This window comes from Phaethon aethereus (genome assembly GCF_964289735.1).
Source record: "Phaethon aethereus genome assembly, chromosome: 3".
In the NCBI taxonomy this organism is placed as follows: Eukaryota; Metazoa; Chordata; class Aves; order Phaethontiformes; family Phaethontidae; genus Phaethon; species Phaethon aethereus.
The window spans coordinates 90480451-90624629 of NC_138576.1; the positions used below are offsets into that span (position 1 = coordinate 90480451).

Sequence of the window (144179 nt, forward strand, 5' to 3'; positions counted from 1 at the left end):
GTAGATGCACCAAAACACTCTTAAGAAATTCTAGCTTTTCTTTAGGGAGAGAAAAACACACACTCCTCAAGCAATTATATTTTCTACAGAAAAACTTCAGAATTACTCCACTTAGTGATGAACTGTACCGAGTAGCTCCTGGGAAATTCTCATCTTGCACATAAGAAAATTGCTGCTCTATGCCCCTAGAGCCTTCTGCATGCATCCACCACAACGATCCATCACCCCTCTTTCTTTCACAGGCCCCTCATGCCCTTCTCTGGCACCATGAATATTATCTTCCTTTCTGATACATGTGTAAGCACCTGCAATTCTCATATTAAGACTCCTAGCCTGCTCAGCCACTCACCCCAACCCATTTTTAATCTTTTAAATGGCAATTTTCTTCCCAATTCATCCTCACTGTTTAGAAGCACTGCCCATGCACTGAATCTCTCTCACCACTGTTGAAAGGATCTTTTCCACTCTATCCTTCACATACTTGTAGCAGGCCTACCCAAAAAACACCCAAGTAAAATCTATTTTCTCCACTTCATTATAAACCCATCCTTGAGTTGCCATCTGTTAGCTAGCTGCTTTTTTTTTTCCTCAGGCTCTAAATAAATATTCCCAGTGCCTGTTTTTGCTTCCATTTCCTTCTATGTCCTTCAACTTTCTGAAATTCCATTCCTTGTTACACATTATGCTTACACTCCTATTCTTTTTAAACTGCTCCCTGGGGAAATTAATCATCACCAAAGAACTATGCACTGAATCCAAGTAACTGAAAAAAATGGAGGAAAACATTTTAACATATAATTGGATTAAGACTCCTTTAAAGTAAAAGAACTACTAGATTATTACAAACCTTTAGGAAGTTATTAAATCTCATGCCAATTTTCTGTTATAACTACTGCTTTCTTTTTTCCTCCAAAGCACTGCCAAATGAGGATAATTCAGCTGAGCTGGTTATGAAATAAAGAGGCTAAAAATTACTACAAATTAGTAATAAAATTAGCTAATATTATGCTTTCATTTGTTCTGATTTTCATACCAAAAAATATACTGTAAGTATAAATGACAGAAACATGTTAAAACCTTATTAAGCAACCTTCACTAGCATTTCAGCAGTCAATTCTATTTGATCAGCAGAGCATTTTATACTCGTGTACTACACAAAACACATTCAGATTTGACATCCATTTTCTACTCCAGTTTTGACAGTTTGACCTTTTACCCTTTTCTGAGCTATTCACTGCATTTCTGTATACTGTGAATTTAAAAAAAAAAATATTGCCAGAACTCCTCCCCCTTCCTCTTTGACCATATTTATATCGTAGTTGAAGTACAAAATATTCAGAGCAAATAATTACTAACCTGACTGAAAGGTCTCACTCGAACTGACACTTTCACACTGTCAACATTTGGCTTTTTTTTTTTTTTTAGGCTTTCATTCAGTCATGAATACTCCCAAGGAGAAAAATATCCAAGTGCGTGCAACTGCTTCGCTAGAATGATCTGTTCTGAGATAGAAAATCATGGCCCCAGAAGAATCTTCTTTTACAAGCTTAGTCTGTTATTAATACATTCATGCATTATGCACAAGGTATTAGTTAACCAATAAATTATTTCTTAGAATAACTGTAGTATTTTTTTACTAATTGAGAAGTTTAATGCCAGGTTCCACCATTCTGTAGTCTTCAAAGTTGCATCCATATATAAATTAACATACTTAAAAATAATCCATTGTCTAAAAGACTGCACATCAAAATCGTACTTCCATGTCTGTTTTTAAAAGAATAGTTTTTTGAATTTATTTTTACAAATTGAAGCTTTATAGGGACATTTACTCCATAAAGCAAGGTTATTAATCAAATAATTATTCAAAAATATGGTTTGTAACTAAGATTTCTGTATATTTTTGTACCTTTTCAGACTATTATATTAGTTTTACCATGAGATTTTCAGTGCTGTGATATGCAGGCTTCAAATATTGCAAAATATGTTTACAGACAATCATTATTTCAAGTATAGTAGCGTTCCTACTAACCTTATGAAAATGATTTTGGCTCAAATTTCAAAGTATGTGAGTAATATCCTTTTAAATTTTATATGCTATTGTAAGCATCATACCCTCTATACACTTAAATTTTTTGCCGACAAAAAATTGTAAAAAATAGTGAAACATCTGAGGTGTGATCTAGTTTTATGAACTAAGGGGCAGCTTTCCCAAAGTTTAAGACAAATAGAAAAAAATATTGCACAGCTCAAGTACAATTGTTTACATTCTGACTTCAATACAGTACAACTTAACCATGAACATGAGGAATTACCAGTTTGTATTGTGAGCCAAATTACTTGTGCCAGAAAGTCAAAGATAATTTATAAAATTTAAACTAGTATGTTTTAGATGTATACTTGTTATAGGAATTCCAAGCAAACTTTTAAAAATCTTAAAAAGCTTTTTGCTGACCTTCAAAAGTGAGACCAATCTTGCAAACCAGCACTAAAATTTCTGAGCAACCCAGGCATTTTAACCCATTATTCCCACAAAAAGCTATCAGACAGTAAGCGTATTGTGAAGTATACATTTTTATTTAACATTCCTAAAATAAGCTATTTTACACATTTACATATTATATAAATGTATGAAGTCTTAATATAAAATAGAAAACTGCATTGACTGAGGAAATCACACTCCATATGGAGTTACTTATTGAAGACCATTTGTTTATGAAATTTTACAATAATTTATATAAATTATCTCTGCCAAATTAGATGAATACAAACAGATGAATTACAAACAGAATATCCAAAAGGAGGTTTGGAGAAGTCATGCTTATCACAGTGTCCAGTGAGCACAACCCAAAGTAGGGGCAGTCATGAAGGAATTCTTCTGGCCTTAAAGAAAACAAGTGCATAAGCTAAAGGCCGGCATTCAAATGAAATTTTGGAGGGGTATTGAAAACAACGTAAGAAAAACCTACCTTACTGAATCTGGCATTTGAGCATGATACCAGCGATTAATGTCAAATACAGCCAAATAAGCAGATGGTTTTCCCTGACCACATGTATTCACTTGCCAAGTGAAGACTGACACACTGGTCTCGGGAGATATTACTGTAAAAGGCAAGACATTGTTTCTTATGTGTAGAAAAGATGATCTCTCTGATATTTTTAAAACACCACTATCTGTTTTGGCTTCATTCTGTTCTATCCCTCATGAAACACAACACTTACTAAGAATAATCAAAAAAATGTCTGGAATAGCAAACATCTCTGTGATAGGTTTCAGTCATACTGCCCCTTTTTCTTGTTCAAATGGTATCAGTTCTAAGCCAAAGCAAACACACAATTATTAGCTAATTAAGTTTTCCAGACATTAACAGTTGATCAAGACGTTTAGCTAGACAAATAGTTTAGGGAAAAAAATATGCTAGGGACATGTACTTTGCTACTTTGACCGGCCGCCAGCTGGATTTAACGCCATTCACCACCACTCTCTGAGCTCGGCCAGCCAGCCAGTTCTTTACCCAGCAAAGAGTAAACCTGTCTAAGCCACGAGCCACCAGTTCCTCCAGGAGAATGCTGTGGGAGACGCTGTCCAAGGCTTTACTAAAGTCCAGGTAGACAACATCCACAGCCTTTCCCTCATCCGCTAGGCAGGTCACCTGGTCATGGAAGAAGATCAGGTTGGTCAAGCAGGTCCTGCCTTTCGTGAACCCCTGCTGGCTGGGCCTGATCCTTTGGTTGTCCTGCAGGTGCCCTGTGAGCACTCTCAAGACCAACCGCTCCATGATCTTCCCCAGTACGGAGGTGAGGCTGACAGACCTGTACTTCCCAGGATGCTCCTTCTGGCCTTTCTTGTAGACGGGCGTCACATTGGCAAGCCTCTAGTCATCTGGGACCTCCCCTGTGAACCACGACTGCTGATAAAGGATGGAGAGTGGCTTGGCAAGCTCCTCCGCCAGCTCTCTCAGTGCTTTTGGGTGGATCCCATCAGGCCCCATCATAGGCTTGTGTGTGTCCAGGTGGCTTTACAGGTCCTTAACTGTTTTCTGCTGGATTATGGGCCGGTTATTGTGCTCTCCATCCCCGTCTTCCAGCTCAGGGGGCTGAATACCCTGCGGATACCTGCTCTGGCTATTAAAGACTGAGGCAAAGGCGGCATTAAGTACCTCAGCCTTGTCCTCATCCTTGGTGACAATGTTCCCTGCCATATCCAGTAAGGGATGGAAATTCTCCTTGGCTTTCTGTTGTTAACATATTTGTAAAAACATTTTTTGTTATCCCTTATGACCGTGGCCAGACTGAGTTCTAGCTGGGCTTTTGCCCTTCTAATTTTGTCTCGTTTTGTCTCTAATTTTTGTCAATTTTTGTCTATTTTTGTCTCTTTGGCTCAGGCACCCCCTGCAGCCAGACACCTCCTGGACAGCCACGTTCTTGAGCGGGAGCTCAGCCTGGGTCGCCACATTCCTTCTGGCCACGGTTTTCAGCCGAGTGGAGAACATGGCCGGCCCTCTTCTGGGAGGCTGATGACCACTCGTCAGAGAGCCTCTAGTGCGGGGGGGGACTGTGCCTTGCCCGCACACCTTCCCTGCGCGAACTGACGCGCAAACTGACGCGCCACGTCCTGTTTGCCGGCCCTCTTGGCGGCGCTGCGGGTCGCTTGCGCTCCCTGGGGCTACTCTTGTACGTGAGGGGCTTTGGCCGCCGCCGCTCCTGTGCCCGCCCCCGCGGAGCCGGAGCTGCCGCTCGTCAGGAGCCCGCTCCGCCGGCCTCGGGCGGGGCTGGGGCACCCTCTCTCTCTCCCTGCGCTGCCGCCTTCGCGGTTTGGCCGCTTCAGGAAGGGTCCCCCGGCACAATCCTCCGCTCCGGAGCCCTTCGCCTAACGTGGTTAGCCTTAGATTTACTCACGTTCCTTCCTTCAATCTGTCTCTTTCAGACCCCGAGGATTTTTGCCCAGTCCTCCAGATTTATGACGGAACATTTAGTGATTGCTTCATCAAGAAAAATCTCTTAAAATACGGCATCAACAGCAGGAAAAATTACCACGTCAATTGCTCAGACAGCAGAGTTCACCAAAAACTGTGGCTCTGGTACAGAGACGACCAGGGGAAAAGCTGGGGGGGCGCTGATAGGAGCAAGGCCCGCTTTCTAGAGCAGAGCCGCGAGCAGTCGCCTCCCCCAGCACGGCTGCGCCGAGATGGTTCGGCCACGCGTCAGCAGCAGCACCACGGTCACCCAGCACCCCGCCGCCTGGCCGGGGGCACACACAGCGAGGACAGCAGGGTTCGGGCCCACCTGTCCCTCTGGGGCCACATCTTTGCAGCTGCCCCACTGCAGCGTTCCCTCATGCGGGGCGGGGAGGGAGAAACAAATGCTTTCCTACTACTTGAAATTCTATTACTTCATAGTATGTTCAGATTGGCCTAGACTAACAGGTTACAAGCATTGCCTAACTACTCATGAGGAACTATGGATTGGCTTCTGCCTGGAGCTTGTTTTGCCCACACTAGAAATCAACAACTAAGCTACTTCTGATAAACTATATGGGAACACATGAAATCGCAGCAAACAAATTTATTGCGCTGACAACCCTGAGAGTAGTCTTCCATGAGAGGAAGTTCTTACAGGGGATTAAACTACTCAGGTATCTGAGGCCTCAGTTGCACACCGGGCAGGTTCTTGCAATACGATCCATTAAAGTTCTTAGTATTTTATCACACGCAGATGGGTTTCTCTTTTTAAGCAGCACAGGAGTGTCCCCAGGTCCTCAGGGGAAGGCCTCCTCCCCTGTGCTCTCCTCCAATACTGATCGTCTCTTTCTGCCCCGACGCCCTGTCCTGGTTGTACTCCTGGGTGTGGTTGATTCCTCCTTTGGCTGGGCAGGTGTTTGCTCATGCATACCCCTTTTTTCTGGTTTCGCATGTGGAAGTCTTCTTGTTCATCGCCTAGGAGGATCAAGGATTTCCACTCTCCCACCCGAACGTATGTCTTCCTGAGCAGAGGCAGATCCTGTGTGTGCCAAGAGATTTTGTGCCCGCTTCCCGGCTTTTTCTTCTGATGAGGAGGACATCTTGGACGCCTGGTGCTTTGTTTCACTTCATGGACAGAGAGAAAGAGAGAGAGAGAGAAATTCATCATGAAGCTTCAAAACAAACCTTGAAGAGCTGTGCAAATTACCTTAGCACTGTAAAATCCTCAGGGTTCAAAACAGAAGTAGTTAAGAAAAATCAGAAGTTCCTTTACCAACGTGCCTACATTCAATTTGTGACCAATTCTGTGCAATGAATCAAATATGTACTTATACTCCTCCCAGCTATCTAACGCTAGAGAGTAACATAACAACAGAGCTGTGCTAAACAATAAGGTCTTACTTGTCTTCTGTAGGAAGAGTGCAACTGCTCTACTGCAGGTTTAGAACAAACTGAACAAAAGTTTGTAACAGGGTCTGTTACCACTTGAAACTGAGGCTTACTTTGTTGCCTACAGTCTCTCTTTAGCACTAAGCCGTTCCAGCTTTTAAAGTGTCTGGCGAGAAAACTGCTTCCCTACCAGAAACAGGCAGATGCTAATTGAGCACACGCAGAAAATAAAAATTCAGTGTATGAAATACTGCTAGGAAGTGTTCGAAGCCACTAAAGTTACAGGAAGCTCAGGTGAAACCCTGCTCAGGAAAGCCAGCAGCTACATGTTGTTTAAGCCCAAAGATGGTATCGAGTTTAGAAACTTACCCTTTGCTTGCATTCCCAGAAGTAGCAGCCTCAGTAGCTTTTAACACCAATTTACCATCCTCAGGAAGGGGGAGACATTCAGCACTTGATTCTTCCACAAATCCTACAAAAACAAGCAGATGAATAACTTCCCTGTTGCACTTAACATCATGTCCTTTAAAACACTCATATGATTTTAAAGTGAGCCTTTATGCATTTCATCTAGGACAGTGATCTGCCAGAATACTGCTGCCAAGGCTTCAAAATCACAGAAGGTCTGAATTCTTCTTCCCAGTAAAGCAAGAAATCCGATGCGTAGTTTCAGGCAAGGAGACAAAATGACCAGGGACACTCTGTTGACAAACTAAGCTTGACATGTTACTGACCTAATACATCCAAACATCACAAAACATGCCTCCTTCTTAAAAGCGGGTACTAAGTTTTCTTATTTCTCTTTGGATATTTATCGCATTCCTGCAATGCTTCTTTCCTTGCTTGATTCCACTTCCCCTCTCCCACAAGAATGCATCTAAGGTCTCTTCTGGTTCTGCTCTCTAATGATTGACCGGGGGTGTTGAAGCCCGACTGCTTGCTAACCTGCTCTCATCTCAACAGGTTCTTTTTTAGAAACATCCTCCTCTTCTGCCCTGTTTCTACCACCTGCTTCCTCCAGATCCAGCAATTACCTTGGCAGACAGTAGGCAGGACTGGCATAAATTTGCCAGCTCAGGCCAAACAAGGGCTATACGGACTGCCCTCTAGTGCCTCCAGAGTACTCAAAGTGTACGGAACTGTTTATATCGTAGCCCAGCAATGGCCAAGTTCCTTTATCAGGTTATGCTTTGAAGGCCACTACCTTATGATTATTTTTCATGAAAAGCACCTTTGATTTCCTGTCCAAATCCAAGACAGCTAAAACACCGTTTGAAGACATTTGAAAAATTCAGAATCTTAGGTTATCATAGGATGAAACACACCAGCTTCTTTTCTTAGTTCTGACGAATCTGGTTGCTCCATCTGGACAGGTTTATGTTAGACCATTTGACTGACAATACTTTCAGACCAAGCATCCTCCACCACTCCACAATGATGCTCAGATGAGTCTCCAGATAGAGCTTTAGCATCTTCTGGTACCTTTCTCTTTAAAAAAAAAAAAAAAAAAAGTTCACAACCAATAATATGCATACGCTTTTTGTCAAAGCAAGACACACACAAAAGAACAAATATGTACCGGTGTTTGTAAGTTTTACAAGCATCACCTTAAACAAGGCGCTACAAAATTAATTCTCATTCTAGCACCATCTTTTAAAGCTGAGTGTAAAAATTAATCACACTTTTGACTGCCACGCAAAATAGCTTGTTTTCTCACCATTAATCAATCCACGCACTAGACTAAATTAAGTGACATTGCCGTAAAAATACCTAGACCTCTTCATCGAAAAAGCAAGAGGGAAAAAACATCAGCCTTGTGTAATCAAAGCCATGGTTAGTTGTCTGCTATATTTCACTCCCTAAAAATTACCTTGACTTAAGACCGATGAAGGCAAACGGTAAGGCTTGGCTCTCTCCACAGCCAGCTTCCTTTGAACTCTAGGCAGGATCTTGCCATATTGGTCTAGCATGGAATTTCTGGCAACCGCTCGCTCTCTCAAGCGAGGATCACGATCGTTCTGATCCATGAAAAGCGTAAAGCAAAATGTTAACTGATTGCAAGAAGTTCATTGTACAGAACTGTCTGTGCTCTTTCTAATTAGTGAATAAATTTCCTCTACAGGTCGAGGAAAATACACCCACTGCACACACCAGCAGCAAGTTCTGCCCATCAGCACACGCCAGCTTCACCTGGTCGTTTTGGCAAAGTGGAAGGAAGACTAGAGGAATAACAGAACCCACAACTTCAAGGTAAAACAGCTCTGGCACTCTGCAGAACTTTGTTCTGATACACTTGCTGTCACCTGCAATCCTCAAATGGCTGACAAAACAGCAGGCTCTCCCTTGTTTTCCCTCATTATATATGAACTACCAACACTAAACGTCCATGTCTAACTGTATCCTCATTCAGACACCACAAACCGAATTAGGACACATGCAACTAATTCCACATTCTTTGCTTAATTCTAGCCGCAGGCTGGGCTGCCTGTTGTTCTGAGGAATACTCTCACTTTTCCTCCGACATTTGAACTTACGGAAGGCTAATTCTAATCTTTGCTTGCATGCCTCTGCATTACAGTCTCAGTTTAGTTCCAACTAACTGGCTTCGGGAACATCCTCTGCTAATACCCATTGCGCATTTTGTGCAGTTGAGTTTGCCGTCAGTAATGCACGAAGGGGACAGAACAAGTACAACTATGCAATGACGTTTGCAGGGAAACAGCGGAACTAAGGTCAAGCAGTTTCTGGACTATGACGACAGGAAGCCGTTCTGACACCCAAAACGCTAAGGTACAATTTCCTAAAATGACAGAAAAGACGTGAAGCCTTTAAATTCTAATGGGTTTAAATTTTAGGCTGTTCAAATACTGTATTATCATGTAGTGGTAATCCTTTACAAGGATAATGCACAGACACGCGACATGAAGTAGCAGCTTAATTCAGCTGGTGTTCTGATACTTCTCTCCGGTGAAATGATCCTTCATAAATTTTTACTTTTTTCTTTTAGGTTCTTTGTTTGTTTGTTTGCTTTTAAACACATTCAAAAGTATCCTTCCCTTCTAGGCATATTCATTACACCCAAAGCAATTTCTACACATTAGTATACATATGGGGTATTCCCACCTTTTTCTGAAAACGGGTTTCACACAAGGGAAACACACCAAATACTGCTTACGGTGGCCAACAAAACTCCTAACCAAGCTTCCTGACCACAATTCTGAAATTTGTCTTACTAACATGCAAAAGAAATCCCTGCTCAAATGCATCACAGGTCTCTAAACGATAGAGAGGTAGCAAAGGGTATTAAAAACGTTCTTGATTTACCAAGTTATTTCCAAACTGGAGCCATGATCAGAATATCTCATTTGAATGTAAGAGTCTACATCAGGCTTGCAAAGGAAACAGTCTACATGCTAGGCCAGCTTGCCAAGAAATTTATTTTAGCTACCACCCTGTGCAGAAGTGTTCTCTGCCCTACCACGCTTCCACAAATCTGGTGAAGAATCCAGGAGACAGGAAGATGAGGCCAGCAGGAAGACTGCTCTCCCTGTCCTACTACTTGCTCCACTGGGCAATGACTAGCTAGCTGATCCTTCAGCTTAGTTCCTGCCTGGGGGAAGATGGGCTGTGCACCACATAGGCTCCATCTCTCATGAAACTCTTCAGAGAAAAGGCAGGTGCACTGCAGATGGGAAACCTATGACAGAGGGGGGTGAAGTCACTCTGGGGGGAGAAAGCAGACAGAACGTCGTGGGTGTCATAAGACAAAGGTGATTAAGGTGTTGCAGCAACAAGAGGGCTGTCTAAGAGGAGAAAACTGGGCTACTGTAGCACAAGGCAAAGGCTACCGAGGTGAAGATCTGCTTCGAGAGGCTGTAGAAAAGCCTGCTGACGAAGGGGAAATGAGGGCAAGCAGTGATGAAACTGTCACGTAGAGCTGACAACAGGAGTTGTTTACCACAGCCCACTTCCTTGGAAGCAAATGATCCTGTTTAGTGCAGCAAGCTGATGTTTGCAATAGCTCGCATCCGAGTGAGACACCCCCCTCATCAGCTACTGCACTGGACCTAACGCTTGAGAAAGTGATGGGGATCAAGGTCGTTCTGAGGGAAAGACGCTTTCTGCTGCGCATGACCAGCACGGACTGCACACTTCCTTGTGCCTATCTGTGGCGCAGGATTAATAGACGGGTCTCTAAAGACAGATCTGCTGGGGCTGTTGCCAGTCAGACTCAAGATGGACGTATTTCCCCCTTGATTCCCTGATGTGCACTCACCTGACTCAAACTGGATGGCTCAACATCAACTAGTCTCGGAGACAGCAAGCCAGCTACAAGACACCTCTTGTAGCTCTCATGAATGGCTTCTCTTATTGCAGGACCCTGTTTCTTTAAAAACTTCAAGGTCTGAAACATCAATCGAGCATTACAGATTAAGACAGCACTATTATTCAGTCACCGAGGTTCTGGGTTAACCACTAAGAGAAATAATAGAAATGTTCAGGTAAACTGTCAGAAAGCTTGCATCAGTAATAAGCTTTAGGTTTGCAATCTGAGTAAGTGGTACTACGTAGAGTCTTAAAGCTGGCAGACAAACCGTTACAGATTCTTTCAAAAAATCCTGTACGACAAACTATCAGCCCTTGCAATGCTTAGTTAAGCATTGTTTAGCTTCTCTGTCAATATACAGGCCTTCCTGTTTCCATGAACGCTGACACAAAATACGTTCTATGTAAGCTAAAACTAACACACAACTTCAAATCACACTTTGGAAGATCCTTTCTATGCTTGTTTGTGCAGAAGCTGATGCATGTTGGAAATATTTGGTGAGCTCAAACTTAATGCAAAGTTCTTTGTCACAATCTGCGCAGTGGCTCCGAACTTATACTTCGGCCAAGTTTGGGAGAAAAAAACATTTCATTTCTTCTCCAACAGTTAAATAATTTTCCACTTTCTCCATTCTGTCCACCTTTTTCAAGTTAACCGGGGATCAAAACCCTAACTCCGGACTATGCAGGCAGTTCCACTGAGGGGTAGTAAAGAAGTAACAGCTTTCCCCGACTTCCACAACATCTTTGTTCTTGCTCCGGGAGCAGCGTTCTATTCCTTTCTAGACATTCAATCCCCGACCGTGCTTCAACAGGAGACAACGGTAGTTTTACAGCCCCAAGAGTGCACCTAAAACGTTACCCTTTGCATAAAACTGGCAGGACACAATTGCAATTATGTGCGTGGATGGGCAGCACAAGCATAAAATGGTCTCTGACATTCAAAGCCGTGCAACAGAAAACTTAGACAAGGTACTTGACATTCTCAGTAAAGATACAGTAAAAGACCACCTCCTTCTGGAAGCCGGTGCAAGTTACATGAACAACTCCGCATTTCAGCAAGCACATACCATCTGCAAAAGCAATTACAGAATCACAGAATCACTAAGGTTGGGAAGGACCTTCAAGATCATCAAGTCCAACCATTAATCTAGTGCCACCATGTCCCCTAAACCATGTCCTGAAGCACCACATCCACACGTTTTTTGAACACTTCCAGAGATGGTGACTCCACCACCTCCCTGGGCAGCCTGTTCCAATGCTTGACCACTCTCTCGGTGAAGAAATTTTTCCTAATATCCAATCTAAACCTCCCCTGGCACAACTTGAGGCCATTTCCTCTCGTCCTATCACTAGTTACTTGGGAGAAGAGACCAACACCCTCGTCGCCACAACCCCCTTTCAGGTAGTTGTAGATATTTCAAATGTATTCAGAAAGGACATTAACCTTCAGTACAAACCTGAGATGGTAAAAGACTGGCTAGGCAGCAGTGACTGGAAAAAGCCCCAGAGGTAGAACAGATCATGAGCTGCAGATGCATCAATAATGTGACACTTGCCATAAAATAAAGGCAAATGCTTGGGGCATGTATGAACAGGGGTAAATTCTGGCACATCACATAACCTTTTCAATCGATTTAGCACTGACAATGTGAATGTAGGGCCTAGCAGTGGACACTAGATTTCAAGAAAAATGTAAACCAGTTGGAGAGAGTTCAGAGGGGAACAGGAAAAATGTATGTATGAAGTGGCCTGTGAGGAAAGATCAAAAGAATTAGTGCTTTTTAATCTAGGGAAGACTGAGAAGATGCATGGATGTTTCCAGCTTTGCAGCATCTTTTTAATATACTCCTCAGTGACTGAATCTTTTACTAATGTCCTCTAGAAACATGAGAAATAGTATGAGGTTGAAACTACAGCACGTGGAGATCCAGCTTCTTGTCTCCAGCCATATGTATAATAAAATGCAGGAGGAGATTGCCTTGGGAACAGTGTGAAAGCATCTACCACTAGAGGTTTTCCAACAGGTTACACAGGCATCTGTCAGGAACAGTTTAGATATGGCAGATGCTCCTTGGGAGAAAGGGCGAGTGAGCAGGATTCATGAGGTTGCTTCCCACGTGACTTGCTGCAAGCCTCTGGAATCCAGGTGAGCAGACTGTCTGTGAAAAGCACAGAAAACATGACCATACCTCACCATGCCATGCAGTTGCAAATGCTCCTTGCCATTGTGGCTTTCCAGGGTCACCGCTTCTCCCCACCGCAACAGGGACTTCAAATTTTGCGTTGTTCTGCTTTTGTTGTTGAGCAAAACATAAATATTTGCTGTACTCGGGGGGAAAACAGAGTATTTCATTTTACTTCTAGGTAATTAAGGTTTTCTTCTTGATTAGTAACAGTACTCAGTTGATCTATACTCATCTGTGCTGAAATGCTTATGGCAGTAACTCAGCAATGAGCTGTGCTCATCAGGACAGATGTCTCCTGTGGAACCAGTAATGACGGCCTCTCTCTAGAAACGTTGTTGCTTAAGCTGCTAAGCTCCATAACCTCTTGGTATACTTCTGGTATCTTGAGATCTATCTTGGTATACTTTTATTTGTTCATGGAATGTCAAAAAACCCCTCAGCCGCCGAGAGACAGCACCCCTCCCTCCTTCCCAGCTGCCGGAACGAGAGCAAAGCTTATTCCTCCCCCGGCCGGGGCCGAGCCGCCGCTGCCAATGGCGACAGGCGGCAGCGGCTGAGGGCCTGCGCTGGGCGCGAGGTACAGCTGTGTGCCGCCAGGGCCCGGCAGGCCCACAGACCCGCGCGCCGCTCGGCACGGCACGCCCCCAACCGCCGCAACGGCCGTCACTGCCGCCGCGCGGGCGGGCTTCGCGCACCGCCCCTGCTGGCGAGGGGCCGGGCCTGGCCGGGGCCGCCTCGTACCGGCCGTTACCTGTCGCTAACCGCCAGTGCGGCGGTTCCTCTCCCATGGCGGGCGGCGGCGACGATACGGCCGGGGTGCCCGAGCGGCCCTATGAGCTGGTGGTGTTCGGGGCCTCGGGCTTCACCGGCCAATTCGTGGTGGAGGAGGTGGCGCGGGCGGCGGCCGGCGAGGAGCTGCGCGGCGCGCTGCGCTGGGCCGTGGCCGGGCGAAGCCGGGAGAAGCTGCAGGCGGTGCTGGAGCGGGCGGCTGCGAGGCTGGGTATGGGCCGCGGCTGGGGGCCGTGTGGCGCAGCGCCGCCGTCCGGGGACGGCGGGGCCCGCGCGGCCCCGGAGTCCCGGCGCTGTCCGTTGGGAGCCGCCCACGGGCGGGTGCGAGGGCAAGGGCTGAGGGGCGAACGGGGTAAGCCCCTCGGGTATCGGGGCTGCGCCGGGGAGGTGGCGGCTCGGCCCGGGAAGGGAAGAGACGCCTGCGGCGGGCGGTGTCGGTGACGGCGGTCTCCGGTGCGCAGGGAAGGAGGCGCTCGGGGCGGAGGTCGGCGTGCTGCTGTGTGATGTGGGCGACGCGGCCTCGCTGGCCGCCGTGACGAGGCAGACGCGGCTGGTGCTGAACTGCGTGGGCCCGGTGAGTGTGGTGATCCGGGCGGTGCTCGCACGGCGTCCGCCGGGCGCGGCTCCCGGCAGAGCCCGGGGCGGTGTCTGCCCCTCGGCCGCCGCTCCTCGCCTGCGTGCGCGTGCGGGGGGGCTCCCAGCTCCTCAGGGCCGGCAGCGCTGCGACAGCTACCGGGCAACCTGCCGCTGGCTCCGGCATTTCAGGAGCCGTCCAGACGACACGCAGCTTTTTGAAGTGGAGCCAAAAGTACAGCCGTGTGCTGTAAACGCCTAAAGATTTCCCACCGCGATTTCTGGTGGTGTAATTCACGGACAATTCTCGCGGAAGTACTGCAGGGTGTTTTTTAAGCCTTTCACAGGCAGCATAAAAAACTGCTTGTAAGGTGGGGAGGAGGTTTGGGTTGGGCCAAAATGTTTTAAGTGGCGCTAGGGTTGAAAATAGAGCTGGGAAAAAAGCCCCTAGGCTTGCTCGTTTAAGCTCTTGGCCCCTTTAAAATTCCAGTGGCAATATTTCCAGCACATTTAGAGGGGATCAAAGTATGAGAGCTGGAAGTTGGATTATGATAACATCTTTGAAATTGAGTGTTTAAGTAGAGGCTATGCTGATAATATGAGAGCAAAAAGCAGAAATGGAGATTAGAAATACTAAATTGGCCTTTGTACTCTGATGAGGGAAATAGGGTGGAGTAGTCAGTGCACCAAACTCCATTAGCAGTGATGAAGTTCGTTAGGCTGTTGTGCTCTCTCCACCCGCCCAAAAAATGCAAGTACTATTCAATTTTTGTCCCACTTAGCAAAATCAATAGTCACCAAGGGTTTACTTGTATTATAGATACGTTAGATAAAGCACGTTGGGTGAGTTGTGGTGTGTGGATTTTGTTTCATTACGTGTGGTGGTCTTTCCTGCTATAGTATAGATTCTTTGGAGAGCCTGTGGTGGAAGCTTGTGTTGAAAATGGTGCAAGCTGCATTGACATCAGTGGAGAACCCCAGGTATGTGATGGCAGAAAAATGCTACCTTACCTCAAGGATCTATTAAAGGAGTATTTGTTCAGTATGTTTCATGTTTCTGCTAATGTTTTTGAACATGAAGACAAATTCTGCCTCCTGATCTATGATTTTCAGGTGCATTATTTGTTTTAAAGTGCATTAATGTGTATTAGTTGTATAGTTTTCTTACTTTGAGATGAGCCTCTCTCAGGTTCTCTCTGCAAATGCAAAATTTTTGGATTCTGATTCAAGTCTGGGTTGTGATTCTACATAGGAGTTTTGTGTAGATAGCATTTCTTTGCGCTGCTGTGGGGGTTTCATACCATAAAACGTGAATAATATGCGTCTGTCTTAAAGATGCTCGTAAGTGGTCTGAAATATGTATGGTGCTATGATATGAGAGTAAAGTGCTGATGGTTAATATTGGGTATGGCCAAATACAGAGTTATGCTTAAAATCTTTGTTCTGACTGTGTTTTAGTTTCTGGAAGGAATGTACCTGAAATACAACAAAAAAGCTGCGGAAAGGGGAGTATATATCATTGGAAGCTGTGGCTTTGACTCTATACCAGCCGATATGGGAGTACTGTACACCAGAGACAAGCTGAAAGGTGACTTAAATAAGTGTGACCTTATGCTGACAAAGAAATGCAGATTATGCTTTCACCTGGCTTTCTAAAGCAGCAATGCTGATGTGGAAGCTCCCTCAGTCTCTCTTTTTGCCTGCCTTTACCAGCTGACCAGTTTCAACCAAATCTGATAAATAAAAATTTAAATCATATTCCCATTATACTGGAGGAAATTGGTCACTAGGTAGAAGAGGGATTCAAGATAATATTGCTCACTAAGAGAACAGACCCTTCAGTTGTCAGCAGCGGGCTGTTCAGCTAGCGTGTGGCTGTCCCTACATAAGCCCCAGCACAGTGCTTCTTGTGCAGCAGGAATCCTGTAGGGAAGAGACACTGGGGACAAGGAAAGCTGTGGGAAAGAGATGGCAAATTAGTGGGTAATCAGGTTGCATAAGTTTTCACGTTCTACCACGAGCACCAAGAAGCTGTTGTGTTAATGTAAGTAGATAGACGATGCCTTGTAATGCCTTTTCTTTACGAGCAGCTAGACAGTAACTGAAAGAGGATAAATACGTTTTAGAAAAGATGCGAGATGATTTAATTCTATGCAAATAGTACTTGATCCTAAACTCCAATGAAGATACTTTGTTTATCAGGTCTCACTTTAAAGTGGAAGGGCCAGTAAGAGTATCCAAATGTTTTGCTTTTATGTACTATTAAAACTGTTATTAAGTGGGATTGCTTTATACTGGAGCATATCCTTAACTTTCAGTTTAAGAGGAGTCTGTCTGGATCTTATTGGAGGGAGAGGAGAGGCATGGAAATGAGTATCTGGTGGTTCATGGGGTTATAATTTGATGGCTGATACTTGTTTTGAATAAAGGTGTCTCTTATCTCTTCCTGTTTTGGTCACCTGTCTCTCCAGTTGTTTGTCATACTGAAATTTGCCCATACACGTACAGTTTTACGATCTCACAAGGAACTGAGCAAAGCAAAACAAAGCGGAATTTGGAGGAGTTGTTTTGTTTTGCTGTTCATCACAACTAAGCATTCTTTGCAAAACACAAGCTATGCTAAATTTAAATGTTTTAGGAAATCTTGTGTTTCTTTTTTTTTGCAGAGGAAAAAATGTAATGAGTAAAGATAATATTAGTGAGCCTTATTGATGTACTTTACATAAGAAATTTGATACTTGCTAGCTAAAATGGAACTTAACCTCAGTTTATTTTACTTTGAGATAAAGATGTGACTCGCATTTTCAACTCAAATAACTGCTATTTGAGTCTACCAGAGTGGCTTGGTGAACTCATGACCGTAATGAGTTGTATGACAAGTAATGTTTTCTTCTCCCTTAAAGGTACCTTAACTGCTGTCGAAAGTTTCCTTACGGTGAAATCTGGGCCTGAGGTTAGTTGGTTTATACCTTCTTGGAAACTCAAGAGGTATTTGTGATAACATCACCGTAGCCCATTAGAACAACTGTCATTACATTAATTCAGACCAAGTGCCAAGCTGGCAGTTCTTTGACGATAAGCCTCAGAATTTTATTCTTTAGGAGCTAATAAAAGTGTCCCAAGCAAACACCCTGTTGTAAGGTTCATTTGCATAGGCTGTCTATGTAAAGTTTTGTGTTAAGCTGTTTCAAGAAATACTTAGTTTTTGCAGAGATGTGTGAAGGATTCGTACACAAGTGAACTATAACAGATATGTAGTGTGTTGCCAGTAATGCTAGTGTTTGGCTGTTTGTTTTTTTGTTTGGAGGGGTTGTTGCAACATACTTTAATGCATGCAATCGTAATACATATATGTAATAATTGTAGTAATGTGTAATATATGTAATAATTCTGAGGTCAACGATGACACAAACCAAGCCAGTGTTGGTGCCCAATGCACTGGTTCTCCTGTCCTGTGCACCTATCTTGACAGATGGGGCCCAAGTTCTTGTGAACATCTGGAAGAGTGGAGGAGGCCCATGGAATGTGAGAATAATATCTACCTGTTGAAGGACAGGAGATAGAGTCACAGAAGTATTTGAAAGGTAGGCTTCATGATTTTCAGGAATGATAAATTCATTGAATTCTGTTCCTGTGCAGAGGCTTTTTTAAATTGTATCAGTAGCGCTTCTAAAAGCATTATAATTGTAGTCTGTGTGACTCAGGTCAGGTGAGCATAGTGTAGTAAACATTCTGGTAACTAATTCAGATGCTGCTCATTTGTATCTGGAGAGTTCTTTGATGCTTGGGTCTCTGGTGTGCAGAGTAAAGGCAATGTGAAGTGGTGGTGGGGAAAAGATGTTTAGTTTTTGTTTTCCATGGTTTCCTGAGAGGACACCAGCACCAACAATCTGTGTAACAGCTGTGCAGAATCACAGATACCAGTTAAGAGATGAAGGTGAGCTAGGGCTCTAAAGATATACTTGGGAACTACTAATGAGAAGGGCTTGCCATTGCTATTCCAGAATTCTAAAGTAAGGCCTCGGTTTCTCTTAAACCAAAGCACAAAGAGGAGGAAAGAAAGATCTCTGGAAAGAAGCCTCAAATCAGATACCAAAACACATCTTTCTTTAAAGTTTTCCAGTGTTGTTGACCCTGCTTGCTCCCTAGCCATTCTGTACTTCTATTGTCTTCTCATAATGAGTTATGAAGTGCAGCATTATTCAGAGAGTTGTTTAGAACTAAGACAATTGTTTAAGGCCCTATTTAAACAGCTATCTATCACATCAAACAATTGCATCCTGATTTAGGGGTGGATTAATTTTTACAAATTAATTGATGCCAACATTTTAATGTAAGTTCACGGAAAATATTTTTTTGCCTCAGGTGCAGTATGCTGCTTATGTGAACATAGGTGGTCTTGGCTCTGTTATCAAGCTGATGTTTGCTGGCATTGTATTTCTTCTTCTTGTGAAGTTTAGCTTTGGAAGAAAACGTCTAACAAAAGTAAGTGTTCAAAACACAAAAGAATTAATTGTCTGTAGATCTTTTTTTTCCCTCTAGTTTACTGTTGGTTGTTTTTTTTTTGTTTGTTTTATTTTTTCGTCCTGTCCCCGCCCCCGCTATATTGTACCTGGAATTCTTCTCTGCTGGACGCTTCACAAAGAAAGGACCAACACAGAAACAGGTAACCGACCGTTTTCCATCACAAGTATTGAATGAACTTGTTACGGTAATGGTGGAATAGTAATCTAGAGTCAACTGCTTAGTCTCAGAGAAATAATTTCTAAATGCACACTGTGTGTGCCTGTTCAGATAGCTTTGAATATTTAAATAATCATGCCTTCTGCTACCAGACATCAAAGCATGTGGAACTCATATGAGAAAAAGTGGATCATGTTGCCGGATCTGATGTACTTAACACGCGTGGCTCACAGCACTCAACATGTCAGAGTTGATGACAGAGGGAGACTGAGTAGCAAAAACCCAGGACTGAAAGCACTGAGAGAATAAATGGACTTTAGAACAGTAACAGTTCCAACAAAGCAAAAGTGATTAAAAACTTAGATGAGATTGAACCTTTTAAGCAATAACTCTAATTACTCCCATGTTTAGATGGATCGTGGTATTTGGCATAACAGATACCTGTATTTACTACTTGTGCTTGCCTGATATGAGTTACTGTTTTGGTGACCACACTTGTCTTGTCCACTACAGATGGAGGGAACCTCTTTTACAATGACTTTTTTTGGCAAGGGTTACAGTGAGGGGCAAGATCCCCAGAATGGCAAACCAAATGTAAAGATCTGCACTGAAGTGAAAGGACCAGGTATGCATGTTAGTAGCAGCTAACTGCTTTTGCCTCATGTTCCCTAACTCCAAAATAGGTTTGTGGTTCCGCTGCTGTTCCTTTCACCCTCAAGGAGCTCTTGCAACATGGAAGAGTCAACAGCCTTTACATAGTATTACTTTGGATACTACTGTTCATTGTGACCTGTTTTTTGAAATAGCCAATTCATTCCTTTGAAGCGAGATGACGCCTGAAGTAAAGTTTGAAGACAGCAAGAATGTATATTCAGAAAGGAGTTTAATGAGGCATAGCTTCTTTAAACAGAGATGTAACTGAATGCAAGTCTCGCAGCAAAAGTCTGAATTTAAGCACAGGATGGGGAAAGCTCTTTCTGTAATGGAGAGCCCTCTGGCACCATGAGGTGATCGCTAATGGTTGTTGAGTTATAGGACTGTATTTGAAGCAGTATTTTTCCAGATTAGATCTCAAGGACTTCACCAGCTGCTTGGGATGATTAGCAGGTAAGAAAGATGTTCTTAAATGGGGAAGGCCGTTTCATTGCCAGAGAGATTATTTTTCAGCCTGCTGTAGGTAAGAGCAAGACTATGTTCTACATTTCAGTATGCTGTATGGTGTTTGGGTTTTTTTTTGTCAGAGCCTGGCTATGTTGCTACACCAGTTGCAATGGTTCAAGCAGCTGTATCTCTTCTCATAAACATACTTTAATGCATGTAATCGTAATACATATATGTAATAATTGTAGTAATGTGTAATTGTTGGGATCACTCTGCACGGCTTGACCTTAAGGAGAAGGAGCTGTGGCGTTGAGCTGCACGGCTCGACCTTAAGGAGAAGGAGCTGCAGCATTGAGAAGCTGGTAAACAGCTGGATATCTGCACAGCTCGGCCTTGACAAGAGGGAACTGTGGTAAACAGCTAAGCAGAAGCAAGAAAAACAGGGACACCTGCAAGCAGCAATCCTGACTGTGTGAGGGGCGCGTGGACAGTGCGTGATCAGATGCTTGTAACCAATGGGGGGTGATGTCTGGCACGTGGACTGTATGTTAACCTATAAAAGCTGTGTACTTGGCTAAAATAAAGGAGAATGACCATACCCACATTGGGACTCATCATTACTCCGGGATTGCCTCCCACTCTGGCATCTGGTAGCAGAGGATGGTTACGTGCTACAATTCGTGACTGCGGTAAGCGCAGCGAGAGAAGGGGAGTGGGAAACAAGCGACTGGGAGAGGTACTGTAATCCTCAAGCGTGGGGACAGATACGGAGCAGTCTAGCTAACTGCCTCCCAGAGGGTGAGCTGCCATCATGGAGAGTGAGGCAGCTGCTTCGTTGCTCGCAGGCATACTCTCTAAGAGAGAAATCGAGACAACGGGATTAAATTAGGAGAGGGTGAGCTGCCATCATGGAGAGTGAGGCAGCTGCTACGTTGCTCGCGAGTATATTCTCTAAGAGAGGGATCGAGACAATGGTGAAACGGCTTACTAAGCTGATTAAATTAGGACACTGCTTGGGACATTTTAAGGACGCTCGCACATTGTTTTCAATAACGGAGTGGCGAGAGTTAGGAGAACAAATGTGGCAGAAACTTATTGAAGGAGATGAAAAGCTGGAAAAGGAAATAAAGTCTGTGAGAGAACTGTGGAGAGACATGACAGAAACTTTAAAGGCTATGAAAGCGGAACGAGAAGTTGCGTGTGCGGCTGCTCAGATGCTAACTCCAGATCTGATGCCAGAGAAAGCGAAAAACGGGGAAGCCAAGGCGGGGCCGATTGCGCGGTTCTTTGGGCTACCTGCTGTGAAAGGGATGACGGGGTCTACGTGTAAGACTGTAGCTGAGTTGCGTGATAAAGTTGAGCAGGATTCGGGGACGAAAGAGCCAGATAATCTATGCTCTCCGCTTTCGTCAAGAATGTCGCCTTCTCCAGAAAAAGCGGAAGTCATCGGGGTTCGAGCAAGACAGCAGAGACAGCAAAGGGGGTGCGGAAGCCAGCCATAGCAGGCACTGCCCCGGTGCCTGGAAGTCACTCGCGCAACCGAGGAAACTGTTGGAATCTCGCCCTGATCAGGTGAGCGGCTGGGGAGGAGATGGGGTCCACGCTAACAAAAGAGGAAGAAGCAGTGGTTAAGCTCCTCCAACATATCTTCTCCAAGAGAGGTGAACAGTATGAGGAAGCCGGCCTAAAAAGATTATTGGTATGGGCGCGGCAAAAAGGACTAATTCCCTCAGTAAGTGAGGCTTTTGAGATCTGATCTGGGAAGGAATTGGCGCAGCACTGTGGGAGGAAGTCAGCACAGGCAACAAAGACAGTGTAAAGTTTCTGACACTCTGGAGGTTGATCCTAGAGACATTAAAAGAACTAAAGGCAGAATGCATCGCATGAAGAAGGGGTGATGGTCAGACTCCTGCCACATCTGCTCTCTAAGAGAGGACTGAAATATGATGAATATACACTTAGAAGGTTTCTAATTTGGTGCCAAAAAGGGTACCCCCCATAATCTGTCTGTGGCGTTTAAGGCAGAGACGTGGGAGGAGATAGGAAAAATGTTATAGGAACATATTGGAAACGGAGATAAAACCGCTGCGGAGTTAGTGACAGCATGGAAGTTGATATTAACCACATTAAAAGCCTTAAAGGCAGAGAGAAAAGCTGCAGCTGATATGGAGGAGGCTGTTAAACCGCCTTCAACCAATCCCTTTTTAACAGAGTCAGAGGGTCCAGGACCTTCAGTGACTCCGACTGCACCTCCTGAGGTGCCAGATGCACCAGGTGAACCGGCTGCATTAGGTAAGTCAGAGAAACAGATCTACGATGACGTATGTGAGGGCAAGACGGGACAACGTTGCCCAGAACAATGTACTCAAGGTTCCCCTGTGTGCCCGTGTGAAAGATCAACGGGGCGAGTCTCGAAAGGAGATGGGCAAGCAGCGGAGCTAGGAACAATGTGGCGATGGCTATTCGAGACTGTTTTGAAGAGCCAGGGGCTAGCAGCAGACTCTGCAACAGCTTTTGAGTTACCTACCTGGGAGAAAGCAGGGAAATTGGTGTTTGAGGCAGCCTCTAAAGGGGATCATACGGCTATGAAAGTGTTAACAACCTGGCGATTAGTCAGAAACTCTATAAAGGCGATAAAATCAGAGCGGACAGCGGTGGCAGCAGCTGCCGCTGCCACAGCCCTGGGAGAGAAGGGAGGCCGAGCTGGGGATGATAAGAACGAGTGACCCCCACCCGCCCCCCCCTGCTAACGCAACCAACGGAGATGACGAGTCCTCCTTGGCCCCCGCCTCCTGACCGGGAACATGAGCGCTGGTCGCCCGTGGCGCAACAGGAGGGGGCTGCCTGGGGTGATCCTTCCCCCAAGTCAAGATACGACCCTGCCCAACATTGGTGAGGCATGAGACAAGAGGCCTTGGCAGAGGGGGAGGGAATGGAGCGAAGTGGCTACCGGCCAGGTCGGTACGGCCGGCAGTAAGACCAGAAGATCCTGTCACACATCCCACGGACGCAGTCAACTCCAACGTACCGCCAGCTGACGCTTTCACTCTTTTGTATGCAAAATGATGGCTCGTTGACCGTCTCAGCGGCACTCCCTGGACATTCAAGAACAAGAACTTCAACATGCCATATTTGTAAAATGGTGTTGTGGGTTCATTCTATGTCGTTGTAATTATTGTCACAAACGTATCATTTCTTTTGCAGGGAATCAAAGAGTATATTTCAATTGCTTTTTTACCATTCCCTTAGCAGCTGAGGATGCAGAGAAGTTTGCCTTTACGGTACCACCAGTAAATAAAGGAGAGCCAGCAAAGAGGTATCATTGGGTAGTATTACCACAAGGAATGAAAAATTCACCTACGATGTGTCAGACATTTGTGGCATGGGCTCTAGAGCCGGTGCGGAAAAAGTATCCAGATTTAATAATGTATCATTATATGGATGATATATTAATAGCAGGGACACAATTGAATGCAGACCACATTTTACAGCACTTAGAGCACTATTTAGGAAAACGGGGTTTAAAAATAGCACCGAAAAAAAAAAATTCAAAAGAAGGGACCATGGCAATATTTGGGCTGGTTTATTAGCAGGGGAGTGGTCTGCCCACAAAAAATAAAGATTAATTCGAAAACAGAAAATCTTTCTGATGTCCAAAAATTAATGGGGGATATACAGTGGGTTTGCAATATTTGCGGAATTACTAATGATGATCTGAGGCTGTTGATGCCGCTCCTGGGGTCTTCAGTGGAGGCTCCAGAGCGACGTCAACTGCACGAGGATCGACACCAAGCTTTGCAGAAGATTACTGAGAAGATAGCAACAGCCTATGCTCACAGATGTTCACCTACTGAGAGTATCTCGCTTATGATAGTTAATTTAGGAGGGCAACAGCAACATCCACTAGGATTGATCGTGCAGTTAGGAAATACGGCAAACAGTTTCAAAGTATTGGAATGGGTTTTTCTCTCCTATCAACCCAGAAAAACAGGGGTCACCAGATATGAATTATTTGCACAACTCATTATTAAGGGAAGACAAAGAATTGTAGAAATATCTGGATTAGAACCTGTAATAATTTATGTTCCTATATCTCAAAAGTACTTAGATTGGTTGTTGGCCAGTTCTCCGGAGTTTCAGATCGCAATTTTTTAAGACGCATTACAAATAGCTATCCGTCCGATGGATTATTGTCACTGTTGGCTAATCAACAGTTTGAAGAAATGCCTATGCGATCAGAGACCCCAGTGAACGGGATGACAGTCTTTACCGACGCAGGACGCAAATCCCATAGAGCGGCTGCCACTTGGCAGGAAAATGACAAAGGGAAACATCAACTGTTACCTGGGGTGTGTGGACATTCTTTACAAACTATGGAACTTCGGGCAGTCCTTTGGGTATTTGAAAAATGGTCTCAAGAGGCTGTTAATGTTGTCTCGGATTCTCAATAGACACCTTTTCGCATGCCATTTGGGCTACCGCACAAGGCGGAGAAACAGCGCGACATGTTATCAAGCAAATGCATGCTGCTATTATGCCCTTAGGAGTTCCTTTACAGTTAAAAACGGATAATGGGCCTGCGTATGTGTCTCGAAAATTTTCCCACTTCTGTCAGCTTTGGGGCATTCGACATATTACAGGGATTCCTCATTCCCCTACAGGGCAAGCTATCGTGGAGCGGGCACATCAAACATTGAAAGCGCTTTTACAAAAACAAAAAGGGGAAAGCGTGCTGGACACGACAGAATGACTTGCAAAGGCGGTGTATGTGTTAAATTATTTGTGTTTTACGGGAGACAGGGAAGACCCTCCAATGGTGATTCATAATTCAAGTCTACGATCTGGGGTGTCCCAGACTGGGGAAAGAATTTTAGTACAGTATAAAGATGTGGTCACTGGAGAATGGAAAGGACCTGCAGAGTTAAAAATGACTGGTCGAGGCTATGCTTGTATTCTTACAGATAGCGGAGTGAGATGGGTTCCAAGTCGATGGCTTCGACCATGCCGAGCGCACCTCTCTCCACAAGCAGAAGAAAGTTGTTCGTGAGTCTGATAGTCACGTGTTTGATATGCCAGGTTCAGGCATGGTTTTCCGTTCAACCAAGAAAAAATATCTGGGTTACACTAGCTAATCAAACGGGCCAAGGCCACCTTTGCTTATCTATATCCACTGCTGAGAATCCGTTTACAACATGCTTGGTTGGTCTGCCCTTAGGGGACTATGATTCGGCAATGGTAGTAAAGAAGACCGCCCCTGATCTAGCCTTGTTTTTAAAAATAACAAACACCTCTGCAGTTATGGATAAGTGGGATAGATGGATGGCACATGGACCACAGGAGTTGTTGGAACTGCAGGAGTTGGATATTTTAGGATGCATTACAGCCCCTACCTGTTTATATTTTAATTGGTGTAATTATACGAGCAACATCTCGTGCTCTACTATTGTCCCAATAAGACTCCCTAAAGGAATATTTTTGATTTGTGGTGATCGTGCATGGCAAGGTGTTCCCTCCTGTTTGAGAGGTGGTCCTTGCACATTGGGGCGCCTGACATTGCTAACTCCCAACACTTCTATGATATTGAACCTTACCCGACGGCATAGAATAAGACAACAGATTTGAAAATATCAGGAAGGGCGCAATGACCAATTGGATTTTTGGACTGCGGACAAAACCATACTAGCCTCTTTCCTTGCCCCTGGGGTCGCTGCTGCCCAAGGCTTAACCACTTTAAATAAATTGGGATGTTGGCTAGCGAAACAAATCAATGCTACTTCTGCAGCACTCAGTGCTTTGTTTATGGAAACTGACTCAATAAGGCATGTAACATTGCAAAATAGGGCAGCTATTGACTTCCTACTTTTGGCCCAAGGGCACAGGTGTGAGGAGTTTGATGGCATGTGTTGTATGAATTTAACAGATACATCACAGTCGGTAACTCAACAATTGCGAAAACTGAAGGACTTAACGGACAGGTTACAGGCAAGTTCACTAGGCCCCGAATCATGGCTGTCAAGTTTGGGCCTAAGCGGATGGTTACTTAGTAAAAGGGGCAGTTGTTATAGTACTTGTTATCTTAAAACTAATGCTTATTGTACTGTTTTTATTGCATTCTCTACAAGGAATGGTTCAAAAGGTAGTAAAGAATGCTTGGCTAGCTAATAACTCAAATGAGTATCTTACACACCCAATGAATGAGCTTTGTTAGATAAACACGCTCAAAACAAAAAGGGGGAGAGGCTACCACATTACCCTAAGAACATTCGAATAAGGCCTTATATGTGTTAAATTATTTGTGGAAGGAGAAAGGACCTTTTCAACTGCTAACCTGGGGACGAGGTTATGCTTGTGTCATTACAGACTCTGGAAATCATTGGGTACCCGCAAAATGGTTAAAACCATGGGTAGAACAGTCACCATCGTCATCGTTGGACACATCTTGACACTATCAGGTGTCATCGCAATCTGGATGCCATCTCAGCCAAAAGAAAATGTATGGGTAAATCACACTGAAATTAGCGATATCATTAGAGAAACATGGAAAGCTTTTAGGGCAAAGCGCTCTATAACTACAAATCCTTTAGTAAGATACAATATTGGTTTTCATAGTTTTGTACAAGTGCTTTTTCCATCGCTAGGTAGGAGTAGTTTCTATCGCTAGGAGTAGTACAACTAGAATTGTTTGCCTTGTAATATTCTGCTATTAATTTAAGCACAGTTGATATGTGACTGGGTGCATACGCCATAGGCTCCCTGTGTTAAAAGGTGACAACTGAGGTGAGTTCCGACACTCGCTGGCCACGTGTGTTGAAACTCATTCCTCTACAAATGTGTAATACCGGGATTTCCCAAAGGGCAGTGGGCCGGTGTACGGCTCGGCCTTGACAAGAGGGAACTGTGGTAAACAGCTAAGCAGAAGCAAGAAAAACAGGGACACCTGCAAGCAGCAATCCTGACTGTGTGAGGGGCGCGTGGACAGTCCGTGATCAGATGCTTGTAACCAATGGGGGGCGATGTCTGGCGCGTGGACAGTATGTTAACCTATAAAAGCTGTGTACTTTGCTAAAATAAAGGAGAATGACCATACCCACATTGGGACTCATCATTACTCCGGGTCGCCTTCCACTCCGGCATGTAATATATGTAATAATTCTGAGGTCAACGATGACACAAACCAAGCCAGTGTTGGTGCCCAATGCACTGGTTCTCCTGTCCTGTGCACCTATCTTGACAGATGGGGCCCAAGTTCTGGTGAACATCTGGAAGAGTGGAGGAGGCCCATGGAATGTGAGAATAATATCTACCTGTTGAAGGACAGGAGATAGTAGTTAATGAGAATGTATAAATCTGTATGTAGGGTATAAAGATGGTTTAAATATGTAGTGTTAAGTGTTGGTAAGAAGGGATTTCAGTAACGATAATTAAATACAATGGGATGGTTAGAAGATGCATATATATATATACACACACATATATGTATGCGCATATATGTGTGTATTTAAATTATGTGGGACCTGAGCATGATGCTAATTGTACGGAGTATGGGTTGGAGATTGTATTGGGACTGGCTGAGATGGAGTTAATTTTCCGCATAGGAGCCCTCCTAGTGCTGTGGTTTTTATTGGTAGCTAGAACAGTGTTGATAACACACCAGTGGTTTGTCTACTGCTGGACAGTGCTCACACAGTATCAAGGCTGCCTCTCCAACACTTCCCCCACTTCACCCAGTAGGCTGGAGGTAGGCAAGGTCCTGGGAGGGAACACAGCCAGGACAGCTGACCCAAACTGACTAAAGGGATAGACCATACCATATGACATCAGCTCAGCAATAAAAGCTGAGAGAAAGGAGGAGGGTTGGGGGCATTCATTACTGCGACATTTGTCTTTCGCCCCAACTGCTATGTGTACTGAAGCCCTGCTTCCTGGGAAGGGGCTGGGCATCACCTGCTGATGGGAAGTAGAGAATAAATGTTTTGTTTTCCTTTGCTTCTGCGTGCAGCCTTTGCTTTTACTTTATTAAACTGCATTTATCATGACCCCCAAGGGGTTTTTTTCCATCTTACTTTCTCCCCTCCCCATGTCCTGTTGAGGAGGGGAGAGAGCGAGCAGCTTGTCGGGCACCCGGTGTTCAGCCAAAGTCAACCAACCACATTTCAATGTACTTCAATGCATGTAATCATACTACATATATGTGATAATTCTAGGGTCATTACTAAAATCATACATGAAACCTTTAGATACTGAATTTCATGGTATGTCCCCAGGGTTCTTGTGTACATGATGGGACCTGGAAGTCAGCTGTTTATGGCCTTGCAGATCAAGACAACCTGAGGAAGCTTCGCAAAAAGATAGGATATGCCCCTGTTCCAGTAGTTGGTGCAAAACTTGAAAGAAGGTCTAAGAAGCATAAGATACGAAACATGCTGTGTTCTAACAGTTCCAGTATTTATTATATAGGTGGTTAACATATTATTAAATACTAAAAAGATGCAGTTAGGACTTCGGTATAATAGGAACACATAATTTCTCATCTAGTAGAATTGAAGGTAAATTCAGTTTTACTGACTTGTTCGTATTTTACTAAAAACAGAACATGTCCCAGCATTTACTGGGTCTCAACGTTAGCTTGTTCTAAAAGACTTTTATTGACACGGCAAACTTTTGAGTTTGATTTCAGAAGTGATCAGTAGAACGGAAAAAAGAAATGTGAGAAGAATATAATTTTGATTATCAAATTCATCCTTGCTATAGCACATGGAATTTTGAGTTGGAATGGTTTGCTCTCGGTGAAAAAAGATGTCATAAAAATGCTTGAGAAAAAGCCAGTATTGGTAGGCTGCTATGAACAATTTCTTTGTTTGCTTGAACATTTGAACATTTTTTCTGAATTTTCTGGGGTTTTTTTTTCCTCATTTGCAGGGGACTTGTGTTTTACAACCGGGAATTCAAAGAGTACTCTGTTCCATTCATGGGATCTGACATTTCCGTTGTGAAATGGTCTCAGCGTTATTTGCACACAGAGTTGCAGGAAACACCTGTAAGTTACTGTTAGTAGTATGCTATGTCTTTATTACAAGTTTCAGTGAATATTTCCTTTATGTAATAACCGTTCTTGTTGCAGATCTGTGTAGCAGGATTTCTGTAGTTAGGTCAATAGTAATGAAGTGCAATGTGCTTTTGCTTCTGTAAAGAAGGAAGCTTGTTCTGTTGATCACCTTTGGAAGCTGCTTGACCTGATGTGGTCCAGGTTTTCCTGGGTGCACTGGCCTGTTTAATACTACTTGATACTCTGCCTGATGAGCTTGCTTATTGCTGCTAGCATCATAGTTATGAGAGTCTCTTGTAGGGTTCTCATGTTGTCTGATTTCTGGGTATGATTTGTAGGGACTGGAAGCCTTGAGTCACAGAAGTATTTGAAAGGTAGGCTTCATGATTTTCAGGAATGATAAATTCATTGAATTCTGTTCCTGTGCAGAGGCTTTTTTAAATTGTATCAGTAGCGCTTCTAAAAGCATTATAATTGTAGTCTGTGTGACTCAGGTCAGGTGAGCATAGTGTAGTAAACATTCTGGTAACTAATTCAGATGCTGCTCATTTGTATCTGGAGAGTTCTTTGATGCTTGGGTCTCTGGTGTGCAGAGTAAAGGCAATGTGAAGTGGTGGTGGGGAAAAGATGTTTAGTTTTTGTTTTCCATGGTTTCCTGAGAGGACACCAGCACCAACAATCTGTGTAACAGCTGTGCAGAATCACAGATACCAGTTAAGAGATGAAGGTGAGCTAGGGCTCTAAAGATATACTTGGGAACTACTAATGAGAAGGGCTTGCCATTGCTATTCCAGAATTCTAAAGTAAGGCCTCGGTTTCTCTTAAACCAAAGCACAAAGAGGAGGAAAGAAAGATCTCTGGAAAGAAGCCTCAAATCAGATACCAAAACACATCTTTCTTTAAAGTTTTCCAGTGTTGTTGACCCTGCTTGCTCCCTAGCCATTCTGTACTTCTATTGTCTTCTCATAATGAGTTATGAAGTGCAGCATTATTCAGAGAGTTGTTTAGAACTAAGACAATTGTTTAAGGCCCTATTTAAACAGCTATCTATCACATCAAACAATTGCATCCTGATTTAGGGGTGGATTAATTTTTACAAATTAATTGATGCCAACATTTTAATGTAAGTTCACGGAAAATATTTTTTTGCCTCAGGTGCAGTATGCTGCTTATGTGAACATAGGTGGTCTTGGCTCTGTTATCAAGCTGATGTTTGCTGGCATTGTATTTCTTCTTCTTGTGAAGTTTAGCTTTGGAAGAAAACGTCTAACAAAAGTAAGTGTTCAAAACACAAAAGAATTAATTGTCTGTAGATCTTTTTTTTCCCTCTAGTTTACTGTTGGTTGGTTTTTTTTTGTTTGTTTTATTTTTTCGTCCTGTCCCCGCCCCCGCTATATTGTACCTGGAATTCTTCTCTGCTGGACGCTTCACAAAGAAAGGACCAACACAGAAACAGGTAACCGACCGTTTTCCATCACAAGTATTGAATGAACTTGTTATGGTAATGGTGGAATAGTAATCTAGAGTCAACTGCTTAGTCTCAGAGAAATAATTTCTAAATGCACACTGTGTGTGCCTGTTCAGATAGCTTTGAATATTTAAATAATCATGCCTTCTGCTACCAGACATCAAAGTATGTGGAACTCATATGAGAAAAAGTGGATCATGTTGCCGGATCTGATGTACTTAACACGCGTGGCTCACAGCACTCAACATGTCAGAGTTGATGACAGAGGGAGACTGAAGTAGCAAAAACCCAGGACTGAAAGCACTGAGAGAATAAATGGACTTTAGAACAGTAACAGTTCCAACGAAGCGAAAGTGATTAAAAACTTAGATGAGGTTGAACCTTTTAAGCAATAACTCTAATTACTCCCATGTTTAGATGGATCGTGGTATTTAGCATAACAGATACCTGTATTTACTACTTGTGCTTGCCTGATATGAGTTACTGTTTTGGTGACCACACTTGTCTTGTCCACTACAGATGGAGGGAACCTCTTTTACAATGACTTTTTTTGGCAAGGGTTACAGTGAGGGGCAAGATCCCCAGAATGGCAAACCAAATGTAAAGATCTGCACTGAAGTGAAAGGACCAGGTATGCATGTTAGTAGCAGCTAACTGCTTTTGCCTCATGTTCCCTAACTCCAAAATAGGTTTGTGGTTCCGCTGCTGTTCCTTTCACCCTCAAGGAGCTCTTGCAACATGGAAGAGTCAACAGCCTTTACATAGTATTACTTTGGATACTACTGTTCATTGTGACCTGTTTTTTGAAATAGCCAATTCATTCCTTTGAGGCGAGATGACGCCTGAAGTAAAGTTTGAAGACAGCAAGAATGTATATTCAGAAAGGAGTTTAATGAGGCATAGCTTCTTTAAACAGAGATGTAACTGAATGCAAGTCTCGCAGCAAAAGTCTGAATTTAAGCACAGGATGGGGAAAGCTGTTTCTGTAATGGAGAGCCCTTTGTCACCATGAGGTGATCGCTAATGGTTGTTGAGTTATAGGACTGTGTTTGAAGCAGTATTTTTCCAGATTAGATCTCAAGGACTTCACCAGCTGCTTGGGATGATTAGCAGGTAAGAAAGATGTTCTTAAATGGGGAAGGCCATTTCATTGCCAGAGAGATTATTTTTCAGCCTGCTGTAGGTAAGAGCAAGACTATGTTCTACATTTCAGTATGCTGTATGGTGTTTGGGTTTTTTTTTATCAGAGCCTGGCTATGTTGCTACACCAATTGCAGTGGTTCAAGCAGCTGTATCTCTTCTGGAAGATGCAACTTGTCTGCCTGAACAGTAAGTACTTTCCCATGCAGAACAGCTTGACCTGCCTTAAATTTAGCTACTGTGGGCATATGTTTCTCTTTGAAAATACAGGTCTCATAACCCTGTAGATTTCTGTATTACCTCACCCAAATGGCTGTGCAAGCGACATACTTCACCACAAGCTGCTGTAAAAGCCACTTACTCTTCATCTGCCTTTCCATTTGAAAGGATGTAGTCATAGGTTTTTAGTAATGCTTTTGCAGAATCTATCACATCAGTGTCTGTATTTTCAGTTAATGGAATGATTTCTATTGAGTTTGCTGGATGCAGGAATGATCCTCTAAATATGACCAGCCTGCCAAATTCCTCATACACTCTCCTGTGGGACAAAGTGGCTTTTTCTTTGTTAGGCACAGAAACACATCTTTGACTTCAGAAAAAGGTGTCTTGCAGTCACTGTACCACTAACGTTTTTCTCTTTTTTGCTTTTCATTAACAGGGGTGGCGTATATTCTCCAGGAGCTGCCTTTGCTAAAACAAAACTGATTGATCGCCTCAACAAATGTGGTGTTGAGTTCTCTGTTATTAGCAAGCCTGAAGTCTGAAGTCAAAACATAACTGTATGAACTAACACCTTTCCTGGGTCTAACTTCAATAAAACTCATTTGGCTGTAAAAGCTTAATCATAAAATAGTTTCACTGTGCTATTGTTTACAGCAGAAACAGAAGAAAAAATGAGTTAAAAAGTATAATATTACTTGCTATAGTGAGCTAACCCATGAAGGCTGTTGAGTTTTAATTCACGGGCATATTAAATAAGTGACTTACTGGGTACTAGTTGTAAAATGTTGAATCTCTTTCATCTAAGTTTTAAGTTACTATTTAATGGCACCAGTGTGGCATCTGCTTCACAAGTAACCACAGCTTTCTGGTTCTGCTCCATTCCCCAGCTATTAAAAGCAGGCAGGCCCTGGATAACAAGTGCCTTAGCAGGTGAAACCACTAGTTACTCCTTGTGCTTGTTTGGGATAGGTGCTGTTAGTCTGTGGTGGTCTTACTTCATTCTTGCAAAGCTTTAGTGCCCATAGTGAAATAAAAGAGTAGTTGTTCTTTGTCAGTTTATGGAATAGTTATTTTTTCTTCTTTTTTTCCTGTGTTACTATAAAGATCAGCTGATGCCATACAGTTGTCTCAAGGTATGTTCGCTTTCATCCTTACTGGCTTGCCTGTAGTGAGCTGTACTAAAAAAGGAGAGAAGAGAAAGTACAAAGAGTAGGTTTGTCAATATGACCATGACCCGCAGTGTGATGGTTCCTCTCCACATGGCAGGCAGTGGGGCCAGGGCACCCAAGTGCCCCTACGAGCTGAGCTGGTGGTGTTCAGGGCCTCATGCCTCACCATCTAGTTTCTGGTGGAGGAGGTGGCATGGGCGGTGGCTGGTGGGGAGCTGTGTGGTGCGCTACGCTGGGCCAGGGCCAGATGGAGCTGGGAGAAGCTGCAGGCGGTGCTGGAATGGTGGCCGAGATGTTTCTAAAGCTCTGGAAATTATTCGGAGAGATAAAAAGCTCTCCATCTCCCTCAGGAAAATACACCTGTTCAAAGATGCTGGAGTACACAGTTAATTCACCTGAGACAAAGAAGAACCTATGGGAGTTTTATCTTAGTTAGGAGTGCAACATCTGGTGCACAGCACAAACAATCTCAGCATTCAGGAAAACAAATTTTGCTTCATACTACTGCCAAGTGTTCTGTAAAGAAGCTGGCTTTTACCTAAAACAGGTCCTTACAGCAACATTTCTCTATGTTTAGATAAAGTGTTAGAAATATGCAGAAAACTCTTTCAGAAGAAATGGGGTTTGTATCCCTAATGTAGAGAGGGGTATAGATTTTGTGCCAGCCACGTTTCTGTTCTGGACAGATAGAACTGTAGAATCATTAGGGTTGGAAAAGACTTGTAAGATCATAAAGTCCAACCGTCAACCCAGCACCACCATGCCCACTCAACCATGTCCTGAAGTGCCATGTCTACACGTTTTTTGAACAATTCCAGTGAAGGTGACTCCACCACCTCCCTGGGCAGCCTGTTCCGATGCTTGCTCACTCTGTAAAGAAATTTTTCTGAATACGTAGTCTAAACCTCCACTGGCGCAACTTGAGGCCCTTTCCTCTCGTCCTATCACTAGTTACTTGGGAGGGGAGACCAACACCCACGTCCCCAAAACCCCCTTTCAGCTGGTTGTAGAGAGTGGTAAGCTCTCCCTTCAGCTGCCTCGCCTCTGACCGTTTGCCGAGAGAGCGTCGAGCCAGGAGGGGGACTGCCCCCTGCACGCGCTGCCTGGACCAACTGCCGCGCCACGCCCTTGTCAGGCGCCACGTCCTGTTTCTCTACCTGATCGCTCGCGCTCCCTGAGGGCTTCTCTGGTACGTGAGGGACTTTGGCCGCCGTCGCTCCTGTCCCCGCCACGCGGAGCCAGAGCGGCAGTTCGTCAGGAGCCCGCTCCGCCGGCTCCGGGGGCGGGGACTCCCTCTCTCTCCCCCGACCTGCCGGCTTCGCGGTTTTGCCGCTTTAGGAAGGGTTCCCCGGCGCGATCCTTCGCCTCGGTGGCCTCACTGAAATGGCGGGTGCGCTGCGTTTTGAACTGCCGCCGTCGCTCTTGTCACCGACCACGCGGAGCCAGAGCGGCCGCTCGCCAGGAGCCTGCTCTGCCGGCTCGCGGGGCGGCGGCGGGGGGATGGGGGTGGGGGGGCCTGGGGCACCCCCTCCCTCCTTGCGTTTTCGCCTTCGCGATTTTGCCGCTTCAGGACAGGAAGGGTCCCCCGGCGGGATCCTCCGCACCGGAGCACTTCGCCTCGGTGGCTTCAGATGTAGGATCTTAGCTGTTGGGGGCTGTTGGAATAGGGAGCTGAAATCCTTTCTGCCTTTCGTCTTCTGCCGCCGATTTGTGCTTCTAAGAGAGCTTGTGAGGCATCCACACAAACTCTGCAAGGCAACCTGTAGGCTGCACTTGAGTGAAATAAGGCTCATTGATTGATTGATTATCAAAGACCGTCTCTGTTATGCTAGTAGCTTTTTAGAGTAAAACTCGGGGTTGGGGGAAGTTTGTCTGCCTCAGTGGGAAAGAAATGACTCAGTAATCTAGTCACTAGATCACCTGCTAACTCACTCACTAAATCCTCTTTCTTGCAGGAGTAAAATACAGCTAAGTGCCAATTCACTGAACGTGACTGCTAAGGTGCAGAAAGTGTCTTTTCCATCTGCTGCTCCTCCAAGGCTTGTGAGTTGCTTCCTGTTTTCCTGGGGAAAATGTCACTGAAGCAGTTGTTAATAATAATTCAAAAAATTCCATGACTATCATCTTTACCTGTTATTCAACAAAGTGGGTGCTGTTTTTCTGAAAAGAACTTAGCTGTTCTTCCTGTTCTTCTTCTCGGGCTTCTTCCCACTCTCTGTCCCGTTTCCTTTGAAAACATGATCTGAATTGATCTGAATAGTGTCACATGATGTTGTATCTTCTCTGATCACTGAGGAATGCTCCCCTGAAGTCCCTTTAGCTTCCACATCGGGCTGAAGGAAAGAACAATGCCCGTCAGCTGCGGCCTTTCCCAGCGAGATCGTGAGCCTCTGCGCGCAAGAGGGAGTAAAAAGTTGACTGGCTGTGTTTTGGGTGCTGTCCTTTCTACAAGTGAAGGGGTTTTTCTCAGTCCTTGCAAAGTGAGCATGTAGTTTCACACATGTATGAGCTAGCACAACGGCTTACTGCCTCAAGATGGGGACGGACGAATTCCCTCTCCTGCTTCCCATTGCATTGTCCTGCCTCTTTCATCGTGCCAGCTTTTATGCTTGCTAGTTCTCTCTGCAAGCCGGTTTAACTCTCTAACCTGGTGGAAAACGATCTGCTTTTCTGGGTTAGTTTCCTGTCTGCTGAGGGAGTTCACTTGGCTCATAAAGTGCGCTAGAAAGCGTTCAAGTCAGTGCAAGGCAAGCCACAGGAATAGAGTAGGAGAACAAAAGAGCAGAGGGAGAGATGGGAGGCGGCAGCGAGGCCTCTCTTGTGGTCAACATCTTGTGTGAAATCATATCTTCAGCTGCAGCTGACCATAGGTTTAGCTGGTTTAGCTTTTTCTTCAGTAAGGCCACAGCGTTGTTGGCCTTTGATTTTCATGTGCTACAGTCAGTGAAAACTGACATCCCAGAACTCTGGCTTCGCTGTATGTCATACTGCTTGAACACATAATTGCTTGAATTTTTTTCTTTTCCCACCTGGAGCTTTTTAATCCAAAACTCTATCATCAGTCTACAACTTGTGATGTGTTCCTTCCCTTGGAAATAGCTGATGATGCTTGGAAGTCGTAAGTACCGAGGGTGAAGAAGAATGGTAATTTTGGCAACTTGTACGCAGACCACTTTGGTATAGGATACAGCTGGGAGGTTGGATTCCTGAATGTGGAGTGAGCCTGTGGCGTTTTACACTAATCTGCCTTCTAACAGACAGAAAGAGGAATGGGATTGTAGTCGCTGTTTTCAAAGAGAGCAGAAATGCAGTTAGTGTTGGATATATCTCCTAAAGGAGAGGCTTCATGCCTTTACCCTAACTCTCTCTATTTTGCCACTGTTTTGATTTCCCACTACTCCTTGGTTTAGCTTAGCAGAATGATGCAAGTACAACATCCTAAAAATTGTTTGTTCAATGTTTTCATTAATGATCTGGATGAGGGGGCAGAGTGTACCCTCAGCAAGCTGGCTGATGATACAAAACTGGGAAGAGCGGTGATAACACCAGTGGGTCATGCTGCCATCCAGAGGGCCTTTGACAGGCTGGAGAAGGGGGCTGGCAGGAACGCCATGCAGTGCAAGAAGGGGAAGTGCCAAGTCCTGCACCCGGGGAGGAGCACCCCCATGCAGCAGTATATGCTGGGGGCTACCCAGCTGGAAAGCAGCTTGGCAGAAAAGACCCTGGGTGTCCTGGTGGGCACCAAGTTGAGCGTGAGCCAGCAACGTTCCCTTGCGGCAAAGGTGGCTGACAGTATCCCGGGCTGCATGAGGAGGAGCATTGCCAGCAGGTGGAGGGAGGTGATCCTTCCTCTAATCAGCACTGGTGAGGTGACAGCTGAAGTGCTGCAGCCAGGTCTGGGCTCCCCAGTCTCACCAGAGAGAGATGGAGCTACTGGAGAGAGTGCAGCAAAGGGCACAGAGATGGTTAGAGGGCACTGGAGCACCTCTTCTATGAGGAAAGGCTGGGAGAGCTGAGAGCTGGGACTGTTCAGCCTGGAGAAGAGACATCCCAGGGCGGATCTCACCAACGCATGTAAATACCGGAAGGGAGGGTGTACAAATACCGGAAGGGAGGAGCCAGGCACTTTCCTGTGGTGCCCCGTGACAGGGCCAGAGGCAATGGGCACACGCTGAGACATGTAAAAGATGCTCTTTGCCTACTGTGTTAGTATCTGGTATTACGGGCTACTCACAAAACACAGGCGTTAAATTATTACGATTAAACCACGCCAGAGTGCTGGTCAAGTTGTGGGGCTTTTTCCTCTCTGGAGCCCCTGGATGCAGTGCAAAAGTTCACCCCACTGTCCCTTTGAAATGATGACAGGTGCCAAAAAGCAAACCCAACAAACTGCTGCAAATGAGTTGTCCCGGCTGGAACTTGACCTGTGTGAGGTGTGAATTCTGGCAAAGTAGTCAGGCTGGCTGGCTGCAGCAGTGTCCCACAATGCTGGCTTTGCCATCAGCAACATTTTTTTCAAACTGTTGACTTGTGCCTCTTGCGGGACCCTGACTTACCCTGACTTGACACTTGCTGTGTTTCACGCGCTCGTTGTTTTCATGCTGGCAGAAGATGCTAGAACATGCTCACAAGTAGAGTGCTTGTGACTTGCAATCGAGTAGATTCCAGTGCCCAGGTTTCAGAGCATGACCTTGCTTCGCAGAAGTAACAACTCATAGAAACGGTATTGGTTTATAAACATTTCCCTTTCCTAGCTTTGTGTTGCTGCCAGAGTGTAGTCTTCAAAACTAGCCGTAACCCGCAGTGCTGTAAGGAAAATAGGTTACTAGTGCACGCTGGAAGAAACAATCCTAAAACTGTAGTTGCAGGAGAACACGTGTGCTGCAGTTGATGCAGCAAGGCTTTGTGTGCACATTTAGGTGGCTGGCTGTAGTGCTTCGTAGTACAGAGTAAGGGTTCTGTTTGACGCCTGAGTTGCTCAGCGTGTGTAACAGCCGGGAACAGTGAACGACGCGTACTGCCTGCCTTTTGAGACTTCATGAAGAAAGCAGTGCTGTTTGAGCAAGATAATTAAACTGTCTTGTCTTCCGGGGGCTTTTTCAGTAACGCACAGAACTTGCAAAACATGGATACTTCAAGCCGTTTGTATTCGCACGTCTATGGAGTATCTCTTATTTGGCCTCCTATGTAATCGTGTCAATTGCTTCAGCTTTTAAGTTTTCCCCCCCAAAAAATAAAGGAAATTTTTGTTAATTCCTGCCGGGAAGGACAGGCGATAGGAAGGAAGGGACTGGAATAAGCAATACAAGGATTCAAGCCCAGGGAAAAAATCAGTGCCTCGAAGTGCTGCGTTATGTTTACGTTGTCAGAGTATGGAAAACTACTTTCTAACTGATGAGCTCTGAAAGTCTGTATTGCTCGTAATGTGAAAATATCAACAGTACATTTTCTGGAAGAATTTGAGAGTGAAGGTAGTTAAGAACTTAGTATTCCTTAATGTTCAGAATAAACATGCAAAAGTGAACAAGACATAAATGATGCATGAAATCTACTAGAAGACAACTGACAATAAATGATATGGTATAAAACCAAGGGAAAGGACAAATGGAAACTTATACCTGTTACTGAGAAGCTTTTTAAGATACCATTTTTCTCAGGCCCCGTCTTACTAGCCTATGTGAGTAGACTTGAACTCGGTGTGCTGTGTTTTTTCCTGTTACTTACCTTGTCAGTACCTCTGTGACGCCTTTTGCTGGTGATCTCACAGGCATCGGGAAAGCAACGCGTTCTCCTTTTGCTCTGCTGTGGGATCAAAAGCTGTCCTGAGTGCCATTTTTTTAAGGAAAAGAGCTACAGGCGATGTGGAGGAGATTTTTCAGAGCATACTGATGAAACTTCTGTCAATCTCGGAAATATTTATGGCTGACATGAGTCTGGTTTTGCATCTTTGCCTTTCTTTCCAGTGAAGAATGGGAGACCTAACGGCTCAGGTAACGAGCAGTCTGCTGCAGTTTCCCGAGGTGACTATCCAGGCCCTTGCGGAAGATGGAATAACCCCAGGTTCTGTGCTTTGCGGGAAGTTTTCTGGAGGTGAGCATTTTCCTTTAGCTTTTAGGTATAAGGTTGTCACTGCCTGGAGGTTACCTGACGCGTAGGGTCATGGTATCAGCTGTGTCAGGTTGGTGCTGTTAAGACGCATCAGGTTTTGAGAGAACAAAAAGGATGTTTTAACGATTAAAAATGTGAATAGTAAAACACTAGCGTGTTACTCACATTGACATTACAACAGCTTGCACCGGTCTTGTGCCATTAAAATAATTCACTTAGTTACTGTGCTCAGTCAGTGGGCCCTCCTCCATTTTTCATTAAAGAAAAGGCAGTTTTCAAAAAAGTAATAGTGTTGCTTTGGGCCGTATTTATTTGTACCAGCTCAAGCTCTAGGACCATCCTAACGTCACATGCAGAAATAGTTCTTCTGCAGTGTTGCAGAGGCAACCCCCCCCATTTTTCTTTTCTAGTCTGAATGAAAACAGAAGGAAGAGGATAACCCTGTTCAGCGCCGCAGCCCCATATCTCCCAAGTACTTAATGGGGTGCAGATGAGGAGCCAGTGAGAGCTGCTGGAAGTGGCTGAGCAGATTAGGTAGTTGAGTTTCTGGGTGATCTGAAACTGGATAGAGCTGGGTGCCCATCTGGATGTCTAGGCTTCTGTTAAGCCCAGGTAGAGTCTATCTACCAGAATGTAAATGCAGTAATTGACTTAAGACTTCCTTGGAGCTTGAAGTAGCTCAGTGGAACAGAATGTGCTAAATTCTTTCTGTGATCGGCACGTGTAAAAGCTGAAATTTGCTCAAGCAGTGCTCATTTTAAGATAGTTTCTTGTTGAAGTCCAAACCCCTGCCCAAAGTAGGCATGTGTCAAGTAAAACTCAGAAACTAGAAATGGATTGGTTTAGATTTGTTGCGTCAGAAGTATGCTCCAAGAGTAGTATTCCCGTATGTATTCAGGTGATTTCTAGCAAAACCAAGCCAAACATGGTATAAAGACTGTAGATCAATATATTGTAATCTTTATCGCAAATGATCAGAATTCTTCAGTGCAGGAATGGCAAGTACATATGCAAAATAAGAAGGTTGTTAATTCTAAGATGCGTTGCCTGAGGATTTCAGTAGGCGACTTTAAATAATTGACCCGAGTGAGGTAAGTCCGTCTTCCTCTGTTAGGTACTTTTCTTGAAGGAAAGGGGCAGTGACTGTGATTTTTCAGTTGTTTTCAACCTTCTCTTGGAGATGGGCCATAGTCAGCTTGCTTTTCTCTTACAGGGAGAAAGCGCCTAGCATGGCTGGCGTGTGGTCCTCAACTTGAGGTCGTGAACTCTGTGACAGGAGAGCGGCTCTCGGCATATCGTTTTGGCGGCGTGAATGAACAGCCTCCCATTGTTCGTGTGGTAAAGGAGTTTTCCTGGCAGAACAGAACTGGACTACTGGTTGGGTTGGAAGAAGCCGAGGGAAGCGTTCTCTGCCTGTACGACCTTGGAATATCAAAAGTGGTTAAAGCAGTTCCAGGAAGGGTGCGTACTTTTTTAGTCGGAGAAACGAAGCTTTTAGGTGGTTAGGTGCTGCATAGTCCTGTTGCAGGGAAAGCCGTGGAGCGTCTCTTTGTAGGAGGTATTTTTTCTATATTGCCTTAAGACGCTGTCACTTCCGAGTACCCCGTCAAGACAGCCTTGATGTAAAATCCTGGACTTAACGGTACCATTATCGTTTGAGTTTACTGATAGTGAAGCAAGTTTTCTGGTTTTATTGTAGAGCACATAGTTACCTAACTCTCCACTTGCACAAAAAAGCCTTGAAAAATACCTTTTTTTGGCCAGAGAGAAGAACAAAAAACCCCAGCCCAATATTTAAAGTGTCTATAACATATGTTTCCTATATGCTTGATTGCTGTCAGAAACACTGCCTTCAAAATATACCAACATACTTTTGTTGTATAGCTCTAGTGCAGGCGTCTTCATGTGCTCGTAGCTCGTACCTCTGCTACAGCAGTCACTATTGCCCTGGGATGTGTTGCAGTGCTGAAAGGTCTGTCTTGACCTCCTAATGAAGTTGCGTGCAGACCGCGTCGCATGTTAAAGAGCAGCGTGCACTTCTTCCTGAGCTGGAGTTAGCTTTTTGTCTAACAAGCTGCTGTTCTTCCTGCTGTTGTTTTAGGCTGGCTTTTTAAATCTTTGTTAGCATTCATAAAAGTGCTGGTGTGCATTTAAAACAGTTTTTTTTACTTTATCTGGTCGTTATTTTTCTTCTCAGTGAGGACCAGTGTAAATGTGACGAAGATAGTATCTGCCTTCAGCACTTTCTGAAAATGTTTCATTCCCATGGAAATGGTGTGTTTGCCATGCAAGTTGCCCGCCGCCTCGTCTGACTGACAGCCATGGCTTATCTTAATGCCTGTTTGGCAAAGGCGGCACCGGCTGTATGGCAGTGCTGATGGGCTGTGGGCAGTGGGAGAACTAGATTTAGTTTTCTCTTTCTTACTTAAGTCCCTTAAATATGATAAAGTTTCTCACATAGAACTAATTTTCTGTCCTTTCTTAATTATTTCTACGGAGGAGATGGAAATTGGTAAGCTGTAGGAATAGAATTCCCAACTTTAAGGTGAAGTTAATTCAGTTAGGTAACTGTAGGAACTCTAGTAAGTGGAAGGCAGGAACAGGTTTTTGTAGAGGGCCTTCTTTTCCCGCCCCCCCTTGATGTAATTGGAAACAAGGCTTTGCTTCCGAGTCCTACGATCCTGTATTTATTGTCTTGTTTCTGATGTGCTAATTCTGGCTTCACTTCTGAATGATTTCTCTTCAGCTTGTCAAACAGCTTGAATAGCAACTTGTAGTTTTCCTGTAGGTAACTGCTGTAGAACCCATAACTAATGACGGAGGACCCAGCGTGAGCACTGGGCACCTACATCCAAGTCTGCGATGGCTCTTTGGAGTGGCAGCAGTGGCTACAGATGCTGGTCATCTACTTCTGGTTGACCTTTGCTTGGATGATTTATCTTGCCGTCAGAATGAAGCAGAAGCATCGGGTAAGCTTGCAGGTTTTAAACTTGAATTTGAAAGGAAGGAAAGGTGTGTCTTTTAAATAAACAATACACGTCCCACTTTGAAGATACTAGTGCGCAGACATTTACGACTGCTGATTGCAGATGGTGGGTTGACGCCGTATAGTCCTGAACCGATGAAGAATGGCTTAATACTCCTCCCAGTGCTCTAAATGCCTCCCTCCCACCCCGACCCCTATGTCACTATGATTCTTGCCAGTATGGTGTAGGAATTGTAGCGTCTGAGTTGGTGCAGCTGCCTGATAGGGAGTTGTGTCAGAGGTGCCCTATTTCTCCGGAATGTTCTTGTGCTTCTGCAAATTGACTTGGGGCAAAATTTGGGCTCGTTTTTTAAAAAACATCTGACGTATGAAAAATCATGCATTTGGATGAATGAAATCTCTAATTTGTGTACTCAGATTGCATACGCTGTTTCGGCTACTACAGCAGCGGCTTCAGGAGTAGATGTCACTTCAGATAGATAGCTTCATCATGAGGCCCAGACTCCTCTGATTTACAGAGGGCAAGAAGAATTTGTCTATGAAGGTTACACTTTTACCAGGTTTTGAAATACGAGTGAGAATACCCATCGCATCAGAGAGTTCTTAATGTTCTTTGAACACATCCAGCATGGAAATAGCAAGAGAAGTGTTGCATAAATGGGTGTTTTGCCTGGGGCGGTAGAAGTAGCTTATACGCGTTGTCACGTCAGTGTTTAAAATGGCATACCGCATTCATTTATTGTGTGGTTTTGTGTGTGTAGATCCAGAAGTCGTTACTAGAATTCTTGCTGGAGTTCCACAAAGGAGAGAAACTGTGACCAGAGAAGGAAGGCATCTCTGTTTCCAATTACAAAATCCTTCAGGAGCAGCAATATCAACCCTGTGCTACATAAGCAGAAGCAATCAGCTCGTTGTGGGTTTTTCAGATGGCTACCTGTCACTATGGAATATGAAAACGTTGCAGCGGGAGTAAGTAGGCCTGTACCCTTGGCCATGCCAGGACGGGGAAGGGTCTCAATTTTTTTGCTGAAGGAAGTATGTTAATTTAGGAGAGAGACCTTTTTCAGGGACTGGAATTTTGATTATAACCTTGGAATGTTTGGAAATCCTCTTCTGAGACAACTGCTAAGTCCTATATGGATTAAGTGGACCGCCTTCTCCCCCATGGACTAGTATTGTTTTCCTTCTTGTGCCTGTGGATTGAGGAATCGTGGAAAGCATGCTCCTTTGGGGTGACGTCAAGCAGTTAGGGTGCGGTAGAGCTGAGTTCTGTAAGACAGTGTGTCCTCTCGGTAGGATTCAGTGAAACCAGGAAATGTGTGTATTTTGATGAAAGAGATTTTAGAAATTATGTTGCAGCACCAGTTGCTGCCATTGGGGCATACATGGAAAGGCTTAAGTATGTTAAGAATGCGCTTTTGGTGATAATATTCTTTAAAGTGTCCAGGATGAAACTAGTGAGACATGAAAAACCAGTAGCTGATCTGTGCCAGAAAGTAGATTCTTTCCTGCATTTCAGCCTTTGACCGACGTAGGGGATTGACCCCTTCCAAGGCAACGATGCATGTGAAGGAAAGTTTGCTTGGAAGACTTGTAGATGAGAATAAGGGGCACATATATCTATAAGCAATAGAAAAGAGACTTTTTTAACTCTGCCACAGAGCAATCGCACTTGAAATACTTGACCAAATTCAGATAGGGATTCCCTTAAGCACATCTGCAGTGACTGACCAGAAACTATTGGATGCATAAAAAGACAGTGGAGGAATAGTTAGGGGGCAAGAATGGATTGTGAAGGTGCAGATATGGTTCAGAAGCCTGGAAGAAAAAATGGTTTACGTCGTCCAAGTGAAGAAATGAGGAACTACATCTGTTTGGTGCCATTTTAGATTTGTTCAGGAGCTATGCTGCTTTTTAAGTTCAATATTGAAGTAGGCTACAAGAGCAGGACCAATCTTCTGCGTGGCAGCTGAAGTAGTCATTTGTGTTCCTTGTCCTCAGGCAGAGGAGGATGTTAGCCCAGGTTATTGCATTTGATGGACAGTAGTTTCCTCACCTCCTGACTGTTGCATAAAACGTAGTGGCTTCCTTGACTCACTTGTCTAAGCCGGAAGTATGACCTTTTGTGCTTTGAGGATAAGCATGTAAGGTGCTCTTTTCTCAGAAGATGCTTCTGCCCTTCTGCAAACAGTTTGTGCCAGCGGGCTGACCTTTTTTTTTTCTTGAACCCTGTAGGCACCACTCTCAGCTTGAAGGAGGAAGGATTCCTGTCTATGCTGTCACTTTTCAAGAGCCTGAGAACGATCCTCGCAAGTGTTGCTACTTGTGGGCTGTTCAGTCTACACAAGAAAGGTAATTGGAAACTTACTGGAAGAGACTGACTTTTTTTTAAAAATATATTTGTTCACATACAGTTGGTACATGTATATTTGTTTTGTTTATGTAGCTGTGTGGGAGGTTCTCTGAGGTAGGGAAGTTGTTACGCTTACAAGGCAAATTTGACAGGCTTTAACGGACGTGAAGAGGGACCTAGTAGTTCCTACCTCCTGAAAAGAACGCAAAGCAACAGCAGCTGTCTTTTTGTGCTTGCGTTCTTAAATGATTTCCTTTGTTTCTTGGCGACTGCTTCATGGCTTGTTTGATATTTGCACCACGGTATTAAATTACCGTTAAAAGTAGTTGAGGCTGCAGATCTAGCCCAGTAAACGTGCCGATGTAACAGCCTGCTGCCCCTAAAGGAGGGAGGTGACAGTATTGCCGATTCCCTTGTGGCAAGTCTAGCAGTCTTTGGAGCCTTCATGAGCCGGTTCAGCTCAGCTGGCAGAGAACGATCACTGGTCAGCAGAAAGGTCACCGGTTGCCTGCTGGGCTAACGAGTCAAATCAGTATGTGGAAGGGTGCAGTGTATGCAAGAGAGGGACTGGAACTTTGGTGGGAAGGGACGGGGAGAAAGAGCTCTCTCTTCCAGCACCGGGAAGCTATTTAACCAGCTCAGGTGTTCATGGAGCGGCAGTCTGCTTCAGTTTGACTTTAAAGCAGTTTTGATCGAGAGCTCTTCACTGTGAAGAACTATCTCCAACATTTTTTAGTCCATGCGACATGCTAGGGCCTCCAAATTGTATGGTTAGCATTTACCCCTCAAGGTGTGCTAGTGTCAGATCGTCCTCCTTTATGTTTTAGCGGCTAAATGTGACCAATCATGATGTTTTGGGAAGTGGTGTTTTTCTTTTCAGCAAGAGTACACTCTTAAGAATACTTCAGTCTAGATCTAATAAAATGATAATGAGGACTACAAAGCAGCTTTGTCATCAAATTTCCTCATTTTTACCTTTTTCAGTGAAGGTGATGTTGTGAGTTTACATCTGTTGCAGTTAGAATTTGGTGACAGAAAACGCCTGGCATCAGGACAAGTCATGTATGAGGTAAGACGTGCATGTATGTGAGAGGAAGAAAACAGTCATTTTCTCTAAGTGCGTATCAGTTAAGTTGTCAGGGCTAATAGTTACCATCAAAATTCTGAGACCTCTAAAAAAAGAAGTGCTTTGCTGAGTCTTCAACTCAATAGGTGTGGAATGAAATAGGGGTGGTTCGTTTCTAAACACTCGTGGTACGTGTTCTTATTGTGACTGTGCGTTTTGATTTTCTGCATGAGCTTGGGTTTGGACCTTTTTGGTTTTCCTTCTATACAGGAAAGCTGCTTCCTCTTGTAAGGAAGCAACGTCCAACTTGTAAGCGTTGCTTTTGACTAGGTAAAGGTTGGGTGTTTGGAAAAGGTGGTGTTTCTTTAAAATGCATTCTCTCTCATGGTGACAAAGTAGAAATATCTTCAAGTGATTCAGCATGATCTAGATATGGATGTCTTCTCTTTATCTTTGCTTATGCGCAGTGTTTTTTTATGACATAACAATACCGTGCTGTAGAGGAGGAGAGCACCCTGATGGGGTTTTTTAGCTGTAAGTGGGCTTTCTCTGCAGTTCTCTGCTGCATCTCTTGTAGTGCTCTAAGCACTTTGGCAGGTTGATAGGAGAAGGTTTCTTTACTCTTTCTGGAGTTTCACTTTTGAACTCCGGCTTAGTTTTATCCTCTTTTAAAAGTTATTTTTGGCTACAATCTTAGCAGCGGCCCAGACAAATCCTTGTACTGTGTGCTTCTTTGAGTAAAAAAGGAGGTGTCTATATCCATTCCTCTCATGGCTACTTTGCTCTGTCTCAACACTTCAATCTTAAAATGTTTGACCTTCAACTCTTTGGCTGTTTTTTGTCTTGGCCATCTTATTTTCCCAAACAAAAGATGTGACGCGTGTCAGTCTTTACCTCAGAGGGTTGAAACGTTTCATCAGCCTTTAAAAATGCATCTACTAGAAACTCCAGTTGACACTGTTGAAAAAAAGCACACAAAGGGATTAAATAGGGTTACTGTGTTTGTGGCCTGAGAAAGCTGTGGTGTACTTAATGTAAGACTTTTAAGCCAGTGCAGACCATGCAACCAGCCGCACGTTCACAGGCTTGTGAGAGGTGTCAGGCACTAGTCTCTGGGTTTGAGGCATTTTACTCCCCTGCTACTTCTTGCATCCCTGTGATGAGTGTCGTGGAAGACTGAAACAGGAACCAGTCGTACAAGGTAAGTGGAAGAGAGAACAAAACAGCTAGTCCCTCTGGGGAGAAAAGGCAGGTTCTTCAGCTGGCTTCCAGATGAGCCACTTACACATACCAAGATGGGATAACACCTACTGCCACAAAAACATCAAACCCCAAACCCCCAACACCAAAACCAATTCTCAACCCCCGAAAAACCCAGAAGATGCATTAGGGCAGAATCTGTGCTCTACAGCGGGCACTTTTAGTCTCAAAATACTTCCTTGTAGTCACAGAGTGGTCAGTACTACATGACTGTCTGCCTACATGGCTGGCCGAGTCAAGTTTCTTGTCCGACCTCAGTGGCAGCAAAGGTAAGAGTTGTTCCCACTTGCCAGGCCAAGTTTGAGTAACAAGGAGGAATCTATTGTTGATCCTTGTTCACTGAATAGAGTTCAAAGGAACTTGAAAGACTTGCCTACTACAGCAGTGCTTTACTTCCCAGGAATCAGACTTGAGGCTGCAAAGCAGTGTCATAGTAAAAAGTCACAAATACGACTTTTGTCACATGTGGCACTGTCTTGTTATAAATGCGTGTCAGGCTTGTGTCTCCATTGCCTTCAAGGCTGGTGTAAGTCTGCTCAAGGAATTAAACATAATGCTAGCTTTAAGTTAGGCTTTCCAAGATCTTTTTGTACCATCTCAGCAGTTGCTAAATGTAGTGCATGAAATCATGGTGATGGAGCAAATCTTTACGTTTGTCCTACACAGTGCTTGTGGATGGAAAAGTATAGAGTTTCTACGTTCATATCAGAGTCTGATGAGTGCATCTCATTTGAAAAGTGTCTTCATTTTTTACTGGGCAATAAAGACTTTGCTTAATATCTTCCATACAATGGAGTTCCTTCACTTAGATTTGCTTGCCCCAGGGTAGAAAATGTAAAATACACTGCTGGGCTTCAGAATTATTTTTCTTCTCAGTAATGAAAGAGTTAATTTTGGTTTTTAAATTATTTTTTGTTTAGACTGCCTTGATATTTATTTCCTGGAACTGTGAAGAGAAAGCTTGCCTTTTCTCAGATTAGGCGAATTAGATGTATCGCATGAGATGATATTGGAATGTGTTGTTTCATGCCAACAACTCAGCTTCTCAGCTTTGAGAGCTCTGAAAGCTTAGGGAACTTGGGGAGAATGTGGTCTGATCAGTTTGGGGGTTGTTTTATGTTAGGTGGTGCGTGGGGTTTTTGAGTTTTCTTTTTTTTTGTTTGGTGTTTTGTTGTTGTGGTTTGTTTTGGGTGTTTTTTTAGTTGTAAAGCTGCCATTTGTCCACAATACACACATTCATGCATTGTGCGGTAGACCGGATGAACAAATGCTGTATTTGGAAAGAGAGTATTTCATTTAATGCTTACTTGGGAGATGGTGGTAGCAGAGGCTCAACACAATCCTGCCGGGGTCTCTGTGTATCTCAAAGTAGTTTGCTTACTCTGTAGTAATTCGTGATCCTAAACACCTTGTCCATGTGCACCCCATGTCCTTTCTGTTTTCCCCTTTCGCTATTGGCTGTGCTTGGTGAAGGAACTGAGGGATATTTCACCCGTTAGTCTCTGACAAGCTTCGAGGAGGAGCTGGTAAGAGCTGACGTGGTTTGAAAGAAGATTGTGAACCAGTAAGAAGGCCTCATAGTTGCGACAGAGGGGTGCATGTTCACTCCAGTGCTGTGCCTGTAGAGAAGAGCTCTCAACAGAGCTTTAGCTGCTGTAGTGCCACGACTTTTCTAACTCCATCGGTTCTGTAATCAAGACATGGAGCAAAGAGCTTTGCGTGCATATCTGTTGTATTATTTCAGGTATTGCTTTGTAAATATACGTTTAGGTTTGTAAAGAAACCTTGATGCTGCATGGAATTCTGCAAATTCTTTTGATCTGAATAACATTAGGGAAATGCTACATTTTGGAGCTGTACAAAGCCTTTAGAGCCAAACTTACCCATTACAATTTGACACTTAATTCTCTTGCATGTCAGTTGTACTTTCTATTTACCGTAAGAAATAACTCAAGGATAATACACGGTATAATATGCATATTATGTCAGAGAGAGACATTCATTCATATTTAGGTATACTGTATGTTTTAATCTCAAAATGACCTTTTTTCTCCTCTTTTATTCTTTCCCCAGGGTTTGGAATACTGTGACGAAAGGTATAGCTTAGATCTCACGGGTGGAGTCTTTCCCTCGAGAGGGCAGATCAGCAATATTAAATTACTTAGCTGCCAGACTGTAGAAAAATTTTGCAACCACGTTGACAGAGAGGATAGCGTTAATGAAGGTTTGTCTGTGTTTGGTTATTCTAAAATAAATGGATTCTGAGCAATGAATACTGTTCTGTACCCACAGGCTGAAAGTCTTAAATGTCTGCATAGACTAGCTTGTTTGGATTATTTAAAAAGAAAAAACTGTGTGCTTAAGTGATGTGGGACTTCTTTCAGGGAAAAAATAGGTTTTATTTTATGCTTGCTGACATGTTATAGCGATGCGTGGTGGGGCTATCTATATGATGCCGGTCAGTCCTTTTATTCCTCTAGCTGTCGTCTTTGAACAACAAGGTCATTCCGTCCACTGCTTAGGAATGTTACCTGATTTTTTTTTTTTTTTTTTTCCCCTGTTCAAACCTGTATCTGCATCTGCATCCAGTTGGCAGCTGGTCACAAGTGGTGTTCCCCAAGGCTCAGTTTTGGGGCCAGTCTTGTTTCATATCTTTATCAACGACCAGGACGAGGGGATTGAGCGCACCCTCAGTAAGTTTGTGGACAACACCAAGCTGGCCGGCAGTGTTGATGCACTCGAGGGTAGGAAGGCTGTGCAGAGGGATCTGGACAGGCTGGATCAATGGTCCAAGGCCAACTGTATGCGATTCAACAAGGCCAAGTGCCAGGGCACTTGGGTCACACCAACCCCATGCAACGCTACAGGCTTGGGGAAGAGGGGCTGCAAAGCTACCTCGTGGAAAAGCACCTAGGGCTGCTGGTTGACAGCCAGCTGAACATGAGCAGGCAGTGTGCCCAGGGGCCAAGAAGAAAACAGCATCCGGGCCTGTATCAGAAACAGTGTGGCCAGCAGGAGTAGGGATATGATCACCCCCCTGTACTCGGCCCTGGTGAGGCTGCACCTGGAATCCTGTGTTCAGTTTTGGGCCCCTCACTACAAGAAGGACGTTGAGTTGCTGGAGTGTGTCCAGAGAAGGGCAAGGAAGCTGGTGAAGGGTCTGGAGCACACGTCTTGTGAGGAGCGCTGAGGGACCTGGGGTTGTTTAGTCTGGAGGGAAGGAGGCTGAGGGGAGCCCTTATCACTCTCTACAAGTAGCTGAAAGGAGGTTGTAACGAGGTGGTTGTTGGTCTCTTCTCCCAAGTAACTAGTGATAGGACGAGAAGAAAGGGCCTCAGGTTGTGCCATGGGAGGTTTGGACTGGATATTAGGCAAAATTTCTTGACCAAAAGGGTTGTCAAGCATTGGAACAGGCTGTCCAGGGAAGTGCCTGAGTCACCATCCCTGGAGGTCTTTAAAGATGTGTAGATGTGGCACTTAGGGTCATGGTGTAGTGGTGGACTTGGCAGTGTCAGGTTTATGGTTGCACTTGATGATCATCAGGGTCTTTTCCAACGTAAATGATTCCATGATTCCATGATCTGCCTGCACATTTTTTCCTCTCTAAATCTAATACGCTCCTACTCCTACAAGTTCTTAAAGCAGTTAACTTGCCTTGTCCGTATATGCAGTTAAAACTCTTAGGACATCTTTCATTATCTTGCAATAATTAAATATATGTCTCTGGGTTTAGAAATTCAGTTATGCTCTGACCATATCTTTGTGCTTGCTGCAGTAATAACTTTCATAGCCTTTTGCTTTGACTGTGGTATTCACCTTCCCTCTCTTCCTTCTTATGGCCTTAACTTACGTCTGATGTCAGAAAGACGACACTTGCATGATCTTTCTAGGTTATTTCTGTTTATTATCTTTGACTTAGTCCCGAAGCAGCAACTTCCATCTCTTTTGTGATGCCATCCTCTACCAAGAGCTTGTCAAAGTCTAATAAAAACATCTTTGGGTTGAGAGAGCTGAAGTGTAACATTGGGAATGTTTTATGTTAAAATCTTTATTCCAATTGCCTGTTTGCTGGGTTTGGCTTTTTTTAAAATTAATTTTTTGTGCTAATTGATTTCTTTCATTCTGAATATGCTGGAAAGGAGCTATTCTTAAAACTTGCAGTTGATCAGATCTGGAAATTAATAATGCCAGCTGATTGATACGAGTGTACCTGATAATTTTATGCTTTCTGAAAGTAGCAATGTACATGTTCGTAGCATATTTTTTTTTCCCTAAACTATTTGTCTAGCTAAATGTCTTAATCAACTCTTAATGTCTGGAAAACTTAATTAGCTAATAATTGTATGTTTGCTTTGGCTTAGAGCTGGTACCATTGGAACAAGAAAAAGGGGCAGTATGACTGAAACCTATCACAGAGATGTTTGCTATTCCAGACATTTTTTTGATTATTCTTCGTAAGTGTTGTGTTTCATGAGGGATAGAACAGAATGAAGCCAAAACAGAAAGTGGTGTTTTGAAAATATCAGAGAGATCATCTTTTCTACACATAAGAAACAATGTCTTGTCTTTTACAGTAATATCTCCGGAGACCAGTGTGTCAGTCTTCACTTGGCAAGTGAATACATGTGGTCAGGGAAAACCAGCTGCTTATTTGGCTGTATTTGACATTAATCGCTGGTATCATGCTCAAATGCCAGATTCACTAAGGTAGGTTTTTCTTACGTTGTTTTCAATACCCCTCCAAAAACTTCATTTGAATGCCGGCCTTTAGCTTATGCACTTGTTTTCTTTAAGGCCAGAAGAATTCCTTCATGACTGCCCCTACTTTGGGTTGTGGTCACTGGACACTGTGATAAGCATGACTTCTCCAAACGTCCTTTTGGATATTCTGGTACATGAGCGGAGTCTAAGTCGGGGAGCTCCTCCTTCTTATCCACCACCTGAACAGTTTTTTCATCCAAGGAACTATAGTTTTGGTAGGTGTTTCACTGCTTTAATAGTGATAAGCTTAAATTGAGGTCAAATGCCAATTATTGGTTCTCCTGTTCATTGTTTGTCAGTCAAAAACCAAACCAAAAACCGCACCCCACCCTGCCTCCAACTCTGAGTACGTTGTACTAACAAGGTATTTAATATTGTGAAACGTCTCTGACAGTCTGCTGAGTTTTGGGTTTTGGTGCTCTCGTCATGTAGCCTGTGAAGTGGTGGCGGTCATAAAACGAAATGACTTTGAACTGAAGCTCAAAGCACAGCGCCTCGATAGCACTAGAGATAAAATTTCTGCACGCAGTAATTGTTTTTTAAAACAAGTCTGTAAGTGATCTGATGAAGAAAATGGGTCCTCAGTTATGTCTTTCCAGACACTACTATTTAAAACTTGTAATCTGGTCATAACCTGGCTGTGAGAGTATGGGAGGTTGTCAAACGTTCCTTGTTTTTGCAGATGTTACGTGCTTGCTGACCTGCGGAGTTGTTCATGTGACTTGCACCGGCTTCCAGAAGGAGGTGATCTTTTACTGTGTCTTTACTGAGAATGTCACGTACCTTGTCTAAGTTTTCTATTGCACGGCTTTGAGTGTCAGAGACCATTTTATGCTCGTCCTGCCCACCCACGCGCATAATTGCAGTTGTGTCCTGCCAGTTTTATGCAAAGGGTAACGTTTTAGGTGCACTCTTGGAGCTGTAAAACTACCGTTGTCTCCTGTTGAAGCACGGTCAGGGATTGAATGTCTAGAAAGGAGTAGAACGCTGCTCCAGGAGCAAGAACAAAGATGTTGTGGAAGTCGGGGAAAGCTGTTACTTCTTTACTACCCCTCAGTGGAACTGCCTGCATAGTCCTGAGTTAGGGTTTTGATCCCTGGTTAACTTGGAAAAGGAGGACAGAATGGAGAAATTGGAAAATTATTTAACTGTTGGAGAAGAAATGAAATGTTTTTTTCTCCCAAACTTACTTGGCCAAGGTATAACTTCTGAGCCACTGCGCAGATTGTGACAAAGAACTTTGCATTAAGTTTGAGCTCACTAAATATTTCCAACATGAATCAGTTTCTGCACAAACAGCCGTAGAAAGGATCTTCCACAGTGTGATTTCAAGTTGTGCGTTAGTTTTAGCTTGTATAGAACGTATTTTGTGTCAGTGTTCTGACACAGAAAGGCCTGTCTATTGACATAGAAGCTTGAAAATACTTAATTAAGCATTGCAAGGGCTGCTAGTTTGTTGTACAGGATTCCTTTAAAGAAACTGTAACTGTTGGTTTGTCTGCCATCTTTAAGACTCTACGTAGTAATGCTTACTCAGATTGCGAACCTAAAGCATAATACCGATGCAAGCTTTCTGACAGTTTACCTGAACGTTTCTATTATTGCTCTTAGTGGTTACCCAGAACCTTGGTGACTGAATAATAATGCTATCTTAATCTGTAGTTCTCGATTGATGTTTCAGACCTTGAAATTTTTGAAGAAATTGGGTCCTTTAATAATAAGAGAAGCCACTCATGAGAGCTACAATAGGTGTCTTGTAGCTGGCTTGCTGTCTCCGAGACTAGTTGATGTTGAGCCATCCAGTTTGAGTCAGGTGAGTGCACATCAGGGAATCAAGGGGGAAATACATCCATCTTGAGTCTGACTGGCAACAGCCCCAGTAGGTCTGTCTTTAGAGACCTGTTTATTACTTCTGTGCCACAAATATGCACAAGGGAGTGTGTAATCTGTGCTGGTCATGCGCAACATGAAGCATCTTTCCCTCAGAACGACCTTGATCCCCATCACTTTCTCAAGTGTTAGGTCCAGTGCAGTAGCTGACGAGGGGGGTGTCTCACTCGGATGCGACCTATTGCAAACATCAGCTTGCTGCACTAAACAGGATCATTTGCTTCCAAGGAAGTGGGCTGTGGTAAACAACTCCTGTTGTCAGCTCTACGTGACAGTTTCATCACTGCTTGTCCTCATTTCCCCTTCGTCAGCAGGCTTTTCTGCAGCTTCTCGAAGCAGATCTTCACCTCGGTAGCCTTTGCCTTGTGCTACAGTAGCCCAGTTTTCTCCTCTTAGACGGCCCTCTTGTTGCTGCAACACCTTAATCACCTTTGTCTTATGACACCCACGACCTTCTGTCTGCTTTCTCCCCCCATAGTGACTTCACCCCCCTCTGTCATAGGCTTCCCATCTGCAGTGCACCTACCTTTCTCTCTGAAGAGTTTCATGAGAGATGGAGCCTATGTGGTGCACAGCCCATCTTCCCCCAGGCAGGAACTTAAGCTGAAGGATCAGCTAGCTAGTCATTGCCCAGTGGAGCAAGTAGAAGGACAGGGAGAGCAGTCTTCCTGCTGGCCTCATCTTCCTGTCTCCTGGATTCGTCACCAGATTTGTGGAAGTGTGGTAGGGCAGAGAACACTTCTGCACAGGGTGGTAGCTAAAATAAATTTCTTGGCAAGCTGGCCTAGCATGTAGACTGTTTCCTTTGCAAGCCTGATGTAGACTCTTACATTCAAATTGAGATGTTCTTATGTCGCCTTCAGTTTGGATATAACTTGGGAAATCAAGAACCAATAACCTTTGCTGAATTGTGACTGTATCATTCAGAGACCTGTGATGTATTTGAGCAGGGATTTCTTTTGCATGTTAGTAAGACAAATTTCAGAATTGTGGTCCGGAAGCTTGGTTAGGAGTTTTGTTGGCCACCGTAAGCAGTATTTGGTGTGTTTCCCTTGTCTAAAACCCGTTTTCAGAAAAAGGTGGGAATACCCCATATGTATTCTAATGTGTAGAAATTGCTTTGGGTGTAACGATTTTGCCTAGAAGGGAAAGATACTTTTGAATGTGTTTAAAAACAAACAAACAATCAAAAAACCTAAAAGAAAAAAGTAAAACTTTATGAAGAATCGTTTCACCTGAAAGAAGTATCGGAACACCGGCTGAATTAAGCTGCTACTTCATGTCACGTGTCTGTGCATTATCCTTGTAAAGGATTACCACTACATGATAGTATGGTATCTGAACAGCCTAAAATTTAAACCTATTAGAATTGAAATGCTTCACATCTTTTCTGTCAATTTAAGAAATTATAACTTAACGTTTTGGGTGTCAGAATTGCTTCCTGTTGTCACAGTCAAGAAAGCTGCTTGACCTTAGTTCCGCTGTTTCCCTGCAAACGTCATTGCATAGTTGTACTTGGTCTGTCCCCTTCGTGCATTCCTGACGGCAAACTCAACTGCACAAAATGCACAATGGGTATTAGCAGAGGATGTTCCCAAAGCCAGTTAGTTGGAACTCAGTAAATTGAGAGTGTAATGCAGAGGCATGGAAGCAAAGATTAGAATTAGCCTTCCGTAAGTGGAAATGTCGGAGGAAAAGTGAGAGTGTTCCTCAGACCAGTAGGCAGCCCAGCCTGCGGCTCGAATTAAGCAAAAGAATGTGGAATTAGTTGCATGTGTCCTAATTGGGTTTGTGATGTCTGAATGAGGACACAGGTAGACACAAACATTTACTGTTGGTGGTTCAGATACTGAAAGTATGCAAGGTTCTCATTTTATTTTGTCTGTTATGTTTAGGAGGAGCAATTAGAAGCACTATTGTCAGCAGCCATCCAGACAGGTTCTTTAGAACTTCTGACTGGATGCATTAAATATTGGACATCTGAAGGTAATGGTTCTTATGCTGTTTTTATGTCATGTCGTTTTTAGTTTGAAGTTGTTGATTCATTTCTTTTTTGTTTTACTTTTTTAAAGAGCAGCCAAGTTCCGCTGCTAATTTACGGTTTGTTCTTGAGTGGACATGGAACAAAGTGGCCTATACAAAAGATGAATTTGACCAAATATGTGAGTACTAGCATAGTCATTTTGCAAACATAAACTCATTCTTTCTAACTGAGCTTATGCAGTAATCTGCCGGTATATGATACTGCACGTGGTTACTTTAGGTGTACATTGAAACTCTGCAGTTGCGCTGTAGGCTAATGATTTGATGTTTATTCTTGAAAAGGTGTTCCGCTCTTTGACGGCTCTTGCAACTTCGTTGACCCACAGACATTACAGTCTCTTCAGCACTGCCAGTTGCTTTTGAGCAACCTTAGCACAGTCTTAAACTGTTTTCTAACAGAAGCACAAGAGCTTACTCAAAAAGGTTTGTAATAATGTTACTAAATCTTTGCTATGTTTTATTAAGATTTGGAATTATGCTTGGGTTGTAATTGTGGAAACACGAGCTTTTTTTGGGTTTGGTGGTTGGAAGACAGTCACATTTAGCTGGGAGAAAGGGCTTAAGTCTGAGAACTTGGCACCACCGTTTAATATGCTTTGAGTTCAGGGAAACGGTTTGTTGTGGAGTTCATGCAAGTGGGTAGGGGAGGCTACGTTCAGCGAGAGCCTATGTAGGCAACTGGGTTGAAGTCACAGCAACTTGAACGTGGTAATGCTGAAAATTAATCCTTTTCATTCTTAGCTAGCAATTTATAATTGCATGCAAATCTTGTATTGCAAATTGCTAAAACTATGAAGGAAGCATAAGTGAGTAACTTTGTAAAGTAAGTTACTTGAGTTTCTATCGCTTTTTGTATTTTAAATTATTCTTGGCACATTGAGGGGAAAAAAAAAAGAAAAAAAAAAAGAAAGAATATCCCTTTGCTCTAGTAAAAAACTCTGCTACATGAAAACAAATGTCTTATTCATGAGTGTATTTAATAGCTCAGGCTTTATTTATTTTTTTGTTTTAGCCACTCGTTCTTTGTAGGGGTTGCTTTTTGTTTTGTTGATGAATGTGGGTTTTTTCTTCTAATAAGAAAGAGGTACAGAGTGAAAAATGCAAATACAAAGATTTCTACTGTGTTATTTTTGTACTTTCTATTTAGTCTGATGAAGAGGGTTTTGTAAAAATGAAAGGAATTGCATCACAAAAATCATCTTGTGCCTTCTTTTAGGTTTTGCAGACTTGACAAATAAGCAAGTGGTAACTAGCCTCATTTCTTTGTATGCACAAGTGGTCATCTGGTTTTGTCGATCCAGTCTCCTTCCAGAGGCTTTAGGTGAGCATAAACCGTAACACATTTGTAACAAGGAGACTATCCAGTAAGGGATTCCTATGAACATGTTCTTAGCCATGCTTCTGTAAATGTTTTAACAGTAACGAGTCATGTTAGTTCAGTGAGAGCGTATGCTGAAGTTTCTGGTGAAATTGAGATTTTGCTGGTTTACATAGTGTGGAATAATGCAACCGGTGTCTTTCCTGGATGTTTTTAGGAATAGCAATAAGCCTCTGACTTCAAGGGGTTGCTTGTGTCCACAGCTTGAACTACACGCCTTTTTAACCAAATAACCATTAACCAACTAGTACTGGAATGCTTGTTTTTACAGTAAAAGCGTTACCTGCATGTTTTGAACTTTTTATGTGTTGCTTGAGGAAAAACTACGCCTTGGAAATACTTCTTTATTTGGATGGATTATAAATTCTATTGCCAGCCTTGACTGTCTTACAGATGCTCATGTGGTATTTTCAAAAACACATTCCCTTTGAGAATTGTTTTTTGTTATATAGTGAACTTCAGCTTACACTGCATGTTCTGAACACTACATCAACTGTAAACTTGAAATGGCACTTGAGACGAGAAGGCACTGAGTCTTGTGTCCTACATCTCTTTTAGCAAAGGCAGAAATAGGACTGGCTTCTTTGGGAGTTGGAGGCTCCTGATGCTTAGCTTGTGTGATCTTCTGTCTTTTTAGTCAAAAGTTCTAGTTTAAAAATGTGATATTACTTCTTTGACTTGCTCTGCCTTTATTGCCTGTAGATGATGATATGCATTTGTCTCGACCTTTCTACAACTATCCTCTGATTCAGAGCTACTATACCGGTCACCGACAGAAACTTGAGCGTTTATCAAGGTAAGCCTTGCAGGAAAACTCTAGAACAGTTCCACTGCAAATTCACAAGTGGAAATGGATGGCTTTTATATCAACAGTTGTATTTGCTATGCTTAATGCGTTGGCTGGCAGTACTCTCGGTGCATGTGTCCTGTGGAACACAGAGGCTACTTTCCTGTGTTAAAATGTTTATATATACCTCTGCTCAGTAGCATTTGTTGGTGTCCTCATTTATTGGTAGCGGACTTAATTCATTGTCTAACCTGTACAATTCGTTACTACTGAAAAAGATGTTGTGATTAGGATAGAGTTGGTCGTCTCCGGTTCAGCAAAGCATAGCGTTCACAGAGCAATGGTTTTGGACAGAGAAGAAAGCACGTTTTGAAAAAAAAAAAAGCCATCTGTTTTATTGACGAGCAACAGATGGGAATAATTGTGTTGGCCTCAATCTCCTACTCGCAAGTGCATTTGTGTAATTTAACAAGATAGTCAGTTACATGTAGTTACTAGGCACACCCGGCACTCTCCTGGCTGCTGGATAGAAGTCACTTCCTAATGTAAACTATCTTTCCTGGCCTAGCTTGCTAATGCCTCGGATTAGATGATAATAGGTTTTTCTTTGGAAATTGTGCTGAACACTAAAGAAGGACCTAAAGAAGCTTAGGCTGTGGCACTGTGAACAAGATGAGTTAAGGGGGAAGCTGCAGTCTGTTAGGTATTGACTGGGAGGTTTGGCTTACTTAGCTTACTGCTCAGGTGACTTCTGTACAGACCCGTGTGTTCCTTAGAAGCATACAGCCTCTAGCCTGCTTTTCCTGCTTTTTATCATCGGGAAATTAAAGGGTAGTGTCGCAGTCAGCAGAAGACTGCGATGGACTTTTGAAGAATGTGATTTTTAAAAGTTCAGCCATCCATAATTGTACTGGTATGTGTCCAGAAACATAAATGCTGCTTAAGATGATGCTAAGATTTTACCTGTATGCTCAGCTTTCTGAAAGTAACTTGTTTTCAGTAGCAGAAGAGAGATGCTGAGAACAAAATCTGAAATTTCCATTATGTTGTCTCACAGCTGTGATTTGGAACACTTGAGTTTGAGGCACTGGAGTTGTGTTGCAGAATAGTCCTGATGTTTTCATACTGTTATGTTTCCTCTGCTAGAATGTATGAGTGGTTATTTCTGGCACTGAAAGAACTTTGTTTACTCTTCCTTGTACTACAAGTAACACAACAAAAAAGAAAACCTACGCACTAAAAGGTCATTGCAACTTTTCCCTTAGTGAGAGATCTTTTAGGATTTCTATTGCAAGCTCCTTTAATAATTGAATATGAACTAACGAACGTCTTTCATCTGACTCGGAAATTTCTTTCATGACTTGAAATTCAAGTCACAATCATGCCTTTGTGTGTTTGCTGCTTTCTTTGCCTCATGGGAGCTTTTATTTTGTTTTGACTGGAGGAAATCTGAGAGGCTGGAATTAGTGTTTTACTCTGCACAAATCCTTGCTACCTTTTGTTCCAGAGGAAAATGGGATTCTGACTGCTTGATGATTGATGGAATGGTTTCGCAGTTAGGAGACCAAGTTGAGAAGGTGTGGCAGAGAGATGAAGGAGGAACTGGGAGATACCCACCTGCTAGTTTGCATGTGAGTGTTATCATCACTGAAAACAACAGCAGCAGCCCCCCGGCCCCCAAACCAATGATTTTATGAAAGACAGGAGTTTTTTAAAAACTTCCACTTTTTCATTTCAGGCGCTGCTGCATCTCTATTTGCTCGAAAACATTGAAGAAAGCTACAAACATGCAATTGTATCCTTTCTCATTATTTTTATTACACTTTCAGTACATGCACATAAATGTTCCTAAGTGTTTGCCACCTACAAGTTTAATGTCGTTTTTCTATTTATGCCTCAAACACAATGCAAGTGAAAACCTTTAGTGTAGAATTAAGTCGTAGACAGAAGGATTGTTTTATTTCTTAGCACTGTGGGTTTTTTATGATTTATTTTTTTAATGTTTTGTTGCAAAGCCTTCTGATATGACAAAACAGATTTACTAAGAAATGTTGAAGATGATAAGCCTCTTTAGGGTTTCTCAAAATTTAAACACAGTTTTTAATTTTTGGAAGCACCCGTATCTGTAGCAAATGGCTACTTGCTAGAATGATGCACTGAAACGTGCAGCTTCAGAACAAACGTATTTCTAACAGTGGTTAGAACCAGTACCTGTTTTTTACTGAAATCATCAATTTTCCAGCCCAGCTGACAGTGCTTGCTTTTGTTCTGTTAAAAGTGCTGGCACACAGAATAATAACCAGGGAGAAGAGAAAAGGCATTGCGCAGCAACTTAATTTTTTAAGCTGCTGAAATACAGAGAATTGCTTTTGGTTGATTGTTGCCTAACTCCAGAGGGGAGCCAAGAGAGCAAGGGGTTTAAAAACTGTTGTAGCCCAGAGCTGTCTTATTAGAACATGTCCCTGAAAACGATGTCAGAAAATGACACTACCAATGAGTGATCCACATACTGTTTTAAACCCAGTTTTAATCATTCAGAGCCAAGTTGTATTGTAAGGACACTGTCATTTACGTTGTTTAATATACTCTGCAATTGAGGGGAAAAAACCAGCTGTAGAATTTGTTTGCTTTAATCACTAAGCATTGGATGTTCAAATGTTCTGAATGTCCAGTTGGTAGCTCCGCTGCCTAAAGAGGGAACCTGAGTTTATAACGGAAGTATTTAAAGACCTGAAGTTAACGTTTTTGAATGCCTTACAGAAATCAAAGTGTATTTCTTTCTGGTTATTTATTCAGAATGCAACTTTGTGGTTAGAACCTGACTATCTTCAGGTTACAATAGCTTAAAATGGCAAGATTTATACATTAGTATTTTCTGCTTCCTACTTATATTCTTACTTCATTATGTTTTTCTAAATGTAATGTGATAAATTTTTGGTCTTAAAATTTATTAGCCTTAATTAGATACTTGATATCAGACAATTTACTTGCTGCTCGATATCATGCATTCCTTTCCGAATAAAACGGAAACTTCAGTCGACTCCTTCCCAACTGCCTTTGCTATCCCCTGGGGTCTTGTTAAGCTTATTCAAGGTTTTTGGCTTCTAGATCACAATGATTATGAAGTAAGTATGTTGCAGTTTAATTAGACATACATTGCAGTACAAAGCTGTCATCTAAAACATGATTTTAAAAAATCGGTGCTTAGCTAATACCAGGTGCTAAAACCATAGACACCTTTTTGTAGTACTGCTACGACATCTTCAGCAGTAAATTATGATTTGAAACTTTGTTTTCATTATTTTGACAGGAAATTGATTAAAACAAAGAAGAAAGCATCTTTCATAATGCTTGGTATTTGAATTTTCAAAGCCATCCATTTAGGTTGTTTTCAGCACACCAGTTGAGCACTTTCTCAAAACCAGTGTTTTAAGTACTCTAAACAGTGAAACTGCGGTCGTGGCAGCAAGATTTGAGACAGAAGTCTGCAAAAGAGACTTTTCACCCAAATTCATGTTCTTTCTGATGCTGAAGGTTGTGCTTTGCCTGTCATGATGTTAATATAGTCTGTTTGTCTGGGAGAATAACTAGTTGTTTAGGAGTGTATTTATAAAAAATGATGTTTGTGTACAGAGATTTGATTAACCTAGAAGAGTGTGAATCACTCCTTTTGAAACACCCGCTTTGTTCTGTATGGCCAAGTGAATTTTTTTTTCTGCCAAATACTTAAGAATTGTTATTTACGTACCCTGTATCAAATATTTCATGAGTCATGTAAGTTTACTTAACACCCATTCACCCTCACTTAAGAAAGTTGTGAATGTTTTTGTTGCATGGGTGTATGTATATATTGTAATAGACCTGATCTCCAACTTCTGCAGAACTCCCTGGCCCTACTCTTTCACCCAGCTACAATCAAAACTGTGTCATGGCAACATACGAGAATTATTCAATCCCTCATGTGCCAAGGAGAGCATAGGCGAGCCCTCAGATACCTGCAGATGATGAAGCCATCAATGTCAAGCAGCAGTGAAGTGCGCCTTTTCCTCACTGTGTTGTTGTCCAATAGGTAAAGAAATATATCCTGCCGTTTTGGCATTCAAATATTGTGAGAAGTGGAGCACGACTAATGTAAATCACGATCCCCTAAATTTCCTTGAAACATGGAATACAGTAACTTTGGGGCATCTTTTTGCTTATACTAAGACTATTCCTTTACATCTCAAAAAAATTAATTACAGGTGCATGGTGGAGGCATGGAGTCTGTTGCAGCAACATTCCACTAAGTTAAACATAGAAGAGCTGTTAAAACACATGTATGAAATCTGTCAGGAGATGGGACTGATGGAAGACTTACTGAAGCTACCTTTCACAGACACTGAACAAGTATGTGTGGACAAGAAAAAAAATCTTAATTGTCTCTTTGAAAAGAGAAAAAGCAGAATCATAATAGATTTTTGAAATGTGTTCTTTCTCATAGGAGAGTTTGGAGAAGTTTTTACAGACCAGTGCTGGTGTTCAGAATCATGAATTTCTTTTAGTCCACCATCTGCAGCGTGCCAACTATATCCCAGCACTACAGTTGAATCAGTCAATGAAGGTTAACCTTATGGTAAGTGTAAAAGTTCTGTCAAGTGTGCAAGCTTCTGTGTAGGTGTAACTAACTGTTTTTGATTGTACTCAGTAATAATCCTGCGTTGTTTTTTACACCATTTGTTGAAATACTAGGAATAAGATTCTACACCTTAAGTTATAGCTGAACCTAAACGTTGAACAGAATACTTCACTACTGCAAAGCTGCTCTGTGAAGTTAAGAATGAAATGTTACAGACCATTGCTGATGCAACCTACAATAGTTTGTTTGCATCTGAGGACTAAATACACATCTTTTCTATCAGCCAGTCTTATCGCGCAGTTGTTCACATATGTATGGTATAGATGATCAAAAGTGGTTTTTTGTGTCACTTCTTTCTGTGGAATGAAGAGTATGGTGGGTGTCATCTCTTGTATCTGGCATGCAACTTTGTTTTTCTAGCTGAGAGCAGTGTGCATGCCCATCCACGGGTAAAATTTGCGTGGTGTTTTGGATATCTTTGTTTCCTCAAGTTATAGCGTGCTCCGCAATTCCAAAACTTTAACTGTACCACTTTTATGGCGGAAATTCTTATCTAACTTCTGTTTCTCAAAATAGCCAGATTAACTTTGTATTATGTGAACTTCTGTTATGGATCTGTGATGCCTTTGCTGTTTTCCGGAACCCTAGTTTTCCAGTGCACCAAATTTAAAAGGTGCTTTTGGAAATTTTAGATCCTCCATTTGAAAACTTTCATCCAACCAGAAGGTGTGTGTAGGTAGCTTTTTCTTACTCATTTTAGCATACACATCATTTTGTCCGACATCATTTGAAGTTGTCCCGTACAGTCAGTCATCTCGGACATTGGTGACTCAGGAAAAACAAGGGAGAGCCTGCTGTTTTGTCAGCCGTTTGAGGATTGCAGGTGACAGCAAGTGTATCAGAACAAGGTTCTGCAGAGTGCCAGAGCTGTTTTACCTTGAAGTTGTGGGTTCTGTTATTCCTCTAGTCTTCCTTCCACTTTGCCAAAACTACCAGGTGAAGCTGGCGTGTGCTGATGGGCAGAACTTGCTGCTGGTGTGTGCAGTGGGTGTATTTTCCTCGACCTGTGGAGGAAATTTATTCACTAATTAGAAACAGCACAGATAGTTCTGTACAATGTAATCAGTTAACTTTTTGCTTTACGCTTTTCATGGATCAGAACGATCGTGATCCTCGCTTGAGAGAGCGAGCGGTTGCCAGAAATTCCATGCTAGACCAATATGGCAAGATCCTGCCTAGAGTTCAAAGGAAGGTGGCTGTGGAGAAAGCCAAGCCTTACCGTTTGCCTTCATCGGTCTTAAGTCAAGGTAATTTTTAGGGGGTGAAATATAAGGGACAACTAACCATGGCTTTGATTCAACAAGGCTGATGTTTTTTCCCTCTTGCTTTACAGTCGCAAGACCAAAACCATTGTCAACAGTAACAAAACAAGCTAACGCAGGAAATGTGCATTCTTTTGTCCATAATGTATTGTCCAAAATTGGAGAAGTTCAAGTGGGAATTGAGCAGCAAACCAGTTTCTCACGCTATGCTAGGTGAGCAGCCTTTTCACAGAGTTTAGTCTTGAGGTACGTGTTGCGAGAGAGAGAGAAAAATCCGTTTGAATGATGCTAGTGTTTCGGAGGGAAGGTGCACCTGAACGAAGCTTTGTTTGACTTTGTTTTGCTCATATGATATGTAACATTGAAGAAGCAACACAGCATAAGTAATAGTTGGGGAGAGTTTTTCTGCTACAATGATCTTATTTATGCAAATATACATGTTTACATGATGGCAAATGTGTTTACAGAATTTAAGATAGCGGAAAGTAAAGCTGTGATTACCGTCCAAGCTATCGGTGTACGGATTTTGATAGACTTGATCATGTGACCAAATAGTACTCTTTTACCTCCTCCTGCCCAGTTTCTGCCTTGTTTCTGCCTTTTTTACCCGAAACCCAGGCAGAATTGTAAAGAGTGGAAAAGAGGCTAGCAGCTGTCTGATGATTTTCCTCCAGGTGGTACGGTCAACTAAATTTGAGTTCTGATACGTACGGACTTCAGGGGATTGAAAGTCACTTACATTTTCCTTTTAAATCTAGTCCTAGAGCTACGGAACCACCAGCCGTAACACATCCTCTCCCTGACGCAGAGTTGCGCAATGCATTTGTTGTGACACCAGTTACAAAATGTTCACCAAACTGTTCCAGGTATAGTAGACCTGTACAGAACGATTATTTCAAAAAGGTGTTGCTTCTCATGCATATATGTGTGTGTGTGTGAGTGTGTCTATAGTCTCAGTGTTTGCAGTCTTCTGTTTTCCTATAGTTTTGTGTCTGTTAAAGAAAAGGTCAACTCAGGGACACAACTAAGTGGAGAATCTGAAGTGGTCCCAGCATTGAAATGTGGATGATTTTTCTTCTGGCATGAGAAGCACATCACTTGTGCAGCTTAAAATTGGACTACTCTTGCCTCAGAGGCAGTGATTTGCGAAATGAAGTATGGAATATAAAGAAATCATTAGAAAAAGAGAAAATGCCTGTAACTGGTTCATGGGCCTGGTGAGTGAGGGCTCACCCGTATTTCTTGTTTGTTGAATGTTTTTGCTATGTATCACCTCCGATTTCTTGAACGCAGCATGATTTTTTCCCATTTTTTAATTTATTTTCCTCTTTTAAATTGTGGATCTTAACAGACTGCTGGATTTGGTGGTTTGTCCTGTTCCTTCGTGCTCTGCAGCACAGGGTGGTAGCGCTCAGTCACCATGCAGAGCCCCTGCTTCATTCATGGCCTCCAGCCCACTGAAATCAAATAGCCACGGTTCCATCTCACAAAAGGATTTTTCAAGAGTATCAGAGCGGAAGTAACTTGAGATTCCTCCTGTGGTTAAGGTTGGTATTTTAAAGAACCTGTAAAAACCAGCCAAACCAAAAGCTTGTAAACTTTGTTTAAAATGAAACCTGCAAAGGGATTTGACACTGTTATAAATGATTTAGTCCCAAACAGGATTCCAGTTCAAACTTACAATTTATTAAGCGAATAGAGGCAAGCAAACAGCACTGGGTGCGCCGGGAGTCTCTGCTCCACCAAGACGCACGCGGTACAGTTCCTGTTCCTGGTTTATATCCTATCTGTTAATACATATTCATGAATAGGCGTGTCTTCTTCGGCAATGCCCTCTTCTCCTTCTAGAATCTTCTCGAATCTTCCTCAGCGTGATCCTGTTTGCTAATACATATTCATGAATAGGCGTGTCTTCTAATACCTATTAATGAACAGGCGTGTCTTCTTCAGCGCATGCCCTCTTCTCCTTCTAGAGTCTTCTCGAATCTTCCTCGGCGTGCCCCCAGGATGACCCCAAACCTTATGCATGCACTTTCTTTACACAATACTATGTGGTCAGTGGTCAAACTGGTTTGAGCTGATATACCAGCAAAGTAGTTTAACTTTCTTCTGTAAAATACCCCTTTTTATGGTGCAGGAGAAATCCATAAAAGTACAGAAGATTACACTTCATCACACGAAACAGATGAACATATTTCACACTCTTTTGGTTTTGTTTTACAGATTTTACACACAAGAAAGCAAGGCTAAGTCACTGGTATTAACTGTTTTCTAAAACAGTCTAACAATTAATTGCCTAACATCGTTATCATAGAACTTAAAAGAACCCAAGCTTCTCCATCTGAGAAGTAAATTCCAAATAGTAAGGTTCAAGTATATAGCCAGTCTAAGATGTTCAGAGGAGAAAAAACAGCAAGACAGTTTGAGATTTGTATCAACAATTCTGGATAACTGTTTTCTCTCAGATTCTGGTTGCATGCAGCTCTTGCTCTTAAAAGTCTAAAAGACTGTTAATAAAAATATTTGGGGCAGTTGAAAAGGCAAGGAGAAGCGAGCTTTAAACTCCTTGCAAATTCTTACAGAAAATATTAGCATCTTAAGTAAGGCTAACTACTGCTTACATGTATATGGGAAAAGATGTTTCCAAAGTTAGAGCAAGAGGACAGATATCAAATACCAGTTACGTAGCAGCTTTCATTAAAATCCCATGGAGCTTCTAGGTAATCGGTTTGGAAAAAAGAACGAACACCGCCTAAATCTAAACAGGCTTTGGAAAATGCAAGGTACAGTTAACTTAAGACCTGTATAGAGATACATATTTATTCTCACTGTGACAGTACCAGTTGATCTACAGATTTTAAAGCTTAGATTCCACTACCAACAACCCAATAGGACCTCTTGCATCAGATAACTTAATACTTAAGTTATCTGACATGACTGAACTAGTTATTACAGAAAAATTAATGTTTCAAAGAGCTTGCAAGGTCTCCTGTCACATTTCCACTCACTGCAATTTTAAGTTCAGAATAGATTCATTACATTAATGAAACCAATCAAATAACTGGTAGCCCCTGAAATAAGAGCTCAAGAAGTGCTCCAAACAAACATTACTGAGAAACTTCATGGTCTAGATATGAAATGCTTTTGTTACTTCTCACTTGCGTCTCACTGTTACAAATTCAGAACTGCACATTAGCTGACAGTGTCTCTTCAGCAACCTACCAGAGGTCCAAATACCTTCAGTGTCCGGTATTTATTTAGGAACTTCAATGCTTTTAGCAAATAGTTCAACTGTCATATACTAGTAAGTTTAAAATTAAAAAATGAGAATTGGTGGCTTTCCAAACTAGCTTGTTCTTTTCTTCAAGGAAAATTGCATGCCATTGTTTAAATGAGGGATGGAACACAGTAGTTTTCTCTAATACTTACAATGAACACTTAAAAAACAGCATTTAAATTAATAATATTTTATACTATGGATCCATCTTTACTTTGTGCTGGAATCATCACAGGAACAGCTCCCATTCTACTTAAATTAGGTGCAGCTACCTTTGAAGGTGTAAAAGGTTGGGGTTTGACCAGGAGTACGTTCAAAGTCTTCACTTGGGACTTGGCCATACAGAGTTTTGGTATATCCTTTCATATTTGAGAGAGACATCGAATCCAGAGAAGAACGATTGCTGCCTATGTAGCTGCGGGCTGTTGAACTGCGACGTTTTAGAGGTGGAACATCATCTCTGAAATACACAAAAACACAACTGCAGAAAAAGACTTCAGTCACTATTACTATGTGTGAGCTTATAAAACAGATTTTCAGTTTATTTCTTTCTATTCTGACACAGTAGCCAAAAGAGGCTCACATATTAAAGTTAAAAAAAAAAGTATTCGCTGCTTTTTAAGTCTTTACTGAAATTAGACATGACTACCTACACCACATTCGGAACAACAAGTTCTCTGACAAGCTGTTAGTATGTTAATAAGCTTTCCAGATTAAGACAGAAGTCTCAACTGTTAAATATCTCAGTTGCAGAAACACATTTAGAAGTTAATCTTCAAATAATACTGCTCAGAAATTAGAGACATGTCATTACCTGGTATCATGATGTACTTCTTTCTTATATTTCTTCTCTCTGTTTCTTACAGCAACAGAAGACAAGAAAAGCCAGTACAGAAAGACCCAGCAGAGTTCCTAGAATAGCTCCAGCAATTATACCAGCTGAATTTATAGCTAGAATAGATAAATAACAATACTGTTTGTTAGATGTCAAATTTATATGACCAGCTTCTTTTCGCTCAACCCGACATTAAAAACAGTAAGTTGCCACATGATGCGGGTTAATAGTGTATCACTGAATCACAGAGAGTATGTTTCACCACATGCATTTAAAACAATAAGTTACAGTTTTCTGCATAAAAAAGCAACATTTTGGGAAATAAAGACTTGAAATGGTAACTATCAGTTACACAACAGAATCTTTTTTTTTTATTTTTAACCTTTTAGGACTTCAGAGAAACAAGATTATTTAGTTTTAATACACAAAACACTATGTGACCTTTACATAGCAAACACTTACTGGGGGTGACATTCAGCTCTGTGGAACATTCATCCGTTGCAGCTCTGAGGCAACACAATTGTATGTACCAGAATAGTCTTGAGGGGCATTTTTCAAGAGAAGTTCCCCTGTATGTTTATCTACAAATAACAAGAGGTAAAGGTTTACCATTATCTGAAGTTTAATTCCATATTCAATACTACAGAATTACTAATCCAGCACACAGATGAGGTCTTAAAAAATGCTATATTAAAAATACCCAAATAAAAACAAAAGCCTGTCGTGCTGCAAAATACTACTGTTTATAAATGCCTTTTTACATTGTTAGAAATTTATTCCTCAGCATTTGACTTTAATATTAAGCCTACAGTCTAACTGCTCTATCAGCCAAAAGGACAGATGCTTAAAATGGCAAATTCTCTCATCTTCACCTAGAATTCTAAAATACAAAAGATGAACTGCATCCCAGAAGTACCTCCTCCTCTTCTGTCTAAACCAATTCTATACAGCCTGCAGAACCCATGTTCAACGTGGGGTGGATCTAACCTAAAGACTGCACTCCAATGGGTGATCAATTAAGTCTAGCTATGCTGACAGAGTAGGAGACATGGATCAGTGACAACAAAAAGAGTATTTACCCAGGGCTTTCAAAATCCATTGACAGCTACCTTTGTGAGATTCTACTATATGAATTACAAATGGTTTGCATGCTTTAATTGCTATCAGCTGATTATTGCTGATTTGCTATCAGCCCTGCAAGAGACTACATCACAGGAACAAAGCACCGCACACATACTTAGCTCTTCCTGCTGACAAACTTTAGGAGTGTCTAGATTCTTGCCAACATGTTCAGTGCCTCAAACCTATATTCATAAGCCCAAAACAAACATTGTTTTATCGAGTTACATGCCACTTTTGCATACTTCCCCACTCATTCTTGTCCAGCACTGATACTGTTAACTGATTTTTTTGTTACCATGAGACAAATTTGGGACGTGGAGAAAAAAGGGGAAAAACAACAGAAGCTTAACTTCTTGACTGGTACAGAGAAGGGCATTAGTGATCAACTGTTCACTGTCAAAACAAGAAATAAGAGAGATCAAGCACCACTATCAGGAGGCAAGTTCAAAATGAAGAACAGTATGAGGTTCTTTATGAAGATCTGTGTTTTAAGATACTACAGATTCTAATAGACTACAAAAGTTTAAAGGAAATTGAAAACAAAAACTGACTGTGTGAACTTCTTTGATCAATTGAACTGAAGCCACTTCTGAATTTCCTGAGACATAAACTACAAGAGGATAGGAGACCTCTCTGAGGAAGAGCCACACAACTTCTTATTCTCTCTCACCTAGACATCCACTTTGGCTACCCGTAGACACATGATACCACTTTATCCTGTATGTCCTACACAACCGGAGTTAATATGTCTATTTGTAAGCAGATTCTTAAAACTGCTTCATCTGCAAGGAAACCTCACCATCTCAAGGTTTAAGGTTTTCCTAAGTACAAAGAGGATCAGAAATAACTGGTATGGAGCAGTACTCTTCAAAAAAAATATTCCAAAATAACTTTCACATAGCCAAAACTCATAACTAACCTTCTACAATAAAGTTTGCACAATACAAATCCAGTACCACCACTGTAATAATTTGGAATCCATCAGTCAAAATTCAGAATATATCACTCTTTCCAGTATGTCAACTTGTAAGAAGAGGGTAAGCCTTCTCTGTTACCCTTGACAACTTTTCTTCTAAAGACATGTACCCCTTAAGCAAGGAGTTCTGTCATTTGATCAGAAAGCAAAAACTTCAGTTCAATCTACCAAAATTCACGCTCTTATCCCCATCATAGCCACAGATGTTTCACATCACAGTCACACAGATGTTTCCATAGCCGCAACAAGATGCCAGGCCACAAGAAGAGTGGCCAGTGTAAAGAAGATAGATTGTTTTGGTGCATCCATAGAATCACAGCCTCAGACAAAATACAATTAAAAATTATTATAAAAAGTGCATTTATGCTTTAACTTGCACTTCTGCACTAACTCAAGTTAGATAATAACTTGTACTTCTCCATATATTAGAGATGTGCATTTCTGCAGTAGATCTGACTGCAACAGCTATCCTTCTACCTTACTAAGATTTTGGTCTGCGTCAAGTCTTTGGATTCTCTTCCTGATGTCAAAACAAAGGGATATTTAACAGCTATTAAAAAAAAAAAAATAGAAAGAGAAAGCAGCACATACTAAATTCCAGACAAAAGCTTATAAGATAAGACCTTTACAATTGTAATTACAAACATACAGTTACAAATTAGGTAGGATTATTTCGCTTCCTGTCATTCACAGTATTACTTTGCATGGCATTACCTTCATTCCAGAAAAAAAACAAAGAAACATCAATCTGAAGTACAAAAGAGATTTAGGTGCAATATTTCTTATCAATGCGTGTACATCTTTTCAAAGATAATTCTAAAAGGTTTGTATCGCCTCTTTTTTCACCACAGTAAACATATCTGAGCAACTTATCTTCTGCTACTAGGTTGAATTAATACTATTTCCTAAATTATACTGATCTCTGTGTTGGCTTCCCATAGATGCTATTCCCTTCCAAAGGGTCCTTTCAGATTTCCACGTGTAAAACTAGCCATTCTAAACTTCTTAACAAGATCATTTGACTAGTGAAATATATTACAGTGTAATCTTTAAGTTTGGTAAGCTTTGCATAAACAAAGACAATATTACTACTAGTCGTCATCTCTAGAAGTGGGTAGATTCAGAGTAGATACCTGTTCCTAGAAAGCACAGTAGCAAAGAACGCAAATTCCCAACCTGTTTTTCAGTGACCTTCATACTCTTTTGTTCCTCTCTCCCCTACCGCCTCCTTAGGGAACTGTAATACAATATTCTCCAGTTCATCTTCAAATTGCATTTCTGCATTTTCATTTTACTATATTAAAGAAGTAAGATGGGACGTTAAGTACAGTATAGTGAATGATTAAGAAATACACTACAGTGTTACTTCCTTAAAAGCCTCCAATCTTTAACCTGGGAAATTAAAAGCTTTCATTCTGAACTAAGGGTTAATCACTGACGCAGTACTTCTGCTCTGTGACAGCACCTCCAGTAACAGTTACTTTGCCATCTGAAGTTCCACAACAGATAGCCACAGAACACACATTTGCAAGGGGACCTGCTGAGGATTTCACAAAGTGTTCAGCAATTCAGGTAAGAGGAACACAATGACATCTGCCTCTTCACAGGGGGTAGTGGGTAACAGAATTCATACTTTGGAGATGCGACGACACATCTGTACCACTAAAAAGTAGAAAATCTCTGATTTTTAGTTGACACCTGCTGAAACACACAACATGGCTGAAAAACTAGACAGATGAGTATTCAGATGTTGATTATTTTTACTAATTTTCTAAACAAATGGGACTTGTACAATTAATGTTTTGTTTCTCTCGCTCTTCTGCCATTACTTACCGCTGACAATTTCAAACAAGTACAAAAGCAGAAATAACAGTCCAGTGCAACCACAAGTCCCTGAAGTTATTAATTTGTTCTGACATTGCTAAGAAGCGCTACATTCTTCTACTATCTCTTGCCTCTTCATTGCCAGACAGCTCCATGTGAATATAATTTCAAAGTGGACCTTACACAAACCGCTTCTCATTCAGACAGCAGAACTCTGAGAAAGGAACACTGGGAATACGGAACAAAAATTATGCTAAAAGCTGGACGTACTACGTTTCAGAGACACACTCCTAGGAAACGAGGCTCCAGTAGTGCTCCCTATCACAGGGCAGCTTGCTGAAAGTGCTTCAAAAGCCACAAATAGCAAACAGTTCAGTCTCAGCTTCTACTACAGCACTCATTTATCTGATACAAGAGCAAGCCTAAGACAAACAAAAGCAGAACCCAACAGCCAAAAGCGACTTGCTGGAAATTTATCCCACATAGAAGACTGTTAGAAAAACTGAAACTTTTGAAGTACGAGTATTATGTTCATGCACATTGTCTGCCCGTAAACGTGTCAGTGGAAGATGAAGCACATGAACCTCAGGATAGCTCTCAACAACCATTTCTGCATGTGAAGCTCGCAGCACACATTAGCTGATATGAGAGGCATCCAAACATTGGTCTGAACCTTCCAAGTCTCAGAGTTTTTTCATAAATCTCAGTTCCTTTCTTACTGCCTGTCTCCCAACACCTCATTTTTATTATTCTAGTGTTCCACAGTCTCCTTCTTATGCTAACACAAGCATATTAAGCTATTTTCCACTTTTTTTTTTGCCAACATAGAATGACAGGCAGAAGCAGCAAGCATCTCAATTAAGGTAGGCATCGGAGCTAGCTGGGTTTGAACTAAGTATTAGCAATACGAAGGAGTGGCAGGTAATACCAGTTGGAGATTCCCTTCTGCAGAGGAGACACAAACATCTGCTGCCAGATATGCTGGTCAAGGAGGTTTGGCCAGATTCAGCATGTTAGATTGCCAAGGGTCCTCCAAGCCTTGGACTATTGAACTACTACCCCTTACTATTATTACCATTATTGCCTTTTCTTCCCCCCCTTTTTCTTTTTTTCCTAACTGTTACTATTACCTACTCACATAGGCACCTGTGCTATTAGCAAAGGAGACCTGGAGCAAATCAAGAGTGATCAGAAGACTCCAGGGGCAAAGAAGGACGTGGGACCCCAGGTGATATTTGTTCTCCTTGCTCTTTCATGTGAAGGAGGAAAGGCTTGTGGAGACACATCCTGCAAGTTAACAACTCGCTGCAGGACTGGCATTGCAAGCAGTGTTTTAATTTTTATGGCCACAAGTACCCCCAAGAAATGAGGGCTGCTAGGTTAAAGATAGTTAGGAGCATCCTCATCAAATCTGGTGACAAACATTTTAAATGAGAGGTCTATCAGGGAATGGTGACAGAAGTTTGCAGTTAAGGGAGGGAACAGAGATTCAGACATGTTAATTACAAGGGTCAGGTTGGTGGGAGGAAGACAGACCCTGTCTAGGATAAAACATGTTGAAAGGGGAAGCACCTCAAGTACCTGTACACAGAACTACGACTGAAGTAACTGAAACATGTGGAATAGCTCACACGACTGGAGCTTTGTCATGGATGCATACAAGCTTTAAGAAAGCCAGGAAGAAAAGGACACCAGGTGAACTGGCCTCTACCTGAAGGAGCAGCTGGAACACAAAAAGCTGTTCTACAGGACAGACAACAGGATGGTTAAGAGCTTGTGGGTCAGGATTAAAGGAGAGGTCCATATGGGCAACATCACAGTCAAAGTTTGCTACAAAACACCTACTCGGGGAAAGAAAGCAGACGAAGTCTATTTCAGCAATTCCAGAAAGTCTCTAAAATCACAGATACTGGTTATTGTGGGACACTAACGTCCCTGACATCTACTGGAAGTGCAACACAGCAGGAAACAAACAATCCAGGAGGCTTCTGTAAGATTTCAGGGAAAAACAAATGTCAAATGGGCCAACCCATTTAATACTTTCTTGGAATTGCTTTCAACAAAAAAAAGGAAGAACTTGCTGGGGATGGGATCAGCTGCAGCCTCAACTACAGTGACCATGAAACAGTGGAGTTTAAAGTCCTTAGAGGAATGAGGAAGGCACATCCGATACAGATCCTGCACTTCAGAAGGGCAGGCTGCCTTATTCAGTAGGTAGAATTCTGCGGGACCCAGTTCTGAAAGGCAAAAGAGCTCAAGAAAACTGGGGGGTTTTAAGGACAACTGCTTCCAGCCACACGAAAAGTACACCCCAGCACTTGGGAAAACAGGCAGATCAATCAGCAGCTTGGCCTAAGGAGGAGGAAGTGAGAACAATCTACCAAGAGAGGAATACAGAAATATTGCCCAGGCGTTCCTGCTAGGGAAGTGAAAACCCAACCAAAGCTGAAGGAAGCAAGGGACTTCAGTGCAACATGAAAAGCTTCTACTAGTACATGAGCAGTAAAGACTCAAAAAGGAAAACAGGACAGGTGACTCAGCTGACACAGAGAAGACCAAAGTACTCAGTGTTGACTCTGCTTGGGTGACTGAGGTCACATCCAACCCAAACAATTCTGTAATTGCATTGAAGATCTATATGAAGTCGATGCACATAGCGACAAAATGACATTTTCTCCAGCTTTCCCAAGCCTCACCTCTTTCAGTTTCCACTCAAATCAGGAAGATCCAACTTCTTTTCACTCCCCTAGCATGCTGCTCAAAACGTGCATGGATCAATTGTGGCACCTAACTGCTAGTACATGACTGGCAGACATTTTATCAAGCTGAGTGAAAACCTGTGTTTGTTTTGGTTAGCAGAGTTTCATGGATGACGTTTCAGACCTTTTCAGACTTGTTTTAACATGCCAGAAAGATGAGGGCTTCTCAAGTCAGTTAACCTGCTTATTCAAAGATGCTTAGCAATAAAATACCTAATTTTTAATTGCAGCAAACAAATCACTGCAAAGCTTAGACTCAGAAGCATGCAACAGATTCTCAAAAAGCAACTGAAAACTATTGACATTTAAGTGCAGTTGGTCCAAATGCATGTATATTGTTCTCCAAATATTTTGCAAGAACACGTGACATATTCAGTTGGGACAAACAGAAAAATGAACCTTTGTGACTGGGTGAAAAAAATACCTTTCCTCAATGCAGAATAATATGGATTATCCCTTATAAAAATTTACATCAGAAGAAGTTAAGAGGTCAATACTCATTTTGGATTCCGAGCATTCAGATTTAAGTTTCTTAATGTGGAATAAAATACACTTTCTCTGGGAAATTGACCTTAAGGAGCATTGAAAACTGTATCTGCATGACTGAACAAGTTTTTTGCATGATTTCCAAAGGAGTGCAAACCAGTATACCCTCTTTAGAGAAAAAGGGTATACTTTGTATCTCCCTCTGAATATCTGGACATACCTTCAAATATCACTCAAGGGGAACACAGCTTAGCAAACTACATTATTAACATTTTTAAGAATAATCTAGGGAAAATGAGATGTTTGAGAGAGTTTGATGGAAACTGTTTTCTAGTATAAAAGAATCTTCAACACAGAAAGCAGACAAAAAATTAAAATGGAGCATATTATATCATATACTAACATATTAGCATATACTAACATATTAGCATATACTAACAAGTAACAGAAAGAAAATGTTAATTAGATGAATCACTTATGCATTTCATACTTTTTTAACTAAAAAAAAGTTACAAGGTCAGGGTGCGCTGAAATTCTGGATTGCTGGCTTACACGAATTTAAGTGTAAATTTAAACTTGGCATGAATGTCGCTGGCATCGGGTAGCACAGAATCACAGAATCACTAGGTTGGAAAGGACCTTCAAGATCATCAAGTCCAACTTTAATCCAGCGCCACCATGGCCCCTAAACCATGTCCTGAAGTGCCACATCCACACATTTTTTGAACGCTTCCAGAGATGGCGACTCCACCACCTCCCTGGGCAGCCTGTTCCAATGCCTGACCATTCTCTCAGTGAAGAAATTTTTCCTAATATCCAATCTAAACCTCCCCTGGCGCAACTTGAGGCCATTTCCTCTCGTCCTATCGGTGGTTACCTGGGAGAAGAGACCAACACCCACCTCACCACAACCCCCTTTCAGGTAGTCATAGAGGGCGATGAGGGCTCCCCTCAACCTCCTCTTCTCCAGACTAAACAACCCCAGTTCCCTCAGCGCTCCTCATAAGACTTGTGCTCCAGATCCCTCACCAGATCCGTTGCCCTTCTCTCGCCCCAGCACCTCAACGTCCTTCTTGGCGTGAAGGGCCCAAAACTGAACACAGGATTTGAGGTGCGGCCTCACCAGTGCCAAGCACAGGGGCACAATCACTGCCCTGCTCCTGCTGGCCACACTAATGCTGATACAGGCCAGGACGCTGTTGGCCTTCTTGGCCACCTGGGCACACTGCCGGCTCATGTTCAGCCGGCTGTCGACCAGCACCCCCAGGTCCTTTTCCGCTGGGCAGCTCTCCAGCCACTCCTCCCCAAGCCGGTAATGTTGCATGGGGTTGTTGTGACCCAAGTGCAGGACCCTGCACTTGGCCTTATTAAACCTCATACAGTTGACCTCTGCCCATCGATCCAGCCTGTCCAGATCCCTCTGCAGAGCCTTCCTACCCTCCAGCAGATCAACACTCCCATCCAACTTGGTGTCATCTGCAAACTTACTGAGGGAGCACTTGATGCCCTCATTCAGATCATCAATAAAGATATTGAACAAGACCGGCCCCAGAACCGAGCCCTGGGGAACACTGCTTGTGACCGGCCACCAGCCGGATTTAACGCCGTTCACCACAACTCTCTGGGCTTGGCCGTCCAGCCAGTTCCTCACCCAGCGAAGAGTAAACCTGTCCAAGCCACGAGCCGCCAGTTTCTCCAGGAGAATGCTGTGGGAGACGCTGTCAAAGGCTTTACTGAAGTCCAGGTAGACAACCTCATCCACTAGGCGGGTCACCTGGTCATAGGAGGAGATCAGGTTGGTCAAGCAATTAGGTCGCTAATGAGTCATCTTTAACTTAGTGAACATTAAAGAAACAATGGCAAGAAAGAAGAAAAACAGAAGTTTAATAGAAGGACAAAAATATTAATTGTCTTCCCTTTAGAAAGCAAATTCAGATTTGGGGACTTCTGAAGTCAGAAAGAAACTCTAAAATTCTCTTTTACAGCCAAAGTACCCAGATATTATCATCAAATGTTTCAGGACAGAATCCGAAATACGTATTACCTCCATACACATCCTATTAATTTAGTCAGGCACCTAGGCACCAAAGAACGCTTAACTTTCACAGCAACCTCACCTGAGGTAAGAACAAGCAAGAGATGAGGGAAAGGAACAAGCAAGCAACAGGCAATGAACTACCGAAAGCAATGTAATCATGCAGCAGCGAATAAAATAAGAAAAAAATGGCACAGCATTACTACACCTGAATCTATAGCAGATATGTATCCAAAGAGTAGGTTTGGTTTTAGTATGTAATAATTGTAGAACTCTGCAGAGAATTCAGATTTTTAAGGTAATCCACTGCTGATACAAGCAAATCACAAAGCTTTTTTTAACAAAGAACGTACTGTCCTGCTAGTATCAAAAGTCTTAAAAAGTTCATGTTTAATATGCTCCACAGACCACATTTTTCCAATGCTTGACACTAACTGTGCTTACCATACAGTGCTACAAGTTTCATAGAAAAGCACAGTGCAGTGCACAGTAAGTAGTAAAAAAACACCACCCCACACCATCTTAGCAAAAGCATCAAGCACTCCTAAATCTAACATTTCCAAAGCTATTGACATTAACATACTCCATATCCCTCTATTTAAACCTCAGAAAGGCCAAATCCCAAAAGGTTTGAGAGAAGATAAAAACCTGCCTTTCTATACTAACCTAAGTCCACTAGACCGAACACTGATAAATCCTGGAAGAGAGAGGTTTAACATTCAGACAAAAGATGTTCACACCTGCATTTCATACCCGCCAGGATAGCTGTCTTTAAACTACTCAGTCACACATCTTAGTGAAGCCCTTCTATTATGCAGAAAAGATACAGTTTATGGAGCCAGAGAAAGTAAAGGCAACCCAGGAATAAAAGCACTCACCCAGAAGAGATTTTTACTCCCAGTCCTTGCTCCAAACACTGCCTCCTTCCTAGTCCACTTAGTCCCAGACTAAATATAAAAATAGTTCAAGAAACTAAATCCACAAAGCAATTTCTGGAGAAAAGAGCTTGAATTTTATACGGACTATCAGTGTTAGCAGAAGCAAGATTTTAGATCCCCCTCTTTCACATTTCACCTCAGCTGCCTTACCAACAGCAGAATGAAGTTGAGTGACCAAACTCCCAGAGCTCTGGTCTGGTTAAGTTTTCAGGACACTTTTTCCACAGGTGTGGAAGACTTAAATGTATGCAGGAAGGTTCTGTCATAAGCTACAAAGAAAAGGCTGATGAAACAGCAGGAGCATTTAAAGCAAAATACTGAAAAAAACCCCAAACACCTGCATGTCAGAATAAGCTTGGCAAAGTTCTACCACCTGGATAGTCAACTCTGCTGCAACTATGGGAGAAGCACCACTTTGCTGAGACACATTTACTGGGCAAAGTCTCCCAGCTGTAAAGTAACCAGTGTGACATTATTTCTTCAAATCATGAATTTACTTTCTCCCTGCCTATTTCTGACTTTGCTCATTTCATCTGCTTCCGCAATGAAAGAGGACTCCACTACTAAGTTTTACATTCCTTTCTACTGTCTGATCCCCAGACTCACAGAACAAACATAGTTTTCAGCCACTGCTGAAATCTGACCAGTTCCAAAAATTGAAATTTTGCCACTCTAAGCTCACAATTTCTGCAGAACAGCTCAGAAAGACCTATTCCCCTTCAGAATACCACAAACACCACATTAAGGTCATCTGCTTTGAACAGAAGCCAAAGCTGAAACAATCCTGCATGGGTCTAGCCTGAGAAATCTGACAAAATACATCAATTCAACAGTAACCATTAAGTCACTGAGTATCTACCTGAGTGCACCTGAATCTACAAATCCTCTGTCAAATCATACAAGGAAAAAAACCCTAAACCAACAGGAAACCCGCTAAGCATACTTCTTCAAAGACAGTAAAAAAAAAAGCTCTTTCAATCTGGATGTCCTCAGACAGCATTACATTAATAACTAGCTCTAATTCATGTAGTATTGCAGTTTAAAATGCACTGCACAATTAAGTTATAAGTTACTCATCCTCACAATCTAATAAAAAAATTCTTCACTTTAAGACTCATAGAACTACAAATAACCCCAACCCTGCAAATACATAGCATGAGCTTAATTTCATTCCCAGCCACTGAGATCAGCTGGAATAGTTATGCGACTAAGAAAACCTAAAAGTCACAGGCTAAAGCTTTGCTCATCTTTTATGCCCCTCCACCCGCCCCAACTTTCGTTTCTTCCCTGACACCCCCGTTGCCTTCAGATGCTATGCAACATCCCTTTCCTCTTACAACTGTCCTTGTGCTCCTTACTTGTTCAGCACATTCTGCAAGCTTTTTTTGCTGCTAAACCCGAAGTCACCAGCCGAGTATCCTAACAACTGCAGCAAGTTGACAACCTTCCTCAAGAGGGACCAGCTTATCAAGTTGAGAGAGGGAACATTTGTATCTCATTACTGAAGGACAGGATACGCTTTTGGAGGAGGGCAACATAAAGGGGCAGGGGATACTGTAAAAAAAAAATGGGGGTTAATCTTAGTTTTAAGCACAGGAGTATTGTTTAGCCCAACATCTACAGAAGATCACTACAAGTGCCCCGTTTTAATGCTTGGTCACATTTAAATGATCCAGGATGACCTAATTCAACCTGCAGCGTTAGGGAATGACAACTAGAACACTTTGGATTTGCCGAGGTCCTGCCCTCTCATCCTGGGTTTGATCCCGTCACCTCCCTTTACGCCAGTGTAACACTTCATGCAAAAAGGCAGAAAGCCAGAAGGAAGAGCTGACTCCACTAAAAACTGACACCGCGTATGAAGTTTTTCTTTTTCTCTCCTGGTGGGATTCTCCGAACGAGAGTCCCCCACGCACAAAGCACATGGCGGGAGCACGGTACACGGGGTACACGGGGCGGCTGCCCTGTCCCGGGCAAGGGTTTGCTCACGCTGCCAGCGAGACCCACCCACGGAGAGCAATCACACACCACACCTACGCCCGCGCCCGGCTGCCAGCTCCCGGCGAGCGAGCGGCGCTTGCGCAGCCACGAAGTGGTTCCAATTCGTGAACTCGCCCAACAGGAAAACACCACACTCCAAAAAAAACCCCAACACACCCCACATTTTCTTTTGCATCAGCCGAATGGCATCCCGCAGCAGCTGCACGGCGCTGCTCCGCCACGAGGGAGGGAAGAAGGAACCCAGCGCCATCACTGGAAACAGCAACCTCGATGGACGCATGAAGTTACACCAGATGTAACCACATCGTACGTGTAACGTGGCTAGGTGTAATGTGAAATTGTACCTTCAGACTCCACTTAAGAGCCATTAAGGAACCACTCGGAATAGTATCAAGAGGTGTAAAATGAAGTCAGGGTGAACCATTACAAAGATTTTTTTTTCAGCCAAAGCAAAAGAAAAAAAAAAAAGAGAGAACCCAAATCCTGGCACAACTTACACAAAATCCTGCCTCTCCTCTACCAAGTCCACATCAACTGCACGAGTAGTTTTTGCTTTTAGCCCTGTGTCGTGGTTTAGCCCCAGCCAGCAACTACGCACCACGCAGCCGCTCGCTCACTCCCCCACGGTGGCACGGGGGAGAGAATTGGAAGAGTAAAAGTGAGGAAACTCATGGTTTGAGATAAAGACAGTTTAATAAGTAAAGCAAAAGCCGCGCACGCAAGCAAAGCAAAACAAGGAATTTGTTCACCACTCCCCATGGGCAGGCAGGTGTTCAGCCATCTCCAGGGAAGCAGGGCTCCGTCACGCGTAGTGGTTTCTTGGGAAGACAGACGCCATAACTCCGAACGTCCCTCCACCCCTTCCTTCTTCTTTGTCCCAGCTTTATATACTGAGCATGACGTTATATGGTATGGAATATCTCTTTGGCCAGCCTGGGTCAGCTGTCCCAGCTGTGTCCCCTCCCAGCTTCCCGTGCACCCCCAGCCTGCTCGCTGCAGGCCAGCATGAGAAGCTGGACTGTCCTTGAGTACTTAGCAACAACTCAAAACATCAGCACCTTATCAACATTTTCTCATCCCACATCCAAAACATAGCCTCACGCTAGCTTCTACGAAGAAAATTAACTCTACCCTGGCTGAAACCAGGACACCCTGCAAGTCACTTATTTTCCAATCATAAACTGATACTGAAGGCTCACACAGTCGCTAAGCAATCAAGTCACATGATTTGATTTCTTTTTCCTGCCCATTTGATGGCATTTAAAAGCAAACTGAACGAAGCAGCCCTTCCGCAGTGTGAACGTGTTAGGCACATCTGTCAGTCAATGCATCCGGCAGTTAAGTACAATCAAACACTTAACTGACCAGCCATATTATTTTCACGTGAGTGCAGGGGTTTTGGCTCTTCCGAGCTACTGAAAAAGCGATGCTTTTTCCTAGCACATGCAAGTTTTGCATTAAGATTGAAAATTATTTCATTCAGTAGTACAGGGTTGGGGAGAGGTTTGTTGTTGTTGTTGCTGTTTTTTAAAATGAAAAGGTGAAGCATCACAATGACAGAAAGAAGCAGCTGTCCTGCTTTTCCTTCCCTTACCTGCTCACCCCCGCCATGCAAGAAACAGCCAGCACGGAATCCCCTCAAAGAATTCTAATATCCACCCTAAATAGCCATAAACTTAACTGGTCATTTAAAAATGTAGGGAGGCTTTAAAATCCATATACACAAACACATTATTTTTACATGCCTTAAAACAAGCAAGATGAAGCTTTCCCCGTAGCTTACGGTGTTAATACATCTAACAGGAAGAACTGAAAATGCGGGATCAATGAATATATGAAATTTCAATTCCCTATTCAAACTTACTCCGCACAAGTTAAAACAGACATGAATTTATGAAATTCTCATCCTTCCTTCTACACACACACAGTATTTCTTGTCCATTAATCACCTTTCAACATAATAAGCATAGATTTTAGCTATAGGGCATGAAAAAAATATCTGTTGATAAAAATGTAGCAGCAAGCGGAACTGCAATACTTGTGACCATCAAATACCTCAGATGCTTCTTAACAGTACCTAAAGGACATCATGGCCCTGGTTTTGGACTGCGTTTCCTTCAGCTATAGTAACAGTAGACGCCTGGTGAAGAGAGAGCTGTACTGTTGTCTCTTCTCCAGCCCTGAAGTTCGCGGTTTTGTTTCTTGCCTTGCATCAGGGGTAGCATTTGTACAGCTGTCAAACGAAGTTGGTCCATCTGAACGTTGCCCCCTTCTACTCCTCCTTTTGTTCTGTCAGTTGGATTCCCTGGTTCGGCTCCTCATGCAACTGTCGATCAAAATCAGGGGCAAACAGGGGCATTTTTACGATACCTTTTTTTATACCTGGTTTTTGTTTTTCTTGGCTGCTATAAAGAGCTGCTCAACTGTAACAAGAGGCTCTCCCTCCGATACGAAGTTCTTACTAATAATGCAGCATGGCCAGATTAATTTACTTGCTCCATGCTACAGGCACAGTGAACGCTAGGATATTTTAGTAGTGCATCCAACTCGAAAAAGCAAGCATAACAAAAGAGAGCTCTTGGGTTATGCTTTTAGTTATGCAAAGCTCCCTCCTCTTGAAGGCACAGTAGTGAAGCCAGTGAGCAGCACTGAGAACAAGCCTCAAAACAGCTTGTAAGCAAGCACTTACAAGACCCACTTCACCTTAATTCTCCAAGGACCTGGAAACTCAGTAAGCAGTCAAAAGTGTGATTAGTTTTTCCCCTCAGCTTTAAAAGATAATGCTAGAATGAGAATTAATTTTGTAGTGCCTTGTTTAAGGTGATGCTTGTAAAACTTACAAACACTGGTACATATTTTTCTTTTGTGTGTGTCTTGCTTTGACAAAAAGTATATGCATGTTAATGGTTGTGAACTTTTTTTTTTTTTTTAAAAAAAAACGTTACCAGAAGATGCTAAAGCGCTATCTGGAGACTCATGTGAGCATCATCATGGAGTGGTGGAGGATGCTTGGTCTGAAAGTAGAGAGAAACCAACGCTGTTTACTCCGAGCAATCCTGAGGGTGATGGTGCTGAAGTGGAAGATTCTTCAGAGAGCAGACCTGGAGATGGTTTGGAGAAAATGGACGTCAGCCAAGAAAATAGTAAGTTCTCTGCCAGGTCAGACCAAACTACTTTGGAGTGTCATGATGCAAAGTCACCTGGCGATTTTGAAGATGATGTCATCTTTATAGCTGCTACACCAGCTCATTCTTCCACTGAAGAAACTGCTGATTTTCCAGAATCGAAGAAGGAAGAAGACAGTCAAATGGTCGAAGATAAACCTTTCCAGATGGAACAACCAGATTCATCAGAACTAAGAAAAGAAGCTGGTGTGTTTCACCCTAAGATAACCTAAGATCCTGAATTTTTCAAATGGCCTTCAAAGAATAACCTGATAAAGGAACTTGGTCATTGCTGGGCTACGGTACAAACAGTTCCGTGCACTTTGAGTACTCTGGAGGCATTAGAGGGCAGTCCGTATAGCCCTTGTTTGGCCTGAGCTGGCAAACTTATGCCAGTCCTGCCTACTGTCTGCAAAGGTAATTGCTGGATCTGGAGGAAGCAGGCGGTAGAAACAAGGCAGAAGAGGAGGATGTTTCTAAAACAGAACCTGTTGAGATGAGAACAGGTTAGCAAGCAGTCGGGCTTCAACACCACCGGTCAATCATTAGAGAGCAGAACCAGAAGAGACCTTAGATGTATTCTTGTGGGAGAGGGGAAATGGAGTCAAGCAAGGAAAGAGCATTGCAGGAATGCGATAAATATCCAAAGAGAAATAAGAAAACTTAGTACCCACTTTTAAGAAGGAGGCATGTTTTGTGATGTTTGGATGTATTAGGTCAGTAACACGTCAAGCTTAGTTTGTAAAGAGAGTGTCCCTGGTCATTTTGTCTCCTTGCCTGAAACTACGCATCGGATTTCTTGTTTTACTGGGAAGAAGAATTCAGACCTCCTGTGCTTTTGAAGCCTTGGCAGCATTATTCTGGCAGATCACTCTCCTAGCTGAAATGCATAAAGGCTCACTTTAAAATGACATGAGTGTTTTAAAGGACATGATGTTAAGTGCAACAGGGAAGTCATTCATCTGCTTGTTTTTGTAGGATTTGTGGAAGACTCAAGTGCTGAATGTCTCCCCCTTCCTGAGGATGGTAAATTGGTGTTTAAAGCTGCTGAGGCTGCTACTTTTGGGACTGCAAGCGAAGGGTAGGTTTCTAAAATCGATATATTTTTGGGCTCACACAACATGTAGCTGCTGGCTTTCGTGTGTTTGGAAGCTATGATTTTGACCCGGTATTGGTCCTCTCCTGTGTTCTTAAATGTAACGGCTTTTCTAGTCCTTTCTGTCTGTGAACAGAACTGGCTTGGCATGAATAGAAGTGAACTTCACTAGCTGCCAGTTTAGGCCTTTTTTCTCCGGTCATTGCAGGCCCCAAAGTGTGCTGATGAAGACTTCCTTCACCAGCCTATGTAAGCCTTTCTATAGATTGAGGGTTACTAAGCAGATGCTGTGAACATACGCCTTGCTTGTGTCTGAAAATTGTGTAGCTACAAATTACACCTGAGGCTTCCCTACCAGAAACAGGCAGATGCTAATAGAGCACACGCAGAAAATAAAAATTCAGTGTATGAAATACTGCCAGGAAGTGTTCAAAGCCACTAAAGTTACAGGAACCTCAGGTATTTTTAATAAGAGGACTCAGAACACAGTGGCAACTTTAAAAGCCTAGCACAAGGAAGTGCCTAGGACACTTGCCAACGCTCGTCATTAACTGCTGCACTCATCAGTAACGTGACCGTTTGAAGCCATTTGAAAAATTCAGGATCTTAGGTTATCTTAGGGTGAAACACACCAGCTTCTTTTCTTAGTTCTGATGAATCGGGTTGTTCCATCTGGAAAGGTTTATCTTCGACCATTTGACTGTCTTCTTCCTTCTTCGATTCTGGAAAATCAGCAGTTTCTTCAGTGGAAGAATGAGCTGGTGTAGCAGCTATAAAGATGACATCATCTTCAAAATCGCCAGGTGACTTTGCATCATGACACTCCAAAGTAGTTTGGTCTGACCTGGCAGAGAACTTACTATTTTCTTGGCTGACGTCCATTTTCTCCAAACCATCTCCAGGTCTGCTCTCTGAAGAATCTTCCGCTTCAGCACCAGCACCCTCAGGATTGCTCGGAGTAAACAGCGTTGGTTTCTCTTTACTTTCAAACCAAGCATCCTCCACCACTCCATGATGATGCTCAGATGGGTCTCCAGATAGCGCTTTAGCATCTTCTGGTAACTTTTAAAAAAAAAAAAAAAAAAAAAAGTTCACAACCAATAACATGCATATGCTTTTTCTCAAAGCAAGACACACACAAAAGAAAAACATGTACCAGTGTTTGTAAGTTTTACAAGCATCACCTTAAGCAAGGCACTACAAGATTAATTCTCATTCTAGCACTATCTTTTAAAGCTGAGGGGAAAAACTAATCACACTTTTGACTGCTTACTGAGTTTCCAGGTCCTTGGAGAATTAAGGTGAAGCTTACAAGCTGTTGTGAGGCTTGTTCTCAGCGCTGTTCACTGGCTTCACTACTGTGCGTTCAAGAGGAGGGAGCTTTGCATAACTGAAAGCATAACCCAAGAGCTCTCTTTTGTTATGCTTGCTTTTTCGAGTTGGATGCACTACTAAAATATCCTAGCGTTCACTGTGCCTGTAGCATGGAGCAAGTAAATTAATCTGGTCATGCTGCATTATTAGTAAGAACCTCGTATCGGAGGGAGAGCCTCTTGTTACAGTTGAGCAGCTCTTTATAGCAGCCAATAAAAACAAAAATCAGGTATAAAAAGGTATCGTAAAAATGCCCCTGTTTGCCCCTGATTTTGATCGACAGTTGCATGAGGAGCCGAACCAGGGAATCCAACTGACAGAACAAAAGGAGGAGTAGAAGGGGGCAACGTTCAGATGGACCAACTTCGTTTGACAGCTGTACAAATGCTACCCCTGATGCAAGGCAAGAAACAAAACTGCGAACTTCAGGGCTGGAGAACAGACAACAGTACAGCTCTCTTCACCAAGCGTCTACTGTTACCATAGCTGAAGGAAACGCAGCCTTGCGAAAAGAGAGATTGAAAGTAAATGCAGCTCATGACTCATGTTGCTTTTGAAGAGGGTTAATTCACAAAGCTTAACAAACCCAAACAACTGGCTCAATCTATATTCCTTACCTTCCTGCCAGACCAGCCTTTCAAAAGGTCTAAATACTGACCTTAACCACAGGAGGAGTCTCCAGTAACTTCTGCTCTGATGCTCCTGAAAAATCCTTCTGTGAGATGGAACTGTGGATATTTGATTTCAGTGGGCTGGAGGCCATGAATGAAGCAGGGGCTCTGCATGGTGACTGAGCGCTACCACCCTGTGCTGCAGAGCATGAAGCAACAGGACGAACCACCAAATCCAGCGGTCTGTTAAGATCCACAATTTAAAAGAGGAAAATAATTTAAAAAATGCAAAAAATGATGATGTGTTCAAGAAATTGGAGATGAAACATAGCAAAAACATACAACAAACAAGAAGTACGGGTGAGCCCTCACACTTTGGGTGATGCATGAGGCCCATGAACAAGTTACAGCCATTTTCTCTTTCTTTGATTATTCCTTTACATTTCATACTTCATTTCCCAAGTCACTGCCTCTGAGGCAAGAGTAGTCCAATTTTAAGCTGCACAAGTGATGTGCTTCTCATGCCAGAAGAAAAATCATCCACATTTCAATGCTGGGACCACTTCAGATTCTCCACTTAGTTGTGTCCCTGAGTTGGCCTTTTCTTTAGCAGATACAAAACTAAATGCAAACAGAACACTTTGCAAACACTGAGAGTAAAGACACACTCACACACACACACACGTATATATATGAGAAACCACACCTTTTTGAAATAGTAGTTCTGTAGATTTACTATACCTGGAACAGTTAGGTGAATGTTTTGTAAATAGTGTCCCAACAAATGCATCGCGCAACTCTGTGTCAGCGAGAGGATGTGTTACGGCTGGTGGTTCCGTAGCAGTAGGACTAGATTTAAAAGGAAAATGTAGCTGACTTTCAATCCCCTGAAGCCCGTACGTATCAGAACTCAAATTTAGTTGACCGTACCACCTGGAGGAAAATCATCAGACCGCTGCTAGCCTCTTTTCCGCTCTTTACAATTCTGTCTCTTTTTAGGGTAAAAAAGGCAGAAACAAGGCAGAAACTGGGCAGGAGGAGGTAAAAGAGTACTATTTGGTCACGCAATCAAGTCTATCAAAATCCTTACACCAATAGCTTGGACGGGAATCATAGCTTTACTTTCAGCTATCTTAAATTCTGTAAACACATTTGCCATCATAAATATGCAAATATATGTGTTTACAAGATCATCGTAGCAGAAAAACTCCAACTATTACTTATGCTGTGTTGTTTCTTCGCGGTTACATATCGTATGCGCAAAATAGCCAAACAAAGCTTTGTTCAGGCGCACCTTCCCTCCGAAACACTAGCGTCATTCAAAAGGATTCTTCTCTCTGTCTCCCAACATGTAGCTCAAGACTAAACACTGTGAAAAGGCTGCTTACCTAGCATAGTGTGAGAAACTGGTTTGCTGCTCATTTCCCACTCCAGCTTCTCCAATTTTGGATAATACATTACTGATAAAAGTTGCTCTTGTATGCCCATTTCCTGTGTAAGCTTGTTTTGTTACTGTTGACAATGGTGTTGGTCTTGCAACTGTAAAGCAAGAGGGAAAAAACATCAGCCTTGTGTAATCAAAGCCATGGTTAGTTGTCCCTTATATTTCACTCCCTAAAAAGTACCTTGACTTAAGACCGATGAAGGCAAACGGTAAGGCTTGGCTCTCTCCACAGCCAGCTTCCTTTGAACTCTAGGCAGGATCTTGCCATTTTGGTCTACCGTGGAATTTCTGGCAACCGCTCACTCTCTCAAGCGAGCATCACAATTGTTCTGATCCATGAAAAGTGTAAAGCAAAAAGTTAACTGATTGCAAGAAGTTCATCGCACAGAACTATCTGTGCTCTTTCTAATTAGTGAATAAATTTCCTCTACAGGTCAAGGAAAATACACCCACTGCACACACCAGCAGCAAGTTCTGCCCATCAGCACACGCCAGCTTCACTGGTAGTTTTGGCAAAGTGGAAGGAAGACTAGAGGAATAACAGAACCCACAACTTCAAGGTAAAACAGCTCTGGCACTCTGCAGAACCTTGTTCTGTTACAATTGCTGTCACCTGCAATCCTCAAACGGCTGACAAAACAGCAGGCCCTCCCTTGTTTTCCCTCAATATATATGAACAACCAACACTAAACGTCCGTATCTAACTGTATCCTCATTCAGACACCACAAACCCAATTAGGACACATGCAACTAATTCCACATTCTTTTGCTTAATTCGAGCCGCAGGCTGGGCTGCCTGTTGGTCTGAGGAACACTCTCACTTTTCCTCCGACATTTCAACTTACGGAAGGCTAATTCTAATCTTTGCTTGCATGCCTCGGCATTACAGTCTCAGTTTACTGAGTTCCAACTAACTGGCTTCGGGAACATCCTCTGCTAATACCCATTGCGCATTTTGTGCAGTTGAGTTTGCCGTCAGGAATGCACGAAGGGGACAGAACAAGTACAACTACGCAATGACGTTTGCAGGGAAACAGCGGAACTAAGGTCAAGCAGCTTTCTGGACTATGACGACAGGAAGCCGTTCTGACACCCAAAACGCTAAGGTACAATTTCCTAAAATGACAGAAAAGACGTGAAGCATTTAAATTCTAATGGGTTTAAATTTTAGGCTGTTCAAATACCGTATTATCATGTAGTGGTAATGCTTTACAAGGATAATGCACAGACACGTGACATGAAGTAGCAGCTTAATTCAGCCGGTGTTCCGATACTTCTTTCAGGTGAAACGATTCTTCATAAAGTTTTACTTTTTTCTTTTAGGTTTTTTGATTGTTTGTTTGTTTTTAAACACATTCAAAAGTATCTTTTCCTTCTAGGCAAAATCGTTACACCCAAAGCAATTTCTACACATTAGAATACATATGGGGTATTCCCACCTTTTTCTGAAAACGGGTTTCAGACAAGGGAAACACACCAAATACTGCTTACGGTGGCCAACAAAACTCCTAACCAAGCTTCCTGACCACAATTCTGAAATTTGTCTTACTAACATGCAAAAGAAATCCCTGCTCAAATGCATCACAGGTCTATGAACGACAAAGAGGTAGCAAAGGGTATTAAAAACGTTCTTGATTTACCAAGTTATTTCAAAACTGGAGTCATGATCAGAATATCCCATTTGAATGTAAGAGTCTACATCAGGCTTGCAAAGGAAACAGTCTACATGCTAGGCCAGCTTGCCAAGAAATTTATTTTAGCACCACCCTGTGCAGAAGTGTTCTCTGCCCTACCACGCTTCCACAAATCTGGTGACGAATCCAGGAGACAGGAAGATGAGGCCAGCAGGAAGACTGCTTTCCCCTTCCTACTAGTTGCTCCACTGGGCAATGACTAGCTAGCTGATCCTTCAGCTTAGTTCCTGCCTGGGGGAAGATGGGCTGTGCACCACATAGGCTCCATCTCTCATGAAACTCTTCAGATGAGAGAGAAAGGGAGGTGCACTGCAGATGGGAAGCCTATGACAGAGGGGGGTGAAGTCACTATGGGGGGAGAAAGCAGACAGAAGGTCGTGGGTGTCATAAGACAAAGGTGATTAAGGTGTTGCAGCAACAAGAGGGCCGTCTAAGGGGAGAAAACTGGGCTACTGTAGCACAAGGCAAAGGCTACCGAGGTGAAGTTCTGCTTCGAGAGGCTGCAGAAAAGCCTGCTGACGAAGGGGAAATGAGGGCAAGCAGTGATGAAACTCTCACGTAGAGCTGACAACAGGAGTTGTTTACCACAGCCCACTTCCTTGGAAGCAAATGATCCTGTTTAGTGCAGCAAGCTGATGTTTGCAATAGCTCGCATCCGAGTGAGACACCCCCCTCGTCAGCTACTGCACTGGACCTAACGCTTGAGAAAGTGATGGGGATCAAGGTCGTTCTGAGGGAAAGACGCTTTCTGCTGCGCATGACCAGCACGGACTGCACACTTCCTTGTGCCTATCTGTGGCACAGGATTACAAGACGGGTCTCTAAAGACAGATCTGCTGGGGCTGTTGCCAGTCAGGCTCAAGATGGACATATTTCCCCCTTGATTCCCTGATGTGCACTCACCTGACTCAAACTGGATGGCTCAACATCAACTAGTCTCGGAGACAGCAAGCCAGCTACAAGACACCTATTGTAGCTCTCATGAATGGCTTCTCTTATTGCAGGACCCTGTTTCTTTAAAAATTTCAAGGTCTGAAACATCAATCGAGCATTACAGATTAAGACAGCATTATTATTCAGTCACCGAGGTTCTGGGTAACCACTAAGAGAAATAATAGAAATGTTCAGGTAAACTGTCAGAAAGCTTGCATCAGTAATATGCTTTAGGTTTGCAATCTGAGTAAGTGGTACTACGTAGAGTCTTAAAGCTGGCACACAAACCATTACAGATTCTTTCAAAAAAATCCTGTACAACAAACTATCAGCCCTTGCAATGCTTAGTTAAGCATTGTTTAGCTTCTCTGTCAATATACAGGCCTTTCTGTTTCCATGAACGCTGATACAAAATAAGTTCTATGTAGGCTAAAACTAACATACTACTTCAAATCACACTTTGGAAGATCCTTTCTATGCTTGTTTGTGCAGAAGCTGATGCATGTTGGAAATATTTAGTGAGCTCAAACTTAATGCAAAGTTCTTTGTCACAATCTGCGCAGTGGCTCCGAACTTATACTTCGGCCAAGTTTGGGAGAAAAAAACATTTCATTTCTTCCCCAACAGTTAAATAATTTTCCAGTTTCTCCATTCTGTCCACCTTTTTCAAGTTAACCGGGGATCAAAACCCTAACTCCGGACTATGCAGGCAGTTCCACTGAGGGGTAGTAAAGAAGTAACAGCTTTCCCCGACTTCCACAACATCTTTGTTCTTGCTCCTGGAGCAGCGTTCTATTCCTTTCTAGACATTCAATCCCTGACCGTGCTTCAACAGGAGACAACGGTAGTTTTACAGCCCCAAGAGTGCACCTAAAACGTTACCCTTTGCATAAAACTGGCAGGACACAACTGCAATTATGCGCGTGGGTGGGCAGGACGAGCATAAAATGGTCTCTGACACTCAAAGCCGCGCAATAGAAAACTTAGACAAGGTACGTCTCTTGACATTCTCGGTAAAGACACAGTAAAAGATCACCTCCTTCTGGAAGCTGGTGCAAGTCACATGAACAACTCCGCAGGTCAGCAAGCACGTAACATCTGCAAAAACAAGGAACGTTTGACAACCTCCCATACTCTCACAGCCAGGTTATGACCAGATTACAAGTTTTAAACAGTAGTGTCTGGAAAGACATAACTGAGGACCCATTTTCTTCATCAGACCACTTACAAACCCGTTTTAAAAAACAATTACTGCGTGCAGAAATTTTATCTCTAGTGCTATTGAGGCGCTGTGCTTTGAGCTTCAGTTCAAAGTCATTTCGTTTTATGACCGCCACCACTTCACAGGCTACATGACAAGAGCACCAAAACCCAAAACTCTGCAGACTGTCAGAGACATTTCACAATATTAAATAACTTGTTAGTACAATGTATTCAGAGTTGGGTTTGGGGGAGGTTGTGTTGTTTTGGTTTGGTTTTTGACTGACAAACAATGAACAGGAGAACCAATTTCACAACCAAAAGCAGTGAAATACCTACCAAAATTATAGTTCCTTGGATGAAAAATCTGCTCAGGTGGTGGATAAGAAGGACGAGCTCCCCGACTTAGACTCCGCTCATGTACCAGAATATCCAAAAGGAGGTTTGGAGAAGTCATGCTTATCACAGTGTCCAGTGACCACAATCCAAAGTAGGGGCAGTCATGAAGGAATTCTTCTGGCCTTAAAGAAAACAAGTGCATAAGCTAAAGGCCGGCATTCAAATGAATTTTTTGGAGTGGTATTGAAAACAACATAAGAAAAATCTACCTTAGTGAATCTGGCATTTGAGCATGATACCAGCGATTAATGTCAAATACAGCCTAATAAGCAGATGGTTTTCCCTGACCACATGTATTCACTTGCCAAGTGAAGACTGAGACACTGGTCTCCGGAGATATTACTGTAAAAGACAAGACATTGTTTCTTATGTGTAGAAAAGATGATCTCTCTGATATTTTCAAAACACCACTTTCTGTTTTGGCTTCATTCTGTTCTATCCCTCATGAAACACAACACTTACTAAGAATAATCAAAAAAATGTCTGGAATAGCAAACATCTCTGTGATAGGTTTCAGTCATACTGCCCCTTTTTCGTGTTCAAATGGTATCAGTTCTAAGCCAAGGCAAACACACAATTATTAGCTAATTAAGTTTTCCAGACATTAAGAGTTGATCAAGACGTTTAGCTAGACAAATAGTTTAGGGAAAAAAATATGCTAGGAACACGTACTTTGCTAGTTTCAGAAAGCATACAACTATTTATCGTGTACACTCGTATCAATCAGCTGGCATTATTAATTTCCAGATTTGAGTCAACTGCAAGTTTTAAGACTAGCCCCTTTCCAGCATATATTGAATTAAAGAAAACTGAACACAGTATTCGAGGTGCAGCCTCACCACTGCCGAGAACAGGGGGGTGATCACTTCCCTGCTCCTGCTGGCCACACTATTTCTGAGACAGGCCACGATGCTGCTGGCCACCTTGGCCACCTGGGCACGCTGCTGGCTCATGTTCAGCTGGCTGTCGAACAACACCCCCAGGTCCTTTTCCACCAGGCAGCTTTGCAGCTGCTCTTCCCCAAGCCTGTAGCGTTGCATGGGGGTGTTGTGACCAAAGTGCCCTGGCACTTGGCCTTGTTGAACAATTGACCTCGGCCTATTGGTCCAGCCTGTCCAGATCCCTCTGTACAGCCTTCCTACCCTCAAGCAGATCAACACTCCTGCCCAGCTTGGTGTCTTCTGCAAACTTGCTGAGAGTGTGCTCGATCCCCTTCTCCAGGTCAACAATAAAGATATGAAACAAGACGGGCCTCAAAACCAAGCCCTGGGGAGCAGCATTTGTGACTGGCTGACAACTGGATGCAGATGCAGATACAGGTTTGAACAGAAAAAAAAAAGATCAGGTAACATTCCTAAGCAATGGAGCGAATGATCTTGTTGTTCAAAGACGACAGCTGGAGGAATAAAGGGACTGACCAGCATTATACACATGACCGTACCATATATCACTATAGCATTTCAGCAAGCACAAAATAAAACCTATTTTTCCCCTGAAAGAAGTCCCACATCACTTAAGCACACAGTTTTTCTTTTTAAATAAGCCCAACAAGCTAGTCTATGCAGACATTTAAGACCTTCAGCCTGTGGGTACAGAACAGCATTCATTGCTTAGATTCCAAAACCATTTATTGTAGAATAACCAAACACGGACATCAGAACAAACCTTCATTAACGCTAGCCTCTCTGTCAACGCATTTGTGAAATTTTTCTACAGTCTGGCAGCTGAGTAATTTAATATTGCTCGTTTGCCCTCTCGAGGGAAAGACTCCACCCATGAGATCTAAGCTGTACCTTTCATCACAGAATTCCAAACCCTGGGGAAAGAATAAAAGAGGAGGAAAAAGGTCATTTTGAGATTAAAACATACAGTATACCTAAATATGAACGAATGTCTCTCTCTGACATAATATGCATATTATACTGTGTATTTCCCTTGAGTTCTTTATTACGGTAAATAGCAGGTACAACTGACATGCAAGAGAATTAAATGTCAAATTGTAATGGATAAGTTTGGCTCTGAAGGCTTTGCACAGCTCCAAAATGTAGCATTTCCCTGACGTTATTCAGATCGGAAGATGTTTTGCAGAGTTCTGTGCGGCATCAAGGCTTCTTTACAAACCTAAACGTATATTTACAAAGCAATACCTGAAATAATACAACAGATATGCACGCAAAGCTCTTTGCTCCATGTCTTGATTACAGAACCGATGGAGTTAGAAAAGTCGTGGCACTACAGCAGCTAAAGCTCTGTTGAGAGCTCTTCTCTACAGGCACAGCACTGGAGTGAACATGCACCCCTCTGTCGCAACTATGAGGCCTTCTTAGTGGTTCACAATCTTCTTTCAAACCACGTCAGCTCTTACCAGCTCCTCCTCGAAGCTTGTCAGAGACTAACGGGTGAAATATCCCTCAGTTCCTGCACCAAGCACAGCCAACAGCAAAAGGGGAAAACAGAGAGGACATGGGGTGCAGAGTAAGCAAACTACTTTGAGATACACAGAGACCCCGGCAGGATTGTGTTGAAACTCTGCTGCCACCATCTCCCAAGTAAGCACTAACTGAAATGCTCTCTTTGCAAATACAGCATTTGTTCAACCGGTCTACCGCACAACACATGAATGTGTGTATTGTGCACAAATGGCAGCTCTACAACTAAAAAACCACCCAAAACAAACCACAACAACAAAACACCAAACAAAAAAAAAAAACCCAAAAACCCCACACACCACCTAACATAAAACAACCCCCAAACTGATCAGACCACATTCTACCCAAGTTCCCTAAGCTTTCAGAGCTCTCAAATGAACTGGCATGAAACAACACATTCCCAGATGATCTCATGCGCTACATCTCATTCGCCTAATCTGAGAAAAGGCAAGCTTTCTCGTCATAGTTCCAGGAAATAAATATCAAAGCAGTCTAAACCAAAAATAATTTAAAAACCAAAATTAACTCTTTCATTACTGAGAAGAAAAATAATTCTGAAGCACAGCAGCGTATTTTACATTCTCCACCCTGGGGCAAGCAAATCTAAGGGAAGGAACTCCATTGTATGGAAGATATTAAGCACTGTCTTTATCGACCAGTAAAATATGAAGACACTTTTCAGATGAGATGCACTCAAACTTGGCCTGGCAAGTGGGAACAACTCTTACCTTTGCTGCCACTGAGGTCGGACAAGAAACTTGACTCGGCCAGCCATGTAGGCAGACAGTCATGTAGTACTGACCACTCTGTGACTACAAGGAAGTATTCTGAGACTAAAAGTGCCCGCTGTAGAGCACAGATTCTGCCCTAGTGCATCTTCGGGAGGTTTTGGCGGGTTGGGAGTTGGTTTTGCTGGGCTTTGGTGCTTTTTTTGGCTGTAGGTGTTGTCCCGTCTTGGTATGTGTAAGTGGCTCATCTGGAAGCCAGCTGAAGAACCTGTCTCTTCCCCCCAGAGGGTCCAGCTGTTTCGTTCTCTCTTCCACTTACCTTGTACGACTGGTTCCTCTTTCAGTCTTCCACGACACTCATCACAGGGAAGCGGAAACAGCGGGGCAGTAAACTGCCTCAAACCCAGAGACTGGTGCCTGACACCTCTCACAAGCCTGTGAACGTGTGGCTGGTTGCATGGTCTGCACTGGCTTAAAAGTCTTACATTAAGTACACCACAGCTTTCTCAGGCCACAAACACAGTAACCCTATTTAATCCCTTTGTGTGCTTTTTTTCAACAGTGTCAACTGGAGTTTCTAGTAGATGCATTTTTAAAGGCTGATGAAACGTTTCAACCCTCTGAGGTAAAGACTGACACGCGTCACACCTTTTGTTTGGGAAAATAAGACGGCCAAGACAAAGAACAGCCAAAGAGTTGAAGGTCAAACATTTTAAGATTGAAGGGTTGAGACAGAGCAAAGTAGCCACGAGAGAAATGGATATAGACACCTCCTTTTTTTCCCCCAAAGAAGCACACAGTACCAGGATTTGTCTGGGCCGCTGCTAAGGTTGTAGCCAAAAATAACTTTTAAAAGAGGATAAAACAAGGCGGAGTTCAAAAGTGAAACTGCAGAAAGATCAAAGAAACCTTCTCCTATCAACCTGCCAAACTGCTTAGAGCACTACAAGAGATGCAGCAGAGAACCACAGAGAAAGCCCACGTACAATTAAAAAAACCCAATCAGGGTGCTCTCCTCCTCTAGAGCACGGTATAGTTATGTCATATAAAAAAAACACTGCGCATAAACAAAGACAAAGGGATGACATCCATATCTAGATCATGCTGAATCACTTGAAGATATTTCTACTTTGTCACCATGAAAGAGAATGCATCTTAGAGAAACACCACCTTTTCCAAACACCCAACCTTTACCTAGTCAAAAGCAATACTTACAAGTGAGGAAGCACCTTTCCGCTATAGAAGGAAAACCAAAAAGATTCAAATCTAAACTCATGCAGAAAATCAAAACGCAGGGTCCCGATAAGAACATGTACCACGCGAGTGTTTAGAAACGAGCACCACGATGCAAGAACCACCCCTATTTCATTCCACACCTATTGAGGACATGCACGAGAAAGTATCAAAATAGGAGGAAAGACTTGCTCTGAAGTGAGATTGCTTTCCCCTCAAAAAGGTTTTGGAAGAGTTCCAAGCATACTACTGAAGACAATTATACATACATTATAAATATTATACACACATTAGACAAATATACATTCTACTGAGTAGAATTATATATACACACAGACAGATATGGCTTACATCTGTTAGATATCAGAAATATCATGATACCTCATCTATATTTTAAACACACCACCTTTGAAGCCAGTTCTAAAAATTTATGTATGCTCTTCTGACCAAGTCATACCACTCTTTACTGTATGTACATATTTTGCTGGCTTTAAGAGTAGACTGCATAGGTGACCCAGCCAAAAAGTAGAAAGGGTTACCTTTACAGCTACTAAGCTTCAGGATCAACACTTAAGAGACGCTGTAACTACGTTTCATTCCAAGTCCAGCTTGCAGAGCTCAAAAGAAAAACAAGAATATAAAAACAAAGATCAGAAAAGGACATGAGGTGGGGGGAGAGAGAGAGACAGAGGGGGGCCGTATTTTAAGAAAGGGAGACAGAAGCTTATTCAAGCCTGCGGTTTGGTTAAGCAAAGCTACTCAAAGCCCTGTCTTCTCTTCCTACGTGCCATTAATTTGGTGTTTCAGTCAAGAATAATTTTACAGGTAAAAGCTGCTGCTTCTTCAGGAATTGAATTTATACGAGCCCTTTGCAGACGAATCTAGCTGGAACACACGACACTGCAGTATACAATTCTATGGCTTGCTTTCAAAAAGTATGGCCATAGGCCATGCCCAAGAAGCTCAGCAAACCATTTCTTTTTTTAGAGGTCTCAGAATTTTGATGGTAACTATTAGCCCTGACAACTTAACTGATACGCACTTAGAGAAAATGACTGTTTTCTTCCTCTCACATACATGCATGTCTTACCTCATACATGACTTGTCCTGATGCCAGGCGTTTTCTGTCACCAAATTCTAACTGCAACAGATGTAAACTCACAACATCACCTTCACTGAAAAAGGTAAAAATGAGGAAATTTGATGACAAAGCTGCTTTGTAGTCCTCATTATCATTTTATTAGATCTAGACTGAAGTATTCTTAAGAGCGTGTTCTTGCTGAAAAGAAAAACACCACTTCCCAAAACATCACGATTGGTCACATTTAGCTGCTAAAACATAAAGGAGGACGTTCTGACACTAGCACACCTTGAGGGGCAAATGCTAACCATACAATTTGGAGGCTTTAGCATGTTGTATGGACTAAATAATGTTGGAAATAGTGTGGAAATAGTGGAAATAGAATATCTCTTCACTTCTTCATGGTGAAAAGCTCTCGATCAAAACTGCTTTAAAGTCAAACTGAAGCAGACTGCCGCTCCATGAACACCTGAGCTGGTTAAATAGCTTCCCGGTGCTGGAAGAGAGAGCTCTTTCTCCCCGTCCCTTCCCACCAAAGTTCCAGTCCCTCTCTTGCATATACTGCACCCTTCCACATACTGATTTGATTCATTAGCCCAGCAGGCAACCGGTGACTTTTCTGCTGACCAGTGATCGTTCTCTGCCAGCTGAGCCGAACCGGCTCATGAAGGCTCCAAAGACTGCTAGAGTTGCCGCAAGGGAATCGGCAATACTGTCACCTCCCTCCTTTAGGGGCAGCAGGCTGTTACATCGGCACGTTTACTGGGCTAGATCTGCAGCCTCAACTACTTTTAACGGTAATTTAATACCGTGGTGCAAATATCAAACAAGCCATGAAGCAGTCGCCAAGAAACAAAGGAAATCATTTAAGAACGCAAGCACAAAAATACAGCTGCTGTTGCTTTGCGTTCTTTTCAGGAGGTAGGAACTACTAGGTCCCTCTTCACGTCCGTTAAAGCCTGTCAAATTTGCCTTGTAAGCATAACAACTTCCCTACCTCAGAGAACCTCCCACACAGCTACATAAACAAAAGCAATATACATGTACCAACTGTATGTCAACAAATATATTAAAAAAAAAAGTCAGTGGCTTCCAGTAAGTTCCAATTCACCTTTCTTGTGTAGACTGAACAGCCCACAAGTAGCAACACTTGCGAGGATCGTTCTCAGGCTCTTGAAAAGTGACAGCATAGACAGGAATCCTTCCTCCTTCGAGCTGAGAGTGGTGCCTACAAGGTTCAAGAAAAAAGAAGAAAGGTCAGCCCGCTGGCACAAACTGTTTGCAGAAGGGCAGAAGCATCTTCTGAGAAAAGAGCACCTTACATGCTTATCCTCAAAGCACAAAAGGTCATACTTCTGGCTCAGGCAAGTGAGTCAACGAAGCCACTACGTTTTATGCAACAGTCAGGAGGTGAGGAAACCACTGTCCATCAAATGGAATAACCTGGGTTTATGTCCTCCTCTGCCTGAGGACAAGGAACACAAATGACTACTTCAGCTGCCACGCAGAAGATTGGTCCTGCTCTTGTAGCCTACTTCAATATTGATCTTAAAAAGCAGCATAGCTCCTGAACAAATCTAAAATGGCACCAAACAGATGTAGTTCCTCATTTCTTCACTTGGACGACGTAAACCAATTTTTCTTCCAGGCTTCTGAACCGTATCTGCACCTTCACAATCCATTCTTGCCCCCCTAACTATTCCTCCACTGTCTTTTTACACATCCAATAGTTTCTGGTCAGTCACTGCAGATGTGCTTAAGGGAATCCCTATCTGAATTTGGTCAAGTATTTCAAGTGCGATTGCTCTGTGGCAGAGTTAAAATCTTCTCTTCATTTTTCTATTGCTTATAGCTTTACGTGTCCCTTATCCTCATCTGCAAGTCTTCCAAGTAAACTTTCATTCACATGCATCGTTGCCTTGGAAGGGGTCAACCCCTACGTCGGTCAAGGCTGAAATGCAGGAAAGAATCTGCCTTCTGGCACAGATCAGCTACTGGTTTTTCATGTCTCACTAGTTTCATCCTGGACACTTTAAAGAATATTATCACCAAAAGCGCATTCTTAACATACTTAAGCCTTTCCATGTATGCCCCAATGGCAGCAACTGGTGCTGCAACATAATTTCTAAAATCTCTTTCATCAAAATACACACATTTCCTGGTTTCACTGAATCCTACCGAGAGGACACACTGTCTTACAGAACTCAGCTCTATCGCACCCTAACTGCTTGACGTCACCCCAAAGGAGCATGCTTTCCACGATTCCTCAATCCACAGGCACAAGAAGGAAAACAATGCTAGTCCATGGGGGAGAAGGCGGTCCACTTAATCCATGTAGGACTTAGCAGTTGTCTCAGAAGAGGATTTCCAAACATTCCAAGGTTATAATCAAAATTCCAGTCCCTGAAAAAGGTCTCTCTCCTCAATTAACATACTTCCTTCAGCAAGAAAATGGAGACCCCCTCCCCGTCCTGGCATGGTCAAGGGTACAGGCCTACTTACTCCCGCTGCAACGTTTTCATACTCCATAGTGACAGGTAGCCATCTGAAAAACCCACAACGAGCTGATTGCTTCTGCTTATGTAGCACAGGGTTGATATTGCTGCTCCTGAAGGATTTTGTAACTGGAAACAGAGATGTCTTCCTTCTCTGGTCACAGTTTCTCTTCTTTGTGGAACTCCAGCAGGAATTCTAGTGACGACTTCTAGATCTACACACACAAAACCACACCATAAATGAATGCGGTATGCCATTTTAAACACTGACGTGACAACAGGTATAATCTACTTCTACCGTGCCAGGCAAAACACCCGGTTATGCAACACTTCTCTTGCTATTTCCATGCTGGATGTGTTCAAAGAACATTAAGAACTCTCTGACGCGATGGGTATTCTCACTCGTATTTCAAAACCTGGTAAAAATGTGACCTTCATAGACAAATTCTTCTTGCGCTCTGTAAATCAGAGGAGTCTGGGCCTCATGATGAAGCTATCTATCTGAAGTGACATCTACTCCTGAAGCCGCTGCTGTAGTAGCCGAAGCAGCGTATGCAATCGGAGTACACAAATCAGAGATTTCATTCATCCAAATGCGTGGGTTTTCATACGTCAGATGTATTTTAAAAAACGAGCCCCAATTTTGCCCCAAGTCAATTTGCAGAAGCACAAGAACATTCCGGAGAAATAGGGCACCTCTGACACAACTCCCTATCAGGCAGCTGCACCGACTCAGATGCTACAATTCCTACACCTCACTGGCAAGAATCATAGCGACATAGGGGTCGGGGTGGGAGGGAGGCATTTAGAGCACTGGGAGGAATATTAAGCCGCTCCCGTTCTTAATCAGTTGAGGACTATACGGTGTCAAACCACCATCTGCAATCAGCAGTCGTAAATGTCTGCACACTAGTATCTTCAAAGTGGGACGTGTATTGTTTATTTCAAAGACGCACCTTTCCTTCCTTTCAAATTCGAGTTTAAAACCTGCAAGCTTACCCAATGCTTCTGCTTCATTCTGACGGCAAGACAAAACATCCAAGCAAAGGTCAACCAGAAGTAGATGACCAGCATCTGTAGCCACTGCTGCCACTCCAAAGAGCCATCGCAGACTTGGATGTAGGTGCCCAGTGCTCACACTGGGTCCTCCGTCATTAGTTATGGGTTCTACAGCAGTTACCTACAGGAAAACTACAAGTTGCTATTCAAGCTGTTTGACAAGCTGAAGAGAAATCATTCAGAAGTGAAGCCAGAATTAGCACATCAGAAACAAGAGAATAAATACAGGATCGTAGGACTCGGAATCAAAGCCTTGTTTCCAATTACATCAAGGGGGGGCGGGAAAAGAAGGCCCTCTACAAAAACCTGTTCCTGCCTTCCACTTACTAGAGTTCCTACAGTTACCTAACTGAATTAACTTCACCTTAAAGTTGGGAATTCTATTCCTACAGCTTACCAATTTCCATCTCCTCCATAGAAATAATTAAGAAAGGACAGAAAATCAGTTCTATGCAAGAAACTTTATCATATTTAAGGGACTTAAGTAAGAAAGACAAAACTAAATCTAGTTCTCCCACGGCCCACAGCCCATCAGCACTGCCATACAGCCGGTGTCACCTTTGCCAAACAGGCATTAGGACAAGCCATGGCTGTCAGTCAGACGAGGCGGCGGGCACCCGCACTACAGCTATACAACAAAAGAACTAGCGTTTAGCCTTCTTACAAGATGCAACAGAACGGAAAAAGCTTTACGTCAACAACAAAGTTTCACATGAAAAGAACACAAAGAAGTGAGCATCACAAGGTAGGCCATGTTTTTATATCTTTCTTTTTACCCCTAGAGGTGGGGAAAAATATCCAAATCCCTAAGCCCCAAAGCTTTCTCCTCTCCCATATCAAGCACTTGCTGTGGCTACACGGCCTGGCAATCTGCTACAGAATTTACCTTTCATCTTGGTCACAAGAATTCTAATCTTAGCAGTACCTATTAGTAGTTCAGGCACCTTTAATTTGTTGCAGGTTTCCAATCTGTCAGGTGACTCACTAAAGGCTCTTTTTGCCTGTCCTAAGTCAACATAAAAACCTGCTGTGCTCTGAAGCCACCTGCTTGCTAGTCTGAGATTTGCAGGAATGTGCCCAAGCCATCTACTGCACAACTGCGGAACTTGGACATATTTTAAAGGCAGTGTTTCTGACAGAAATCAAGCATGTAGGAAACATATGTTACAGACAGTTTGAAGAGTGGGGTGGGGTTTTTTGTTCTTCTCTCTGGCCAAAAAAAGGTATTTTTCAATGCCTTTTTGTGCAAGTGGAGAGTTAGGTAACTATGTGCTCTACAATAAAACCAGAAAACTTGCTTCACTATCAGTAAACTCAAACGATAATGGTACCGTTAAGTCCAGGATTTCACATCAAGGCTGTCTTGACGGGGTACTCGGAAGTGACAGCGTCTTAAGGCAATATAGAAAAAATTCCTCCTACAAAGAGACGCTCCACAGCTTTCCCTGCAACAGGACTATGCAGCACCTAACCACCTAAAAGCTTCGTTTCTCCGACTAAAAAGTACGCACCCTTCCTGGAAGAGCAACTGCTTTAACCACTTTTGATATTCCAAGGTCGTAGAGGCAGAGAACGCTTCCCTCGGCTTCTTCCAACCCAACCAGTAGTCCAGTTCTGTTCTGCCAGGAAAACTCCTTTACCACACGAACAATGGGAGGCTGTTCATTCACGCCGCCAAAACGATGTGCCGAGAGCCGCTCTCCTGTCACAGAGTTCACGACCTCAAGTTGAGGACCACACGCCAGCCATGCTAGGTGCTTTCTCCCTGTAAGAGAAAAGCAAGCTGACTATGGCCCATCTCCAAGAGAAGGTTGAAAACAACTGAAAAATCACAGTCACTGCCCCTTTCCTTCAAGAAAAGTACCTAACAGAGGAAGACTGACTTACCTCACTCGGGTCAATTATTTAAAGTCGCCTACTGAAATCCTCAGGCAAGGCATCTTAGAATTAACAACCTTCTTATTTTGCATTTGTACTTGCCATTCCTGCACTGAAGAATTCTGATCATTTGCGATAAAGATTACAATATATTGATCTACAGTCTTTATACCATGTTTGGCTTGTTTTTGCTAGAAATCACCTGAATACATATGGGAATACAACTCTTAGAGCATACTTCAGACGCAACAAATCTAAACCAATCCATTTCTAGTTTCTGAGTTTTACTTGACACATGCCTACTTTGGGCAAGGGTTTGGACTTCAACAAGAAACTATCTTAAAATGAGCACTGCTTGAGCAAATTTCAGCTTTTACACGTGCCGATCACAGAAAGAATGTAGCACACTTTGTTTCACTGAGCTACTTCAAGCTCCAAGGAAGTCTTAAGTCAATTACTGCATTTACAGTCTGGTAGATGGACTCTACCTGGGCTTAACAGAAGCCTAGACATCCAGATGGGCACTCAGCTCTATCCAGTTTCAGATCACCCAGAAACTCAACTACCTAATCTGCTCAGCCACTTCCAGCAGCTCTCACTGGCTCCTCATCTGCACCCCATTAAGTACTTGGGAGATATGGGGCTGCGGCGCTGAACAGGGTTATCCTCTTCCTTCTGTTTTCATTCAGACTAGAAAAGAAAAATGGGGGGGGTTGCCTCTGCAACACTGCAGAAGAACTATTTCTGCATGTGACGTTGGATGGTCCTAGAGCTTGAGCTGGTATAAATAAATACAGCCCAAAGCAACACTATTACTTTTTTGAAAACTGCCTTTTGTTTAATGAAAAATGGAGGAGGGCCCACTGACTGAGCATAGTAACTAAGTGAATTATTTTAATGGCACAAGACCAGTGCAAGCTGTTGTAATGTCAAAGTTTAACTATTTGCTTTTGTTAATTGAACACCTAATGCTAGTGTTTTACTATTAGCATTTTTAATCGTTAAAACATCCTTTTTGTTCTCTCAAAACCTGATGCGTCTTAACAGCACCAACCTGACACAGCTGATACCGTGACCCTACGCGTCAGGTAACCTCCAGGCAGTGACAACTTTATACCTAAAAACTAAAGGAAAATGCTCACCTCCAGAAAACTTCCCGCACAGCACAGAACCTGGGGTTATTCCATCTTCCGCAAGGGCCTGGATAGTCCCCTCGGGAAACTGCAGCAGACTGCTCGTTACCTGAGCCGTTAGGTCTCCCATTCTTCACTGGAAATAAAGGCAAAAATGCAAAACCAGACTCATGTCAGCCATAAATATTTCCGAGATTGACAGAAGTTTCATCAGTATGCTCTGAAAAATCTCCTACACATAGCCTGTGGCTCTTTTCCTTAAAAAAAATGGCACTCAGGACAGCTTTTGATCCCACAGCAGAGCAAAAGGAGAACCCGTTGCTTTCCCGATGCCTGTGAGATCACCAGCAAAAGGCGTCACAGAGGTACTGACAAGGTAAGTAACAGGAAAAAACACAGCACACCGAGTTCAAGTCTACTCACATAGGCTAGTAAGACGGGGCCTGAGAAAAATGGTATCTTAAAAAGCTTCTCAGTAACAGGTATAAGTTTCCATTTGTCCTTTCCCTTGGTTTTATACCATATCATTTATTGTCAGTTGTCTTCTAGTAGATTTCATGCATCATTTATGTCTTGTTCACTTTTGCATGTTTATTCTGAACATTAAGGAATACTAAGTTCTTAACTACCTTCACTCTCAAATTCTTCCAGAAAATGTACTGTTGATATTTTCACATTACGAGCAATACAGACTTTCAGAGCTCATCAGTTAGAAAGTAGTTTTCCATACTCTGACAACGTAAACATAACGCAGCACTTCGAGGCACTGATTTTCTCCCTGGGCTTGAATCCTTGTATTGCTTATTCCAGTCCCTTCCTTCCTATCGCCTGTCCTTCCCGGCAGTAATTAACAAAAATTTCCTTTATTTTTTTGGTGGGAAAACTTAAAAACTGAAGCGATTGACACGATTACATAGGAGGCCAAATAAGAGATACTCCATAGACGTGCGAATACAAACGACTTGAAGTATCCATGTTTTGCAAGTTCTGTGCGTTACTGAAAAAGCCCCCGGAAGACAAGACAGTTTAATTATCTTGCTCAAACAGCACTGCTTTCTTCATGAAGTCTCAAAAGGCAGGCAGTACGCGTCGTTCACTGTTCCCGGCTGTTACACACGCTGAGCAACTCAGGCGTCAAACAGAACCCTTACTCTGTACTACGAAGCACTACAGCCAGCCACCTAAATGTGCACACAAAGCCTTGCTGCATTAACTGCAGCACACGTGTTCTCCTGCAACTACAGTTTTAGGATTGTTTCTTCCAGCGTGCACTAGTAACCTATTTTCCTTACAGCACTGCGGGTTACGGCTAGTTTTGAAGACTACACTCTGGCAGCAACACAAAGCTAGGAAAGGGAAATGTTTATAAACCAGTACCGTTTCTATGAGTTGTTACTTCTGCGAAGCAAGGTCATGCTCTGAAACCTGGGCACTGGAATCTACTCGATTGCAAGTCACAAGCACTCTACTTGTGAGCATGTTCCAGCATCTTCTGCCAGCATGAAAACAACGAGCGCGTGAAACGCAGCAAGTGTCAAGTCAGGGTACGTCAGGGTCCCGCACGAGGCACAAGGCAACGTTTTGAAAGAAATGTTGCCGATGGCAAAGCCAGCACTGCGGGACGCTGCTGCAGCCAGCCAGCCGGACCACTTTGCCAGAATTTGCCCGAATATTCAGGTGGTCAGTCCTCCTTTAAGGGAGAACCCTGGCTATGACAACATATATTAAGGAGTTTTAAACAACAGCACAAAATTCCCAAAAGAGCATAGATGACTGTAGTGAATAAAAAAGAAATCTTTCCTGTAAATAAGCACCGAGGTGTCTGAAAAACCAGTCTGTGTGGTAAGTACTCCACGAGTACTCACCCAGTGGAGATACGGATTTGATGGGTGGACTGCTGGGCGGATGAGGAATTGTTTGGATGGTCGCATCCAGAGGGTAGTGGTCCAAGCACTCCACGACTACTAATACAACATATCATAGTAGTAGCAAGGTGGTTTTCAGAAAAAGAGTGAACAAGGATCTTCCACTAGGGAAGGTAGCAGCATCCAAGAAAGCTTCTCAACTGCATGCTCTCCGTGAGTCACCCCGCCTTCGCCACTGCCTGCCTGGGCAGGCCAAGAGCACAGAGGGAATGCCTGAACTTTGTGTGGCCAAACTGGAAATCCAGTTTTAACATACTCTACTGGGGAGATTTGAGTTTCTAAACAAACCACTCACCAGCCAAACTCCCCACCAAATCGGAAAGAATTCTGCTCTGCTGGAAAGCTCACACCTTGACACAGTGTACTCCTGTCTACAGCACACATCAAGTGTGCTTACCAGTCCAATAGCACCAGTAAGAACTGTCAAAGAAGTAACATTCCAACACCTGGACCGTTCATTAAGTAAATGCAATCATGCGGCAGCTACTAACTGCATATAAAAGCATGTGAAAATGCTGGAGCATCAGCCATGCCTGGGTTTCCTCTAGCAAGCCAATGGACATTTTAAACATTTTTGTTCTAGACATCTGGCTCGGCAACATGGAACTAGGAAGGTAAAATCCATCATCAATTATGAGCAGTGCATATAGAGCGATCTGGTTTTTAGGATGTTGTACTTGCATCATTCTGCTAAGCTAAACCAAGGAGTAGTGGGAAATCAAAACAGTGGCAAAATAGAGAGAGTTAGGGTAGAGGCATGAAGCCTCTCCTTTAGGGGATATATCCAACACTAACTGCATTTCTGCTCTCTTTGAAAACAGCGACTACAATCCCATTCCTCTTTCTGTCTGTTAGAAGGCAGATTAGTGTAAAACGCAACAGGCTCACTCCACGTTCAGGAGTAAGCCGGACTCCAACCTCCCAGCTGTATCCTATACCAAAGTGGTCTGCGTACAAGTTGCCAAAATTACCATTCTTCTTCACCCTCGGTACTTACGACTTCCAAGCATCATCAGCTATTTCCACGGGAAGGAACACGTCACAAGTCGTAGACTTATGATAGAGTTTTGGATTAAAAAGCTCCAGGTGGGAAAAGAAAAAAAGTCAAGCAATTACGTGTTCAAGCAGAATGACATACAGCCAAGCCAGAGTTCTGGGATGTCAGTTGTCGCTGACTGTAGTACATGAAAATCAAAGGCCAACAACGCTGTGGCCTTACTGAAGAAAAAGCTAAACCTATGGTCAGCTGCGCTGAACATACGATTTCACAAAACATGTTGACTTCACTGCCACCAGAACAGAGGCCTCGCTGCTTCCTCCCATCCCTCCCTCTACCCTTTTGTTCTCCTACTCTATTCCTGTGGCTTGCCTTGCACTGACTTGAACGCTTTCTAGCGCACTTTATGAGCCAAGTGAACTCCCTAAGCAGACAGGAAACTAACCCAGGAAAGCAGATCGTTTTCCGCCAGGTTAGAGAGTTAAACTGGCTTGCAGAGAGAACTAGCAAGCATAAAAGCTGGGACGACGAAACAGGCAGGACAATGTAAATGGGAAGCAGGAGAGGGAATTCGTCCGTCCCCATCTTGAGGCAGTAAGCCGTTGTGCTAGCTCATACACGTGTGAAACTACACGCTCACTTTGCAAGGATTGAGAAAAACCCCTTTAGTTTTGGAAAAAGTGCTTTACTTGAGAAAAGCACCCAAGACACAGCCAGTCAACTTTTAACTCCCTCTTGCGCCTAGAGGCTCACGACCTCGCTGGGAAAGGCCGCAGCTGACGGGCGTCATTCTTTCCTTCAGCCCGATGTGGAAGCTAAGGGGACTTCAGGGGAGTGTTACTCAGTGATCAGAGAAGGGACGATATGGTGTGGCACTATTCAGATCACGTTTTCAAAGGAAACGGGACAGAGAGTGGGAAGAAGCGCGAGAAGAAGAACAGGAAGAACAGCTAAGTTCTTTTCAGAAAAACAGCACCCACTTTGTTGAATAACAGGTAAAGATGACAGTCACAGAATTTTTTGAATTATTATTAATGACTGCTTCAATGACATCTTCCCCAGAAAAACAGGAAGCAACTCACAAGCACTGGAAAAGCAGTAGATGGGAAAGACACTTCCTGTACCTCAGCAGTCAGGTTCAGTGAATTGGCACTTTGCTGTATTTCACTCCTGCAAGAAAGAGGATTTTGTGAGTTAGCAGGTGATCTAGTGACAACCACTAAGTCACTTCTTTCCCACTAAGGCAGACAAATTCCCCCTGATGTCTGAGGCAGAACCCCTGCATTTAATCCAAACCCCGAGGTTTACTCTAAAAAGCCACTAGCATAACAGAGACGGTCTTCGACAATCAATCAATCAATCAATCAGGCTTATTTCACTCAAGTGCAGCCTACAGGTTGCCTTGCAGAGTTTGTGCGGATGCCCCACAAGCTCTCTGAGTAGCACAAATCTGCGGCAGAAGGTGAATAGAAGAAAGGATTTCAGCTCCCTATGCCAACAACCCCCAACAGCGAAGATCCTGCATCTGATGCAGACCATAGATGCGATTTCCCTTTAAACGAAAAAACAAACCAACCCAACACAGACCAGAAGTTGACACTAGAGCCAGGTTACCCAGATGCCTCCTATGGCTATACTCCAACACAGCTAGACTTACTCTCAAGAGCTGCAGTCCCTGTCTAACGTGGCTAAGCTCGCTTGCCTCTCACAGCACAAATTCCAGAATCACAGAATCACAATGAAGAGAAGGGCCTTCCAGAATCACTGGAGGTCACCTGGCCCAACCCCCCTGCTCTAGCACGCTCACCTAGACCCCTGTCTAAGACAGACCCCACTGTCATAAGAAATAACAAAAATGTTTTTACAAATATATTATCTAGAAAAGAGAGCCACGTAGAATCCCCATCCTTTATTGGATGCGCGGGGGAACATTGCCACCAAAGTAAGGAAAAGGCTGAGCTACTTAATGCCTTCTGTGCCTCAGTCTTTAATAGCCAAACCAGGTATCTGCAGGGTATTCAACCCCCTGAGCGGGAAGACGGGGATGGAGAGCACAATAACCCCCCCCATAATCCAGGAGGAAGCAGTTAAGGACCTGATAAGCCACCTGTACAGCCACAAGTCTATGGGGCCTGATAGGTCCACCCGAGAGTACTGAGGGAGCTGGCGGAGGAGCTTGCCAAGCCACTCTCCATCCTTTATCAGCAGTCGTGGTTCACAGGGGAGGTCTGAGACGACTGGAGGCTTGCCAGCTTGACACCCATCTACAAGAAGAGTCGGAAGGAGCATCCGGGGAACTACAAGGCCTATCAGCCTGACCTCGGTGCTGGGGAAGGTTATGGAGAAGTCCATCTTGAGGGTGCTCACAGGGCATGTGCAGGACAACCAGGGGATCAGGCCCAGCCAGCATGGGTTCAGGAAAGGCAGATCCTTCTTGGCCAACCGGATCTCCTTCCATGACCAGGTGACCCGCCTAGTGGATGAGGGAAAGGCTGTGGATGTTGTCTACCTGGACTTTAGTAAAGCCTTTGACAGTGTCTCCCACAGCATTCTCTTAGAGGAGCTGGTGGCTCATGGCTTAGACAGGTGCATTCGTCGCCGGGTAAGAAACTGGCTGGAAGGCCGAGCCCAGAGGGTTGTGGTGAACGAAGATAAATCCAGTTCACAGCCAGTCACAAGTGGTGCTCCCCAAGGCTCAGTTTTGGGGCCAGTCTTGTTTCATATCTTTATCAACGACCTGGACGAGGGGATCAAGCGCACCCTCAGTACGTTTGCAGATGACACCAAGCTGGGCGGGAGCGTTGATGTGCTTGAGGATAGGAAGGCTGTACAGAGGGATCTGGACAGGCAGGATCACGGGCCGAAGCAGTTGCATGGTATTTAACAAGGCCAACTGCCAGGTCTTGCACTTTGGTCATAACAACCCCAAGCAACGCTACAGGCTTGGGGAAGAGCAGCTGGAAAGCTGCCCAGTAGAAAAGGCTGTGGGGGGGCTGGTGGACAGTCAGCTGAACATGAGCCAGCAGTGTGCCCAGGTGGCCAAGGCGGCCAAGAGAAACCTGGCCTGTATCAGAAATGGTGTGGCCAGCAGGAGTAGGGAAGGGATAACACCCCTGTGCTCAGCACTGGTGAGGCCGCACCTCGAATCCTGTGTTCCGTTTTGGGCCCCTCACTACAAGAAGGACGTTTAGGTGCTGGAGCGTGTCCAGAGAAGGGCAACGAAGCTGGTGAAGGTTCTAGAGAACAAGTCTTAAGAGGAGTGGCTGCGGGACCTGGGGTTCTTTAGTCTGGAGGAAAGGAGGCTGAGAGGAGAGAGACTTTATCATTCTCTACAACTACCTGAAAGGAGGTTGTAGTGAGGTGGGTGTTGGTCTCTTCTCCCAAGTAACTTGCGATAGCATGAGAGGAAACGGCCTCAAGTTGCGCCAGGGGAGGTTTAGCTTGGATTCAGGAGAAATTCCTTTACTGAAAGAGCAGTCAAGCATTGGAACAGGATCCCCAGGGAAGTGGTGGACTCACCATCCCTGCAGGTGTTCAAAAAACGTGTAGACGTGGCACTCTGGGACATGTTTTAGTGGGCATGGTGGTGATGGGTTGATGGTTGGACTCGATGGCCTTAGCGGACTTTTCCAACCGTAAAAATTCCATGATGCAGAGCATAGATTTGATTTCCCTTTACATGAAAAAACAAACCAACCCAGCACAGATCAGAAGTTGACACTAGAGCCAGTTTACCCAGCTGTCTCCGATGGCTATCCTCTAACACAACTAGACTTACCTTCAAGAGCTGCAGTCCCCGTCTAACGTGGCTAGGGTAGCAACAGTTCCCACATCAGCTCTGAAATTATGCTCTTTTTTACGTTGCGCGATGTAGCTGGACAGACAGGCGTAGGTGCTAACTGTCTCAGTATAGAAGACACACGCAGCCTCCCTGACAGAGAGAGACGACAGTTCACAAGGCACTGCCAGCGTACCACACCGGTAGGGTGCCCAGCAGCACAAAGTCCAGAATCACAGAATCACAATGAAGGGAAGACCCTTCCAGAATCACTGGAGGTCATCTGGTCCAACCCCCCTGCTCGAGCAGGGTCACCTAGAGCAGGCAGCCCAGGACCATGTCCAGACGGCTTCTGAGTATCTCACTCTGATACTTTTACAAACAGCAAGCTGAGAAGATGAACTGCCAAAGCATCTGCGACACATGCAACAGGCCCAGGTTTTTGGCGACTCTCTCTCCTACCAACTTAAGTACGCTCTCCACCACACCAGTAAACAATACCACACCAGCGAAGGCTTGTCACCATTCCCTAAAACTCTCCCCGACAGCTTGCTGGGTAGAAGACACAAAATCCCCTTTAAAAGTGTTTGCAAGTACTTGCCAACTGCAAACGCTTCCATCTCTTTCTTCAGCTCTGATGTTTGCCCACTCTCGTCGCCTTATAATATTCCTCACTTTTACAGTTGGAACATTTTTCACTCCTGCCGGCAGTATCCTTCCTTACACTTGTTTTGGACTTTTACCTTGAGCAAACCATCAACACTTGATAAGGGAACTGACTTTGAGCAACTGGATGTGCCCATGCCAGTGCTGCAAATGAGTATAGGGAGCAATTCTCAAAGGCAGTCTCGTGGGTTGTTTTTTTTCTTTTTAAGTTTTTAAAAGCAGTATGTCTGGGGAGAAAAAAAAAACAACCACCTTTGGAAAAAATCCCAAGTCACATACTATTAACTGCTACTCCCATGCCAGCAGGCAGAGACTCAGCAGCGCTGTCAGGCTGCCTTAATGAAGCAGAGCACGAGCTGGCCAGCAGGCAGTTAGGGGAGAGCACCCACCTGCGGGCAGTGCCCACCCAGGACAAGGCTCCTGCTGGCCTTGGTTCTCCCGTGCCTCATCTCAGGCTCAGAGGGAGTCCTAATCCGGACAGGGGTGGGGTGGCACAACAAGGCCTGTGCTCCTGCACGTGTGTCAGGGCTGAGCAAGATTCATGCAGGTCTCCTCTCTCCCTCCCAAGTATTTTGAAATCCTTGGGATTGGCATACCGGGGTTAATACGTTATGAAACACCGTCTGCTGGTCACCCTGTGCTCCCGAGCCCAGACAGCCTGGAGAGTAGTTTGTTATTTTCAGCCTTCCATGCTCTTTGAAGCTTCTCACTGGCACTTGCATTCCCTACTGCTTTGCTCCTGATCTTGTTTGTCCTTTCAAAATCTATAATACGTAAAAGACAAAAAAGAAGCTGTTACCCAGAGAACCCCAGGACACAACAAGATTTCCTCTCAAACATGACTTTTCTTCTTTTGTTTTTTTCCCCGTCCAGAAATATCCCATGTAGCTCCGGAACCTCACAAGTGAAAAGTCTCATGGCCACTTTGCTCCTCAGGTGGAAGCATCTGATGGCCCCCCTGGTACTGCTACCAGCAATCACAGCCTGGTTTGCTTTGCCCCTGCCAGTCCAGGAAAACCCTTCTCTTCCCCCCGCCCCAAAACCTAACTGGCAGCAACGGAGCCACGGCTGCTGTGCCTCTAGGATGTGGGGCAATGTGGGATGGGATACTTCCAAACCAGACCTGACCCACTGCAAGTGTGGGTACGCCAGGTGGGCAGACAAATCCCCTGCAGGGACAACTACAGCTGGCCCTGCACGGAGTGAGCTCAGGCGTGGGGCGTTTCTTGGTCTGCGTTCATCGGCACATGAAAGCAAGTCAGCACATTGCAGGACTGAACTGGTGCTGGAAACATTAAACCTTCTGCTCCTGGCACCTGCTAACAGCCCGGCTGCTGCGGCTACAGGGTCACTGAGCCCTGATCCGCTTCGGGATAACAGACGTGTTTTATGGCACCTCGTTTTATGGGAGCTGGAATAGGAAGGAATTAGTGCTGGAGTGCCAGCGGAAACCTGACTGAAAGGATGGCAAAGAGAGCGGTTTTCCATCCCGAGCCCCAGGAAGGGCAGGAGGAGAGCAAAGGCGAGGAGAGAGGGAACCTTCTCCTCCAGAAGGAGCCGACGGACTGGGGAAGTGGCCGGGAAGCAAGCTGCTCCTGGGCAGGAAGGAAAAAGCTCCGTGTGGCACTGTCGCTGGGGTCTGGGATTGGGAAGCAGAGACGGCAAATGCCTGGCAGCAGGGATCGTCTCTATGTCCTACGCTTCAAACCATGTTTGGTCTGTGGGACCCCAAACTACAGCTTCGTTTTAGAGGTGCTGCGCTACTGGGAGAGAAAGGGAAGGAGAGGAGCTGAGTTAAGTCACACATGTGAGCGAGACCCAGAATGCTCAGGAAAAATAGTTACTTCTGTCGTTCCACTTAGTTGTAAAAATAGATGCCGTTCGTTAGTAGGAATACAGAAGCAGCTCTTAATGGGCCCCCCTTGCTTATTGACAGATTCCCTCTTTCTGCACCCTCAGCTGGCAATCACTTTGAGCTGCTATCTTTTGTCATTTTGACCAGTGCCTGGCTGCAAGTTGCACCAAGACCAGAGAGGAAACACTTACAAAAGTGGACCATTCAGCACACCGTAAAGCTGACAGTTTCTTCATAACAGGTGTCTGCTGCACTCACGGCCGCACTCTGTAAGCACAGGAAAAGTACTAACTGGCATTAGCTTTTGAAGGAGGCTTTTCAAGGAGTTTTAAACACTGCCAAAAATCAGGTAAGGTTTCACATGGAAAAACAGACCATTAAGGCCTTCACCGTAAGAGGAGAACCCTAGTGTCTTAGCAATCTGGCTCCAAGTTAGCTCTCCTTAACATTTTGCAAGAAAAGAGACAGGCAGAAAGAGAGAAAGAGAGATGAGAAGATACAGGTCATTTTTGCAAAAATCAGTCATGAAGGTGCTTGAATCCTAGTAACTGGCTTACGCGAGCATCAACGCAAGAAAACCCTCGCAAAACCACGTCGATGGTATTTGTACAAGTAACAACTGAAGAATCTGTCCTTAAGTGTGTTCAAAACACCCTTGATTCATCACGGGACTTAGCATTTGAAGAAACTCAGGTAAACTGGTTGAAGACTATCAGCATTTACAGTCAACGTTTTCACATATGCCCCTCTTTTATTTGTATTCTTCCTTCTTTCATTTGATAGCACTTTCTGTGAGAAAAAATGCCTCTTCAAAGTGCTGGAGTGTGCTGGAGTACACAGTTCATTCACCCGAATTCGGCCCCAGAACCGAGCCCTGGGGAACACCGCTTGTGACCGGCCACCAGCTGGATTTAACGCCATTCACCACCACTCTCTGAGCTCGGCCATCCAGCCAGTTCTTTACCCAGCAAAGAGTAAACCTGTCTAAGCCACGAGCCACCAGTTTCTCCAGGAGAATGCTGTGGGAGACGCTGTCCAAGGCTCTACTAAAGTCCAGGTAGACAACATCCACAGCCTTTCCCTCATCCGCTAGGCGGGTCACCTGGTCATGGAAGGAGATCAGGTTGGTCAAGCAGGACCTGCCTTTCATGAACCCCTGCTGGCTGGGCCCGATCCCTTGGTTGTCCTGCACATGCCCTGTGAGCACTCTCAAGACCAACCGCTCCATGATCTTCCCCAGTACGGAGGTGAGGCTGACAGACCTGTACTTCCCAGGATCCTCCTTCTGGCCTTTCTTGTAGATGGGCGTCACATTGGCAAGCCTCTAGTCATCTGGGACCTCCTCTGTGAACCACGACTGCTGATAAAGGATGGAGAGTGGCTTGGCAAGCTCCTCCGCCAGCTCCCTCATACTCTTGGGTGCATCCCATCAGGCCCCATCATAGGCTTGTGGGTGTCCAGGTGGCTTAACAGGTCCTTAACTGTTTTCTGCTGGATTATGGGCCGGTTATTGTGCTCTCCATCCCCGTCTTCCAGCTCAGGGGGCTGAATACCCTGCGGATACCTGCTCTGGCAATTAAAGACTGAGGCAAAGGCGGCATTAAGTACCTCAGCCTTGTCCTCATCCTTGGTGACAATGTTCCCTGCCATATCCAGTAAGGGATGGAAATTCTCCTTGGCTTTCTGTTGTTAACATATTTGTAAAAACATTTTTTGTTATCCTTTATGACCGTGGCCAGACTGAGTTCTAGCTGGGCTTTTGCCCTTCTAATTTTGTCTTGTTTTGTCTCTAATTTTTGTCTATTTTTTTCTCTTTGGCTCAGGCACCCCCTGCAGCCAGACACCTCCTGGACAGCCACGTGCTTGAGCGGGAGCTCAGCCTGGGTCGCCACATTCCTTCTGGCCACGGTTTTCAGCCGAGTGGAGAACATGGCCGGCCCTCTTCTGGGAGGCCGACGACCACTCGTCAGAGAGCCTCTAGTGAGGGGGGGGACTGTGCCTTGCCCGCACACCTTCCCTGCACGAACTGACACGCAAACTGATGCGCCACGTCCTGTTTGCCCGCCCTCTTGGCGGCGCTGCGGGTCGCCCGCGCTCCCTGGGGCTGCTCTTGTACGTGAGGGGCTTTGGCTGCTGCCGCTCCTGTGCCCGCCCGCGCGGAGCCAGAGCTGCCGCTCGTTAGGAGCCCGCTCCGCTGGCCTGGGGCGGGGCTGGGGCACTCTCTCTCTCTCCCTGCGCTGCCGCCTTCGCGGTTTGGCCGCTTCAGGAAGGGTCCCCTGGCACAATCCTCCACTCCAGAGCCCTTCGCCTAACGTGGTTAGCCTTAGATTTACTCACGTTCCTTCCTTCAATCCGTCTCTTTCAGACCCTGAGGATTTTTGCCCAGTCCTCCAGATTTATGACGGAACATTTAGTGATTGCTTCATCAAGAACAATCTCTTAAAATACGGCATCAACAGCAGGAAAAATTACCACGTCAATTGCTCAGACAGCAGAGTTCACCAAAAACTGTGGCTCTGGTACAGAGACGACCCGGGGAAAAGCTGGGGGGGCGCTGATAGGAGCAAGGCCCGCTTTCCTGAGCAGAGCCGCAAGCAGTCGCCTCCCCCAGCACGGCTGCGCCGAGATGGTTCGGCCACGCGTCAGCAGCAGCACCACGGTCACCCAGCACCCCGCCGCCTGGCCGGGGGCACACACAGCGAGGACAGCAGGGTTCGGGCCCACCTGTCCCTCTGGGGCCACGTCTTTGCAGCTGCCCCACTGCAGCGTTCCCTCATGCGGGGTCAGGGAGGGAGAAACAAATGCTCTCCTACTACTTGAAATTCTATTACTTCATAGTATGTTCAGATTGGCCTAGACTAACAGGTTACAAGCATTGCCTAACTACTCATGAGGAACTATGGATTGGCTTCTGCCTGGAGCTTGTTTTGCCCCCACCAGAAATCAACAACTGAGCTTCTTCTGATAAACTACATGGGAACGGATGAAATCGCAGCAAACAAATTTATTGCGCTGACAACCCCGTGAGTAGTCTTCCGTGAGAGGAAGTTCTGACAGGGGATTAAACTATTCAGGTATCTGAGGCCTCAGTTGCACACCGGGCAGGTTCCTGCAATACGATCCATTAGTATTTTATCACGCGCAGATGGGTTTCTCTTTTTAAGCAGCACAGGAGTGTCCCCAGGTCCTCAGGGGAAGGCCTCCTCCCCTGTGCTCTCCTCCAATACCGATCGTCTCTTTCTGCCCCGACGCCCTGTCCTGGTTGTGCTCCTGGGTGTGGTTGATTCCTCCTTTGGCTGGGCAGGTGTTTGCTCATGCGTATCCCTTTTTTCTGGTTTCGCATGTGGAACTCTTCTTGTTCTTCGCCTAGGAGGATCAAGGATTTCCACTTTCGCACCTGGACGTATGTCTTCCTGAGTAGAGGCAGATTCTGTGTCTGCCAAGAGATTTTGTGCCCGCTTCCTGGCTTTTTCTTCTGATGAGCAGGACATCTTGGACCTCTGGTGCTTTGTTTCACTTTATGAACAGAGAGAGAGAGAGAGAGAGAAATTCATCATGAAGCTTCAAACCAAACCTTGAAGAGCTGTGCAAATTACCTTAGCACTGTAAAATCTTCAGGTTTCAGAACAGAAGAAATTAAGAAAAATTACAAGTTCCTTTACCAATGTACCTACATTCAGTTTGTGACTCATTCTGTGAATTCACTGAATCAAGTATTTAATGCTCTTCCCAGCTATCTAACGCTAGACAGTAACATAACAACAGAGCTGTGCTAAACAATAAGGTCTTACTTGTCTTCTGTAGGAAGAGTGCAACTGCTCTACTGCAGGTTTAGAACAAACTGAACAAAAGTTTGTAACAGGGTCTGTTACCACTTGAAATTGAGGCTTACTTTGTTGCCTACATTCTCTCTTTAGCACTAAGCCGTTCCAGCTTTTAAAGTGTCTGGCGAGAAAACTGCTTCCCTTCCAGAAACAGGTAGATGCTAATTGAGCACAGGCAGAAAATAGAAATTCAGTGTATAAAATACTGCCAGGAAGTGTTCAAAGCCACTAAAGTTACAGGAACCTCAGGTGAAAGCCTGCTCAGGAAAGCCAGCAGCTACATGTTGTTTGAGCCCAAAGATGTTATCGATTTTAGAAACTTACCCTTTGCTTGCAGTCCCAGAAGTAGCAGCCTCAGCAGCTTTTAACACCAATTTACCTTCCTCAGAAAGGGGGAGACATTCAGCACTTGATTCTTCCACAAATCCTACAAAAACAAGCAGATGAATGACTTCCCTGTTGCACTTAACATCATGTCCTTTAAAACACTCATATGATTTTAAAGTGAGCCTTTATGCATTTCAGCTAGGAGAGTGATCTGCCAGAATAATGCTGCCAAGGCTTCAAAAGCACAGGAGGTCTGAATTCTTCTTCCCAGTACAGCAAGAAATCTGATGCGTAGTTTCAGGCAAGGAGACAAAATGACCAGGGACACTCTGTTTACAAACTAAGCTTGACATGTTACTGACCTAATACATCCAAACATCACAAAACATGCCTCCTTCTTAAAAGTGGGTATTAAGTTTTTTTATTCCTCTTTGGATATTTATCGCATTCCTGCAATGCTCTTTCCTTGCTTGACTCCATTTCCCCTCTCCCACAAGAATGCATCTAAGGTCTCTTCTGGTTCTGCTCTCTAATGATTGACCGGTGGTGTTGAAGCCCGACTGCTTGCTAACCTGTTCTCATGTCAACAGGTTCTGTTTTAGAAACATCCTCCTCTTCTGCCTTGTTTCTACCGCCTGCTTCCTCCAGATCCAGCAATTACCTTTGCAGACAGTAGGCAGGACTGGCATAAGTTTGCCAGCTCAGGCCAAACAAGGGCTATACAGACTGCCCTCTAATGCCTCCAGAGTACTCAAAGTGTACAGAACTGTTTGTACCGTAGCCCAGCAATGACCAAGTTCCTTTATCAGGTTATTCTTTGAAGGCCACCACCTTATGATTATTTTTCATGAAATGCCCCTTTGATTTCTTGTCCAAATCCAAGACAGCTAAAACACCGTTTGAAGACATTTGAAAAATTCAGAATCTTAGCTTATCATAGGATGAAACACACCAGCTTCTTAATTCTGACGAATCTGGTTGCTCCATCTGGAAAGGTTTATGTTAGACCATTTGACTGACAATACTTTCAGACCAAGCATCCTCCACCACTCCACGATGATTCTCATCTGAGTCTCCAGATAGCGCTTTAGCATCTTCTGTTACCTTTCTCTTTTTTTAAAAAAAAAAAAAAAGTTCACAACCAATAACATGCATACGCTTTTTGTCAAAGCAAGCCAAACACAAAAGAACAAATATGTACCGGTGTTTGTAAGTTTTACAAGCATCACCTTAAGCAAGGCGCTACAAAATTAATTCTCATTCTAGCACTATCTTTTAAAGCTGAGTGTAAAAATTAATCACACTTTTGACTGCCACGCAAAATGGCTTGTTTTCTCACCATTAATCAATCCACGCACTAGACTAAATTAAGTGACATTGCTGTAAAAATACCTAGACCTCTTCATCGAAAAGCATTGAGGGCTTCTTACCTCACCTCAAAAAAGATTTGAAAGTACTGAAAGGGTTTCCCTCTTCAAGACTGTTCCCAACGTACTGCTTCCAAAGGGAATGTATCTACAATAAGCACATGCGTACTGAAAATACACCACAAGTTGAATCCAACAGTGTTGGTGTCAAATCCCTTTGCTGGTTTCATTTTCAACAAAGTTTACAGGCTTTTGGTTTGGCTGGTTTTTACAGGTTCTTTAAAATACCGACCTTAACCACAGGAGGAGTCTCCAGTAACTTCCGCTCTGATGCTCCTGAAAAATCCTTCTGTGAGATGGAACCGTGGCTATTTGATTTCTGTGGGCCGGAGGCCATGAATGAAGCAGGGGCTCTGCACGGTGACTGAGCGCTACCACCCTGTGCTGCAGAGCATGACGGAACAGGATGAACCACCAAATCCAGCGGTCTGTTAAGATCCACAATTTAAAAGAGGAAAATAAATTAAAAAATGGGAAAAAATCATGCTGCGTTCAAGAAATCGGAGGTGATACCTAGCAAAAACATTCAACAATCAAGAAATACGGGTGAGCCCTCACTCACCAGGCCCATGAACCAGTTACAGGCATTTTCTCTTTTTTTAACGATTTCTTTATATTCCATACTTCATTTCCCAAGTCACTGCCTCTGAGGCAAGACTACTCCAATTTTAAGCTGCACAAGTGATGTGCTTCTCATGCCAGAAGAAAAATCATCAACATCTCAATGCTGGGACCACTTCAAATTCTCCACTTAGTTGTGTCCCTGAGTTGGCCTTTTCTTTAACAGATACAAAACTAAATGCAAACAGAACACTTTGCAAACACTGAGAGTATAGACACACTCCCACACACTCCCCCCCCCCCACATATATATATGAGAAACAACACCTTTTTGAAATAGTCGTTCTGTAGATCTACTACACCTGGAAGAGTTTGGTGAACATTTTGTAACTGGTGTCACAACAAATGCATCGCGCAACTCTGCGTCAGGGAGAGGATGTGTTACGGCTGGTGGTTCCGTAGCTCTAGGACTAGATTTAAAAGGAAAATGTGACTTTCAATCCCCTGAAGCCCGTACGTATCAGAACTCAAATTTAGTTGACCGTACCACCTGGAGGAAAATCATCAGACAGCTGCTAGCCTGTTTTCTGCTCTTTACAATTCTGCCTGGTTTTTGGGTAAAAAAGGCAGAAACGAGGTAGAAACTGGAGGTAAAAGAGTACTATTTGGTCACGTGATCAAGTCTATCAAAATCCGTACACCAATAGCTTGGACGGGAATCATAGCTTTACTTTCAGCTATCTTAAATTCTGTAAACACATTGCCATCATAAATATGCAAATATATGTGTTTACAAGATCATTGTAGCAGAAAAACTCTCTCCAGCTATTACTTATGCTGTGTTGTTTCTTCGCTGTTACATATCGTACGCGCAAAACAGCCAAACAAATCTTTGTTCAGGCGCACCTTCCCTCCGAAAGACTAGCGTCATTCAAATGGATTTTTCCCTCTCTCTCCCAACACGTAGCTCAAGACTAAACACTGTGAAAAGGCTGCTTACCTAGCATAGTGTGAGAAACTGGTTGGCTGCTTAAATCCCACCCAAAAGTCCCTAATTTTTGAAAATACATTACGGATGAAAGAATGCACATTTCCTGCGTTAGCTTGTTTTGTTACTGTTGACAATGATGTTGGTCTTGTGACCAAAAAAAAGCAAAAGGGAAAAAACATCAGCCTTGTGTAATCAAAGCCGTGGTTAGTTCTCCTTTTTATTTCAACCCCTAAAAAGTACCTTCACTTAAGACGGATGAAGGCAAACGGTAAGGCTTGGCTCTCTCCACAGCCAGCTTCCTTTGAACTCTAGGCAGGATCTTGCCATATTGGTCTACTGTGGAATTTCTGGTAACCGCTCGCTCTCTCAAACGAGGATCACGATTGTTCTGTTCCATGAAAAGCGTAAAGCAAAAAGTTAACTGATTGCAAGAAGTTCATCGCACAGAACTATCTGTGCTCATTATCATGTAGTGGTAATCCTTTACAAGGATAATGCACAGACACGCAACACGAAGTAGCAGCTTAATTCAGCTGGTGTTCTGATACTTCTCTCCGGTGAAATGATCCTTCATAAATTTTTACTTTTTTCTTTTAGGTTCGTTGTTTGTTTGTTTGCTTTTAAACACATTCAAAAGTATCCTTCCCTTCTAGGCATATTCATTACACCCAAAGCAATTTCTACACATTAGAATACATATGGGGTATTCCCACCTTTTTCTGAAAACGGGTTTCAGACAAGTGAAACACACCAAATACTGCTTACGGTGGCCAACAAAACTCCTAACCAAGCTTCTTGACCACAATTCTGAAATTTGTCTTACTAACATGCAAAAGAAATCCCTGCTCAAATGCATCACAGGTCTCTGAACGACAAAGAGGTAGCAAAGGGTATTAAAAACGTTCTTGATTTACCAAGTTATTTCCAAACTGGAGTCATGATCAGAATATCTCATTTGAATGTAAGAGTCTACATCAGGCTTGCAAAGGAAACAGTCTACACGCTATGCCAGCTTGCCAAGAAATTTATTTTAGCTACCACCCTGTGCAGAAGTGTTCTCTGCCCTACCACGCTTCCACAAATCTGGTGAAGAATCCAGGAGACAGGAAGATGAGGCCAGCAGGAAGACTGCTGACTGCTCTCCCTGTCCTACTAGTTGCTCCACTGGGCAATGACTAGCTAGCTGATCCTTCAGCTTAGTTCCTGCCTGGGGGAAGATGGGCTGTGCACCACATAGGCTCCATCTCTCATGAAACTCTTCAGATGAGAGAGAAAGGGAGGTGCACTGCAGATGGGAAACCTATGACAGAGGGGGGTGAAGTCACTCTGGGGGGAGAAAGCAGACAGAAGGTCGTGGGTGTCATAAGACAAAGGTGATTAAGGTGTTGCAGAAAAAAGAGGGCCGTCTAAGAGGAGAAAACTGGGCTACTGTAGCACAAGGCAAAGGCTACCGAGGTGAAGATCTGCTTTGAGAGGCTGCAGAAAAGCCTGCTGACGAAGGGGAAATGAGGGCAAGCAGTGATGAAACTGTCACGTAGAGCTGACAACAGGAGTTGTTTACCACAGCCCACTTCCTTGGAAGCAAATGATCCTGTTTAGTGCAGCAAGCTGATGTGTGCAATAGCTCGCATCCGAGTGAGACACCCCCCTCGTCAGCTACTGCACTGGACCTAACGCTTGAGAAAGTGATGGGGATCAAGGTCGTTCTGAGGGAAAGACGCTTTCTGCTGCGCATGACCAGCACGGACTGCACACTTCCTTGTGCCTATCTGTGGCACAGGATTACAAGACGGGTCTCTAAAGACAGATCTGCTGGGGCTGTTGCCAGTCAGGCTCAAGATGGACGTATTTCCCCCTTGATTCCCTGATGTGCACTCACCTGACTCAAACTGGATGGCTCAACATCAACTAGTCTCGGAGACAGCAAGCCAGCTACAAGACACCTATTGTAGCTCTCATGAATGGCTTCTCTTATTGAAGGAGCCTGTTTCTTTAAAAATTTCAAGGTCTGAAACATCAATCGAGCATTACAGATTAAGACAGCATTATTATTCAGTCACCGAGGTTCTGGGTAACCACTAAGAGCAATAATAGAAATGTTCAGGTAAACTGTCAGAAAGCTTGCATCAGTAATATGCTTTAGGTTTGCAATCTGAGTAAGTGGTACTACGTAGAGTCTTAAAGCTGGCAGACAAACCATTACAGATTCTTTAAAAAAATCCTGTACAACAACCTATCAGCCCTTGCAATGCTTAGTTAAGCATTGTTTAGCTTCTCTGTCAATATACAGGCCTTTCTGTTTCCATGAATGCTGACACAAAATACGTTCTATGTAAGCTAAAACTAACACACAACTTCAAATCACACTTTGGAAGATCCTTTCTATGCTTGTTTGTGCAGAAGCTGATGCATGTTGGAAATATTTGGTGAGCTCAAACTTAATGCAAAGTTCTTTGTCACAATCTGCGCAGTGGCTCCGAACTTATACTTCGGCCAAGTTTGGGAGAAAAAAAACATTTCATTTCTTCTCCAACAGTTAAATAATTTTCCACTTTCTCCATTCTGTCCACCTTTTTCAAGTTAACCGGGGATCAAAACCCTAACTCAGGACTATGCAGGCAGTTCCACTGAGGGGTAGTAAAGAAGTAACAGCTTTCCCTGACTTCCACAGCATCTTTGTTCTTGCTCCGGGAGCAGCGTTCTATTCCTTTCTAGACATTCAATCCCTGACCGTGCTTCAACAGGAGACAATGGTAGTTTTACAGCCCCAAGAGTGCACCTAAAACATTACCCTTTGCATAAAACTGGCAGGACACAACTGCAATTATGCACGTGGATGGGCAGCACAAGCATAAAACGGTCGCTGACACTCAAAGCTGTGCAACAGAAAACTTAGACAAGGTACTTGACATTCTCAGTAAAGATACAGTAAAAGATCACCTCCTTCTGGAAGCCGGTGCAAGTCACATGAACAACTCCACATTTCAGCAAGCACGTACCATCTGCAAAAGCAATTACAGAATCACAGAATCACAGAATCACTAAGGTTGGGAAGGACCTTCAATATCATCAAGTCCAACCATCAATCTAGCACCACCATGTTCCCTAAACCATGTCTTGAAGCGCCACATCCACATGTTTTTTGAACACTTCCAGACATGGCGACTCGACCACCTCCCTGGGCAGCCTGTTCCAATGCTTGACGACCCTCTCGGTGAAGAAATTTTTCCTAATATCCAATCTAAACCTCCCCTGGCGCAACTTCAGGCCATTTCCTCTCGTCCTATCACTGGTTACTTGAGACAAGAGACCAGCTCCCTCGTCGCCACAGCCCCCTTTCAGGTAGTTGTAGAAAGTGATAAGGTCTCCCTTCAGCCTCCTCTTCTCCAGACTAAACAACCCCAGTTCCCTCAGCCGCTCCTCACAAGACTTGTGCTCCAGATCCCTCACCAGCTTCTGGTTGCCCTTCTCTGGACACGCTCCAGCACCTCAGCATCCTTCTTGTAGTGAGGGGCCCAAAACTGAACACACTATTCGAGGTGCGGCCTCACCAGTGCCCAGTACAGGGGCACAATCACTTCCCTACTCCTGCTGGCCACACTATTTCTGAGACAGGCAAGGACGCTGTTGGCCTTCTTGGCCACATGGGCACACTGCCGGCTCATATTCAGCCGGCTGTCAACCAGCATCCCCGGGTCCCTTTCCACCGGGCAGCTCTCCAGCCACTCCTCCCCTCCTCCCCAAGCCTGTAACGTTGCATGGGGTTGTTGTGGCCAAAGTGCAGGACCCGGCACTTTACCTTATTAAACCTCATACAGAGTTGACCTCTGCCCATCGATCCAGCCTGTCCAGATCCCTCTGCAGACCCCTCCTACCCTCCAGCAGATCAACACTGCCACCCAAATTGGTGTCATCTGCAAACTTACTGAGGGAACACTCGATTCCCTCATCCAGATCATCTATAAAGATATTGAACAAGACTGGCCCCAGAACCAAGCCCTGGGGAACATTAAATCCTGACTGGCCGCCAGCTGGATTTAATGCCATTCACCACAACTCTCTGGGCTCGGCCTTCCAGCCAGTTCCTCACCCAGCGAAAAGTAAACCCATCCAAGCCACGAGCCACCAGTTTCTCCAGGAGAATGCTGTGGGAGACGCTGTCCAAGGCTCTACTAAAGTCCAGGTAGACAACATCCACAGCCTTTCCCTCATCCGCTAGGCGGGTCACCTGGTCATAGAAGGAGATCAGGTTGGTCAAGCAGGACCTGCCTTTCATGAACCCCTGCTGGCTGGGCCCGATCCCTTGGTTGTCCTGCACATGCCCTGTGAGCACTCTCAAGACCAACCGCTCCATGATCTTCCCCGGTACGGAGGTGAGGCTGACAGGCCTGTAGTTCCCAGGATCCTCCTTCCGGCCTTTCTTGTAGACGAGCGTCACGTTGGCAAGCCTCCAGTCTTCTGGGACCTCCCCTGTGAACCAGCACTGCTGATAAACGATGGAGAGTGGCTTGGCAAGCTCCTTCGCCAGCTCTCTCAGTACTCTCAGGTGGATCCCATAGACTTGTGGGGGTCCAGGTTGTTTAACATGTCCTTAACTGCTTCCTCCTGGATTATGGGTGGGTTATTGTGCTGTCCATCCCCATCTTCCAGCTCAGGGGCTGAATACCCTGCGGATACCTGGACTGGCTATTAAAGACCGAGGTAAAGAAGGCATTAAGTACCTCAACCTTGCCCTCGTCCTTGGAGACAATGTTCCCTGCCATATCCACTAGGGGATGGAGATTCTCCTTGCCTCTCTTCTTGTTGTTAATATATTTGTAGAAGCATTTTTTGTTATCCTTTACAACTGTGGCCAGACTGAGCTCTAGCTGGGCTTTTGCCTTTCTAATTTTGTCCCTGCTCGATCCTTGCACTCTTCGTGAGTTGCCCGCCCCTTCTTCCAGAGATGATAAACTCTCCACTTTTCCCCGAATCCCAGCAAAATCTCCCTGTTCAGCCAGGCCGGTCGCCTTCCCTGCCAGCTCTTCTTACGGCACATGGCGACTGCCTGCTCCTGCGCCTTTAAGATTTCCTTCTTGAAGACTGTCCAGCCTCCCTGGACCCCTTTGTCCTTCAGGACTGTCTCCCAAGGGACTCTCTCAACCAGTGACCTGAACAGGCCAAAGCCTGTGCTCCGGAAGTCCATGGCAGCAGTTTTGCTGACCCCTCTCCTTACTTCGCTCACAACTGAGAATTCTATCATGTCGTGATCGCTAAGCCCAAGACAGCCTCCGACCACCACATCTCTCACCAGTTCCTCTCTGTTTGTAAACAGCAGGTCCAGCAAGGCACCTCCCCTGGTGGGCTCACTCACCAGCTGTGTCAGGAAGTTATCCTCCACACACTCCAGGAACCTCACAGATTGTTTCCTCTCTGCCGTGTTATAATTCCAGCCGATGTCCGGTAGATTGAAGTCCCCCACAAGAACAAGGGCCAGCGAATGGGAGACTTCTGCCAGTCGCTTATAGAATGTCTCATCTGCCTCTTCGTCCTGGTTGGGTGGTCTGTTACAGACTCCTAGCAAGATATCTGCCTCACTGGCCCTCCCCCTCATCCTTACCCTTAAGCACTCTACTTGGTCTTCACAATCATTGATTTCTATGCAACCAAAACACTCCCTAACATACAGAGCCACCCCACCACCTCTCCTTCCCTGCCTATCCCTTCGGAAGAGCTTATAGGCATCCATCGCAGCACTCCAGTCATGAGAAGCATCCCACCATGTTTCTGTGATGGCAACTACATCATAGCTGTCCCACTGCACAATGGCTTCCAGCTCCTCCTGTTTGGTGCCCATGCTACGTGCATTGGTGTACATGCACCTGAGCTGGGCTATCGATTTCAACTCTGGCACGCCACCCCTAGGCTCAACTCTAGTGAGCCTGGTTTTATCGCCTCCCCCCTTCAAATCTAGTTTAAAGCCCTCTCAGTGAGGCCTGCCAGTTCATAAGCAAGAATCCTTTTGCCCCTTGGAGTCAGTTGCACTCCATCTGCTGCGAGGAGGCCCAGTGCCGTGTAAACCGCCCCGTGGTCAAAAAACCCAAAATTCTGATGACAGCACCAGCCCCTGAGCCATGTGTTCATCAGGTGTGCTTTCCTGTTCCTTTCAGCGTTCTTCCCTGTCACTGAAGGGATTGATGAAAACACTACCTGTGCTCCCACTCCATCGACCAGTCACCCTAGTGCTCTCAAGTCCTTTTTGACTGCCTTTGGGCTTCTTAGTGCAACCTGCCAACCTGCAGGACCAACAGTGGGTAATAATCAGTGGGCCGAACCAGACCAGGGAGTTTCCTGGTGACGTCTCTCACCCAGGCCCCGGGGAGGCAGCAGGCTTCCCTGTGAGTTGGGTCTGGTCGACATATTGGGCCCTCTGTACCCCTCAGAAGGGAGTCACCTATGACAATTACCCTCCTTTTTTTCTTAACAGAGGAAGTCTTGATGTGTGGGGCTGGCTGACTCACCCTAGGCACCGCCTTGGCTGGACCTTCGTCAAGGTCCTCATGTTCCTGGCCCTCACGTTCCAGATCCCCATACCTGTTGTGTAAGGGCAGCTGGGAGGGTGAGGGAGGCCGGCAGGGGTTTCGCCGGCCTCTCCAAGGAGGGACCTGCTTCCATTTCCCCTCATCTCTTAGGTCCCCTTCTTCTGCCCAGCAGCAAGAGGACAGGGGATCCCCTGCTGCTTGTGGAGCCTTCACCAGCTGCCCCTGCTTCAGGGATGGCCGGGTGCAGCTCCACCAATCTCTCTCTCTCTCACACTCCCTAATGCTCCTCAGCCTCTCCACTTCCTCTTTCAGCTCTGCCACCAGGCTGAGCAGGTCACTCACCTGGTCGCACCACACACAGGTGGTGTCCCCGTTGGTCTCTGGTACAACCAACAGGCTCAGGCACTCTTTGCAGCCAGATACTTGGACAGCCGCGTGCCTGAGCAGGAGCTCTGCCTGTGTTGCCACATTCTTTCTGGCCACGGTTTTCAGCCGAGTGGCAACCATGGCTGAGCCTCCTCTGGGGAGGACGATGGCCACTTCCAGAGAACCTCTAGTGCCGAGGGGGAACTGCGCCCCGCCCGCACGCCTTCCCTGCACGCCCTAGCCGCGCGAACTGACACGCAAACTGACGCGCTACGTCCTTCTGACACGCCACATCCTGTTTGCCCGCCCTGTTTGCCGCGCACCGGCTCGCTCGCGCTGGCTGGCGCTGCTCTTGTAGGCGGGGGGGCTTTGGCTGCCGCCGCTCTAGGCCCCGCCCACGCTGAGTCAGAGCTGCCGCGCGTCAGGAGCCCGCGCCGCCGGCCTGGGGAGGGGGGGAGCCGGGGCGCTCGCTCTCTCCTGCGCTGCCGCCTTCGCGGTTTGGCCACTTCAGGAAGGGTCCCCCGGCGCGATCCTTCGCTCCGTAGCCCGTCGCCAGGTTATGACCAGTTTACATTTTTTAAATACCAGTGTCTGGAAAGACATAACTGAGGACCCATTTTCTTCATCAGATCACTTAGAAACCTGTTTTAAAAAACAATTACTGCGTGCAGAAATTTTATCTCTAGTGCTATTGAGGCGCTGTGCTTTGAGCTTCAGTTCAAAGTCATTTCGTTTTATGACCGCCACCACTTCACAGGCTACATGACAAGAGCACCAAAACCCAAAACTCAGCAGACTGTCAGAGACGTTTCACAATATTAAATACCTTGTTAGTGCAACGTAATCAGAGTTCGGGACAGAGGGGTTGCGGTTTTTTGGTTTGGTTTTTGACTGACAAACAATGGACAGGAGAACCAATTTCACAACCAAAAACAGTGAAATACCTACCAAAACTATAGTTCCTTGGGTGGAAAAACTGCTCAGGTGGTGGATAAGAAGGACGAGCTCCCCGACTTAGACTCCGCTCATGTACCAGAATATCCAAAAGGAGGTTTGGAGAAGTCATGCTTATCACAGTGTCCAGTGACCACAACCCAAAGTAGGGGCAGTCATGAAGGAATTCTTCTGGCCTTAAAGAAAACAAGTGCATAAGCTAAAGGCCGGCATTCAAATGAATTTTTTGGAGGGGTATTGAAAACAACATAAGAAAAACCTACCTTAGTGAATCTGGCATTTGAGCATGATACCAGCGATTAATGTCAAATACAGCCAAATAAGCAGATGGTTTTCCCCGACCACATGTATTCACTTGCCAAGTGAAGACTGACACACTGGTCTCGGGAGATATTACTGTAAAAGATAACACATTGCTTCTCATGTGTGGAAAAGAAGGTCTCTCTGATATTTTTAAAACACCACTTTCTGTTTTGGCTTCATTCTGTTCTATCTCCCATGAAACACAACACTTACGAAGAATAATCAAAAAAATGTCTGGAATAGCAAACATCTCTGTGATAGGTTTCAGTCATACTGCCCCTTTTTCTTGTTCCAATGGTACCAGCTCTAAGCCAAAGCAAACACACAATTATTAGCTAATTAAGTTTTCCAGACATTAAGAGTTGATCAAGACATTTAGCTAGACAAATAGTTTAGGGAAAAAAAAAATGCTAGGGACACGTACAGTGCTACTTTCAGAAAGCATACAACTATTTATCGTGTACACTCATGTCAATCAGCTGGCATTATTAATTTCCAGATTTGAGTCAATCACAGGTTTTAAGAATAGCTCCTTTCCAGCATATTCAGAATGAAAGAAATCAATTAGCACAAAAAATTAATTTAAAAAAAAGCCAAACCCAGCAAACAGGCAATTGGAATAAAGATTTTAACATAAAACATTCCCAATGTTACACTTCAGCTCTCTCAACCCAAAGGTGTTTTTATTAGACTTTGACAAGCTCTTGGTAGGGGATGGCATCACAAAAGAGATGAAAGTTGCTGCTTCAGGACTAAGTCAAAGATAATAAACAGAAGTAGCCTAGAAAGATCATGCAAGTGTCGTCTTTGTGACATCAGACGTAAGTTAAGGCCATAAGAAGGAAGAGAGGGAAGGTGAATACCACAGTCAAAGCAAAAGGCTATGAAAGTTATCACTGCAGCAGGCTCAAAGATATGGTCAGAGCATAACTGAATTTGTAAACCCAGAGACGTATATTTAATTATTGCAAGATAATGAAAGTCATCATAAGTGCTTTAACTGCGTATATGGACAAGGAAAGCTAATTGCTTTAAGAACTTGTAGGAGTAGGAGCGTATTAGATTTAGAGAGGAAAAAATGTGCAGGCAGATCACAGAATCATGGAATCATTTACGTTGGAAAAGACCCTGTAAGATCATCGAGTGCAACCATAAACCTGACACTGCCAAGTCCACCACTACACCATGACCCTAAGTGCCACATCTACACATCTTTAAAATACCTCCAGGGATGGTGACTCAGGCACTTCCTTGGACAGCCTGTTCCAACGCTTGACAACCCTTTTGGTCAAGAAATCTTGCCTAATATCCAGTCCAAACCTCCCATGGCACAACCTGAGGCCCTTTCTTCTCGTCCTATTACTAGTTACCTGGGAGAAGAGACCAACAACCACCTCGTTACAACCTCCTTTCAGGTACTTGTAGAGAGTGATAAGGTCTCCCTTCGGCCTCCTTTCCACCAGACTAAACAACCCCAGGTCCCTCAGCCGCTCCTCACAAGACTTCTGCTCCAGACCCTTCACCAGCTTCCTTGCCCTTCTCTGGACACACTCCAGTAACTCAACGTCCTTCTTGTAGTGAGGGGCCCAAAACGGAACACAGGATTCCAGGTGCAGCCTCACCAGGGCCAAGTACAGGGGCACGATCCCTTCCCTGCTCCTGCTGCGCCAAATGTTTCTGAGACAAGCCAAGATGCTGATGGCCTGCTTGGCCACCTGGGCACACTGCTGGCTCATGTTCAGCCGGCTGTCAACCAGCAGCCCCAGGTGCTTTTCCACCAGGCAGCTTTGCAGCCCCTCTTCCCCAAGCCTGTAGCGTTGCATGGGGTTGTTGTGACCCAAGTGCAGGACCCGGCACTTGGCCTTGCTGAATCGCATACAGTTGGCCTCGGCCCGTGATCCAGCCTGTCCAGATCCCTCTGCACAGCCCTCCTACCCTTGAGCGCATCAACACTCCCGGCCAGCTTGGTGTCGTCCGCAAACTTACCGAGGGTGCGCTCGATCCCCTCATCCTGGTCGTTGATAAAGATATGAAACAAGACTAAGATAAAGATATGAAACAAAGAAACCTTCTCCTATCAACCTGCCAAAGTGCTTAGAGCACTACAAGAGATGCAGCAGAGAACTGCAGAGAAAGCCCACTTACAGCTAAAAAACCCCATCCAGGTGCTCTTCTCCTCTACAGCATGGTATTGTTATGTCATAAAAAAACACAGCGCATAAGCAGAGATAAAGAGAAGACATCCATATCTAGATCATGCTGAATCACGTGAAGATATTTCTACTTTGTCACCGTGAGAGAGAATGCATTTTAAAGAAATACCACCTTTTCCAAACACCCAACCTTTACCTAGTCAAAAGCAACGCTTACAAGTTGGATGTTGCTTCCTTACAAGAGGAAGCAGCTTTCCTGTACAGCAGGAAAACCAAAAAGGTCCAAACCCAAGCTCATGCAGAAAATCAAAACGCACAGTCAAAATAAGAACACGTACCACGAGTGTTTAGAAACGAACCACCCCTATTTCATTCCACACCTATTGAGGACATGCATGAGAAAGTATCAAAATAGGAGGAAAAACTTCCTCTGAAGTGAGATTACTTTCCCCTCAAAAAGGCTTTGGAAGACTTCCAAGCATGCTACTGAAGACAACTATACATTATACAGATGCAGCTTACATCTGTTAGATATCAGAAATATCATGATACCTCATCTATATTTTAAATACAACACCTTTGAAGCCAGTTCTAAAAATTTATGTATGCTCTTCTGACCAAGTCATACCACTCTTTACTGTATGTACATATTTTGCTGGCTTTAAGAGTAGACTGCATAGGTGACCCAGCCAAAAAGTAGAAAGGGTTACCTTTACAGCTACTAAGCTTCAGGATCAACACTTAAGAGACGCTGTAACTACACTTCATTCCAAGTCCAGCTTGCAGAGCTCAAAAGAAAAACAAGAATATAAAAACAAAGAAAAGGACATGAGGGGGGGAGAGAGAGAGGCGGGGGGGGCCGTATTTTAAAAAAGAGAGACAGACAGAAGCTTATTCAAGCCTGCGGTTTGGTTAAGCAAAGCTACTCAAAGCCCTGTCTTCTCTTCCTACGTGCCATTAATTTGGTGTTTCAGTCAAGAATAATTTTACAGGTAAAAGCTGCTGCTTCTTCAGGAATTGAATTTATACGGGCCCTTTGCAGACGAATCTAGCTGGAACACACGACACTGCAGTATACAATTGTATGGCTTGTTTTCAAAAGGTATGGCCGTAGGCCATGCCTGAGAAGCTCAGCAAACCATTTCTTTTTTTAGAGGTCTCGGAATTGTGATGGTAACTATTAGCCCTGACAACTTAACTGATACGCACTTAGAGAAAATGACTGTTTTCTTCCTCTCACATACATGCATGTCTTACCTCATACATGACTTGTCCTGATGCCAGGCGTTTTCTGTCACCAAATTCTAACTGCAACAGATGTAAACTCACAACATCACCTTCACTGAAAAAGGTAAAAATGAGGAAATTTGATGACAAAGCTGCTTTGTAGTCCTCATTATCATTTTATTAGATCTAGACTGAAGTATTCTTAAGAGTGTGCTCTTGCTGAAAAGAAAAACACCACTTCCCAAAACATCACGATTGGTCACATTTAGCTGCTAAAACATAAAGGAGGACGTTCTGACACTAGCACACCTTGAGGGGCAAATGCTAACCATACAATTTGGAGGCTTTAGCATGTTGCATGGACTAAAGAGTGTTGGAGATAGTTCTTCACAGTGAAGAGCTCTCGATCAAAACTGCTTTAAAGTCAAACTGAAGCAGACTGCCGCTCCATGAACACCTGAGCTGGTTAAATAGCTTCCCGGTGCTGGAAGAGAGAGCTCTTTCTCCCTGTCCCTTCCCACCAAAGTTCCAGTCCCTCTCTTGCATACACTGCACCCTTCCACATACTGATTTGATTCATTAGCCCAGCAGGCAACCAGTGACTTTTCTGCTGACCAGTGATCGTTCTCTGCCAGCTGAGCCGAACTGGCTCATGAAGGCTCCAAAGACTGCTAGAGTTGCCGCAAGGGAATCGGCAATACTGTCACCTCCCTCCTTTAGGGGCAGCAGGCTGTTACATCGGCACGTTTACTGGGCTAGATCTGCAGCCTCAACTACTTTTAACGGTAATTTAATACCGCGGTGCGAATATCAAACAAGCCATGAAGCAGTCGTCAAGAAACAAAGGAAATCATTTAAGAACGCAAGCACAAAGATACAGCTGCTGTTGCTTTGCGTTCTTTTCAGGAGGTAGGAACTACTAGGTCCCTCTTCACGTCCGTTAAAGCCTGTCAAATTTGCCTTGGAAGCGTAACACCTTCCCTACCTCAGACAACCTCCCACACAGCTACATAAACAAAAGCAATACACATGTACCAACTGTATGTCAACAAATATATTAAAAAAAAAAGTCAGTGGCTTCCAGTAAGTTTCAATTCACCTTTCTTGTGTAGACGGAACAGCCCACAAGTAGCAACACTTGCGAGGATCGTTCTCAGGCTCTTGAAAAGTGACAGCATAGACAGGAATCCTTCCTCCTTCAAGCTGGGAGCGGTGCCTACAGGGTTCAAGAAAAAAGAAGAAAGGTCAGCCCGCTGGCACAAACTGTTTGCAGAAGGGCAGAAGCATCTTCTGAGAAAAGAGCACCGTACATGCTTATCCTCAAAGCACAAAAGGTCATACTTCCGGCTCAGACAAGTGAGTCAAGGAAGCCACTACGTTTTATGCAACAGTCAGGAGGTGAGGAAATTACTGTCCATCAAATGCAATAACCTGGGCTAACATCCTACTCTGCCTGAGGACAAGGAACATAAATGACTACTTCAGCTGCCACGCAGAAGATTGGTCCTGCTCTTGTAGCCTACTTCAATATTGAACTTAAAAAGCAGCATAGCTCCTGAACAAATCTAAAATGGCACCAAACAGATGTAGTTCCTCATTTCTTCACTTGGACGACGTAAACCATTTTTTCTTCCAGGCTTCTGAACCATATCTGCACCTTCACAATCCATTCTTGCCCCCTAACTATTCCTCCACTGTCTTTTTATGCATCCAATAGTTTCTGGTCAGTCACTGCAGATGTGCTTAAGGGAATCCCTATCTGAATTTGGTCAAGTATTTCAAGTGCGATTGCTCTGTGGCAGAGTTAAAATCTTCTCTTCATTTTTCTATTGCTTATAGCTTTACGTGTCCCTTATCCTCATCTGCAAGTCTTCCAAGTAAACTTTCATTCACATGCATCGTTGCCTTGGAAGGGGTCAACCCCTACGTCGGTCAAGGCTGAAATGCAGGAAAGAATCTGCCTTCTGGCACAGATCAGCTACTGGTTTTTCATGTCTCACTAGTTTCATCCTGGACACTTTAAAGAATATTATCACCAAAAGCGCATTCTTAACATACTTAAGCCTTTCCATGTATGCCCCAATGGCAGCAACTGGTGCTGCAACATAATTTCTAAAATCTCTTTCATCAAAATACACACATTTCCTGGTTTCACTGAATCCTACCGAGAGGACACACTGTCTTACAGAACTCAGCTCTATCGCACCCTAACTGCTTGACGTCACCCCAAAGGAGCATGCTTTCCACGATTCCTCAATCCACAGGCACAAGAAGGAAAACAATGCTAGTCCATGGGGGAGAAGGCGGTCCACTTAATCCATGTAGGACTTAGCAGTTGTCTCAGAAGAGGATTTCCAAACATTCCAAGGTTATAATCAAAATTCCAGTCCCTGAAAAAGGTCTCTCTCCTCAATTAACATACTTCCTTCAGCAAGAAAATGGAGACCCCTCCCCGTCCTGGCATGGTCAAGGGTACAGGCCTACTTACTCCCGCTGCAACGTTTTCATACTCCATAGTGACAGGTAGCCATCTGAAAAACCCACAACGAGCTGATTGCTTCAGCTTATGTAGCACAGGGTTGATATTGCTGCTCCTGAAGGATTTTGTAATTGGAAACAGAGATGTCTTCCTTCTCTGGTCACAGTTTCTCTTCTTTGTGGAACTCCAGCAGGAATTCTAGTGACGACTCCTAGATCTACACACACAAAACCACACAATAAATGAATGCGGTATGCCATTTTAAACACTGACGTGACAACAGGTATAAGCTACTTCTACCGTCCCAGGCAAAACACAGCTCTATCACACCCTAACTGCTTGACGTCACCCCAAAGGAGCATGCTTTCCACGATTCCTCAATCCACAGGCACAAGAAGGAAAACAATGCTAGTCCATGGGGGAGAAGGCGGTCCACTTAATCCATGTAGGACTTAGCAGGTGTCTCAGAAGAGGATTTCCAAACATTCCAAGGTTATAATCAAAATTCCAGTCCCTGAAAAAGGTCTCTCTCCTAAATTAACATACTTCCTTCAGCAAGAAAATGGAGACCCCTCCCCGTCCTGGCATGGTCAAGGGTACAGGCCTACTTACTCCCGCTGCAACGTTTTCATACTCCATAGTGACAGGTAGCCATCTGAAAAACCCACAACGAGCTGATTGCTTCTGCTTATGTAGCACAGGGTTGATATTGCTGCTCCTGAAGGATTTTGTAACTGGAAACAGAGATGTCTTCCTTCTCTGGTCACAGTTTCTCTTCTTTGTGGAACTCCAGCAGGGATTCTAGTGACGACTTCTAGATCTACACACACAAAACCACACCATAAATGAATGCGGTATGCCATTTTAAACACTGACGTGACAACAGGTATAATCTACTTCTACCGTGCCAGGCAAAACACCCGTTTATGCAACACTTCTCTTGCTATTTCCATGCTGGATGTGTTCAAAGAACATTAAGAACTATCTGACGCCACTCATCTGACTCAGATGCTACAATTCCTACACCTCACTGGCAAGAATCATAGCGACATAGGGGTCGGGGTGGGAGGGAGGCATTTAGAGCACTGGGAGGAGTATTAAGCCGCTCCCGTTCTTAATCAGTTGAGGACTATACGGTGTCAAACCACCATCTGCAATCAGCAGTCGTAAATGTCTGCACACTAGTATCTTCAAAGTGGGATGCGTATTGTTTATTAAAAGACACACCTTTCCTTCCTTTCAAATTCGAGTTTAAAACCTGCAAGCTTACCCAATGCTTCTGCTTCATTCTGACAGCAAGACAAAACATCCAAGCAAAGGTCAACCAGAAGTAGATGACCAGCATCTGTAGCCACTGCTGCCACTCCAAAGAGCCATCGCAGACTCCGATGTAGGTGCCTAGTGCTCACGCTGGCTCCTCCGTCATTAGTTATGGGTTCTATAGCAGTTACCTACAGGAAAACTACAAGTTGCTATTCAAGCTGTTTGACAAGCTGAAGAGAAATCATTCAGAAGTGAAGCCAGAATTAGCACATCAGAAACAAGAGAATAAATATAGGATCGTAGGACTCGGAAGCAAAGCCTTGTTTCCAATTACATCAAGGTCGGGGGGGGAACAGAAGGCCCTCTACAAAAACCTGTTCCTGCCTTCCACTTACTAGAGTTCCTACAGTTACTGTCCTGGTTTCAGCCAGGATAGAGCTGGTTTTCCTCACAGAAGCTAGTGTGAGACTGTGTTTTGGATTTGGGATGAGGAACTGTTGATAATGTGCTGATGTTTTGGGTTGTTGCTGAGCCGTCAAGGACAGTCCAGCTTCTTGTGCTGGCCTGCCAGCGAGCAGGCTGGGGGTGCACGGGGAGCTGGGAGGGGACACAGCCGGGACAGCTGACCCAGACTGGCCAAAGAGATATTCCCTACCATACGACGTCATGCCCAGTACATAAACTGGAGTTGGCCGGGGGGGCGGAAATCGCTGCTCGGGGACGGGCTGTCGATCACGGGGTGGTGAGCAATTGCTGTATTGGGCATCACTTGTTCTTATACATTCCTTTGTTGGTATTATCATTATTGTTCCCTTTTTTCTTTCTGTCCTATTAAACCGTGTTTATCTCAACCCACGAGGTTTTTCCTAATTCTCTCCCCCGTCCCGCTGTGGGAGGGAGAGTGAGCGAGCGGCTGCGTGGTGCTTAGTTGCCGGCTGGGGCTAAACCACGACAGTCCTTTTTGGCGCCCAACGTGGGGCCCGAGGCTTGAGATAATAACGGTTGCAGGTCACAATATCAGTTTGATTTGCATCATGCTCTCCTCTTTGCTGTACATGTTAAGGATCGGTGTTGGTTTCTGCGGGCTGCTGTACTCTGCAATGATTAGTAATGTCTCGCCTGTGAATTTTGTTTTTAGAGCACTGACCTTGAGCTTAATGTGGTATCATCTGAGCTCTGTACTAAAGCCGTTACTGTATTTTGGCTACAGTCTTTTGGAGATGATTAGCAATTATACTTCTGCCTCTGAAAGGTTTTTTATGGAGGAAATGCAGAATGGTACCTTTGATACCCTCTATCATAACATTTCCTCCTTCATCACAATAATTTTTCAGTATTTTGAACACCCTTGGCTGGTTAAAATACCTCTATTGCTACTTCTGGGGAACATGGTTTCAGTTTTGTCTAAGGTTGGCAAGCAATTTAAGAATATCACCCGGAGATCTGCCCCAAGGCTGGATAGTTATGAATGGCAGGGTGTGTGGAACAGCATGGGCAAATGCCTGGGGCGGTGGGCACCTCCGGTGTTTTGGAGCTTCACTCCCGAACAAGTGCAGAATCCTGATAAACTAGCAGAGTATCTGGAAGAAGTATGCTGTCAGCCTGGCAGCTCCAAGGAGACACAAATCATTGCCATGTGCTGGGGCCTGGCCCATGCCTACCGAACCCTATTTAACACTATGCAAAGGGGAGAGGGGCTCTCTGGGTCTGATGGCAATGTGGCAGGCACTGTGACTACTCCAACGTCTGTAGCAGGCACTGTCACTACTCCAACCCCCACGGCGGGCACTGCCACTACTCCAACCCCCACGGCGGGCACTGTAGCTACTCAGACTGTTGCAGCTGAACCAGAGAACCAGCCCATCCCGGTATCAGTTGCCCCTGTACAAAAGAAGAAATCTTGGAAGCGGAAGTCAGCTCGTTTAGTAAGGGAGGAGGAAGATCCTGCTAAGAAGGAGCCAGAGGAAGAGAGTGAGGAGGCAGAGTGCTCTGAAGCAGGGCCATCACAAGCACGGAAGAGGGAAGAGAGCGAGTCATCGCTTGAAGAGGAGGAAGAGGAAGAACTTGTAAAAGAGACGGTAACTACCCGATCTCTATCCCTGAGTGAATTGCGAGATATGCGAAAGGATTTCAGCCGTCGTCCAGGTGAGCACATTGTCACCTGGCTGCTCCGATGCTGGGATAATGGGGCCAGTAGCCTGGAATTAGAGGGTAGGGAAGCCAAGCAGCTGGGATCCCTTTCTAGGGAAGGGGGCATTGACAAAGCAATTGGAAAAGGTGCACGAGTCCTCAGCCTCTGGAGACGACTCCTGTCGGGTGTGAAGGAAAGGTATCCCTTCAAGGAAGATGTTCTATGTCACCCAGGCAAGTGGACCACCATGGAGAAAGGTATCCAGTACCTGAGGGAGCTAGCGGTGCTGGAAGTGATTTATGGTGACTTGGACAATGGACAATCATCCAAAGATCCAGATGAAGTCAATTGCACGCAACCTATGTGGCGGAAGTTTGTACGGAGTGCACCATCATCATATGCCAACTCATTAGCAGTAATGGCCTGGAAGGACGGAGAGAGACCAACGGTGGATGAATTGGCTGGCCAACTCCGGCAATACGAAGAAAGTCTCTCTTCCTCCCTACGGGCCTGCGTCTCTGCTATAGAGAAACTGTCCCGAGAGTTCCGGCAATTCAAAGAGGATATGCCCTACCCTCCACCCATACGGACCAGTGTCTCAGCCATTAGGAGTAAGCGCTCTTCTGTTCAAGAGAGAAGATATAGAGGATACACACCACGAGCCACCCTGTGGTTTCAATTGCGTGACTACGGAGAGGACATGAGGAGGTGGGATGGAAAACCTACCTCGACCCTAGAGGCACGAGTACGCGAACTGCAAGGAAAAACAATTACAAAAGGGGGTTCAGGTTCCTCGAGGAAAATCGTCGCTCCACTTTCCAGTGGGCAGCTTCCCAGAAAGAATAGAAGAGCTGATCTCACCTCTGATCCTCTTGAAGGGACTTCTGATTCCTATTTACAAGAAGTGGGTAACGAGTACTATGAGCAGGATTAGAGGGGCCCTGCCTCCAGCCAGGCGGAGGAGAGGGACAACCGAGTTTATTGGACTGTGTGGATTAGATGGCCTGGCACATCAGACCCACAGGAATATAAGGCTTTAGTGGACACCGGTGCACAATGTACCCTGATGCCATCAAGCCATATAGGGGCAGAACCCATCTGTATTTCTGGAGTGACAGGGGGATCCCAACAGCTGACTGTACTGGAGGCTGAAGTGAGCCTAACTGGGAATGAGTGGCAGAAGCACCCCATTGTGACTGGCCCGGAGGCTCCGTGCATCCTGGGCATAGACTACCTCAGCAGAGGGTATTTCAAGGACCCAAAAGGGTACCGGTGGGCTTTTGGTATAGCTGCCTTGGAGATGGAAGAAATTAAACAGCTGTCCACCTTGCCTGGTCTCTCAGAGGACCCTTCTGTGGTGGGGTTGCTCAGGGTCAAAGAACAACAGGTGCCGATCGCTACCACAACAGTGCACCGGCGGCAATATCGCACCAACAGAGACTCCCTGATCCCCATCCATGAGCTGATTCGTCGGCTGGAGAGCCAAGGAGTGATCAGCAAGACTCACTCACCCTTCAACAGCCCCATATGGCCAGTGCGAAAGTCTAATGGAGAGTGGAGACTGACAGTAGACTATCGTGGCCTGAATGAAGTCACGCCGCCACTGAGCGCTGCTGTGCCGGACATGCTAGAACTTCAATATGAACTGGAGTCAAAGGCAGCCAAGTGGTACGCCACCATTGATATTGCTAACGCGTTTTTCTCGATCCCTTTGGCGGCAGAGTGCAGGCCACAGTTTGCTTTCACTTGGAGAGGTGTCCAATACACCTGGAATCGACTTCCCCAGGGGTGGAAACACAGCCCTACCATTTGCCATGGGCTGATACAAACTGCACTGGAACAGGGTGAAGCTCCAGAGCATCTGCAATACATTGATGACATCATCGTATGGGGCAACACAGCAGAAGAAGTTTTCGAGAAAGGGAAGAAAATAATTCAAGTTCTTCTGAAAGCTGGTTTTGCTATAAAGCAAAGTAAAGTCAAGGGACCTGCACAAGAGATCCAGTTTTTAGGAATAAAATGGCAAGATGGACGTCGACAGATCCCAACGGATGTGATCAACAAAATAACAGCTATGTCTCCACCAACTAGCAAAAAAGAAACACAAGCATTTCTGGGTGTTGTGGGTTTCTGGAGAATGCATATTCCAAATTACAGTCTGATTGTAAGCCCTCTTTATCAAGTGACCCGGAAGAAGAACGATTTTAAATGGGGCCCTGAGCAACGACAAGCCTTCGAACAAATCAAACAGGAGATAGTTCATGCCGTAGCCCTTGGGCCAGTCCGGGCAGGACAAGATGTTAAAAATGTGCTCTACACGGCAGCCGGGGAGAATGGCCCTACCTGGAGTCTCTGGCAGAAGGCACCAGGAGAGACTCGAGGTCGACCTCTAGGGTTTTGGAGTCGAGGATATAGGGGATCTGAGTCCCGCTATACTCCAACTGAAAAGGAGATATTGGCGGCATATGAAGGAGTTCGAGCTGCCTCAGAAGTGGTTGGTACTGAAGCACAGCTCCTCCTGGCACCCCGACTGCCGGTGCTGAGCTGGATGTTCAAAGGGAGGGTCCCCTCTACGCATCATGCGACTGATGCTACGTGGAGTAAGTGGGTCGCGCTTATTACACAGCGGGCTCGAATAGGAAATCTTAATCGCCCGGGAATCTTGGAAGTGATCATGGACTGGCCAGAAGGCAAAGATTTTGGAATATCACCGGAAGAGGAGGTGGCGCGTGCTGAAGAGGCTCCACCATATAATGAACTGCCAGAGAACGAAAGGCAATATGCCCTGTTTACTGATGGGTCCTGTCGTATTGTAGGCAAACATCGAAGGTGGAAAGCTGCTGTATGGAGCCCTATACGACAAATTGCAGAAGTGGCTGAAGGACAAGGTGAATCAAGTCAGTTTGCGGAGGTGAAAGCCATCCAGCTGGCTTTAGATATTGCTGAACGAGAAAAATGGCCAGTACTCTATCTTTATACTGACTCATGGATGGTAGCAAATGCTCTATGGGGGTGGCTGCAGCAATGGAAGCAGAGCAACTGGCAACGCAGAGGCAAGCCCATCTGGGCTGCTGAATTGTGGCAAGATATTGCTGCCCGACTAGAGAATCTCGTCATAAAAGTACGTCACGTAGATGCTCACGTACCCAAGAGTCGGGCCACCGAAGAACATCAAAACAACCATCAGGTGGATCAGGCTGCTAAGATTGAAGTGGCTCAGGTGGATCTGGACTGGCAACATAAGGGTGAATTATTTATAGCTCGGTGGGCCCATGACACCTCAGGCCATCAGGGAAGAGATGCAACATATAGATGGGCTCGGGATCGAGGGGTGGACCTGACCATGGATGCTATTGCACAGGTTATCCATGAATGTGAGACGTGTGCTGCGATCAAACAAGCCAAGCGGTTAAAGCCTCTCTGGTATGAAGGACGATGGTTGAAATATAAATATGGGGAGGCCTGGCAGATTGACTATATCACACTTCCACAAACTCGCCAAGGCAAGCGCTATGTGCTTACCATGGTGGAAGCAACCACTGGATGGCTGGAAACATACCCTGTGCCCCATGCCACCGCCCGAAACACTATCCTGGGCCTTGAAAAGCAAGTCTTATGGCGACATGGCACCCCCGAAAGAATTGAGTCAGACAATGGGACTCATTTCCGAAACAACCTCATAGACACCTGGGCCAAAGAGCACGGCATTGAGTGGGTGTATCATATCCCCTATCATGCACCAGCTTCCGGAAAAATTGAACGATACAACGGACTGTTAAAGACTACACTGAGAGCAATGGGTGATGGGACATTCAAAAATTGGGATAAATATTTAGCCAAAGCCACCTGGTTAGTCAACACTAGGGGATCTACTAATAGAGCCGGCCCTGCCCAATCAAAACTTCTACGTACTGTAGAAGGGGATAAAGTCCCTGTGGTGCATGTGAGAAACATGCTGGGGAAGACAGTCTGGGTTACTCCTGCATTAGGAAAAGGCAAACCCATTCGTGGGATTGCCTTTGCCCAGGGACCTGGGTGCACTTGGTGGGTAATGCGGAAGGATGGGGAAGTCCGATGTGTACCTCAAGGAGACTTGATTTTGGGTGAAAACAGTCAATGATTTGAATTGTATTATGTTAATTGTTCAGAATGACATTACTACTATGGCTGCTATCTACCATATCAATGGTATTATAGTAAGAATCACCCAGACTGATGAAGAATGAGCTTCACTGAAACCAAGCAACATGCAGCAGTGATGAAACCAGAACTGGCTTCAGCAGCTTGCGCCCAACAAATCCCTCGAGATCGACATCTTCGACCTGCAGATCATGGACATGGACCGTGCCAGATGACAATCCAACACCACATACCATCTCCCCTGCCCTGAGAGACTGCTATGATGGATGAAGCCCAGAGTCATGGACTGACTGAACTCCATAGACATTTTAAGTGATGGCCCATGGACTAAGAGAGTGATATCTGTGTGTATATATTAAAGGACAGGAAGAGTAATAATGAATAATTGGAATGTATTGAAAAGTATAGGACCTGGGCATGACGTAAATGGTATGGAATAAGGGGTGGATACTGTCCTGGTTTCAGCCAGGATAGAGCTGGTTTTCCTCACAGAAGCTAGTGTGAGACTGTGTTTTGGATTTGGGATGAGGAACTGTTGATAATGTGCTGATGTTTTGGGTTGTTGCTGAGCCGTCAAGGACAGTCCAGCTTCTTGTGCTGGCCTGCCAGCGAGCAGGCTGGGGGTGCACGGGGAGCTGGGAGGGGACACAGCCGGGACAGCTGACCCAGACTGGCCAAAGAGATATTCCCTACCATACGACGTCATGCCCAGTACATAAACTGGAGTTGGCCGGGGGGGCGGAAATCGCTGCTCGGGGACGGGCTGTCGATCACGGGGTGGTGAGCAATTTCTGTATTGGGCATCACTTGTTCTTATACATTCCTTTGTTGGTATTATCATTATTGTTCCCTTCTTTCTTTCTGTCCTATTAAACCGTGTTTATCTCAACCCACGAGGTTTTTCCTAATTCTCTCCCCCGTCCCGCTGTGGGAGGGAGAGTGAGCGAGCGGCTGCGTGGTGCTTAGTTGCCGGCTGGGGCTAAACCACGACAGTTACCTAACTGAATTAACTTCACCTTAAAGTCGGGAATTCTAGAGCTTACCAATTTCCATCTCCTCCGTAGAAATAATTAAGAAAGGACAGAAAATCAGTTCTATGCGAGAAACTTTATCATATTTAAGGGACTTAAGTAAGAAAGAGAAAACTAAATCTAGTTCTCCCACTGCCCACAGCCCATCAGCACTGCCATACAGCCGGTGCTGCCTTTGCCAAACAGGCATTAGGATAAGCCATGGCTGTCAGTCAGACGAGGCGGCGGGCAACTTGCATGGCAAACACACCATTTCCATGGGAATGAAACATTTTCAGAAAGTGCTGAAGGCAGATACTAGCTTCGTCACATTTACACTGGTCCTCACTGAGAAGAAAAATAATGACCAGGTAAAGTAAAAAAAACCCTGTTTTAAATGCACACCAGCACTTTTATGAATGCTAACAAAGATTTAAAAAGCCAGCCTAAAACAACGGCAGAAGGAACAGCAGCTTGTTAGATAAAAAGCTAACTCCAGCTCAGGAAGAAGTGCATGCTGCTCTTTAACATGCGACGCGGTCTGCACGCAACTTCATTAGGAGGTCAAGACAGACCTTTCAGCACTGCAACACATCCCAGGGCAATAGTGACTGCTGTAGCAGAGGTACAAGCACATGAAGACACCCGCACTACAGCTATACAACAAAAGAACTAGCGTTTAGCCTTCTTACAAGATGCAACAGAACGGAAAAAGCTTTACGTCAACAACAAAGTTTCACATGAAAAGAACACAAAGAAGTGAGCATCACAAGGTAGGCCATGTTTTTATATCTTTCTTTTTACCCCCAGAGGTGGGGAAAAATAACCAAAGCTCTAAGCCCCAAAGCTTCCTCCTCTCCCGTATCAAGCACTTGCTGTGGCTACACGGCCTGGCAATCTGCTACAGAATTTACCTTTCATCTTGGTCACAAGAATTCTAATCTTAGCAGTACCTATTAGTAGTTCAGGCACCTTTAATTTGTTGCAGGTTTCCAATCTGTCAGGTGACTCACTAAAGGCTCTTTTTGCCTGTCCTAAGTCAACATAAAAACCTGCTGTGCTCTGAAGCCACCTGCTTGCTAGTCTGAGATTTGCAGGAATGTGCCCAAGCCATCTACTGCACAACTGCGGAACTTGGACATATTTTAAAGGCAGTGTTTCTGACAGAAATCAAGCATGTAGGAAACATATGTTACAGACAGTTTGAAGAGTGGGGTGGGGTTTTTTGTTCTTCTCTCTGGCCAAAAAAAGGTATTTTTCAATTCCTTTTTGTGCAAGTGGAGAGTTAGGTAACTATGTGCTCTACAATAAAACCAGAAAACTTGCTTCACTATCAGTAAACTCAAACGATAATGGTACCGTTAAGTCCAGGATTTCACATCAAGGCTGTCTTGACAGGGTACTCGGAAGTGACAGTGTCTTAAGGCAATATAGAAAAAATACCTCCTACAAAGA

The 144179-nt window shown here is 44.1% G+C and overlaps 2 protein-coding genes and 1 pseudogene across 3 annotated transcripts; 2 read left to right on the plus strand and 1 right to left on the minus strand.

Annotated features, from left to right (window-relative positions):
* The first annotated feature begins 12878 nt into the window (after window positions 1-12878).
* Window positions 12879-33952, plus strand: LOC309403929 (saccharopine dehydrogenase-like oxidoreductase). The gene is made up of 12 exons (XM_081998228.1): window positions 12879-13862; window positions 14113-14225; window positions 15125-15205; window positions 15683-15812; window positions 17128-17177; window positions 28273-28403; window positions 28928-29045; window positions 30210-30329; window positions 30454-30510; window positions 31042-31153; window positions 31770-31851; window positions 32321-33952. The coding sequence occupies exons 1-12, from the start codon at window positions 13649-13651 to the stop codon at window positions 32424-32426; spliced, it is 1314 nt and encodes a 437-aa protein (XP_081854354.1). The 5' UTR covers window positions 12879-13648; the 3' UTR covers window positions 32427-33952.
* Window positions 33953-38868: 4916 nt separating this feature from the next.
* On the plus strand, window positions 38869-83272 carry LOC309404194 (protein ELYS-like; the record flags this gene model as incomplete). Its single annotated transcript, XM_081998584.1, has 27 exons — window positions 38869-39143; window positions 40375-40622; window positions 41950-42130; window positions 42909-43116; window positions 44383-44499; window positions 45485-45569; window positions 48900-49050; window positions 51401-51533; window positions 51621-51802; window positions 52270-52331; window positions 53269-53400; window positions 55373-55463; window positions 55550-55639; window positions 55803-55943; window positions 56737-56841; window positions 57601-57694; window positions 59193-59316; window positions 59424-59480; window positions 60664-60810; window positions 61567-61754; window positions 61927-62071; window positions 62166-62297; window positions 63460-63607; window positions 63694-63835; window positions 64381-64488; window positions 64974-65098; window positions 82824-83272. Exons 1-27 carry the CDS (start codon window positions 39023-39025, stop codon window positions 83270-83272), a joined length of 3906 nt encoding a protein of 1301 aa, XP_081854710.1. The 5' UTR covers window positions 38869-39022.
* A 1469-nt stretch (window positions 83273-84741) lies between these two features.
* Window positions 84742-103956, minus strand: LOC309404195 (protein ELYS-like; annotated as a pseudogene). Its single transcript has 12 exons — window positions 103836-103956; window positions 102327-102580; window positions 100756-100936; window positions 99764-99971; window positions 98373-98489; window positions 97271-97355; window positions 93456-93606; window positions 92000-92132; window positions 91731-91912; window positions 91228-91289; window positions 90162-90290; window positions 84742-85197 (listed from the first exon to the last, which is right to left on the minus strand). The product of its transcript is annotated as a protein ELYS-like (transcript).
* Window positions 103957-144179: the final 40223 nt, after the last annotated feature.

Coding starts and splice junctions, on each gene's coding strand:
- LOC309403929 (XM_081998228.1), top strand. CDS start 13,649: ATGGCGGGCGGCGGCGACGATACGGCCGGGGTGCCCGAGCGGCCCTAT. Junction 15,813..17,127: donor CACCAGAGACAAGCTGAAAG/GTGACTTAAATA, acceptor TCTCCCTTAAAG/GTACCTTAACTGCTGTCGAA. Junction 30,330..30,453: donor GAAGAAAACGTCTAACAAAA/GTAAGTGTTCAA, acceptor CCCGCTATATTG/TACCTGGAATTCTTCTCTGC.